The 131,763-nt window shown below is 37.9% G+C and overlaps 4 protein-coding genes and 1 pseudogene across 6 annotated transcripts in view; 3 read left to right on the top strand and 2 right to left on the bottom strand.

Moving 5' to 3' along the window:
• Positions 1-6,318, top strand: part of PAPSS2 (3'-phosphoadenosine 5'-phosphosulfate synthase 2) — an 89,026-nt gene extending 82,708 nt beyond the window's left edge. Inside the window, exons 10-12 of the mRNA XM_023225170.2 lie at positions 1,969-2,237; positions 3,604-3,833; positions 4,430-6,318. Of these exons, the coding sequence (XP_023080938.1) occupies positions 1,969-2,237; positions 3,604-3,833; positions 4,430-4,568 (638 nt within the window). The 3' untranslated portion in view covers positions 4,569-6,318. The remainder of the gene's footprint in view (positions 1-1,968; positions 2,238-3,603; positions 3,834-4,429) is intronic.
• A 4,238-nt stretch (positions 6,319-10,556) lies between these two features.
• Positions 10,557-76,950, bottom strand: ATAD1 (ATPase family AAA domain containing 1). Of its 2 annotated transcripts, none has more exons than XM_023225171.2 (10): positions 76,795-76,950; positions 73,070-73,244; positions 50,424-50,522; positions 48,048-48,168; positions 42,214-42,414; positions 35,175-35,281; positions 29,752-29,841; positions 26,486-26,536; positions 15,709-15,842; positions 10,557-13,703 (listed from the first exon to the last, which is right to left on the bottom strand). In XM_023225171.2, exons 1-10 carry the CDS (start codon positions 76,908-76,910, stop codon positions 13,583-13,585), a joined length of 1,215 nt encoding a protein of 404 aa, XP_023080939.1. In that variant the 5' UTR covers positions 76,911-76,950; the 3' UTR covers positions 10,557-13,582. The 2 variants fall into 2 exon arrangements, with proteins under 2 accessions (XP_023080939.1, XP_023080940.1); XM_023225172.2 differs by having other exon boundaries at positions 12,259-13,703; positions 42,214-42,390.
• Positions 76,904-103,328, top strand: LOC111551305 (annotated as a pseudogene).
• A 15,481-nt stretch (positions 103,329-118,809) lies between these two features.
• Positions 118,810-121,986, bottom strand: KLLN (killin, p53 regulated DNA replication inhibitor). Its single transcript, XM_023225220.1, has one exon. The coding sequence runs from the start codon at positions 121,044-121,046 to the stop codon at positions 120,504-120,506; it is 543 nt and encodes a 180-aa protein (XP_023080988.1). The 5' UTR covers positions 121,047-121,986; the 3' UTR covers positions 118,810-120,503.
• A 3-nt stretch (positions 121,987-121,989) lies between these two features.
• The window catches only part of PTEN (phosphatase and tensin homolog), a 104,085-nt gene continuing 94,311 nt past the window's right edge, over positions 121,990-131,763 (top strand). Inside the window, exon 1 of one of the 2 annotated variants that reach the window (XM_023225219.2) lies at positions 121,990-123,094. In XM_023225219.2, coding sequence (XP_023080987.1) covers positions 123,016-123,094 — 79 coding nt within the window. In that variant the 5' untranslated portion in view covers positions 121,990-123,015. The remainder of the gene's footprint in view (positions 123,095-131,763) is intronic. The other variant, XM_023225217.1, reaches the window with a different exon arrangement.

Here is a 131,763-nt window from a genome sequence, read left to right as displayed (position 1 = left end):
ATTTATTTATTTATTTATTTATTTATTTATTTATTTATTTATTTATTGAGATGGTGTCTTGCTCTGTCACCCAAGCTGGAGTGCAATGGTGCGATCTCAGCTCACTGCAACCTCTGCTTCCCAGGTTCAAGTAATTCTCCTGCCTCAGCCTCCTGAGTAGCCCAGATTACAAGTGCCTGCTACCACACCCAGCTAATTTTTATATTTTTAGTAGAGATAGGGTTTCAACATGTTGGTCAGGCTGGTCTCAAACTCCTGACCTCAGGTGATCCACCTACCTCGGCCTCCCAAAGTACTGGGATTACAGGTGTGAGCCACCGCACCCGGCTCCTACTGCATTTATTAATACTCCTAACCACCCTCTGATTAAAGAATTAAGGATACCAGGAATCAGCATTTTCTTTAAAAGACAGGTCTCACCCTGTCACCCAGGCTGGAGTGCCATGGCATGACCATAGCTCACTGCAGCCACAACCTCCTGGGCTCAAGTAATGCTCCCACCTTAACCTCACAAGTAGCTGGGACTACAAGGCACATGTCACTGTACTCTGCTAATTTTTAAATTTTTTTGCAGAAATGGGTTTCACTATGTTTCCTAGGCTGGTCTTAAACTCCTGGGGACTCAAGCAATCCCCCTGCCTCAGCCTCCCAAAGTGCTGGGATCATGCCTGGCTTCAGCATTTTTATAGTTAAAAATAACCTGAAAACATCTTCTATTGGTATGTCTATAATATGGAAACAGTTTTATAAAGTTGTACTATATATTAGAACCATATATTAGAACACTATTCAACAGTTTAAAATATTCACTGATAGAGATACCTAAAGTGTATTTATTAAGTGAAAAAGCAAATTGCAGAACAATATGTGCAGCATAATCATATTTTGGAAAACAAAACAAAATATCATAATTCTAAAATCCCTAACCTACTTCTGTGTATACAGGCAGAAAAGTCTCTGGCAGCACATGCCCCAAACTGCAGGTTACAGTGGTTACCTCTTGGGGATGGAGTTTGGATGAAAATATTTTTATTATTTATTGTATACATTTTGAAAAAGAGGGAGAAAAAGTAATAATAGGATTATTGGTGATTTTTATATTCTATTTTGGGCTCTTCTGTATTTCTCAAGTTTTTCATATTATAGACATAAAAATTATTTCATTGCCAGGTAAAAAAATTAAGGCTCTCAGGAGCCCATCACTAAGTGGAGTAGTTTTGGAGATTTCTTTAAAGTGAAGGCAAAATTTTTTATATCTTTAGATTGTTGCCCTTTGCACAGGCCCCAGAAAACGTTCCTCACAATTACTCACCTCCCTCTAGGCTCCCTGGTACAAGAGGACTAATGAACACTGGCCCTGCCTGAGCCTTAGTGTACAGGAAAGGTCCTGGCAACACATCTTTTCATTCCTGAGTTAGGCTCCCCCTAAGCAGCTTCCTGCCTCTGCGTCTCATCCCTGTCTCAGCAATCTGGTGTTGGTTAGCATTGGATTAACACCTCTTAAAGACGCACCTGTATTCTCCAGCTGATTATTAAAAGCCAGTGGATAGGCTGGGTGCAGTGGCTCATGCCTGTAATCCCAACACTTTGGGAGGCTGAGGCAGGTGGATCACTTGATGAGTCAGGAGTTCGAGATGAGTCTGGCCAACATGGTGAAACCCTGAGTCTACTAAAAATACAAAAATTAGATGGGTGTGGTGGCATACGCCTGTAATCCCAGCTACTTGGGAGGCTGAGGCAGGAGAATAGCTTGAATCCTGGAGGCGGAGGTTGCAGTGACCCGATATCGCTCACGGCACTCCAGCCTGGGCGACAGAGTTAGACTGTTTCTCAAAAAAAAAAAAAAAAAAAAAAGCCAGTGGATAGGGAATGCACAGAACAATAAACATAGTTGTGTCCTTTCTGTTCTTGTGGAGAAATGATACCATGTGCTTCTATGACCTTCCTTCTTCTGCTTTCCTTTCCCAGATGCGGTGTTTGCATTCCAGTTGCGCAATCCTGTCCACAATGGCCATGCTTTGTTGATGCAGGACACTCGCCGCAGGCTCCTAGAGAGGGGCTACAAGCACCCAGTCCTCCTGCTACACCCTCTGGGCGGCTGGACCAAGGATGACGATGTGCCTCTGGACTGGCGGATGAAGCAGCACGCGGCTGTGCTCGAGGAAGGGGTCCTGGATCCCAAGTCAACCATTGTTGCCATCTTTCCGTCTCCCATGTTATATGCTGGCCCTACAGAGGTGAGTAATTCCCAGAGCTGGGCTTTGAGAGTCAGGAATTCAGACTCAAACTTTACATAGAAGAGTAAATGAGTCTCTGGGATCCTTTCTGCTTCCTCATAAGCAGATTCTGGAATGTTCTGATGTCTCTTCTTTATCCAGCTTCATTATGTTTCCACTCAGTATTTGAAAAATGCTAGAAGGCCGGGCACAGTGGCTCACACCTATAATCCCAGCACTTTGAGAGGCCAAGGCGGGCAGATCACAAGGTCAGGAGTTCGAGACCAGCCTGAGCAACATGATGAAACCCTGTCTCTACTAAAAATACAATTAGCTGGGTGTGGTGGTGTGCCCCTGTAATCCCAGCTACTTGGGAAGCTGAGGCAGGAGAATCACTTGAACCTGAGTGGCAGAGGTTGCAGTGAGCCGAGATCACACCACTGTACTCCAGCCTGGGCAACAGAGCAAGACTCTGTCTCAAAAAAAAGAAAAAAAAAAAAGAAAAATGCTAGAAACATCAAATCAAATCTATTTTACATTGCCTTTGAGAATATGGAAGTTGGCGAGTGAAAGAGGTGGCTAATGAAACTTAACTGGGTTATAGGGCAAGTTGTATCTAACCTAATATTTAATTTCAGAAGTTCCAGTTACTCACCATGCCCTGTGAGCTTCATTAGGAGAGGATATCTTTAAAAGATAAATGTCTCCCTTTTATCATAACACAGTGAGCTTATCAAACAGAGATTTTCTTTGTCCCACTACACCACCAGTGTAGTGGATCTGAACGAGTTTGCCGCAAGTATGATGAATAGAAAGGGTCTCAACCCTTTGGAATGCCCCAAACTGAGTTTAATGAATTAATTCTCTTCAATCAGATCAAAGTTCCAGGCCCCTAGCTCTCCTTTCCATCCTTTGTGTTGCTATCTGGGCTTTACAGAGGGCAAGTGTTCTGTTGAATCGAAATCAGCATCTGCATGTGGAAGGTAATTAGCTCATTAATGGCAGTCAGATAATGAGATGGAGTTTGTAATTTCCTTTAAACTGCAATTTATTGTGAATAGGGAGGCACTGGAAAGTAAAATCCGTACAGTTCTGTAGAATACTAAGATTTGAGTGTTCTTGTCCTGCTAGCCTGTTTGGAGAAGAGATGAAGAAATACAACCTTGAGTTATGAGGGAGGAAGCCTACCTTTAGAGCTCCTACCCTATCTATCATAACAAAGCATGACGAGTGGATGGAGTCTGAGAACCTCAGTGATTTTCTTGCAATTCTTAGTTGACTCACATTACTGAATTACTTTTAAAGCAGAATAAAGGTGTCTCCATAAACCATGACCCACAGATTTGACCCATAATGACCAGCGTGTCCCTTATGTGACATTTCCTAGGTCCAGTGGCACTGCAGGTCCCGGATGATTGCAGGGGCCAATTTCTACATTGTGGGCAGGGACCCTGCAGGAATGCCCCATCCTGAAACCAAGAAGGATCTGTATGAACCCACTCATGGGGGCAAGGTCTTGAGCATGGCCCCTGGCCTCACCTCTGTGGAAATCATTCCATTCCGAGTGGCTGCCTACAACAAAACCAAAAAAGCCATGGACTTCTATGATCCAGCAAGGTAGGTTTTCAGGGGAAAATTCTTTTATCAACATCTGTATAATAGAAATGATGAGGTAGAATTTGGGCCCTTTGAAAAACTCTCCAGTGCATTGCCACATGCTCCCAAGTGGACTGAGTCCCTTGAGAGTCAAGATGTAGTCTTATACATTTTGTGTCCCCTAAAGTTGTACTACAGTCTTTTGCATATAGTAGATGATCTATAAATATTTCTCTTTCAACATGCATTCTTGAGCATGCGCGGAGTGCCTGGCACACTAAGTGAAAAGAAGCAACACAGAGATTGCAATGAATATTTATGGAGCACTTGCTCCCCATGCTGAGGGCTCACAGAAATAGGCAGAGAAATAGAAGACAGTCTGTGGTCTCAAGACACTTCCCAGGAACAGTATAGGTGCATGGTAAATACTGAATGGATAGCTGCCATTATTTCCCTTTTCTTCTGCAAGTTCCTGAAGATTTAGAGGAGTGCCCACTTTCAAAGATGCAGCATTTTACAGAAAGAACGTGGGTCTCAAAAACCATAACCTACTCCAGGAATCCTTAAGGCAGATATCATTTACCTACACTGAGTTCTTTGTTGCCACCCTGTAACAGGCACAGTGAGTTTGACTTCATCTCAGGAACTCGTATGAGGAAGCTCGCCCGCGAAGGAGAGAATCCCCCAGACGGCTTTATGGCCCCCAAAGCATGGAAGGTCCTGACAGATTATTACAGGTCCCTGGAGAAGAACTAATGCCTTTGGCTCCAGAGTTTCTTTCTGAAGTGCTGTTTGATTACCTTTTCTATTTTTATGATTAGATGCTTTGTATTAAATTGCTTCTCAATGATGCATTTTAATCTTTTATAATGAAGTAAAAGTTGTGTCTATAATTTAAATACACACACACACACACACACACACACACACACACATACATACAAAGTCAAACTGAAGACCAAATCTTAGCAGGTAAAAGCAATATTCTTATATATTTCAGAATAAAATTAGCTCTATGTATTTTCTACTGCATCTGAGCAGGCAGGTCCCAGCTTTCTTAAGGCTTTGACCATGTATCTAGTTACTTGCTGAAAAGTGAATATATTTTCCCGCATGTCTTGCCAACCTGCACTCTAACAATGTCATTTATCAGTTGTAAAACATATCAAATTAAGCATCCTCTTCTGTACAACTGACCAAAACAAAAAAAAAATTTTTTTGTCATTCTAAAAGAGGTGTGGCTCACATCAAGCTTCTTCCTGATATTTTACTTCATGCTGTACAAAGCCTTAATGTTGTAATCATACCTTACGTGTTGAAGACCTGACTGGAGAAACAAAGTGTGCAATAACATGAATTTAATCTTAGAGATCTGTGCAGCCTATTTCTGTCACAAAAGTTATATTGTCTAATAAGAAGAGACGTCTTAATGGCCTCTGTGAATAATGTAACTCCAGTTAAACGGTGACTTTTAATAGCGTACAGCGCTTTGATGAAAGGAGGTCAAACAATGTGGCGATGTTGTGGAAAGTTATCTTTCCCGCTCTTTGCTGTGGTCATTGTGTGCTGCAGAAAGGATGGCCCTGACTGCAGCAGCAGCGTCAGCTATAATAAAAAGTAATTCACACTGTCAGACTAGCAAGGCACTAGAACTGGAAAGACCACAGAAAACAAAGAATCCAGCCTTTTCATCTTACAGGTGAACAAACTGTGATGATGCACATGTATGTGCTTTGTAAGCTGCTGAGCACTGTAACAAAATGTAAATTTGCCATTATTAGGAAATGCTGGTGGCAGTGAAGGAGCACCCAGGCCACTTGACTCCCAGTCTGGTGCACTGTCTACGCCAGACAACACAGGGGCTGGGTCAGATTCCCCTCAGCTGCTTAACAAAGTTCCTTGAACAGAAAGTGCTTACAAAGCTGCCTTCTTGGATGCTGAAAGGTCAAGTTTTCTGAACTCCACTGATTTTATTGCAGTTAAAAAAAGAAAAAAAAAAAAGCTATTCCAAAGATTTCAAGCTGTTCTGCGACATCTTCTGATGACTTTACTTCCTGAGAGGCAATGTTTTTACTTTATGCATAATTCATTGTTGCCAAGGAATATGTGAAGAAACAGCACCTTTTAATATATAGGTCTCTCTGGAAGAGACCTAAATTGGAAAGAGAAAACTGTGATAATTTTCATATTCTCATTTTTTAAAAAATGCTAATGTTAACTAACAGTTCTTTTAAGAATAAGTTACACACAATGGCCACAGCAGTTTGTCTTTAATAGTATATTGCCTATACTTATGTAATCAGTTACTCACTACTGCCTTTAAAAACAACCCAGCATATTTATTGAAAACATGAGACAGGATTATAGTGCCTTAACTGATGTATTTTGTGATTTAAAAAAATATATTTAAAACTGCTCTTCTGCTCTAGTACCATGCTTAGTGCAAAAGATTATTTCTATGTACAACTGATGCTTGTTCTTATTTTAATAAATTTATCAGAGTGAAGACTGAGTTTTTTCTGCCTGTAACATTGGGTGTGGGTTAATCACACAACTTAAGGGCTTTGTGACTTTGTATAACTGGAGTGAGACAGCAGCAACTCTCTTGAACATCATAATTGACACTATTTACCCTTACTCATGTCTTTTCTTTTCTTTTCTTTTCTTTTTTTAAAGACTGAGTCTTGCTCTGTCTCCCAGGCTGGAGTGCAGTGGCATGATCTCGGCTCACTGCAACCTCCACCTCCTGGATTCAAGCAATTCACCTGCCTCAGCCTTCTGAGTAGCTGGGATTACAGGTGCACACCACCACACGTGGCTAATTTTTCTATTTTTAGTAGAGACGGGGTTTCACCATGTTGGCCAGGCTGTTCTTGAACTCCTGACCTTGTGATCCACCTGCCTCAGCCTCCCAAAGTGCTGGGATTACAGGCCCACCACACCCTTTTTTTGGGAGACAATCTCACTCTGTCACCCAGGCTGGAGTGCAGTGGCACAATCTTGGCTCACTGCAACCTCTGCCTCCTGGGTTTAAGCAAGAGTAGCTGGGATTCATTACTGGGTATATGCCCAAAGGAATGTAAATCATTCTGCTATAATGACACATGTACACATGTTTATTGCAGCACTATTTACAATAGCAAAGACATGGAACCAACCCAAATGCCCATCAATGACAGACTGGATAAAGAAAATGTGGCACATATGCACCATGGAATACTATGCAGCCATAAAAGGGAATGAGATCATGTCCTTTGCAGGGATATGGATGAAGCTGGAAGCCATCATCCTCAGCAAACTAACACAGTAACAGAAAACCAAACACTGCATATTCTCACCCATAAGTGGGAGTTGAACAATGAGAACACATGGACACACAGAGGGGAACATCACACACTGGGGCCCGTTGCGGGGTTGTGAGGGGAGGGAACTTAGAGGACGGGTCAATAGGTACAGTAAACCACGATGGTACACATATACCTATGAAACAAACCTGCATGTTCTGCACATGTATCCGGTTTTTTTTTAGAAGAATTTTTTTTTTTTTTTTTTAAAGAGTACCTGGAATTACAGGTGTGTGCCACCACACCCGGCTAATTTTTGTATTTTTTTTTTTCTTTTGGCATACACGGGGTTTCACCACGTGGCCCAGGCTGGTCTTGAACTCCTGAGCTCAAGCAATCTGGCTGCCTCAGCCTCCCAAAGTGCTGGGATTACAGGTGTGAGCCACCACGCCCGGCCTATTCTTGTCATCTTCTAAATTGTGCTCTAGATGTGTAAGATACATGGTCTCAGCCAAGCACTTACCGACATTTTCGGTAGTTGCTGGGTTGCTCAGTGGCCTCCTCAGCCCAGAACTTCATCGCAGTTGTTTTTTTTTGAGATGAAGCTACTTTTTCCTTTTCCTCAAAGGAACAGATCTTATTCTTTAAGCGCCCCTAAGGAGTTTCACCAGCAGGGCTGGAAGCAGTTGGGTTTTTCTCTCAGCAACCCCCGTACCTCTACTAATGCAGAAAAGGTTACCTGTTCCCACCAAAACTTTCAGCAGCCTTCAGGCCTGCAGCTTTTTTCCATGAACCCCTCCTTCCCTTCTATCCTGAAGGTGTCATGCATTTTTTGCTACTGATCCTCACCCCAAATAAAACTGGTGTATATAGCCAATTCAAAGCTGCCATTTGTAGCCCCCTTTTTTCTCCCCACGTTACTTGGTGGCTCCTAGCGCCAATTGGTAGGGTAAAGTGGGCAGGAAATGTCTATGAGATGTCAGTGTTGCTGAGGGAGTATGCCAAACTGTTTCAGGATCTTTTTCAGAAAAGCGTATGATACCACTTAGTCAGATGATGGCAAACTCTTATTAAATTTATCAACACTTTTATCAGGTCACAGTATTTTTCCCAATCACCTTCCCTACAAGAAGAAACAAATCTCGATTACTTGGGAACAGCAATTCATTTTCTCCTTATCCTCCTTTTTTTCCAATATGTGACTTTCAGGTCTACCACTGATCTTCAACATAACTCTCCTTATAGGCAGGAAACCAGCAAACTGAATAGGCACCAGGTCAGTCAATTGTTCTCATGTCTAAAGGTTTGATGGAATGAGAGGAAGCCAGAATATACCACCCCAGAATATATTTCGTTGGCAAATTTTGAGTTGATTATTCTAACTGCAGGCAGGAATAGCTCTGAAAAGCTGTCCATTTCTAAAGGAAATTTACATCTACCTTACTAAGGTAAACAGAGGATGCAAGCAGAGGTTTCTCTCTGAAGCCCCTTTATCTGCCTAAAGACAGATAAAGCTCTGACACCTCCCTAAAACAGAGACTACCACAGGCAATCACCTATTCTGATAGCTGTTGCCTAAGAGATTTCATTTGCACAAAACAGCCTTTGCTTACCATGCAAAGTTGCTCACCATCCATCTAGGCAGAGCTGGGCAGGCCAAGTAGCATTCATCATCAAGTGGAAGTGGAGCTTATGGGATCCGAAGAAGCAGTCCCTGAAGGCCCGTCCACACAAACTACATATGTAAGTTGCTCATACTTCCAGCATGTCCACTTGTTATAACATTACCCTTCATTTAGCATATACCCAACACCCAACATACTTCAATCTTACGGCTTCAAGTAACTGCCTGGTCATTTGTCAGATTTTGTCTAACAGTCTTCCCCACAATTTTCTTTGAATAAGTTACCTTTCCTTTCGCAGTTAGTCTTGATGAATCAATAAACCCAGCTGCTTTGCCTCAAACCATTTAAGCCAAAGTAGTTCCTGGAGAGTCGTCAAAGCTCCAAGACTGCCAGGGGTGATTTTTGACCTGGCTTTGCACACTCATGTCCAGGCATTTAAATTCTGAATGGGCGTTTTAAGCAGCTGGAGTTCATTTAATCCATGAGGAATAAAAGCAAGATTATTGAGCAATTTCTGCTTAGAAAAATTTTTGGGAGCTAAGTTTCTATCCCGAGTCTGGTTCTTTAGCTTCCGCTTGATCTTATATCCATCAAATAAATTCTTTATTGCTTAGGTTAGCTAGAGTTGGTTGCTACAAACAGAATCCTAACTGATATTCTTTATAAGTCTACGACTATGGCCTAACATGACCCTCATCTCCCTTAGACATGATTGCAAGTGATTTTGCTTTACTGGATATAGCCAATCCCCTATTTGAGTTATCTTGGCCATTCTTAGAATTTCTGGAAGCTGGCCAGGCGCGGTGGCTCAAGCCTGTAATCCCAGCACTTTGGGAGGCCGAGATGGGCGGATCACGAGGTCAGGAGATCGAGACCATCCTGGCTAACACGGTGAAACCCCGTCTCTACTAAAAAAAATACAAAAAACTAGCTGGGCAGGGTAGTGGGCACTTGTAGTCCCAGCTACTCGGGAGGCTGAGGCAGGAGAATGGCGTAAACCCGGGAGGCGGAGCTTGCAGTGAGCTGAGATCCAGCCACTGCACTCCAGCCTGGGCGGCAGAGCGAGACTCCGTCTCAAAAAAAAAAAAAAAAATTTCTGGAAGCTGTGTATTTTCAGAACAGTGGGATATACACCACTGTTCTAGTTTCAGTTCCAAATTTGCATGTCAGTAACTATTTCAATGTTTTGGCTTTAGTTTATTTTTATTATTATTTTTTATTTTTTGTAGAGACAGGGTCTCACTAAGTCACCCAGTCTAGAGGCAATAGTGCAATCTCGGCTCACTGCAATTTTCACCTCCTAGGCTCAAGTGATCCTTCCCAGCAGCTCAGACTACAGGTGCACTTGGCTTTAGTTTTACAACTGAGTTGTCATGGTTAACAAACCTGTGTCCTTGATGCATTCCACATCCAATACTAACACTCACTGTAACCTGTTTAAAAAGCACAAAAGCTAGTATCTGAAAGTATTCTCATGCAGTTTTATGACTGCAAATATTAGACAATTACAAAAATATAATCCCACTTCAGTGTTTTAGTAATGAGACCCTTATAGGCCATTAATAAATAGTATAAACTTCACACCAATGTAACTGGGATGTTTTCAGTATCTACTCACATTGCTAAGTGGTTTTGATTTATCTGCACATGGCATCTGTGTCAAACATGACAATCATATTTTAGTTAATTAGGTTAGAAGCCCATATTTAATAAGGTTAAAGTTCTCCTCAATATGATTTTCATTAACATCATGATTTAGGCAGAATGTTTTCCTATACATGTAAATAAAGAGAGCTTTAGCTTTTTTTTTAAAAAAAAAAAAGACTAGAGAACTCTTTGATAACTAAATCTATAACAAATTTAATAATGAAGGCTCTGTAAAGATTTCTGTCAGTTCTAGATAGAATTATTCTATGACTTCATTTGAAGCACCCAGCCATGCACTATATATATTCAGCATATCAGAATTCTGTTCAATATTCTGATTTTAAGAGAAGCTAAAAAGAAACATAAAATATATATCATCCAATTTATTTTCTTTATCCAGAAGAAATCTGTTAACATTTTCCCACAATAACAATTCAAGTAAAAAATTCCTACCAAGATGATGTTGCCGCCATTTTTACACAAGCACACTCACGGCTTGAAACATCCTCATCTAGCATTAAACCTGTAAGTTACAGCTACTAAATACTGTTAGACTATTATGATGCATACAGAATAGATTACCCCAACTCAGCTCTTAATATCATGAGTGCTGGGTTTACCTGCAGGTGGGGGGTTGGCTGAGATTGAAAGGAGAGACATAGTAAAGGAGATACTAAACTGATTCAACTACTTCATTTCTAAACTCTACATAAAAAGGCCTGGGAATAGCGTGAGACACATCAGACTTATCAAAAGTCTTCCGGCAATGATGCTTTTAGAGAAACATGGCATAAGTGATCTTTTCAGTCTCAATCCCTAGAGTATAGGCCTAGGGATTATGGAACTGGTTTAAGCATGGAGAATGCTTAAAGATTGAGCCTGGTCAACAGGATATGTACATCAGTGTGCGAAAGTGACAATATTATATGACAGCTAACATTTGAGCAGTAATTCTGTGCCAGGCACTATGCTGAGGGCATTACATGCATTATTTTATTATCCAACCCTTTAAGATGAGTGCCACTGTTGCTCCATTTTACAGATGAGAAACGGGGGCTCACAGACACACAGTTAGTTAAAGGGGAGCCTGAGTTTAAACTCAGGAAGCCTGATTCTAGATCCAGTACTCTTAAGTATTACCCAAAATGAATTATCTTAGAATCTATAATTCAACTACATATGTGAAATGCATGTCTAAAACAGAAGGATAGATGTTACATAACACTAAAAGTTATTTAAAAATCAGGAAAATAGTTTCCTGAATTACTTTATGGTCCTAACATGCCTAGATGAGTCATAGTTGCTGGGATTAGTACACTTCTCTAACTTCATTTGATGATTAAAACCACAAAGAAATTGAATAACCACTCCTACTGGATATTGTGAATTTAAGAGAAGACAAAAAGAAAGGACACGTGGAGGTATACATTACTCCTTATTTTTGATGAATATGTCACCAGATTAAATTACTGAAATTCACATTAAAACAGAAATGACTACATACTAGGATAGATGCTATGGTGGTGTGAAAACTCCATAGCAAGATAAAGTCTAAACACAAGTTTTATAAACCAAGAAAGTCCCAGAAAATTTAAAATTACTGAAAAAGACCAAAGATTAAGTGGAGAACAACCAATAAAGAGGGACCCCTTTATTACACATTTATAAAATAATAGTATAATATAGTTATTAAAAATGGGACAGTTTTTTTCATTTTTGGTATCTTGTATTCAATTTTTCCATCCTCTTCACAATCTTCCATAACTTGCTTTTTGTTATCCAGTGTTCACCTGAAACTTCTACCCCACCATTCAAAGTACAACCGAAGAATAAACGATCTAATAGATTGTTGTGAGACATTATCAGATAAATCCAGTAATACATGAAAAGAGATTGAGAGTTTTAAAATAAATACAGTAAAAGCAAAAACATATGAAGCGTAATTTAATCTGATGATTCAGAAGGCACCTCAAGATTGTGTTGTGTCGCTTTCCTCATGCTGCGTGTTTAGGTGCCTATAACAGAATTCTGGTTAGTAAAATATTGAAAAAAATTTCACATATAATTCACATTAAATGACTACAGATAGATACAATATGGGCATTTTGATGTGTACATTTGTACTTGACCAGGGCACAATTTATAATATACTAAGAAAACTAAAATTAATTACAAAATGAGTATTTTTAGCACACTTAGTAACAGCTACTTGTTTTAAACTATTATTTCATTTTTGGTGACCAAATTATATTTGACCATAATTAAAGAACACATAACCTTAAAATAGTATTTAAGAAACATAGTTACAACAGACATGTTACATTAAATGAAGAAAGGAAAGAAATGTACATGTATTAAAGGGCACTGAGGTTTTTCAAACCTTTTCTTTTGAAAAGTCTTTTAATCCACTTTCATGTAAATCAATTTAAACTTAAAAAGTTTATACTCAGTATACTTACAGAAAGAGGTGAAATCAGTGTTGAGCACATGACTGCCTAACAACCATTCAATGCTGATCACGAACTAGTATTTTTATTTGATTATCCTGACAAACATAATAATTGAGCCCATGTATATATGCAAGATGTGGAGGATCCAACTAATCAACTGCAGAAAGAAAAACACTCAACTTAAAAAAGGTTGAAACAAATGACAAATGGAAATGGCTGAATCACTGTACCTTTTTGACACAACCTTAAATCTTAGTTTTACTATATATTATTTGGTACTCCTGGATTCAGTAGTTGGGGTAAAAAAGGTTTCTGTATTCAAACCTATCTACAGAATGTCAATATAAAATGTGTGGATATATACATTTAATATACACACACATACGCGCACACACACAAATGCATACTCACATGTCTAGGAACCAGCACCTAACCACATTCTCGTTTCTCACTAATGACCCAATGAATCATTTATGACTTTAAGACCAGCTTAGATTCTATAAGGCTGTACAATATATGGCTAAAGAGGTCAAACACAAGCACCCATGTTCAGGCTGGATTCAACTGTTCCTCCTCATGATTTTTGACAAACAGTAATGCCACTTATGTAACAAGTATATCTCAATAACTTAGAATTCAGAGTATAAAACCATAAACATTGAGCTCCCTCATTGTTTAAAGAGCACTCTTTCCATTCTATTTCCACTGACTGATAAGAGGACACACCAAACTAGATCACTGAACTGTACAAATGATCTTTACTCTTAATCTAAACAAACATGTGTTAAAACATTCTGAAATGCTGCATCCTTTGATTTCTTCATCTTTTCAATTGCCCGATGCAGGTCCTGCTGTTGAACAGGCCGAATTTCATCTTCATCATGGCTAAAATGCAAACAAAACCATCAAATACTCAAATAATTTTAGAATACACCTCCCTAAAATATTTTACCAAGATTTAAAAGAGATGCATGTGGTAAAAAAAAAAAAAGAAAAAAAAAATTTGTTTTCAACTGTAGAAAAGGGTATAAAAATGAGATCTCTTTACCATTCAAGACCCCCAAAGACAACCACAATGAACAGTTTCATGTAAATGCTTCCAGGAATTCTCTACACATAGAAAAATCATAAGGAATTTTTTAAAAGCACTGACTGCTAAGAAGTAGGAAGCTAAAATAGCTACAATCAAAGACTTCACATCTAGAATATAAGTACACAATATTACCATAAGGTAAAAAATGTTATATAGTTTATTGAAATGGGAATGTAACTCCAATTAAAAAAATCATGTTATTCCCATGAAAACTGTAATTTAAAAACTATCATTGCTAGGTATATACTTACATTGCATGTTTTGCTTTTTACAAATTGAGAGTAAAATTCTTCACTATCAACAAAAACCAACTAATCCAAATCCTCCCTACTTCAATGAGAAACAAAATCCAGAATATTACGGCTCCTTTGTAATTTATAGATATTCAGGGAAAAACATTCAGGAAAGTTATGATAACCCAAGTCCATCCAGATTTTTCATACTGAAATATAAAATTATAAAATATGAAATTCAGTAGGAAATATAAAATTAGCCAGACTTCTCATACTGAAATATAGTTTTCAGGGCTTTGAGGCAGCAAAAAAATAGATCTTTCATTATATTAGTATAATCTGCCTAAGCAAAATTTACTGACTGGTTGGTTATTTCTCCTCTTAATCTTATATATAAGAATAAAAACCTGGCCAGGAGCGGTGGCTCACACCTGTAATCCTAGCACTTTGGGAGGCCGAGGTGGGTGGATCACCTGATGTCAGGAGTTCGAGACCAGCCTGGCCAACATGGCAAAATCTCGTTTCTCCTAAAAACACAAAAAGTAGCTGGGCATGGTGATGGGTGCCTATAATCCCAGCTACTTGGGAGACTGAGACAGGAGAATTGCTTGAACCCGGGGGCAGAGGTTGCAGTGAGCTGAGATTGCACCACTTCACTCCAGCCTGGGCAAAAGAGCAAAACTCCGTCTCAAAAAAAGAGAAGAGAATAAAAACCTTTGGACGGTAGATTCTGAGGGTACACTAATGATGATGGGTCCAGAGCCATTGCATACACAGCTACCAGTTGACAGAGTAGCTTTCATGTAGACCTTTCTATATCAAAGCCCGCAAAACATTTTTTTTGCTGAAGTTTGCTATGGCAACACACTGTAACTATATATATGAATACCACAGGCAAGGAGTGAAAACACTAGGAAGGTGAGGAAGGGAGACCAAGAAACAAAGGGACAAGAGTTGGAGAATTCCTTTAACACAACCCCAAAGAGTACACTGGGGTTGAGCAAGAATCACAGAAATTGTTAGAAGGTTGATATTCTGAAAAGAAATGCAGTATAATAGGCAAGTAGCCTTTTAGGAAACTTCCTTAAAGGACATGGTTCACTAGGGCTGAATTATCCCAGTTCACTAGTATCTTTGCTGAAATAAGGCTGGTAAAAAATTGGATTCTCAATTTCACTACACTTTGGAACTGGTTCCAAGTAAAATTTGCTGCAGTGATAAATGGTTTCTTTGTTTAGTAAATACATCTTCGTTAACAAATTGAGGTCTAGTCTTCAATACTTCCAACTCTCCGCACATTTACATGTGAAATTTCCATGGATCATCAGAAGAAATTCAACTTTTTTTCTCCTTCATTCTAGACCCTTCCCACAATTCTGCCCTCCTTCATTTTCAGAATTCTGCTTTGGAAAAATGGCAATAAACAAAGCTGCAGGCGGTGATAATCCAAATTTACTTTTTATCTCATAAGTGGTGTTTCTAATATAAAGCAAAATAAAAGAAACTAACCTAAAAGCTCTAAAAGGTTTTGACAAGTATTAAAAATCAAGTCAAAATAATATACCTTTCTTCTGATGTAGAATTAACATATTCTCTAACACAGAGGAGGGCAGCATCTCGACACATCTCTTTTAGGTCACTTCCTGAAAAGCCATCAGTTTCCTGGGCAACTTCAAGCAGGTCTACATGCCTATCCACCTTAAACAAAAATAAAAACATGCTTAAAAAACAAAAATAAACATATTGCAAATACTACCAAACACCCATCTTAAAGAAAGTTAAGCATATTATAACAGCATGGGAGGAGAAACAATAGTTTCTAGAAGCTTTTTTAACCACAAAAGCTTAGAAATTTGAAATATAATTTTCATTATTTGTCCTTATGATTAAGACAAATAATTATTACTAGATACACTGTAGAGTGATGGGGAAGAACACATATTGGACTTGCTTTGATATCTCTCAAGAAGGTACCGAGGTGACATTTTTCTGTAATATATTCAACATACAGTACTTGGCAAATGTAATTAACTCCAGAGTCCATTACAGAAAAACACACAAAAAAACTCTTAACATTCCTTTTAATTGTAATGCTTGGTATTCTATTATCTCAACATGAATTTAGCACCTAAACTTTTGCTCCTCAAGCTAAGCTTATAGTCAAGCCAATTAAGTGGCTGCCCTAGCCACATAATAGACTTGAGATAGTCTAATCATACTAAACTTATGTACAGATTAAGAAGAGAAAATAAGCAAGGAAAAAACCTATGACTACCATCTAATAAATGATTCTTATGTCTCATTCACTGGGTAAGTACTTTGTATGTATTATTCTCATTTAATCTTCTCAAAAACTATCAATTTCATTTTCAGATAAGAACCATGAGACCTGGACAGGTAAACATGGTCAGAGCCAGGATTTGAACACAATATAGTGAGGTCCAGCTGTATTTTTCCCCCATTTAGCTCATCACTTGTTACAGCAACATTTACTTTCCCCCACTGATGTGAAATGCCACCTTACAGTTACTAAATTCCCATTTGCATTTGTATTATATTTACTAAATTCCCTTTGTATTTGTGGAAGACATAGTGTTTTAGGAAGAAGAGCAACTCTACACAAGGACAAGAGACTTGAAGTGAGACAACACTGCCAGCTCTGCAACTGTGACCTCACATGACAGTGCTCTTATTCCTAAACGTGAGGGTTACATGAAGATAAATCATGTTTTTTGATAAAAAGAAAACTGAACCCAGAGGGCAGGAGTGCAAGCAGCAATGATAAGCAAAGCAAATGGTAAATACATGGATAAATCTAAATAAACTTTAGCTATATAAATAGTAGTAATAATAATTATAGTAGTCATAATCATTTGGAGTACAAAAACAAAGTAGAGCTAAAATGCTATATAATAAGAACATGTAAGACGGAGGAGACATCTACATTAAGGTATTCTAAAGTGTTACAATTAAAGCATTAAAAAGAGGGTACAGATATTATTAACTTAGACTTTATTTATGTATGTCAAAATACATAGGTACCACTAAAGGAAAGAAAGAGAATGTGTAATTTCCAAACCAACAGAGGAAGGGAGAAAAACAGAATAAAGAATATAAGAGCAGTATTAACAAACTCAGGACTAGAGGGGGACAAATAAGCAAAGAAAAAGCATAAATGGAAAGCATTAAAATAATAATGAATGAATCCAAATTTACGAGTCATCACCATAAATGCAAATGGAATAAACTTGGCTGGTAAAAGATTTTATACAGAAGAACCCAAACTGTAGCTATTTGAAGTTTATAAAAGACATACTGATGCTGAAAGGAAAAAAACAGGCTTTGTGTTACATTTGAAATAAAAACAACGAAAAGCAGGAAGTAAAAGGCTGAAAGATATCAGCTTTTAATAAAAAGAAAGCTAATGTAGTTCTAGTTACATCAGATTTTTACTCAAAATGAATAACTGAGAATCCATTATATAATGATAAAAAATTTCACCATAAAAATATAACAATTCTGCACCTGTAGACATACATGTAACGTGGCCTCAAAACATACAGCAAAAATTTATTTAATTACATATAAAAATGGACAAATTCACAATACTGGAAGATTTTTAACTTATGTCTCATGTACTGCCACATCAGTGAGTTCTTAGGACTGGTGACAGCACCTGTGATCTAACGTACATACATGTATATAATTTAGATCTTAGTCCTTTGATGGTTATAGGGTTGCAAATATTTTGGTGGCGGCTTGTTTTTTCACTTTGTTCATGTTATCCCGTGATACAGAAGCTTTAAGTCTGATTACAGTCAGACTTCTCTATTCCCTTTCCTTTGTAGTTTTTAATTTTTTGTGAATTGAGAAACTCTTCTCATGTGTCCTTGACAGACACATACAAGGATCTAATTTTTCTACTGTTTGTAAAAAGAATAAAAATAACATATACCTATACACATGTATTAGGTATCTGTTCACATATATTCATGGGATTGATATACTTTATCAACTCCTGGACAGCAGTTTACCAATGATGGTGATAATGGGAGATGGCCAGTGGTTGCTTAAAGTTGTACTTAATTAAAAAAATATGAAGCAAATGTGGAAATACATTAAAATTGCCTGTTAAACATGGGTGGAATAGGGCTATTTGTTTATCTGTTTGAAATATTTCATACATTTAACAAACTACTTTAAAGAGCTTTCCAAACTATACTATGAGATGTTAAAAATTAAACATCCAACACTTCCTCCTGTCTTTGGACCACTCCGTTATTGGGCCACCCTATGTTCTAACCACTCACAAATCTTGTGCCTGACAAGATGATACAGTTAGAAAGATGAACCAACCAAGTATAAGAAAACAAAGAAAAGAAGATTCCCATCACTGGGGGAGCAAGATTTAATTAAGAGGTACCATACCCTAATGGTTAAGAGTAGGCTCCATCACTTCTTTGTGTAATCCTGGGCAAGTTATTACATAACTTCTCTGGGGTTCAGTTTCCTCAGCTGTAAAAATAGGACTAATATGTACTCCTTAGAGAAACGAGGATTAAATAAAACAATGTATAGCTCACCAAAATGCTTGGCACATGGCAAGCACTCTAAAAGTAGTTCATTTTGCTGTAAAATAGCTTTTAGATAAACCATGAAATAATGAGAACCTTTTCATTAGGCAACTCTGAAAGCAATCCCCAAGTTAAAAAGATTTTGAGTATAGGCAGCAACAGCAAAATAAGTTAACAGACTTCGAAAATAACTTGAAAGAATGATACTTACTTATGTGCAGTTGTTTATTATTATGTCCACCAATAATAGTATGTTTGCAAATAAAATCTCTGTATTCTAAGCATTTTACACTTATAATTTTATTTCAAGACCAGCTGGGGCAAATGAGGAGGCCCTGATATGGTCTGGCTCTGTGTCCCCACCCAAGTCTCATGTTGAATTTAATTCCCAATGTTAGGGGAGGGACCTGTTGGGAAGTGATTGGATTATGGGGGCAGATTCCCCCTGTTCTCATGATAGTGAGTTCTCTCAAGATCTTATGGTTTAAAAGTGTGTGGCACTTCCCCCTTCACTCTCTCCCTCTCCTGCTCTGCCATGGTAAGACGTGCTTGCTTCCCCTTCACCTTCCACCATAATTGTAAGTTTCCTGAGGCCTCCCAGCCATGCTTCCTGTACAGCCTGTGGAATTGTGAGTCAATTAAACCTCTTTTCTTCATAAGTTATCCAGTCTCAGGTAGTTCTTCATAGTGGTTTGTGAATGGGCTAATACAGACCCCATCTCAACAAAAAAAATTTCTGTTAACTAGCTGAGTGTCTAGCTACTCAGGATGTTGAGGCAGGGGGATGACTTGAGCCAAGGAGTTCAAGGCTGCAGTGAGCTATGATTACACCACTGCATTCCAGTCTGGCTAGAATGACGAGGCTGGTCAGCTAGAATGTAGGAGACCCTCAGTTCTGTCTCAAAACAAAAAACAAAAACAAACAACTATTGCTGCTATATCATATAAAAGTAAATTCAGGTCAGTTTGTATAGGGAAAAAAGCTACCTCCTTAAAGTCAGACAAAATACCTTCATAGGGTATACATTTTATCAGTGCTAATTCTTTTTATACTTAAAACCTTAAGCCAAAATCACTACACTATCTTTTTAAAATAAGCGAATCATGTTAAGGAGTACCTATCAATACAAGAATTGTAAAAGAGTAGAACACGGTATCATTTCAAAAGTTTCAATCTTTTATTCAGAGAAGAAGAATTCAAACTCTGGAAGTTCATGTGAATTAAAAAACAAACAAACAACCCTCATTCAGCTCCACAATGTATAAGCATGATGGTGCTCAGTTTACCAAATAAATATATGTGCTACTGATTTGAGGCATTTTTAACAAAATTAAATGAATTTTCTTCAGATTTTATTGAAGTGGCAGTAATCCTTCAGCATACAAATACCAACCAGTGGGAAATGACAAGATGTTCTCATGTCAGCAGTTATCCAGGGAGCATTCATATTTTGCAACATAAAACTGATTAGAAACTATACTTTGTGGTTTTATGAATAAGAAACAGAATTGCTAAAAATTCCCTGTATCTGCTGGGCGGGATGGCTCATGCTTGTAATCCTAGCACTTTGGGAGGCTGAGATGGGTGGATCTCTTGAGCTCAGGAGTTCTAGACTGGCCCGGGCAACATGGCGAAATCCCACTTCTACTAAAAATACAAAAAATTAGCTGGGTGTGGTGGCATGCACCTGTAGTCCCAGCTACTTAGGGGGCTGAGGTAGGAGGATCACTTGAGCCCAGGAAGGCTAGAGTGAGCTGAGATCATGCCACTGCACTCCAGCCTGGGTGACAAAGCAGAGACTGTCTTAAAAAAAAAAAAAAAATTTCCTGTAGCTATGAATAACATAATCCTAAAAGAAAAGACAGTACTATTTAAGAAAGCAGAATACTAAATACTAAAATTTAGAGACATATATAATTTCTTCCTCTTATTTATTTTTTTTTTTAGAGACAGGGTCTTGCTCTGTCACCCAGGCTAGAATGCAGTGGTGCATTCACTGCAGCCTTGAACTTCTAAGCTCAAGTGATCCTCCTGCCTCAGTCTCTCGAGTAGCTAGGCACACCCAGTTAAATTTTAAAATTTCTTTGTAGAGGTGAGGTCTCATCATGTTGCCCAGACCTGTCTCAAACTCCTGGCCTCAAGTGATTCTCCCACCATGGCCTTCAGAAGTGCTAGGATTACAGGCATGAGTCATCATGCCCAGCACTGCCATGAGTAACTTCTTAAGTTTAAATGTGAAACTAGATAACCTGTGTAATTTATGGCTATGTTACAAGAAAAAGGGCTTAAATTTCCTCACTTATACTCATATTAATCAGCTATATGTAAATCATCTGCATCATCTCCAGCTACACTAGACCACATTACATTTCAAAAATGTTATAAACTTCCAGTCATGCAATATGATCATTCATTAAAATGGTTTAAATTAAATAACTGTACTAGTTAACTTGAAGTCTCCAAAACTGTCAGTAACTACCTTCTAATATCTGTTAAATGTCTAGCCACACCATAGCCATCCTAATTCAAAGGAACTTGTTAACTATCCCCTTTATTTTCTTCTCTAAACTTTTCACTGGTGTCTATTACTGTTAAAGGTTTACCAATTGTGTTTTATCTAAACAGCACCACAACTACACTTTTTATTTATTTATTTTGAGACAGTCTCACTCTGTCACCCAGCCTGGAGTGTAGTGGCACGATCTCGGGTCACTGCAACCTCCGACTCCGGGGTTCAAGTGATTTTCCTGCCTCAGCCTCCCAAGTAGCTGGGGTTACAGGTGCCAGCCACCATGCCCAGCTAATTTGTTTGTATTTTTAGTAGAGACAGGGTTTCACCATGTTGGCCAGGCTGGTTTCAAACTGCTGACCTCAGGTGATCCGCCTCCCTTGGCCTCTCAAAGTGACAGGATTACACAATGTCTTTTTGAAAGCAGCTACCAAAAATTCAATTAAAAGGCAGCTGGGCACAGTGGCTCATGCCTGTAATCCCAGTACTTTGGGAGGCCGAGGCGGGCGATCATGAGGTCAGGAGTTTGAGACCAGTCTGACCAACATGGTGAAACCCTGTCTCTACTAAGAATATATGTATATACATAAAAATTAGCTGGGTGTGGTGGCGCGCGCCTATAATCCCAGCCACTCAGGTGGCTGAGGCAGGAGAATTGCTTGAACCCAGGAGGTGGAAGTTGCTGATTTCTTTACTGATTTCTTGTCTAGGACCAAAGTTCCTTACCTAAAAAACATGGAGGATTTTAGGAATTTCAGGTGTACACATTTCATGTACATATGTAGTTTTCTTAGAAAAGACTACTTTTATCTCATTCTTAAAGGGCCCTATGACACGCTTCCTCCAAAATGATTCATAACCACTGATCCCAATCTTTGTAATTTGCTAGGTTCTTTAAAATTTTGCATGCACTATATGTTATTTTGATATGTTTTTAAGGAAACAGGCTGAGAATGGTGGTTCACGCCTATATCCTAGCACTTTGGGAGGCCAGGGCAGGAGGAGAGCTTGAGGCCAGGAGTTCAAGACCTGCGTGGGTAACATAGTGAGACCCTTTCTCTACAAAAAATATTTTAAAGAACAAAAACAACTAGCTGTGCATGGTGAAGCATGTGTGTAGTCCTAGCTACTTGGGAGACTGAGGTGGGAAGATCACTTGAGCCCAGGAGGTCAAGGTTGTAGTGCACTATGATCACATCGCAGCACTTTAGCCTGGGTAATACAGTGAGACCCTAAAAAAACAACACAACAGCCTGGGTAAACAGAGTGAGAACAAAGTGAGACCCTATCTCTTTCGGTCTTTTTTTTTTTTTTTTTTGTAAGTTCCATGGAACTCTGCTTGATAAGATAGCCTATCTCTTTAAAAAATAAATAAATCATTAGAACACTACTGAAAGACACAAAGGTAAACAACCCAGACAGACATATATACCGTTGGGCAGAAAAATTCAACATCAAAAAGATACTTTTAAATGAGATTCCCCCCAAAATATTAATGTTTGTTTTTTTTCCTACGTAAGACAAATTGATTCTAAAATTTATACAGAGAAAAAGAATTAAAATAACTTTGGGGCTCGGGGACAAAAAGGGATATACAGTTCTACCAGATACTAAAACTTACAAAGCCTCAATAATTAAAACAGTATGATGCTAGGGCATAAACATACAAAAGACCAAGACCTGAATTTAAAGTCCAGAAACACAGTCAATACATATGAGAATTTGGTAAAAGTGGCATCTCTAGTGGCTATAAAAAAAAAAAAAATGGGCTAAGCGCAGTGGCTCATGCCTGGAATCCCAGTGCTATGGGAGGCCGATGCACGTGGATCACTTGAGCTCAGTACTTCAAGACCAGCCTGGCCAGTATGATGAAACCCCATGTCTATGAAAAAATACAAAAAATTGGCCACGTGTGGTGGCACGTGCCTGTAATCCCAGCTACTCGGGAAGCTGAGGCACAAGAATCACTTGAACCTGGAAGGGAGAGGTTGCAGTGAGCAGAGATCACACCACCGTACTCCAGCCTGGGTGACAAAGCAAGACTCCGTCACACACACAAAAAAGGGGGTATTGGACAACTAGGTATCCATCTAGAAAAACAAAACCAAAGTTGGATTCATACTGCATATCATCTACCTAAATTCCAAATATGTTAAAGATTGAAATGTAAAACATACAAGCCACCGAGATATGTTTCTCCTGATGGAAGAATATAATTCTGCCTACGAAGCTGTGCTGTCCTGTCCTGTGTCTCCTCCCCACCAACCTGAACTTCATCTGGTCTCTTGATCCAACTACCAATTTTAGAGGAACAACTACTCCTCTGCAATCGGCAAAACCCAGACTGTGGACAACTCAGGACAAATGCAACCTAGTTTCTCCAGTAAATAATTTTAAAAGGGTGGGTGCGGGGGAGGAAGCAAGATGAGGGAAGAACCTATAACCCATAAATTAAGAGAGACATAAAAACTATCAAATAATTGCAAATTAGGAAATTCATATGGATCTTGAGTCAAACAAATACATGGTTAAAAAAGGTATTTAAAAAGAGATAATCAGAGACTTGTACATAGACTAGATAATGAAAATAATGACTTACTGTCAACTGTTTGATAGGTATAACATGGCAATGAGGCTAGGGTAAAAAAAGAATCTTTTTCTTTTAGAGATACAACTAAAACATTTACAGGTGAGCTATAATGGGAAAACATAGGAAGTGTGAAAGTAGGGTATGGCTAGAGAAGAATTAGCCATGGGGTTTATGGTAATTCAAGGAAGGAGGGAAGTCATACAAATACAAGTATTTTGATAAAAGTAGCATTTCTACTAAGGCTCATTCACTATCAGAATCTATTTGATTTATTAGTTTATATAGTGAGTTCTAACAGTGAGTTTAGATGTTAAGTTTGGGATTAAAAGGAATACCATGTTACTCAATTATATGCAGTTATCAAGTTTTGGGAAAACAGGTAGCAAGAGTTTGGAAAGTGTGGAAAATTCTTTTATAAACTTGGGAGTGGGAAAAGCCTTTCCAAATCCAGAAGCCGTAAAGTTGGGGGCGGGTGGGGGAGAGAAAATTCCAATAAAATCGAAAGACAACTTGGAAAAAAATATTTTCAAATCACACAAAGGGCAAATCTCCATAATACACAGAGTTCCTACAGATTAATTATGAAAAGGAGCACTGCAATAGAAAAATGGGCAAAATATATGAATTACAGTTCACAGAAAAAAATTCAAATGATTCTTAAACATACACTATTCATTCCATCCCTAAAGAATGCAAATTAAAACTTTAATGAGATAACCACCTTTGACCAGGTGTGGTGGCTCATGCCTATAATTCCAGCCTTGGGAGGCCAAGGTGGGAGGACTGCTTGAGCCCAGGAGTTCAACACCAGCCTGGGTAACACAGCAAGATCCTGTCTCAACAAAATAAATAAATAAATAAAAAGAATTAGCCAGGCTTGGTGGTACATGCCTGTAATCTGCTTGAGAGGGTGAGGCGGGAGGATTACTTGGGCCCAGGAGCTTAAGGCTGCAGTGAGCCTTGATCACACCACTGTACTCCAGGCTAGGCAACAGAGAGAGACCTCGTCTCAAAAAAGAAAAAAAAAAAAACAAAAACAAAAAAACAGAGAGATAACCATTTTCTACCTATCAAGTTGGCATGAAGTTCCATAACATTCTGTTGGCAAAACTACAGGAAAAGAGGCACTCTTTATTACAGGAATATGAGTATACCAGAACAATTTGGCAATAGCTACCAAAATTATAAACACTCTAACCTTTGATCTAGCAATTCTGCTCCTGGATAATTTACTTTACTAATATTCCTGCACAAGTATGAAATCACATGCACACAAGGTTATTAAATGTAGAATTTTTATAATAGGGAAAGACCAGAATCAATCCAAATGTCCTTCAATGTGGCATTAACTAAATTCCAGAATGTCCATACAATGGAATCCTATGTAGTGCACAAACAAGGAGAGACAACAGAATAAGGATACTAGATGCTAATATGGAAAGATCTCAAAGATAAGTAAAAAAAGTAACGCATAGAACAGTGTGTATGTGTTATTGATAGTTTATGTAAAAAATAAGTAAATAAAAGGAGAGAGAAATAACATGAAGCCAGGAGTTCAAGACCAGCCTGGCCAACATGGTGAAACCACGGTAAAAATACATGGTAAAATACAAAAAAAACATGGTAAAAATACAAAAATTAGCTGGGTGTGGTGACACACGCCTGTAATCCCAGTTACTCGGGAGGCTGAGACACAAGAATCGCATGAACCTGGGAAGCAGAGGTTGCAGTGAGCGGAGACTGTGCCACTGCAATCCAGCCTGGGCTACAGAGTGACACTCTGCCTGAAAAGAAAAGAAAAGAAAAGAAAAGAAAAGAAAAGAAAAGAAAAGATACAGGAAAAAAGGGAAGAAGATTTTTCTCTGTATATTATTAAATATACTTTAATTTTTGAACCATGCGACCAAAAAAACATTAAACACAAAAGCTACTGAAGATTTCGATTATCACAACTTCTTAAATTTAAATTTCAACTTCAAAAAATACTGCAATTTTCATCACCACAGGGAAAGGTTAAAAAAATGCAATTAAGTAAAAAACAACAACAAAAAAATTCTGTAGAAAAACAAATGTATCTTACATAAAATCAGAGACTAGTCTGAAAATTATCACAGCATTTTAATGCACGTATACAAAAGCACATGGCTCTAAAAACATAAGAAAAGTATCTTTAACTCACATATACGATAGTTACTGAATTACATAAGCAACCAAAAGGATTCAGGTCAAGTTCAAAGGTGTATCAGTGCCCCAGCCTTTTTGGCATCAGGGACTGATTTTGTGGAAGACAATTTTCCCACAGACCTGGAAAAGTGGAGGAGCAGAGCATGGTTTGGGGATGATTCAAGTGCATTACATTTATTATTAGACTCTCATAAGAAGCGAGCAACCTAGATCCCTCGCACGCACAGTTCACAATAGGGTTTGCAATCCTATGAGAATCCAGTGCTGCTGATGATGTGACAGGAAGTGGAGCTCTAGCCCACAGCTCACCTCCTGCTGTGTGGCCCAGTTCCTAACAGGCCATGGACCAGTACCAGTCTGTGGCTGCACGGGCTGGGGATCCCTGGAGTATATCATTCTCAGATTCCTTCCTCATTTTTCTCTAAAATAACTTTATGAACATCATATTTATAGGATGGGGAAAAAAATTTATTTTCTACTTACATTTTCATTTTTCAAGATGAGTTTCAGGATTGCTTCTCTCTGTTTTAAAGCCTAAAAGCAGGATAATTTCCAGTTAGCATTTTTATTTTTTAAAGAAGATCAATTAGTGTTCCTAACATTTTGTCCCTTCTAAAGTCTCTCTCAATACTTACAGGAGATGACAGAAACTTTGAAGAGGTCAAAGCAACTAGATTCAAGACTCTAGAGTAATCATCTCTAGTTCTCCTACTGAACTGTATCTTCTTACTCTCATCCCCAGTGCCTAGTACAACGTTTGGGAAATAACACACCTCTAATCTTCAATGAGGAAATGAATATCTACGACTATAATGTCTTCCCTCTATACTTTAGCAATCTTCAATTTTTTCCCTTCACGTAGTAAACTCATGAAAACTCATTATAAAATTTATTATCAGTAATTTAAAGAGATAGCAACAGTAACTTCTCAGTTCCTCCATTTCCTCCTCCTTCTTTGACCACTAATTTATATTAGTGAATTTTAATTTAGTGATATATTTGTTTACATGTCTGTATGCTTTCCCCCAGTGACAATTCCTATTTTTACACCATACAATAAGTACAAACTACATTTAGCTCCTTTTATAGAATCCCTCAGCTATACAGTCAATATAGATGCTTTTAAAAACTATCATGGCTGAACTTACCCCTATTCCCACAAACATCACAAAACAGCTGGTTACAATGACTACCAAATCAAATTACCTGAAAAAGGAACCAAACCCTGCCCTTTTTGTAATTCAAGTGTGTCAAGTAGGAAGGTTAATTTGATATATTATATGATCACCAATAAATACTTTTTGTTAAACATTTTACTTGGAGAAAAGTTTTAAGATTAACCATACACTTTACATAGTAAGTTACATAAGAAAAAAACCTATAAAGTGTATTCACTAACAATGGAATAAAATGGAGGTTACAAAGTTTCCATTTCTTGTTAACACTATACAAATGTATAATAAATTTGATAGAACCTGTTACAACCCATTTTGATTACTCACAGGACATATTAAATTTACAACTTTAATACTGGCTACTTTCCATGCTACTGTATCCTATGTTCTATTCTACTGTACATCAAAAACCTTAGCTGGCCAGGCACAGTGGCTCATGCCAGTAATCCTAACACTTTGGGAGACGAAGGTAGGAGGGTCCCTTGAGGTCAGGAGTTAAGACTAGCCTGGGCAACACAGTGAGACCCCCATCTATAAAAAAATTCAGAAATTAGCCAAACGTGGTGGTGCATGCCTACAGTCCTAACTACTCAGGAGGTTCAGGTGGAAAGACTGTTTGAGCCCAAGAGTCAAAGCTGCAGTGGGCTATAATTGTATGGCTGACAGAGCAAGACTCTGTCTTTAAAAAATAATAATAAAAATAAAAAAACCTTAATTGTCCATTGTACTAACTATTGGATTAGTGATAGAGATTCTATAAATTATCTTCAGAACCAATGAGGTAAACAAATTAAAAAAAAAAAGTTCTGAAGTCTCGCTTACAAAATAAAATCTAAACTCTTGTGCAAAGCATATAAAGTTCACCTAAACCCAGAAGCAGTCTACCTTTCCAGCCTCCTCTCCACCTATATTCCTTGGTGCACTCACCAAACTACCCTTAGAACTCACCATTAAACAGTGCTTCCACAGCTTCTTGACTTTGTTCATTCTGGCAGGAAAGCCCTTCCTTGTCTCATTTGCCTATCAAATTCCTACCATCCTTCAAGGTCCAGCTGGATTCTGGAAATTCCATGGACTTCCCTGACAGAATATCAGTTTTCATCATCATCTCAGGCTCTCATAGTTCTTTAAACATACCTTCATAAAGCATATTTTACATTATTTATTTCTGTGTCTACCTCTCCAAAACAGAGTTCTTTGAGGACCAGGCCCATGTCCAATTCACCAGACCTTAGCAGGTCTCTGACACATATTAATGCTCAATAAATATTAGTCATACTAGGCCAGGTGTGGTGGCTCATGCCTGTAATCCCACTTTGGGAGGCTGAGGCAGGCAGATCACTTGAGGTCAGGAGTTCAAGACCAGCCTGGCCAACATGGTGAAACCCTGTCTCTACTAATAATACAAAAACTAGCTGATGGTGGCGGGCGCTTGTAATCCCAGCTTACTGGAAGGCTGAGGCAGGCTCACTTGAACCTGGGAGGCAGAGATTGCAGTGAGCCAAGATTGCGGTACTGCACTCCAGCCTGGGTGACACAGCAAGACTCTGTCTCAAAAAAAAAAAAAAAAAACCAGTCATACTAAATAAATTTTATAGTCTCCTAAATTAAGTTTAAACATCTTTTCATTGATTCACTGGGTAAATTTTCTAAGGACGTGCACACATTTACTTAACCACTTTATTAGAGTGGTAGCTATAGTAAAGAGTTGATCAGAGTAATTTTATAGAGTCCATAACCATGAATCTTTCAGAGATCATGTTTACTACCAAAAACCAATCTGACAAATTACAGAATATGAATGGGACAAATGATTTTTAGCCAGATTATAAATGGAATTAGAGTAAGTTCCACTAAATGGCAACATATGTAACATGCTGATTGTATGGAACATATTTTCTACTAGTAAAACCTGTTTTTTCTTTCCTTTGCAATCTGAAGGCAGACAGAATTCAAGATCTGAAGATCTGTGCCAAAATTATAGTGCACTGGTAAGTCATAATTATCTACTAGAGGGTACTTCCTAACTAACAAAAAATGCTAGAAAGAAGGCAGAACTGGTTTAACACCATCTAAGCATTTGTATTCTTAAGGTAAACTATGATATCTACCAGCATCATTAATCCTATCAGGGAAGCACTGACTACATCTGCCAATACTCAATCAAATAAATCCCAGGTGTTCATGCCAGGCCTTCTGAATAGAATAATTCTTTAAGCCAATTTCTCCAATTTTATTCTATGCTAAACCAAAACTGTAATTTAGATTTTCTTATGTATCTTCCTATATAGATAACTTCCTACATCCTAAAGTAAATCACTAAAATAGCTAGGCAAACTTGAGATAACTATATATATATATATATACTTTGAAGAGAAGCAAGTAACACTAATCTTAGGATAGAAATAAAGAGAGTGGAAAGGACAAAGAAGCTACTGTCAGGGTTTCTGCCCCATTCCTTCCCTGTCATAAGTAGCCCTATATGACAAAATATTTCCTTCTTAAAATTAAAGGTAAAGACCTATAAAAAAGGTGAATATTTAACTCTTCATATTATCAATCAAGACCACTTACAGGCTGGTTGATGTGAAATCTTGTAGGCATTCTTCTCATTATAGCAGAGTCAAGGTCCTGAGGACGATTGGTAGCTCCCATTACTATGACCTAAGTGTATAAAGAAAGCAGAAGGCGTTAAACCTACCAATTATATTCCTCTGAGAATGTTATTACTAGGGCTTAGTTTTAAAATTCAAGTGGTATCTTAACTAAATCGTCTTATTCACTATTATTCAACTATTTACAGGTATAAATTTAAGTTAATCCTAAATAAATCAAATAATAGCGAAACTGGAAAACTAATGCATTTCACTTCATATCTTTCTAGTAATTAAAATACGTAATGTTCAGTTGCAAATAGCTACTAAAGAATTATTAAAATTTGCTTTTAAAAAACTATTGTATTTTTCAAAATATGGTTGTTTAATGAACACATGTTGAATGACTGAAAGCCATTATGTTATAGTTTGGGTATACATTTTGGGAGTATGGGGGGGATAATTCAAGTCCTTAAATAATATTATATAGAGAGAATCATTTCCCCTTAGTAAGTCTGAAGATTCTGGTAACTGTAATAGATACTGTGTACTTTTTCTTATATTTCACACCATCGTCCCATGGTACTATCCCTACTGCAGGTGATATCTTCTCAATGCGAAATAAAGTCTCAAGTAATCCAACTTTAAACAAAGATAACAGAGTATAAGCAAACATCAAAATGCTGGGAAGAATTCTTTTTAAAAATGCTGGCAGCCCTGCCAACTTCTAGGTCTACGTCACTTATTTATAAAGGATGCAGAGATTAAAAAAAAAAAAAAAGGAACTTTAAAAATAAACACAAATAAAAACAAAGATATATAAAACAAGTTAATTTCTGAAGGACGTCAATATTACCTTTACTGTTGATACTTCAGTATAACCCAATAACAATACACATCTGCTATCCAAAGTGAAATTTATTGGTATTCCATGGAAATACATTTCTCTAACATTATCTTATTTCTCCCTAAGAGGTTTTACATTTCTGAAATAATCCAAATCTTATATTCTACTTCTACTCTACATTGAATGACATTCAGGAGCCTCAGAGCCCAATTATTTTCAATTAACTGTGAGAGTTTGCCACCTAGAGGAAGAAAATATAAACACAAATTTGAAAAATGTTACTTTCACAACACAACATAATGCAAGTTTGTATTTGTGTTAAGTGGTCCTAAAATCAAAATATTAATGCTTATACCTATTTTTCTTTATTTTCTTTCTTTCTTTTTTTTGAAGACAGAGTCTTACTCTGTATCCCAGGTAGGAGTGCAGTGCCACCCACATGGCTCACTATAGCCTCAATCTCCTGGGCTCAAGCAATCCTCCTGCCTTCTGAGTAGCTGAGACTACAGGCACATGCCACTGTGCCTAGCTGATTTGTCTGTCTTTAGTAGAGACGAGGTCTCACTATGTTGCCTATACTGGTCTGAAACCTCTGGGCTCAAGTGATCCTCCCCCCTCAGCCTCCCAAAGTGCTGGGATTACAGATGTGAAATACCATGCCCAGCCTCTTTATTGACTTTCTACAACTCAATAAAATTAATAGAAAAGAAAAAATTTCTTCCAAATTTAAAACACACAAATCTTAAAAGTGGGTGAATGAACTAAAAGCATAAGATAATGAATGAGTATAAGGAAAAAAAATCATAAAAGGCACTGTGGTTAAGTCAATATTTCGGGGAAAAAAAAAGGGAAATGGTCAGCATTTGAAGAAACACAGGACAAAGCAAAACAAAATTTAAAAGCCAGCAGAGAGGATGGAATACTAAAAAACAATCAAGGAATCCAAATAAAACTAGTAAAACTTGGAACACTGACTATGTATAACAGATACTCATGAAAAAACAAAAGTGATTGAAATCACTTGTAGTTTTACATAAAGAAGCAAATTTTAAGGAGTGATTTTAAGCAGCAAAAGCAGAGAACTTTTTCATATATATTAATTCAATACAAATGAGCTAAAATTTAAAACAGGAAGTGACAGTAATTTTTTACTACTTCAGAAACGAAAGCAATGCTCCTTTTAGGTGTTAGTTGTTCAAACTTTAAAAAAAATCTTTATTTTCTGTTCCTGCATTCATTTGCTAAGAATCATGGCCTCCAGCTTCATCTGGAAGAGGGAGAAGATCAGGAAAAATAACTAATGGGTACTAGGCTTAATACCTAGGTATGAAATAATCTGTACAACAAACCCCCAAGGCACAAGTTTATCTATGTAACAAACCTGCACATGTACCCCTGAATTTAAAATAAAAGTTAAAAAAAAATCTTAAAACATGAAGATAATTTTACCATTTCATATTTAAAATAATCAGACTTAAATTTACATCTCAAAACTTTTAACTTCATCAATGAATACCCGAAAAACCCTATCTTTTATGTCTCGTGTCTCTCAAGATGAAAAATATGTCATCAGTTACTAAGGTTTCCAGAAACAGTGACGGGTTTCATTGAGCCGTTCTCTATTTCTATTTCCTTGGTGACCATATTATAAGAAAGCTAGCTAGGGTACTGGGCTCTATCCATAATCATAGAAAAGACAATTCTAGAGAAGAGCTAACTGGTTCATATGAAAGTAGAATATGTCTAAAACTACTACTCAAAATTAATAATATCAATTTTAACCCCCCCAAAATACAATAAAGGTTAAAAAGTGACTGCAGTTTAATAAAAAAGCAGCATCTTCATTTGCTCTCTCAAATCAAAACTCATCATAATGAAAACTGTAATTGCTATTAGTGCAGTAAGGAATTTTGGTTCTGAAAACTCTGTTGTAAGTTACGCTGTACCAGAATCACACTGTGGAGCTCTGGATGAAGTGGCTCTGGAGAATACTTCATCCAATTGCTGCTATATCCCCTGCTGAAAATAACTGAACACTATGCTCTGACAGGGTACATAATATTAAGATATTTTCTCTTACATGGGCTAACTATCCAATTGTCTAAGTGCTTTAAGTATTATTTTTCAGGGAGAATAATTAGTTTTTGGCAACCTGTACACGAGTCCCATTGATAAACCCTACAGATTTATCAAAACCAATTATTATGAAAAATGTTTCTATTAATGTTACCTAAATTCATCTATGTTATGTTTTTTCTCTAACCATTCAACAAAAACTAAAGGATGTGTTCCTTGTAATAAACTATACCTTCACAAACATAATGTAGGAGAAGGACATGTGGCTTAATTTTCTTCTTGAGAATGATGTTGTTTAGACTTTTGACTTATGCTAATGTGGTGGGCTTAAGGGATCCTTAAGCCCTCTGGCCACAAAAAGAAAATATTTAAAAGACTCAAATAAATTAACCTACAATTTTGCAAAGAAGTAAAGGAATTAAGCTAAGGCTGGTGGTAGAGCCTATGTACTTCCTCAGATTAATTCCTCGTAACAGTTCTGAGGTAGGTACTATTCTCCCTTTTTATAGATATTATTCTCCCTATACAGATACAGAGTGATTATAAAATTTGGCCAAGGTCACACAGCTTGTTGATGCCAGGGTTCTGATTTTCTAATCCAATTAGAAACATGAGTAATAAGCAAGAGCCTATCAAAACTGACCTGATAGATTTGAAAAACAATCTGGAAGAATTTCTAAAACTGAAAAATATAATACTTGAAATAATAAGCTCAATGAAAGAGTCAGATAGTAGAAGAACTTCAAATGAACCAGAAGAAAGGAAAAGAAATTATCCAGGACATAGCACAAGAAGACAGAAAATATGAAAGAGATGTTAAAAAAGACATGAAATAGGCCAGGCACAGTGGCTTAGTCTGTAATGCCAGCTAAATTTGGGAGGCCAAAGCGGGCAGACTGCTTGAGCTCAGGAGTTCAAGACCAGCCTGAGCAAGTTAATGAAACTCTGTCTCTGCCAAAAAAAAACAGCAAAATTAGCCATGTGCAGTTGCGTGCACCTGTAGTCCCAGAGACTTGGGGTGCTGAGGCAGGAGAATCACTCGAGCCCAGGAGGCTGAGGTTGCAGTGAGAGCCATGTTCACGCCACTGCATTGGGCAACAGAGCGAGACCCTGTCTCAACAAAACAAAACAAAACATGAAATAGAAATAAGGTCCTACATATATCCAACTGGCATTCCAGAAGGAGATAAAACATGGAGAATAAACAATAATTGAAGAAATAATAACCGAATTTTAAAGAAGTAATTCTAAATATAATACTTTTTTTAAAAAAGGCAAAAACAGATTACAAAATAGGAAATACTAAAGTTGGCCGGGCGCAGTGGGTCATGCCTATAAATCCCAGCACTTCGGGAAGGTGAGGTGGGTGGATCACCTGAGGTCAGGAGTTCGAGACTAGCCTGGCCAACATAGTGAAACCCAGTCTCTACTAAAAATACAAAAATTAGTTGGGCATGGTGGTGCACGTCTTGTAACCCTAGCTACTTGGGAGGCTGAAGCAGGAGAACCGCTTGAACCTGTAAGGTGGAGGTTGCAGTGAGCGGAGATCGCACTCCAGCCTGGGCAACAGCAAGACTCCATCTCAAAAAAAAAAAAAAAGCAGAAAATACTAAAGTTAAAAAAACAAAAAGAACACTGTTAACTTTTCCATGAGATATAAGTGATTCATTTGAAAAAAAGAAAAAAAAAAAAAGGAAAATGGTTCTAGGACGTTTATTTCCAGCAATCTGGCTGAAAAAACAAACATGCCAGATTAACTTCTTTTTAACCTTCTTTTAAACCACTGACCTGACAAGAAAGCATGGAATATTCAGAGGCCAAAAACTAAATGAAAACTGGGAACCTAAAGAGGAAAACTGAAAAATAAAGCTCTTTCTATTTGTTCACATAACAAGGGAACAAGCTATGGTTTCATAGCCATACAGGAGGAAGAGACAAAGCCTAGGATACAAGTCTGTCTTGTATAAAATTGGGATCCTAAAGATAGGCTTAGGTGACAAGAAGTGAGAAAGTGTTGTCAGTTTCAGCTACTAATGAACTCTGTCAAATGAAAATCAGGGATGTGACTAAGAATTGAGAGTAAAGACTATAAGGAATTACGGTAAAAGTCAAGTAAGAGTCAAGGAAAAGAGAAAGAACAGATTTTTAAAAAATGTACACAATACCCACGGACACTAGTCACTTCCTCTCCTTAGCACTGTAGGTTCTGAAAATTCCAAGGACAGGCTTTACTCTGGTGTTTTCTCTTCTGTTGTGTCTGTTTCAGGCATTTAGTCAATCTACTAATGTTTTGGTAAACATGAAGTCCTCAAATTGGATAAAGTTTATACAAAACATATTCTTTTGGATCCTTATCACTTAGTCATAAGTGTACATAATTATGAAAAAAGTTTGTACAAAAGCATAAGAAGTAGTCCAGCAAATTTTCTATTAAGAACAAAAAAACCAACACAAGTTGAGGGTAGATTTTATTCAAATACCTGGCAGCTGTGATCAGTATCCAATCCATCCCAGAGACTCATAAACTGAGCTTTCATCATGGCTGTAGCTTCATGGTCAGAACTTGAACGGTTTCGTAGAAAGGAGTCTAGAAGCAAAAGGTCCTTAACCTTAGAAATTAAGAATAATCTAGAAGTAAAAGGTCCTTAACCTTAGAAATTAAGAATTAATTATTTACCCTATTTTTTTTTTTTTTTTTTTGAGACAGGGTCTCACTCTGTTGCCCAGGCTGGGGTGCAATGGCGCAATTACAGCACACTGCAACCTCAAACTCCCAGGCTTAAGTGATACTCCTGCCTCAGCCTCTCGAGTAGCTAGAACTACAGGTACGTGCCACCATGCCTAGCTAACTTTTTTTTTATTTTCTGTAGAGACAGGTCTCACTATGTTGCCAAGGCTGGTCTTGAACTCCTGGCCTCAAGTGATTCTCCTGCCTCGGCCTCTTAAAGTGCTGGGATTACAGGCATAAGCCCCCATGCCTAGCCTTATTTTATTTACTCTTTATGTAATTTCAAATGTTCCTAACATATGGAAATGAAAAACGTTTGAGATGATGGGTATTCTAATTACCCTGATCCGATCACTATATACTATAGTGATCATTGAAATGTCACTCTGTACCCCATAAATATGTGTAATTATGTCAATTAAGAAAAATGAAAATAAAAGAAAAAATTGTTTTAAAGCTGAAAACTTTATGAAAGATTACAAAGAAATTGGGCTATGTGTTTTAGACATTATTCTGATACAATAAACTTGGTAAATTATTAGGCAAATTAAAACACGATCATTCATAATTTTCATTTCTTCTCTAAAAATACATTCATGACAACATACGTAAGAAAAATGAAGGATCTAGTACTGAGAGGCTGGAGAAGTTATGTGGAATCTCAGAGGAAAGCCTGTGCATTTTGCCTCTTAACTTTCTAGGTCACCTGAACCCACTGTGTTCTTAGTTATGGGGTCGCATACTTTTTTCTCATGCAGTTTCCTAGTAATAAACAAAAACGACACGGAAAAATGTGTAAAACACTATTAAGCAGAAAAATGTAGGACAGAAAATGATTTAAAACATATATGCTGGAATGCACATACACATGTTATACATGGTAAAAAAGCTTTTATGGAACTATACAAAAATGCTAATTACGTTGTGTTATATAGCTCAGGGATGGATTTAAGGACAAGTTTAACTTTCTCTTTTATTTTCTGTCTTCCAAATTATCTACAATGAACACGAAATGATTTTTTTTAAAAAGGGGAAAACAATTTTCTTTTATAATATAAGATTGAAAGGTGCTTTTTTTTTTTTAAAGTATATGCACATCTGACAAATGGTGCTGGAGCAACTGGACATTCATAAGCAAAAAAATTGACACAGACTTTGTAGTTTTCACAAAAATTAACACAAAATACATCACAAATGTGCATGTAGAACACAAAATTCTAAAACTTCTAGGAAATAATATAGAAGAAAATCTAGGTGACCTTGGACTTGGTGATTAATTTTTATATGTAACACCAAAAGCATGATTCATCAAAAATAAATGTGTAAGTTGGACTTAAAATTCCTGGCTGGGCACAGTGGCTCACACCTGTAATCCTAGTACTTGGGGAGGCCGAGGCAGGTGGATCACTTGAAGTCAGAAGTTTGAGACCAGCCTGAACAATATGGTGAAACCTCATCTCTACTAAAAATACAAAATTGGCTAGGCACAGTGGCAAATGCCAGTAATCCCAGCTACTTGGAAGGCTGAGGCAGGAGAATCACTTGAATCCAGGAGACAGAGATTGCAGTGACCTGAGATCACACCACTGCACCCCAGCCTGGGCAACAAGAGTGAAACTCGGTCTCAAAAAAATATACAAAATAAACAAAATAAAATAAAACAAAACAAAATAAAAATAAAAATAAAATAAAATTCCTGCTATGTGAAAGATACTGCTAAGGAAATGAAATGACAAGCCACAGACTGGCAAAAAATATTTGCAAACACATACCTGGTAAAGGACTTGGACCCAAAATATAAAAAGAATTCTTCAAGTTCAACAATAAGATAATAACCTAATTGTTGTTCCCAATACAAATAAATGATACATCTTCGAGGTGATGGATATTCCAATTAGCCTGATTTACTCATTGCATAAGTACCTCATACATATGTACAATTATTATGTACCAATTAAGAAATTAAAAAGTCAGACAATAAAAAACATTACAGTTGTTTTAAAATGGGCAAAAGATTTGAACAAACACCTCAACAAAGATACACAGATGACAAATAAGCATATGAAACAATGCTCAATATCATGTCATTACGAAAATGCAAATTCAAAAAATGGTAAACTATTAGATACCTATATACCTATTACAATAACTAAAATCCCCCAAATTAGTAAAACCAAATGCTAGAGAAGATGTATAGCAACAGGAACCTCAGTTATTGCTGGTGGAAATGCAAAATGGTACAGCCCCTTTGGAAGACCGCTTGCTAGTTTCTTACAAAGCTAAACATTGTTTTACCATATGAGCCAGCTGTTTTACTCCTAGGTATTCTACCCAATTGAGATGCAACCTGTTTCCACAGGAAAACCTACACATGATGCTGTCAGCAGCATTACTCCTAACTGCCCAAAACAAGGTGTCATTTAATAGATGAATGAAAAAACTAACTGTGGTTCATCTACATAATAGAGTATTACTTAGCAATAAAAATAAGCTATCAAATCATGAAAAGATGTAGAGGAAACTTAAATGCATATTGTTAAGGGAAAGAAGTCAGTATGAAAAGATTACATATTGTATGATTCCAACTATAACATTACAGAAAAGGTACAACTATAGAGACATTAAAAAAGATCAGCATATGCCAGCAGTTTGGGACGAAAAGGGAAGGACAAATATTTGATACTATTGTGTATGAGACTGTAATGATAAATCAAAAACATTATGCTTTGTCAAAGCCCAAAGAACTGTACAACACAAAGAATGAACCTTAAACCATGGACTTTGGTTAATTACAATGTATCAATACTAGTTCATTAATAAATGTCTTATGCTAGTATTAATACTAGGAGAAAGTATACATCTGGGGGAGGGGCATATGGGAACTCTCCATATGATTTCTGCTCAATTCTGCAAACTTAAAACCATTATTAAAAAGAAAGACTATTAATGTATTTTAGAAAAGGTTAATGAAGATATGAGGTTGCAAGAAACAAAGAAAAAAAATCCCAGAGTTCAGAAAAAAGTGGCACTGAACATAAGAGTTGGAAAACCTTGACGTGATTATGCCACTGTGTGTCTGTATACACAGCAGGTATGCATACAGGCTGAAGCCAAGATGCTTGGAAGGATTAACACTCACAGAAAGGGTAGACAAGAAAAAAAAATTCTGCTCATCACTGTACAAGGAAACTTGTCCATCTTTGCCTGGGCTCTGAGGGGTAAAATGTCCTCCTTACACATAAAAAACTAGGACCATGGGGAGTCTCTTTCAGGTATGAAGTCTAAATTTGTACCACCATTCAGTCCGGGAAGACACAAACTGAGAAATTATCTAAAATTGGTTTTGAACGATCAGACCCCTGAAGTTCTAAGCAGAGGACTGAAAAAGTATTCTGGATCTTCTTAGGCAACAAATAATTCTCACATAAAAACAAGCCTAAAGCCATCTAATGTTACAAATGACACAAGGAAACAAACCACTATATAAAAAAAGAGTCAACATAAAGTAAAATTAGAATTTCAGAAAAGAGCAATTCAAAAACTGTACAAAAATAATATGCTTAAAATTCTAAAGATATAAAAGGGATTGAAATTCTAAAAGAGCAAGCTACAATAAAAAAGGGAAACATTTTATAAGGAACCAAGCAGAATGTCTAAAGTTCAAATATAATAAACAAAAAACAAACCCAATGGTAGAAAGATTAAATATAGCCAAGGAAAGAATTGCTTTTTATAGCCTACTCAAAAATTGAATTATTTTTAAGTTGTACCATTATTTTATGTACCAACAAGAAACTTAAAATGCTGCCAACTCAATTGTAACATGCTCTCCCAATTTTGAAGATGCTAAAATGTAAAAAAAAAAAAAAAGTATGTCTTAGAATTGATGAAATATAGTATACAACTAAATGAGGAACTGTAAAAATGACTCAAAAGGAAAGAGATGAAGAATTTTTTTTTTTGAAGATGGGGTCTTGCTCTGTTGCCCAGGCTGCAGTGCAGGGGCATGACCTTGGCTCACTGAATATCCTCAATCTCCTGGGCTCAAGTGATCCTCTCACCTCAGCCTCCCAAGTAGCTGGGACTAGAGGCATGCATTACCATACCCGGCTAATTTTTGTATTTTTTTTTGTAGATACGGGGTCTCACATGTTGTCCAGGCTGGTCTCGAATTACTGGATTCAAGGAAACCTCCTGCCTTGGCCTCTCCAAGTGGTGGGATTACAGATGTGAGCCACCACACCTGGCCTGAGAATTGTTGTTGTTTTTTTTTAATGGGAGCATTGCAACATGCAAAGATATACAATGGCTGAGAAATCTTCCAGAATTAATGAAAGTCACACATCCTCAGATAAACCACCGTAAGGCTTAGCAGGCTAAATGAAAATAAATGCAGACCTAGAAGAAAACCACACTTAAATAGCAGAATGACATAAAAATCTAACAGCAACTAGAAAGAAAGGATAGATTACTTACAAATATAGGGCAATAAGGAGAATTCTCAAAAGCAACAAGATTAGAAAGATTAGAATGCAATGGAATTGTAGGTTTAAGATGCTGAAAGTTACTCTGTATCATTCAAGAGAGAAGGTAGAATTAACACATTTTCACACGCAGGAAGAATTTACTCTTTATACAACCTTTGCTGAAAGAACTTTGAAAGACTTCAGTAAAAACAAAGTTAAATCCAGAAAAGACAAGATCAAAGAAGCAATGGTGAGCCAAAAACCTAGCAAACGTGGCACTAAATAAGCAATGCCAGTATAAAACAATATAGAAGGTATAAGAAAAATAAAATGTTTAACAATAACATGTAAGAGATGAGGTATTATTACTACCTAAGAGTTCTAAGTTCTCTGTGAATTATTTGGGAGGAGGGTAGAGATTATCTTTGACTTTTAAGTTGATATTCCAAACATTTCACTAAAGTAAAAGAATGTATAACTTCTAAACCTGTAGCAAGAAAAAGGGAATAAAGCAAAAAAGTCTACTAGACTGGTAAATTAAAAGCAAAAACTAATATAGCAGAAACAAACCAGCTAGGTGGCATAATCCTTGCACTTTAGGAGGCCGAAGCAGGAGGATCAGTTGAGCTCAGGAGTTTGGGGCCAATCTAGGGAACATTGTAAGACCTCATCTCTACAAAAAAATTAAAACATTAGCAGGGCATGGTGGCACACGCCTATATTCTCAGCTATTTGGAAGGCTGAGGTAGGAGGATTACTTGAGCTGGGGAGGTCAAGGCTGCAAAGAGCCATGATTGTGCCACTGCAATCCAGCCTGGGTGACAGAGTGTGAAAAAATAAAAATAAAAAAAAGAAATCTGAATTATCTCAGCTATCATAATAAAATCAAACTAATCATACTTCCCAGTTAAAGGGAAGCTTAGATTACAATTTTTAGAAAATATAGCTAATAGGCCAGGTGTGGTGGATCACACCTGTAATCCCAATGCTTTGGGAGGCCAAGGCGGGGCAGATCACTTGGCCCCAAGTTTTAGACCATCCTGGGCAACATGGAGAAATCCTGACTCTACAAAAATTAGTGGGGTGTAGTAGCACACACCTGTGGTCCCAGCTACTCAGGAGGCTGAGGTGGAAGGTTCACTTGAGCCTGGGGAGGTTGAGCTGCAGTGAGCCATAATCATGCCACTGCATTCCAGCCTGGGTAACAGAGTGAGATGCTGTCTTAAAAAAAAAACAAGAACAAAAACAAAAAACTAGCTATATGTTCCTCTATTCAAGATGCACACCAAAACACCAAAATAACTGGAGTAAACTGATGAGAAAAGATACATAAAGCAAACAGTAACCAAAACAAAGCTATACTATATATCTGTATCTGTTTTTCTGTCTACATGTTTAACTAGCCTATCATACTAAATGTAACTATAATAAAATATAATTCAAAAGTACAGTAATAAAGTTATATAAATATATATCCCAACACTAATAATACTGTATAACTATACATATTTACAATATACATCATACCAGGAACAAAACAAAAATAAATCCATAAAATGTAGCAAGAGTCCATTAATATAAAAGTCATGACATACAGCAAAGGATAGTCTAGTTTGCTGTCTTTCTGGAAAGAATGAAATTAGATTCCTATCTCATGCTATATATAATTTTTAAAAAGAGAACATTTATGGGGATAGTGAAGGTATTTGTAAACCAGATACAAAAAGTATAAACCACAAAGGAAAAATACTGACTATAGACAACTGTAAAAAAAAAAAAAAAAAAAAATCAGAAACAAAGATAAACAAACTAGAAAATAGGTGTAATCATAATAAACATCAACAAAATAAAACTACAAATAACTCCAAAGAAATACTGAGAATTCACAAATAAGAAAACCCAAATGACTAGTCGCCATGCTAAAAGATGCCCAAATTTACTACCAAGCAGGAAAACATAAATAGGTATAATAACTTTAAAGAACTGGTAATCCTAATGAGATTGAAGACAGATACATCCACACAACCAAATGATTCAACTTCTAGCTATCTTTCTTGGGCAAACATATATACATGAGAAAACATGTACATGGATGTCCACTGCATACTGTTTGTAACAGAGAAAAGACAGAAAAACATACCTATCAAGTAGGGGAATATATAGTCTATGGTTCATTCTACAACACAGAAATTATACATAGCATATTATGATGTTGGTTACGTTGTTTTATTAATATGGCCTAATAAATGTTAAAAACTAAGTCTGGTTATCTAAATATCTTTAAAAATGGCCTTTAAAAATACTCATATAGAAAACATAGCATACCTATTTCATCTATAAAGATGATGGATGGTTGTAGCTTTATGGCAAGGGAGAAGACAGCAGCAGCCAATTTTTGAGATTCTCCATACCACTTGTCAGTCAGTGTCGAAGGCTGAAGGTTAATAAATCGACAGCCTGCTTCTTTGGCAGTGGCCTTGGCAATCAACGTTTTACCACAGCCTGGAGGCCCATAGAGAAGAACACCTGGGAATGAATATGTTATTTATTGCCGTTAAGGGGATCTTTGCTTTAATTTATATGACAATCAATAGAATATTAACTCTTTCCACAAAAAACTTTCCCAATATTCAATCCTGCTTTTATTTAACCTTGTTTATAGTAGTTAAGACAGGAGAAAGCAAGATGCCATGTTCTAAGTTCAGTGTCAGTTAAGAGCATGTATTTGGTGATGACAGCATCCTGTGCCCTCTCCCTTCACGAAAATGTTCAGTTTAAATGCTCACCTTGACATCCAAATTCATACCACTTTATTAACAGTTGATAAACAAAATCATCTAAGGCCCTCCACCTTCACAAACAAACAAAGCACCACAGTGCTTTGATATTAGCCTACAGAAGGTAAACAACTTCAAAACAGATTGTGGCAAACACTGTTTTGCTGTTGCTCACAGATTAAGTTTTAGCCAAAGGACATGTGCCTTTTTCCAAACTGATAATCTTTTCCTAAAAGAAACAGAAATTATCAGTCACTCCTGTTTTAATTTCCAAAGAATAAAACTATATTATTAACTTATGGTCTCCATCAACAGCATTTTGCTGCTAAATACAATTTAAGGTAACACTTGAACATTTTGGGAACCACCACCAACTGTTTCTCAACTAAAATGAGATAGCATTTTCTAAATTTAATAATATTAAATATATAATACTAAAATTATAATTTTACTAAATTACTAAATTCAGTACTACATGATTTGGTACCTAAACTTAGTACTACGATGGTTACTAAAATAAACCATCTACAGACAGCCCTAACAAAAACTGTAATAGGCAGACCTCTCAAAATATTTGCTTAATTAAAAACTCAACTTTTCCTATGAAACATTATTTTTTAAAATGCCATCTATATAGATGGCATGCTAGGGTAAACTGGAAGCAATCTGGAGGAGCCCAAAATTTTCTTATAATAAAAATAAAATTCAAAATGAGAAGAAAAATAATTTTGTATGAAATTTCCCAAAAATATCTCCATTTTTTTAAAAAAATAAGAAATCTGCACCTGATTCCATAACTCTAGCAATTTTATTTTTCACATCAAACACTTCAAAATAATGTTCAAGCTCCTCCTCAAGCATACGTAGAATCTTCTACTGGTCTTCATAATTCTTGAAGATTCAAGTTCTAACAGCAACTAATCCAAGTTTAATCCTACTAAACTTTTCCAAAGCTGACGTTTACATTTAAATCCATAAGCTTTACCAATACATGTTAATTGTATTTTCAAGCATTCTGCAAATTTTAGCTAAGTTCACTTAGGTGCTTAAAATTTGGTTAAGTCAGTTATAATTTGAATCTTCTACTGACACTTTTCTTTTGGATGGTTCATATGAAACAACACAGAATAGTAATCTAAAACCACTTGTTTGCAGATACTTGGAATTATCATTAATTTCATCATTTTGATCACATAATTTAATATAGAATGCATATCTATTAGAAAACTTTTATACACATGTAACTTAAATCTCTGGGTTTTTATACTGTTACACTTAGTACTTTCTTAAAAACTAAATTAAATTTCAGGGTTTTAGAACAAAGTATTTATGCAAAAGCCTCCATATTCTGTTGACTTTGTAGCTACTCTACCACTTCATAAACATATTCAGTACTTTTAGAATGTTGTGTTTGTTTCAAATTATTCATTTATCACTTGGAATATTTCCTTTCTAGTAGTTCGGTTTTGTTACGTCTTAGCAGGATGAAGTTTTTCCAAATATTCTTTTTCAAGGATTACAATTAGTGTTATTAACCGAGCAGTTATGAGCGTCTGGAGTGCCTAAAGATACAATATGCAAAGAAAGCTTTTGGCTATCCTAACTTTCTGGGGATAGGCTATAACAAATAAAGTACAGGAGCTGTCAATATCCCCTCCTTGACCTATGTAGTAGTTACATAAGTGTTAGCCTTACAGTTATTCAGTAAACTGCTTTATCCCCACTCCTGTGGCTCACGCCTGTAATCCCAGCACTTTGGGAGGCTGAGGTGGGCAGATCACAAGGTGAGGAGATTGAGACCATCCTAGGTAATACGGTGAAACCCTGACTCTATTAAAATACAAAAAATCAGCCAGGCATGGTGGTGCACGCCTGTGTTCCCAGCTATTCGGGAGGCTGAGTTAGAAGAATCTCTTGGACAGAGGCAGAGTTTGCAGTGAGCCCAGACTGCGCTATTGCACTCCAGCGTGGGCAACAGAGCGAGACTCCATCTCAAAAAGAAAAAAGTTACACTAAAATTCACGTTGGCTTGTTTGACACATTATCAGTCAGTCTAGAGATAACATTATTTAGAGTGGTACCTTTTCTACATACTTTCCTAAAATGGTCTCCACAGTGATAATATTTATGATGGGTGACAAATGAGTACTGCAAATGAATGTGAGGCATTTGGCTTTAATTACTAGCTTTGCAACCTTTAAATTAGTTCTTTGAGCTTAATCTGATAGTTTTATAACCAATTTCAACAAATAAAAACTGTGTTTATTATCTTACGCTTTATAGAGGCTTAAAAATTTAAATCCCTTTTTAAGATGGATGTATTTGGTAATGGCTTTACTTAGTAAGTGCTACATGCAAATAAAAGATTTAGGAAGAGGCTGGGCATAGTGGCTCACACCTGTAATCCCAACACTTTGGGATGCCAAGGCAGGAGGATAACTTGACCCCAGGAGTTCAAGACTAGCCTGGGCCACAAAGTGAGACCCTGTCTCTACAAAAAATTAAAACATTAGGCAGACATGGTTGGTACATGCCTTGCAGTTCCAGCTATTCAGGACCGAGAGGCAGGAGGATCATTTGAACCCAGGAGGCTGCAGCAGTGGGCTATGGTCACACCACTGCACTCCAGCCTGGGAGAGAGAGTAAGACTCTGTCTCAAAAAAAAAGGATAAGGAAGAAAAAAAGTACTGGGACAAACAAATCCAAATTTGAGATAATCCTCATTTGTGACTAATATTCCACCTTAATAGTGATTATTTTTCTTTTTTGGACAACAGTTTATCAGCTTTAATATAAAATTTGTCCAAATGATGCAAAAATATATAAATTAGATCTACTTATATATAAAGTACTTGAGAAGAATATGGGTCTTTATAACCTCAGAAAATCTATTTTTAAAATTATTTTTTTCCTTAGGTTATTCACATTTTAAAGAATGCACCAAAGCATGAAGTATAACATTCACAAATATAATAAAATTTATATACCAAAATAACAATACAGAATTCAGAAAGTTTACAGAGGAAGCCATATGGTATTCAGATGGATTTTGTTGGAATTTTAACTGTTGTAAATTTTTAAACGTTTGGGGGGAAAATCATTTTTTTTTTTATATAACCATCAGTATCTTACGTGTGCCCCCATTTCCCTCTCATCAATTAGTGGCATGATGGTGTGCATTAGCTTCAACTTTGTATCTATACACAATAGTTACATATGACCTCATGCACTGCATAGATACTGCACAGTCACTCTCCAATTATCTTTTTGTAGTCTATGTGAAGCAGTGATCACTTTCAGCTCAGATAGCAATAAACTGTATAAGGATAACATAAAATTGTCAATAATTCCAACCTAGGTAACCTATTTCCAGTCCCAAAATGGAACAAATAAGGATGCATCTGATTTTACACTCTGCTTCTACACACTAATATCCAATTTATGTTGAGGGTCAAACGTAAATTAATGATCTTCAAAACTGTTATTCTTGATTAAAAATTGTCCAAAAACATAAAGGTGAAAAAGTTCAAATAGCAACACTTTATATAATCAGAAAATATTCATGTAACTTTTAAATTAGACAATGCTTTCAAACAAGAAGCAAATTTACATATAACTTTTGAAGTATTCCCTCCATAATTTGGTATCAACTCTGCTAACTGGGTCTTTAAACCAAGTCCAACTGGAGAAATCACCCAATTACCTGATTTAAGATATCACTTATGAAAAAAAGAAGCTTTCTCTAACAGCATATAAAGAGTATTTTACTTTCCTAAATTCACTAGCATTGTCAAATTGAGAACTAAAAATGCAGAAAAGTTATTTTTTGTTCAGACTACAAATAACCTGGAAAAGGGTAGTAAAGACTTAACTAAATAATCCGACTATGGCCATACATTTTTGATCTGGGCTCAAATAATCATTCAAAAACTTTTTTGGGGGGGGGAAATCACAAAAACTAAAAGTGTTTTGTTAGGAAAAACTATAAGTAGTGTTGTTATTTCAGAAAACAAAAAGAAATACCTAATAGCTTTGTTGTTTTAATAATAAAAGAACATGTCATTTTTGCTGTTAACTGTCATCTTCACTAAACAGAAACAAAAATTATGTAGTGCATAAAAATGTACAAGTATAGGCTTCAGTTACCTTTGATATGTAAATTAATGCATTTTATTGATATAGCTGTAAATTTAGAAAGATTATAAGCATTATAATTTAAACATACATAATGCTATTGCGATATTTTTAAAGATCCACTTTTTTGAAAAATCAATGTGACTAATAATTTGAGTTCCATCTTGACTAACAACATATATCAAACCCATATAGTTTTGGCAATACATTAGACAGGAGCTTCTGCTAGATGAAAATAAGCTATCTCGTGGAATTAGGATCTGAATGCCATAGTAACACACACATATATCTCTCACTGTAAATTATGTACACTATATCCGAATCACCTTTAACAAGCGTTAAGCATGACAGAAATATTTGCACAAGCTGGGAACGATGGCTCACGCCTGTAATCCCAACACACAGGGAGGCCAAGGCAGGTGAAGAACTTGAACTCAGGAGTTCAAGACCAGCCTGAGCAATATGGTGAAACCCCGTCATTACCAAAAATATAAAAAAAGAGCCAGGCGTGCTGGCACATGCCTGTGGTCCCAGCTACTCAGGAGGCTCAGGTGGGAGGATCACTTGAGCCAGAGAGGCGTAGCTGAAGTGAGCCAAGATTATGCCACTGCATTTCAACTCGGGTGACAGAGTGAGACCCCATCTCGAAAAGAAGAGAAGAGAAAAGAAAAGAAAAGAAAAGAAAAGAAAAGAGGAAAAGAAATATTTGAATGAACAAGAATTACACTTAATGATACAGTTATAAGCACATTCAATTCTTGTGTTCCAAGACTTTCAAAGTGATTTTGAATAAGCAAACATCTCCATCAAAATGAAATATTTAATTTCTAGTTCATCTGCAGATCAATATTTCCTGAAAAAGAATCATTACATTCTAAAAATAAGATCGTTGGAGTTGTGAAACAAGAAAAAAATGTCTTGGCTTGAAAACAAAACAAAACAAAAATCTTTTATTATGACTTTGAATTTTTCTTTAATCTTGATTTTTCAAATTTTAATTTACTTGGAAGTAAGAGAAATGAAATTGAAGGAGATTATTTTAACAAGTATTTTAACATGTAAATACAGGGAAAAAGTTTATCTCAATTTCAGATGCTAAAGAATGAGCAATTATTTTAAGAAATTGTTCACCTAGATCTCAGCATCTTCTTGAGAATCTGATTTCACAAAAACTAGTTCCACAATGCAGGAAGTTTCAATGTTTTCTAGGATTTTAATGCTTTCAGCAAATATATACCTTTACCATACCTTTTGGAGGTTGCAGAAGCCTGGAATTCTCAAACAAATGTTTCTTTTTGATAGGTAAGATGACTGTGTCTTTCAGATCCGTAATGACATCATCTAAACCTGCTATATCACTCCAAGTAACCTGGCAAAAGTTAAGGTCAACATGAATTTTACTACAAATGTACACTCACTAAAGTAAAAAAGAACCCTCCCAAAATAGCAAATGTTAATGTGATAATTATACATAAGTAAGTTAAAATCATATATTAACATGAGTAAAGACTTTTCCAAGCAATAATGAAATAAACTGCTATGAAAATGGAAAAAGGAATTTAATAGTCAACTATCTATGATTAAAAATCTGTAAGTCAGGTACTCAAAAATCTGCAAGGGTCTAATAAGCTAAATTCATTCCACTTATAAGGAGGAAATACTCTGCCACAAGAATATTGAGAACCACCTGAGACATAATTTAGCACTGGCTAATGGGAAAGAGCTCATCAGGAATGTACCTATTTTATACAGGATGTTGTCAAGCACCACAGAAATTAATTTTAGAAATAAGGTCTTACAAAACATGCCTTCTGAATTTTATCCATCAAAAGTAAACCTATGGGCCAGGCGTGGTCACTCACGCTTGTAATCCCAGCACCATGGGAGGCCAAGTGAGCAGATCACTCGAGGTCAGGAGTTCGGGACCAGCCTGGCCAACATGGTGAGCCCCGTCTCTACTAAAACTACAAAAAAATAAATAAATAAATTAACCGGGTGTGGTGGCGGGCACCTGCAGTCCCAGCTACTTGGGAGGCTGAGGCAGGAGAATCGCCTGAAACCAGGAGGCGGAGGTTGCAGTGAGCCAAGATCACGCCACTGCACTCCAGCCTGGGTGACAGAGCGAGACTCCCTCTCGGGAAAAAAAAAAAAAAAAATTAAATCTATGTTAAAACTTAAGGAAGTATCTCTATAAATAAAAACAGGGCATACATATTCTCAAAATAGACAAGAAAAACCTGATTCAACTTGTCCTGAAAGCAATGGCACAGTAAAGGAGCTGGAGTTGGGGCCAATCAGAAGCAATACTTTACAATAGATTCATTTCCTTCATAATGTAAAAAAAAAAAAATGATAAAAAGAAAAGGTGCAAACCAGCAGCCAGATCTGAAAAAAAAAAAAAAAAACTTTCATTGTAACTGCAACAAAAAACTAAGTCTGCTAGTACAGATTTATTCAGAAATTAATATAAGTAGGGTTCCAATAAGGTGCCATTGTAAATCTATAAATCAAATTCAAATGCAGGCTTAATTCTAGGGTGTGTGTATGTCTCTGTTTACATAGATATTAAGACACTGCAGACTTTTATTTTCTAGATTTGGAGATGGGGCTATTTCATTCTATTTATTTATAGCAATATATCATTAATGTATTAGGGAAATATATTCTATTTATAGAATTTATAAATGTATAACTATCATTACAAAATATTCATATAGGATCTTATACATTACATCAAGCTCATCCTCAAAATAATCCTTATGAAGTAGGTAAAGCAGGTTTATTATCTCTAGATTACACATGAGGGAACTGAGACTCAAAGAGAAAATTATTTGCCAAGGCCATTAACGGAAAACCTGGGATTCAGTATCCTGTGTTATACCATATTATGAAAATCTAGGTTTAAACTCCATAAAACAAACATCCACATGACTTAAAGCAGTATGCTTTATATACCACAAAGGCAAATATATAAAAGTTTTACTAAACAAACATGTAGAGAAAAAGAGTTAACAAAGTAGGCCTGAGACTGTTATCCTTTGGGAAGGCATACCTGCAAGACTGGCCCTTGGCTGGCATGTGGGAACTTAGATTTCAGGAGAGTCCCACCATTTCTTGACAAGAACAGCTCACTGTGCCTAAACTGTTTGTGCAAACAATATGGTTTATGGTGAAACCATTTTCCTTCTGGGAGTCTAGAATTTTGGTACATTTAAGGGAAGAGGGAATCTATATAACCAGCCCCCAATAAATATGTGGGAGACTGAGTCTCCAGTGAGCTTTCCTGGTGACAACATTGCACATGTGTTGTCACAATTGGATGCACTAATTAAGCACTGGGTGACTCCAGTTTGAATCTTGTGCCTGGCTTCCTTTAGACTTCATCCCATGCCACCTTCCCTTTGCTGATTTTGCCTTGTATCTTTTCAGTGTAATAAATCATATACAGGAATACAACTATATGCCAAGTCTTATGATTCAGCCTAGAGAATCAATGACTTTTGATCTTGACTAGAGAATCAATGACTTTTGACCCGGCCATGATCTTTAGGACCCCTGACACAAAATGCTAGAACCCACCCCCACCTCCACAAAAAAATCTTAAATAAGATTAAAGATACATACATGCATATTAAGAGGGTCTACTAAGTGAGCAGCAATACTCATTTCATATTCTGAGAGCTTCACATTTTTCACACCAATTTGCTTCATTAGTTTTTCTGCCTAGAACGAAAAGAACAAACAACCTCCTTTGACTTGATATTTAGATACTGGCACTTCGAAATAGATATATGTGAAATCTAAAGAGCAATGAACAGATACACAAGAAATTTCCAAGGATTCTAGGTCCCTTGATCTTAGCCTTCTCCATTGTGAGCCCTCAGGTAAAGATTTGAGGTTCTGTTCCACAGAAATCAGGGAAATTTAACTACCTTTCAGGAAATGAGAAAACAGGGTATGTGACTGAAGAGATCTTGCACTTCCAAGAGAGGCTCCCATTGTTTCAATCAGACTCTTGGATACAGCTTAGTTTCTCATTCCTAATAGGACTATCATGACAGGTAAGGATAAAATCTCAAGATGAAAGACACAGGAGTTAAGGAGGGCAAGAAATGTATAACTGAAGTTTCTTTAAACTGAGTATCTGAAACGGATGTCCAACTTCCTTCAAATTAATCCAGGTATCTACAATAGCTGGCCATACATATCCCATTTGAAATTGCTCTGATATACTGTCCCTTTTAGGTAGAAGTCAATTCCTGGGACTAGGCAACCAGAGTTATAATAAAAATAACTCTACATTAGAAGTATATTTGCATATATTCTCAAAGCAGGCCACAACCAGCATTAAACCTATGAGTTCTAGCAACACAACAAAGCTTTCAATTAAAATAAAGATAATGAAAAACATTTACTGAGTGTGCCAAATATTATGCCAAAATACAGTAAAAGGATTAACTTACTGAATCCTCAGAGCGAATACTATAAGATAGGCATAATATTTTCCCAATCACAGAAAAAGAAACTGAAGTTTAGCATGATTAAGTAATTTGCCTTTGGTTAAAAGTTAGCAAAAAGAAGAAACAAAATATGAATTCAAGGAGTCCAACACTAGAGTCCATACTTAACTACCACATATAGTTGCCCTGATTTCTTCAATTTTAAGATTGGAGTTTATAACCACGAAAGAGTCTTTAAAAATCTATACATAACAAATTCAAATTTCAATTAAGTGAACATTTTAGAAATGAAGGGACTCTGGTAAATCAGGTTTACTTAAGTTTTGGTTATTACATTTTCCTAAAATGCTTTTGATTATATAGAATCTTGCTGTCTGTCCAGGGTTATGACTGCTCTAAAAGGAAATTCACATCACACAGTATTTTAGTTATAGAATGGCTAGGAGGTTAGGATAAATGTATTTAATAGCTTTAAAAAAAAGTACTATGGGGGCCAGGAATGGGGGCTCACACTTGTAATCCCAGCCCTTTGGGAGGTTGAGTTGGGAGGACTGCTTGAGCCCAGGAGTTCGAGACCAGCGTGGGCAACACAGACGCCATATTTACAAAAAATCAAAACTTAGCTGGATGTGGTAGCACACGCCCGTAGTCCTAGCTACTCTGGAGGCTGAGGGAGGAGGATTACTTGAGTCTTGGAGATCAAGGCTGCAGTGAGCCATAATCATGCCACTGCATTCCAGCCTAGACAAGAGAGAAATCCTGTCTCATAAGAATTTTTAAAAAGTGCTATGAACCACATCACACAACCAAATAGGATAAATCTCCTATTTATCTTGCCCCTGCAAAATCACTGAATCAATAGATAATCTTTTGTAGATTCCTTTATCTCTTGTAAATACCTTCTCTTTTACTGCCATAAGTCATTTACATATCAGTTATAAAAGGTATCCTATTTTAGCATCTGAATAACATTTACTCTTCATTTTCATTATGCTACAGTAAATGTGAAACCCTCCCACATGTGTTCTTTTTAAGCAATGCTCAAAGACAGTGGTTTTCCCAGGGTACATTTAGCAAAGTCTGGAAATACTTTTGGTTGTCACACTTGGGGGTAGGGTGATACCAGCATCTAGTCAGTAGAGGTAGAGATGCCACTGAACATTCCACAAGGCACAGGACAGCCTCCCTTTCCCCATCCCAAAGAATGACTGGCCCAAAATGTCAACAATGCCTGATCTGGGAAACTGTTTTTTTCCCTATTAGCTAGTTGCCCTGAAAATTTTACTCTATGCCACAACTGCCTCTTATTTTAAAGAATAGCCTTTATTTCTATCTGGAACTTCCTAAATAAAAATGACAAATGAATAATGTTTAGTTTATATAGAGATAGAAAATGTTATCTTGTCAAGTTTACCTAACATCTCTTTCCTGCAACAGCAGTCCCACTTTAACAATCTCTTCAGGTTGTATTCACAATATATCATTAAAAAAAAGGGGAAAAGGAATTAATGGTTTTATTGAGCACCTACCACATCTAGCACTGTGCTAGGTAACCCTTAAAATTAACCTGAGAAGTAACTATTATTATCCTTATTATTTAGATGAGGAATTTACAGGTCAGAGAAATTAAAAGAAATGTCAGGATTATACAGCTAGGAAGTGACATTAACAGAGTTCGAATACTGATTTGTCTAATTTCGAATCCCATATTCTGCTGAAACACTAATAATCCTCATTTGGGAGAGCAGAACATGGCTAGTGAATAAATGAAAAGCACCAGAAAACACACCAAAACTGCCACCGAACAGTGTCCCAGGAAGAAGTTATACAATTGCCTAGTTTTAACACTTTTAAGTGAGCCATTAGATAAGCAGAAAAACAAAATTATGATTGGACTACTGTAAAAATGGCTTATGTTTATGCATGCTTTCTTGTTTATAGCTTAATGAAAGTTATCTTTTCTGGTCACCATGGTTTGCTTGTTTTTTTTTTTTAAAGTAGGTATCTCCAAGTGGTTGTTGTTTCTGTGGAGGGAAAATGAGTTAGATGGGGAGTGTGCGGGGGCCAAAAGGAGGAGGAGAACTTACCTTTTACTGTATACCCATTTTTTTTAATGTTCCATAAGATTTTCCACCCTTTCACACTATTTTTTACCTTTTCATTCTATTTCATTTTTTCTCCATGTAAAGTATTATTTTTTCAAAAAGATTAAGAAGTGGAATAGGAAATATTAAACTAATATTTTTGCCTGGAGTGGGGAAGGCAGAAAAGGGGAAAAACAGCAGCAAAGAAAATACTTATGAGCTAACACTCACTCCATTCGGGTTCTAAAAGATTCATAAAATTGTCCTTTTGGAAGAATCAGTTTAGAAAGTTGGACATGTCATTAAAAACAGTTTAAAATCAGAGATGAATGAATTAAACTTACGTTAGAAACAAGGACTACCTCTGATCTTTTTACCGAGGTCACAGCTGAATTGTTCCAATTTAAGTGTGTGCAGACAAATCACTGATATAAGGCTTTTTAAAAATGCATTTAAATGGGAACTAGTGGCCGGGCGCGGTGGCTCAAGCCTGTAATCCCAGCACTTTGGGAGGCTGAGACGGGCGGATTGCGAGGTCAGGAGATCGAGACCATCCTGGCTAACATGGTGAAACCCCGTCTCTACTAAAAAAATACAAAAAACTAGCCGGGTGAGGTGGCGGGCGCCTGTAGTCGCAGCTACTCGGGAGGCTGAGGTAGGAGAATGGTGTAAACCCAGGAGGCGGAGCTTGCAGTGAGCTGAGATCCGGCCACTGCACTCCAGCCTGGGTGACAGAGCGAGACTCCATCTCAAAAGAAAAAAACAAATAAATGGGAACTAGCAAGGATTCTGAGTACATAATTATCTTTATATAATAGGTATAATCACTTATCACAAACTTACATTAAAACTGGAAAACATCTTCTACACATGCGGAAACAGTGATCCTCTTTTAGGGTTAGTGTACTTATATCTCTTTCCTCTCATTTTACCATTATATATTCTGAAAGTTCTCGGGTAAGACGGCTTTGCACTGTAAAAGGAAAATAAATCTTGGGCACCCCAAATCACTAAGCTAAAGGGAAAAGTGAAGCTGGAAACTGCTTAGGGCAAACCTGCCTCCCATTCTATTCAAAGTCACCCCTCTGGCTAACTGGGATAAATGCTATCTTACTGCCTCCTTTGGAGCAGCTAATAAGAAATTCAAAAGAATGCAACCATTTGTCTTTTATCTACCTATGAACCGGAAGCCCCCTCCTTGCTTCAAGTTGTCCTGCCTTTGTTTCGAATTCCAGACAGAACCCAATGTTCACCTTACACATGTTGACTGATGTTTCATGTCTCCCTAAAATGTATAAAACCAAACTGTGCTCTGACCACTTTGGGCACATGTCATCAGAACCTCCTGAGGCTGTGTCATTGGCCTGTGTACTCAACCTTGGCAAAATAAACTTTCTAAATTAACTGAGACCTGTCTCAGATATGTGGGGTTCACATTTTGGTGACCGTGAAGGGATTCTGAGTGGAGGTGCCCCTGACTTTTGACAAATCTATTGGTGCTTGATACCAGCACGAGCTAACTTTATGGCTGAAACCAATAGTACTATTTGCTGATGTCTATGAGTGCCCCCTCCAGATAACACCTGATCTCTCCAAATTTGGTGAAGACCCAAAGTTTATTTTACTATACAACTCCCTTTTTTGGAGTTTCACTTGCTTCCAACAAGGAAAGCAAGATTTCCTGCTTCCATGACGATGGGAGGGCAGGTAACTCCTTTACGGAGTTTGAGCTCACTCCTAGCAGGGAAGATGAGTTTGACTTTTTTCCCGCTTCTAGGATGTAGAAAGCAGTCTTCAGCCTGAGACCTATCCATAGGTAAGTAGCTGAATTGGGGTTTTGTCTTGGCTAAAGTTTAACAACTAGCTGATCTTAATTTCTCCTTACCATTAGAGCACTCAGTGATCATACTGTTGGGTCTTTTGTTGTTTGTGTTTGTTCTGGTCTTTCTCCCATCAGATTTGACAAACTCTACTTGACTTGGTCAAATCCGAGTGAGAATTCCAAATTATGGGTAACAAAGCCTCCTTAAATTGACTAAAATTCCTCACAGCTGCAAGAGGAAAGAAAAAAACAAAAACAAAAATCCATGCGTTTGGTTTCTGTGTTTGTTTACTGTCTCAAAAAAACAAATGTCCTTTCATTTACTTTTCTTCCACCCTATACCTCTTTCCCCCTTTGCTATCTGCAGTACCAAAAAATCTAGAAAAGGTTTCTAATGACTTGAACCCATTTAAAGAATTCAGAACAAAGGCGCCACTCACCCCTTTTAGAGTGTTCTGTTTTCCTTGTGGAGTTTCAAGAGTCATGGGCAGATTCTTCTTAAGTCTAAACCTCTGTCTTCCAGTATTCCATGACCTGACTTCTTTGGTTTGGGGGTACCAGAGATTATCTTATACTGTGACAGGATCTGACCTTGGTGTGTGTAATGGTGAATGAGAGCTACAAAGTTAGGGGTGGCTGAGCACAATTTACAGGAAGTGGTCTTGGCTGTTTTTTCTCCTAGGAAGTTGTTGTTTAAGGATCCTGATTCTACCTCAGAGACGCATTCTAAAGGGTCTTCTCTATTGCCTTTTCTCCCAAAATTAATCTCGATTTGGTTTTTCTGTGTACATTTGCGTGAGGAACTGAACTGCTGTTTTCGCAGGTAAATGAGAGATTGAGTTTTCTCAGCTCCGAAGAGAAAGAGCGTTTTGCTCCCCCCAGCCAAAAGGTGCCCCTGGGTGACTGGGGGCCTAATGGGACTGTTACAGGGGGTTAACCTCCCTCGACATACAATGGCCTTACAAGAAAATCCCCAACAAAAATTAATTTTTAAAATGGCTCGTCCAGGAAACACATATAAGGCCTGATCATCCCACGTTTTGAGCCCTCCCAGAGGTCATGGACCTCTGGAGAGAGAAAACGAGACACATAAAATGGCGGAAACAACTCAGTGGTGACACACTGTGGAGTCCTGCCCACAAGCAGCGCACATTGATCCACACATAAAAACCCTAGGCCACAGCTCGGTTCCTCCTTTTAAGAAAAAGTGGGAAATGATCTAAGAATGAGGAGAATGATCCCCTTTCAAACACTCCATAGGCTTTATGGCACCACTACTTGTCAGAGTTTATGTAACATGGAAGTAACATGGTCTTTGTGCACATTTACATTAGGGAAAAAGAACCGCAAGGTCAACCGACAAACTACAAAGTTCCTACGTTCTCTTTTTCTGTCTTTCTTTTCTGGCTGCTTTAAATCTGCTGTTATTTTTCTACTAAGATAAAAAGCACTGTTTGGATCTAACAGGTTTTTTTGTTGTTGTTGTTGTTGTTTTTGTAAGCCAGTGAATTTGTATTTATCTCATGGCTAAAGTTCCGAAGTAAAAGCTATAGGATCTGTGTGTGTCTGTGTGTGTGTGTGTGTGTGAGAGTGTGTATTTAAAAGGCCTTTATAATTTCCATAGCCCTATGTTTAACTGGCAATTAAATCCATTTTAATTTCCCTCTAGCACACTAGACTTTTCCTTTCCATACTTTATGGTGTAAACTTTGCTATTTGATTTTCACCTGAGTTGTTTCCTTTAATATGCAAATTAAAGGCTATTTAGCTGACAACTGCCTAGGATAGTGAAAAAGGTTATTAAGAATTTGAAAGTCTAAGGTAGGAAAATAAAAGTTTTTATGAATCTATAATATGTACTTCTATCGGCATGCCTAATATGTCTATGTATTTATGTGTTGTATACACAATGTTTCACTACTGAAAATATATAAAAGAGCTCTAACTAATTGGCTTAAGAAAATAAAAGTGCTTGAATCAAATACTTTATCAGGAAAAAAGAGAAGACTAGTCAAATGCTTTTTCAAGTTTACGTAATTTAATAAAATCTTTAATAAATAAGCTAGCTTTAAAATTACTGGTAAAGTAATATTAGAAATGTCTTAAGAATTGCCAACATATATTTTTGCTCGCATTTATTAATCAAGCAATTTCATACTTATCCCTGCAAAATACTATCAAAGTGTCAAAATTTGGCATAGGGATTAAAAACCATAAACCCAGTCCCAAACAGAATGATCTCCTCTTGCGTAATTGTTAATAAATAAGGCATTGATATTAGTTTAATGAAAATAGCTACATCTTAAAGTTAGTCAGATTATCATAACTTCTAATCTTGTGGCTTTAGGTGACCTAGTCCATAGGCAGTAAGGTTTGTTCTGGGAAAAGGTTGTTATTGCCTTTGTTTCAAAGCTCAACTATAAACGAAGTTCCTCCCAAAGTTAGTTCGGCCTATGCCCAGGAATGAACGAGGACAACTTAGAGGTTAGATGCAAGATGGAGTGAGTTGGGTCAGATCTTTTTCACTGTCTCAGTTATAATTTTGCAATGGCGGTTCTGTAACTTTAAATGATGACTATTGCAGTTTTCATAAATAATGTAGGTAAACAATTAAAATAATTAGGTAAATGCGATGGGATAATTGTAGACAAACTCATCATAATTTAGAATCTAAAGTTATACTAAATAATAGATATTTCAATAAAATATATTGTAGAAAAACATTCTTTCTAAAAAAAAGTGTGCCCTTTTTAAAAAGGTGAACAATTTTTGTCTAATTCAAAGCTTATTTAGGTCATGTATAAAAGAAGGTAAAAGGAACCAGGAAGTAAGAGGCATGCAAAGAAAGGTGTAAAAATAAAGAGGGTTGTTTCGGTAAGAAAGCTTAAAAAGAAGTATCTTATATGGTAAATTTAGTCCTACAATAAAACGACTGGTTAAGAAAGAGGATGGTCAGGACAAACCACAGAGTCCCAGCATATCATGAATGGTCTAAGTCATAATAAAAGGATTTATTTAAAAAACAAACAAAAAAACTTTTATATAATTAAAGGGAAATTAAAATGGTCTTTCTAGAGATGATTGGACTTAATGTAAAAATATATACATATAGATAGAAATATTAAATCACTGGTTAAAACAATGAAATTTTCTTAAGGGACTGATTTACTCTTAATAAATTACAAGAGATTTTAATTTTTTTCTAACCCAAACTTCAACTTTTATTGCATCTCGCCATTTTCAGTTTTCTCTCCCCTTTTAAAGGGTGTGAAATTGTAACACTCTCTTTCAACTTATTTTCAGCTCATACAAGTTTTTTTCCTTGAGTTCTGTTTGTTATGGCCTGATGCTAACAATGTTTTCATGAATGTCCAAAGGAAATGTTTTCTTCCAACATAATATTGTGGCAGTGCAGGTCTTTTCTGTTGCCTTTTAGTAACTGGTCTAACAGATTTTACAGTTTATCTAAACAATTCTATGCCATTATGATTAAGCTTGGTTTGCTTGGGGAAAAAACTGAAATTAAAAAAATTTTTTAAATTAAGGTTATTAACATTCATGTATCTTTCTATATGTTCAAAGTACCTGTGCCATTGAGTTACATGGCTTTGACTTCCGGGTCTAAAAAGGACACCCAAGCCCTGCTAAATTGTAAACACCGACAGCAATTAAAGCCACATCTTCAGGCTCTGTAGAAAATGCCAATCAAAATAAACTGCATTTCTGAAACACAAGGCCAGAAATTAAAGCTATTCAACTCCTCAAGGCCCAGGGACTATCACAGAAGAGGTGGGCATGTGAAATTGGAAGGGCCAATTTTGAGAGAGAAAATAAGTTCAATTTCTCTATAATCATTCATATCAAAGGCACACTAATGCAAAACGTATGGGTCCCTGTGTCAGACTAAGAAGGTTTTTGTTGAAGCATTAACTGACTCCTTAATAAAGGTTATAAAAGCTGTGAAAGGCTTATGGAAATTATATCTTATGGTCAAGATTAAAATTTTGGAGACTGTTTATAAACATTTAAAAACAAACTGAATTGGCTTCATGCTGTTTATATCAGGGCTTATTGTTTGGAGAAGTAAGTCTCCTCTCTCAAAGAAACAAGTTTTTCACCTTTTTTTGAGTTATCATTTTGAAATGAATGACTTATTTTACAACGACCTGTACGTAATATCAAGTTTTTTAAACCTTTGATATTTGACAAACTTTCCAAAATCAAATGATAAATTATGTCTTTTTTGACCTAATTAATCCCTTAAGACATTAGGTTCCATGAAGTCCCAAAAATGACATAATCTGGCTTATTTAGTAAAAAAAAAAATCATACAGGAAACATTGTCAAATAAGAAATGGTATTTGGTTTTCCTGGTCTGTATTTGTAGAGATGTTATTAGTATGTGTTCCAAAATTATGAGAAACTCCTATAATTCTGCTATGACTTAATGTACATCATCAATAATAATTTTAATTATTGTGTGCCACAGAGGTAACAAATTTCCTTGTCAACTGTGTCTTTGACTATGGCTACCCTAAAACTTTTGTCATCCATGGACAACTGTTACCTTCTTTTGGTCCTCTTTAGAAGGTGGTTTTATAATCAGCTATAAAACTCTAATGGGTGCTCTTGAATGCATGTTTCTGATTGAAGACTGTGACATCAGAATAGAAGAAAAACTTTCAGGACTCACAGAGAGCTGAAAGGTCCATGAATATCAAGCAGAACAGGAATTAACTGCATGGACTGAACTAACAGAAGACTGAAGTTATCTTTTTGACTTTTTGCTTAAAATGTTGCTGATCCTTTTGTTTTTTTCAAAGAAACTTTTCTTTTGCACTATTGACAGCTTCTAATAATTTAGTAGACTCCTATGAACAAAATTTGGAGCATATTTGTTTCTCTCTACCTGATTTCTCCAGATTAGAAACTATTTGTGCGTATTCTTAACTTACAGCAATACAGTTATTTGTGTAAGTGCAGTAAGAATCTGTTTTCATTTGTAAAAGGACACAATTGGAGAAACTAGTTATTTTACCAAGGCTTTGATTGGAATGGTGTGCTTTCCTTTAAGTAATCAAACTTGACTTACATAGCCAATAAAAGCCCCTTGGGAAAATTGGCCTCATACCTTGTCTACACAGTCCCTGTACAGGGTTTCTGACCTGTGGTAAGTAAAGAATGTCACTTTCTGACAGGCCCAGGAGCCCCAAGTTTATCTTGGAATCAAAAGGAGAGGAATTCATCCAATTCACAGGTATCTGATGGTACAAATCCATGGCTGGGCTTGGCTTTAAAAAAGTCTTACCTGAGATTATTTCTATGGAACAAAGTTCCATCAAAGCCAAATGTAAAAGCCTATGTAGGCAGGGCAAGGTGGCTCATGCCTGTAATCCCAGCACTTTGGGAGGCCAGGGCAGGCAGATCATCCCCGAGATCCCGCCACCACACTCCAGCCTGGGTGATAGAGCAAGACTATGTCTCGAAAGCAGAAAAAAAAAAAAGGCCTATGTAACAAAATAATTATTCTTGCTGCACTATATACAAATAATCAGGCCAAGCATAAGAAAGCAAATCAGTCCTACCATAATTTGTCTTTAGTGAAAATGAGACACTGGAGACAGAAAAATTATGTTTCAAAAACTACAGTATACTTGTTGTTAGATTCTAGTCCTGCCTAATGTTTTTCAATTTTTATTATTTTCTATAGTTTAGACCGAATTCAAACTTTTCTTGGCTACAAGTCTTCAAAATAATGTTTTCAGTCTCTCTCCCTTCTTTTTTCCACCATTTTTCCTAATTTGGAGTCACTGAAAACTAAGCTGTGCTTTCTTAATGCCCTAAGAACTGAAGCTAGACTGTTAAACTTCAGAAGAACAGAACAGCAACTCACACACATAAGCCACTTTCATACCTGTCTACAGACGGATGGACTTCAGGTAATGTGGCCTATATACATTTTCCAGGATTTGTTTTTCGTTTGTTGCTGTTTTTCTCCCTTCTTCCCCCTATTTTCTCTTCAAATGACATGAGACTTCACAACCTGCTAAAAATGAGCTTTCCTAGTAACTCAGACCTATCCGTCAAGGAATAAACCATCCTAGCCATGAGAGATCAGATGAAACTTGAGACTAGAGATTCATTTTCTTCTAAATATGCTTTCTTCGAAAGATTTTTAAAAAGAAAAGGGAGGAAATGTGGAAGGAAAATAAATCTTGCTGACCCCAAATCACTAAGCCAAAGGGAAAACTCAAGCTGGGAATTGCTTAGGGCAAACCTGCCTTCCATTCTATTCAAAGTCACCCCTCTGCTGAGATAAATGCATATCTGATTGCCTCTTTTGGAGAGGCTAATCAGAAACTCAAAAGAATACAACCACTGGTCTCTTATCTATCTATGATCTGGAAGTCTCCTCCCTGCTTCAGGTTGCCTCACCTTTGCTTCGAGCTGGACCGAACCAATATTCATTTTACATATGCTAACTGATATCTCATGTCTCCCTAAAATGTATAAAACCAAACTGTGCTCTGAACACCTTGGGCAGATGTCATCAGGACCTCCTGAGGCTGTGTCATGGGTGCATGTCCTCCACCTTGGCTAATAAACTTTCTAAATTAACTGAGACCTGTCTCAGATATTTGGGGTTCCCAGTACTATGGTGCTCTTCTACTATGCCTGTGTTGAAAACAACTGCAGAGATTTTTTTCTCCTCTGATTTCCAGCTTCTATTTCTCTTCTTTCCTCATCACTTCTATCTACTCCCTTACCACCTAGGCAACACTAACTGCTTGTTCCTTACTGACTCCTATCTCAATTTTATTTACTTCAGCTTCTCAGTTTTATAAGACTCAGCTCCAGTAAATCTTGGGTTTAAAAGCCACTTGACTGGCAATGGAGTTCACAACAGCTTTCTGGGGTTAACTAATGTTAGCTCTTTCAAGTCGGCATTCTGTGATAGACGCTCTTAAAATTCCTGGCCGTTGAGAGTTCCACGTTTTTAAAGTTTTTTCAGTATACTACTCCTTCACAGAATACTTCAGCTCTTACTTCTCTCAAAATAACAGAAATAGTTTTCAAGACTACAGTGTAATGATAGGACTAAAAATAGAAAGACATTAAGTTAAATAATTAAGGTCATAGTATGTCACTTTCTGTGTTTAACTTTGTGTATGAAATCTTTCCTGGCCCTTGACTACTGAACCGCAATTTCAAGAAAAGTAAATAGTCTAATTATTATTATTTTGAGATAGGGTCTTACTCTGTCGCCCAGGCTGGAATGCAATGGTGAGATCTCAGCTCACTGCAACCTCCGCCACTAGGGTTCAAGCAATTCTCCTGCCTTAGCCTCCCAGGTACATGGGACTACAGGCACCCACTACCATGTCCAGCTAATTTTTGTATTTTTAGTAGAGACAAGGTTTTGCCATCTTGGCCAGGCTGGTCTTGAATTCCTGACCTCAGGTGATCCACCTGCCTCAGCTTCCCAAAGTGCTGGGATTACAGGTGTGAGCCACCACACCCAGCCTATATAGTCTAATTAACGTGCTGAACAAAATACTGTATTTATAAATTCCCGAGACAGTTAACATATATTCATCCTGCACTTTAAATCTATTAGAGTATACATCTCAATTAACCCACCCTTTCATCAAAAACATAGCTTATCAAAACTCTTCTACTACATCTAAATATGATCCAAGCAACAGTTTGTGTCCAGAACAATCCCAGTCCCTGTACAACGCTATGTTGAAACCATCTCCTCTCTCATTACCAATTAAAACTCCTACCTTTCACAAGCTGAAGGTTTTCCTGGCTTCAAGTCTAGAAATTTACAAATATATTGTTTAATCCAACATAACAGTATACTTCTAGGATATGTTTCTGATTTGATGCAACTATGTCATCTTCTACCTCTCATCTCAAAATCCTAATGCCTTTAAAATCACATGGGGCCCACTGATTATCTGGTAAACTCAAAGTGTTCTACATCTAAGCTTTTAGATTCAATGCTCTGTCATTCTGACCATAGAAGTCACACCTTCCTCCTCCCACATTCACATCTGATCCTTGTCCTTAATGTGTATTCTAATTCCTTAATTCCTTTTTATTCTCCAACTAAATTATCCCCCATCTGGTAATACTTAACTTTCTAAATGGCCTGAATCACACACTCATTATTTCAATGATGTGCTCCTTAGAAATCCTTACACTTATTATTATACTAGTCAGCTCCATCCCTAATGCGGATTTAACACTACCATTCACTCTATCTGCCACCAAGTTGCTGAGTAACGCTTCAGAATAGTAACAAAACAATTGAGTTCCCAATAAATTCATACTTTCTTCAACCATGCCCTAATGTTTCAAAATCCACAATGATTTAATCTCATTAAATAGTGATCACATATTTACCTAAATAGGCCCCCAACCTCCTCCACTACTCACTTTTAGTCACAATCTCTCCCCTTCATGATACTAAAAATAAAACAACTCTAACCCTAAAAATGTTCCCTTAACTACTTACCCCAACCCCTACTGATTCTTCTGGGACCTTCCTCCACCTATTACATATCCTCTTAGGCAGCCCCTCTCTACCTCCTCCTTCTCTGCTAACCTTTTCCCTTTTTTTCCCTTCTTTTCCCCCAACTCTAGAATGACCATATTCTTTTACTTCAAATTATACTTGCTGCCTCGACCAAATGGAAATTACTCTCTCCAAGCTTAAAGATTTCACTAAATTACTGATCACTTTCTTAGATCATATTCCTCATGACCTCTTCTTCTCCTTGACCATTCTATAAACACGTTTACAATCAATTCTCTTTTGCAACTTTCTCCTTCTTTGGCTATGGTGACTTTATGCAAGTGCTTCCCCAGACAGTGGGAAAGAAGTGAGAAGAGGTATAACCGAATAATCTTTGAGGTTTTAAAAAATTTTATTTGCCACCCCACCAACTTCCCCAAATTTTGATTATTTCTTTGCCGAACACAGTGTTTCAGTTGACAATCACTGCCACAGTGAACCACTATGACTGTCTGTAGTACTCTGTATACTTCAGGTGTATTCAGGTAGAAAAGACTATAACCAGTACCCTAAACATTATCTTGGTTTTATTCTCACTCCTCTGGTCATTTTTTTTTAAGTTCTTACAGTGCTTGTACTAATAACTAGGTAGATAAAATAATATCTTAAGCCTATTTAGATGAGGTATAAAGGAACACAATATAATCAACACCAATCCAGGTTTAAGAACGAGAACATTATCATTATCTTTCAAGCCCTTCTGTGAGGCCCTCTTCAAATACAGATCTTCTCTTGTCTTCCAGAAAAAAAAATCACAATCCTAAATTGAAATCATCTCGTGCTTTTCTTTAACTTAACCATATGTTTGATTCTCTAAGGTTTAGTTTTACATGTTTCAGAATGTCTACATGGGATCACACTCTAAGTACTCTTCTGTGACGTTTTCGTCTCATTTCTTAGAGTTGTTGAGCATCTGTATTTCGTTCACTTTTCTCTGCTTAATACTATGCTCTGGCATGTGTAGACCGAAGTATGTCACTCTGGCATAAGAATTATTTTGAGTCGAGGGAAACTTAGAAAAAAACAGATATAAGAAAAGCTGTCCGCCCTACCCCTTCTTGCCTAAAAGCAGTAAATTCACAAAGGTGTCCCTCCTCTTCTCTTTACCAGGAAGGACAAAAGTTAATCAAAGAGGAATCTACATAACAAACTTTAATAACTAGTCTTCATCTACCATCAGTTTCCCACAGTTTGCTGCCCCTAGAGACTCAAGGTCCTTTTCTTTTGTCTGATCACTTCTTTAAAAATTTGTTTCTTTGCCAAGATACTATATACACTCAAGTTCTAACCAAACTTTTGAGTTACACATCTCTGGTACTCCTATAGGTTGCATGTTTGATACATGTTAATAAACTTGTTTGTTTTTCTCTTATTTATCTATCTTTTGATAATTCAGAAGGGTAGAAGGAAAAGCGTTTTTCTTCTCCTGTATGTGCATATACCAACATTTATACTAATATTTCCGATTGGTTCCTGCTTTTCTCTATTACAAGCAGAGCTGCTATGAGCACTCTTGCATATATCTCCTGGTTCTTGGATATATGCCCACAATAAAACTTTTGAGTCATTGACTATGCACATTTTCAACTATACTAGATAACGCCAAACTATCTTCCAAAATGGTTATACTAATTCATATTCCCAACAGCAATACTTTTGTTCCTACTGTTCCACATTCTCTGAAGCACATGTTATTGACAGACTTAAAATTTTACAACTTGGCAGGGGTGAAAAGCTTTCTCAATTTGACTTTAATTTGCATTTCTTTGATTCCTAATCAGTTTGTGCAACTCTTCATATGTTTATTGATCCCTGGACAGTGTTCTTTTTTAATGTGCCTATTTAAGTTTCTTTGCCCATTTTTCTGTTATTTTTTTCTTACTGATTCATATGCATCCTATGTATATGTCCTCAGTACAAATCTTTTAAGTTATAAAAATAATAGGAAACACTTATGCAGCACTGTTTTATTTTACATTATATATTTAATTCCAATAGCAACCCAACAAGGTAAGTGCTATTACTACTTCTTTTACAGATAAGAAAACTCAAGTCACAAAGTAGTTAAATAAAACTTTGTGTTTTAGGATTACCTTCCCTATTTATAGACTTTTGTTCTTCCACATGAATTTCGGGAAAAAATACAACAAAATGAAAATGTGCCAGTATTTTTTTAACTGATGTTGAATTTAACTACACTTTCAACAGTTTTATAATTTTCTCTATGAATGTGTTGTATGTCTTATGTTTGTCCGTTTTTTTTTTTTTTGAGACTGGAGTCTCACTCTGTCACCCAGGCTGGAGTGCAGTGGCCGGATCTCAGCTCACTGCAAGCTCCACCTCCCGGGTTCCCGCCATTCTCCTGCCTCAGCCTCCGGAGTAGCTGGGACTACAGGCGCCCGCCACCTCGCCCGGCTAGTTTTTTGTATTTTTTAGTAGAGACGGGGTTTTACCGTATTAGCCAGGATGGTCTCGATCTCCTGACCTCGTGATCCGCCCGTCTCGGCCTCCCGAAGTGCTGGGATTACAGGCTTGAGCCACCGCGCCCGGCTGTCCGTTGTTTTTTATTTTTGATGCTACTATATAATCTTTTTTTAAATGACATTTTAAAACATGGCGGATATACAGAAACAGCTGATTTTGTACACTGATTTTAAATCCAGCAAACCCATCAAACTCTCATTAATCCTGATAGCTAGTAGACATTCTTTGGCTTTCTATGTAGATTATCATATTATCCATGAATAATGACTGTTTAGTTTTTCTTTTCCAATCCCTACCTTTTTGACTTAGGCAGTGGCTAGTTACTCAGTAAAATGTTAACGACAGAAGTAATGACAACAAAGGAAAGCCAAAAAAAAAAAAAGTAATGAAAAGTAATGAAAGACAACAGGCTTGCTCCTAATCATAAAGAAAATGTTTCCAATTTTTCACTATAAAATACATTTGTTTTAGTAAATTCATTTTATCAAGTTAAAGATTGCCTGAACCCGGGAGGCAGAGGTTGTAGTGAGCTGAGATCGTGCCACTGTACTTCAGCCTGGGGGACAGAGCAAGGCTCCGTCTAAAAGAAACACAAAAAACAAAAGAAAAATAACACTATCTTCTGTTCCCATTTTATTAAGAGCTTTTCTAAACCCATGAACGAATGCTTAAGGTCTTTTCTGCATTGAGAGAATCATATACGTTTTATTCTTTAATCTGTTAATGTTGCATATTATATTGATTTCCCATCCCATAATGAAGCCAGGCTTAAACTCCTGGGATAAATCCAACTGGCTGCATTGTATTTTTTCTATATTGCTGAATTTAACTTGCTAACATTTAAGATTCTTATACCAATTTAGAAGGGAGAGAGAGAAATTACAGACTACTATGTTTTGGAATTGTAGTTATGCTAGCCTCACAAAAAGGTTTTAAGTGTTCCCTTTCTATATTCTAGAAGAATTTGCATAAATTGGTTATTATTAATTTGTTCCTTAAATACTGGCAGAATTTGCTATAAAGTTCTATGGGCTTGAAATTTTCTTTATAAAAAGATATTTTCACTATTATTTCATAGTTACGGAACTAACCATGTATTCTATTTCTTCTTAAGTCAGTTTTAGAAATGCCTATTTTTCTAAGGGTTTGTCCATATCTAAATTCTCAAATTTATCAATATACAGTTCACCCTTACACAACACAGGGACTGGGATGCTGACCCCACCACACTCAAAAATCCCTATAGAACTTTTGACTCTCCCAAAACTGAACTACTAAAATAGCTTATTGTTGACCTTATCACTAACAGAAACAGTTAATAACATAGTTTGTATCCTGTATTCTTGCAATAAAGTAATCTAGAGAAAGTATGTTATTTAAAAAATCATAAAGGGAAATACATTAACTTCATCCTTGTCTTCATGTTGAGTAGTGTGAGGAAGAGAGGTTGGTCTTTCTCTCTCAGGTTGGCAGAGTTAAAAGAGGTGAAGGTGGAGGGAGTGGCAGGAGAGACAGGCACACTCATTTTAACTTTCATTTAAAAAAAAATCTGCTTATGAGTGGACCTACACAGTTTAAACACGCTGTTTGTTGTTCAAGGGCCAACTATAGTTATTAACAGTCCTTATTTTATTTATTTATTTATTTATTTTTTGAGACAGAGTTTTGTTTATTCATTTAATTTAATTTTTTTTTTTTTTTTTTTTGAGACGGAGTTTCGCTCTTGTTGCCAGGCTGGAGTACAGCCTGGTGCTGTACTCACAATCGTGGCTCACTGCAACCTCCGCCTCCTGGGTTCAAGCGATTCTCCTGTCTCAGCCTCCCGAGTAACTGGGACTACAGGCACGCGCCACCACGCCCCGCTAATTTTGTATTTCTGGTAAAGACAGGGTTTCACAATGTTGGCCAGGCTGGTCTTGAACTCCTGACCTCAGATGATCTCTCCACCTCAGCATCTCAAAGTGTTAGGATTACAGGTGTAAGCCACTATGCCTGGCCCTTATTTTTAACATCTATAGCAATACTAGGCCTTTTTTGTTCCAGGTGGCATTTTATTGGTAACTTTTTTCTTATCAGTTTGAAAGTCTTGATTTAATGTCTTTTCAAAAAACCAATTTGGGGTTTTATTAATTTTTCTGTACTGTATATTCACTTTCTATTTCATTAACCTATGTTATTATTTCCATTCATTTCATTATTATGTGTTTTACCCAGGAGTCATTTTAAAATATTTCCTACTTTCCAAACTTATTTTCCTAATGATCTCTACTGTACTGTACCATAGCAGTACTTAGTATTGGTAGCGATACTATGAAACTTGAGATTTGCTTTATTATCTAGCATTTGGTTTATTTTCACAAATCATATGTGCTTGAGATATGTATTTTGCATTTATTTCGGCACAATATACCATACGTGTCCATTTTTTATTTAAATCTTCTATATCCTTAATTTTAAAAAAATCTGAACAATTATTAGGTGTTAAAAATCTCTCACCATGTTGATGGAGATGTCTATTTTTCCATGTAGTTCTATCATATTTTTGCTTTATATACTTTGAGGCTACATCAATAGTTACACACAAATAGAAATGTTATATTTATTGGTGAACTGAAATCTTTCATCATTTATTTAGCAACCATTTTCTCCAGTATCTTTGCCTCACAATTTCTTTTTGCCCAGTCAGCTTTCTTCTTATGTTTGTGTGGTATATGCGTTTTCCATCTTTTTACTTTCAACCTTTCTGTATCTACATTTTAGATGTGTTACCTCGCCCAGCATATGGCTTAAATTTCTGTCTTTAAACTATTCATCTTTAAAACATTATGTTTTTATCTTTAGTTGAAATCCTACAGATAGCCTTTTGGGGTTCTAGATTTATTGGAGTATCATCTATGAGACTGCCTACCTTAGATTGGCTCTGTGTTTTGTATACTGAGCCCCCCTCTGAAATCATAAAAACAGAATTCAGCAAATTCCCTCAAGGTAAAGGCTGGAAATCAAGCTCACCTTATCTTTCTGAAATTTTTGTCTTAAGTTTTCAACCTGTATTCTTTACTTTGTTGATAGTTTATGAATGCCTTTAAGATTTTTAGGCCAGGTGCGGTGGCCCACACCTGTAATCTCAGCACTTTGGGAGGCCAAGGCAGGCAGATCACTTGAGGTCAGGAGTTCGAGACCAGCCTGGCCAACATGGTGATACCCCATCTCTACTAAAAATACAAAAGTTAGCCGGGTGTGGTGGCATGCATCTGTAATCCCAGCTACTCCGGAGGCTGAGGCGGGAGAATTGCTTGAACCAGGGAGGAGCAGGGCGCAGTGAGCTGAGATTGTGCCACTGCACTCCAGCCTGTGCAACAGAGCAACAGAGACTCCGTCTCAAAAATAAATAAATAAAACAAGATTTTAAAAAAATTATCAAGCTTGTTTAGCTGTTTTCGGCAGGAGTCAGGCCAGGTACCTTGTTACCCATATTGACCTATTCATTCTTCACTGGCTGCACATGATCTTTCTACACCCTAAATGAAGGAAATGTATCAAGGCTTACTCTTCAGCTTACCAATTATGATGCATTATACCATCTCCTTTGGAGACTTCATCACTCTTAATATAGTAATTACTATTTATTATAGTGACAATTACATTAGAATTTCTCAAAAAATATATGTATACATCTTGATGATGGTGAGGGGAGATGGGGAATGGTTTGGGAAAAGTCCTACAAATGATATATACACATACAGGAATAACCATATGGCCTACTCTATCCCAGGTGAGACTCACTGCTTTAACAACTCCAACTACTTACAACCATCTGACAAGGAAATTTACCTCTGGATTGACCTTTTTTCTGAGATTCAGACCTGCAACTTCAATTGCTGTATGAACATTTCCTCCTGAATTCCTCCCACCAACACAAACCCAGCATGGCTGGATCAAACGTCATCTTCTCATAAATTTGCCCTACCTACCAGTTTCCAAACCTCTATAAAAGATATTATGAGTCTTTGAGGTATCCAGACAAATCTTTGATTCATTTTTAAGATGTCCTTTTTCTTTTCCCACATCATCACAAAGTCCTTCCTGCATTCATTTGTGTTAGTCTATTTCACTCATTTCATTCCTTTTGTCACCCTCTTATTCTAAGAGGGTGTCAGGACTGTTGCAGTCTATCACCAACAGAGCTTGCTTCTAGTACCTCTTGACTCCTATTCCTTCTGCGTACTGTTGTAAGGTGAATTATCCTTAAAACATTGTGTATCAGCCACCCATTCGAATATATTTAATGAGTTAAGACTGCCTACAGAAGTCTTCAATTGGTCAACAGCATATTTACTTATTTTTATTTTTTTTGAGATGGAGTCTCTCTCTGTTGCCCAGGCTGGAGTGCAGTGGTGTGATCTTGGCTCACTGCAACCTCTGCCTCCTGGGTTCAAGCAATTCTCAACCTCCCGAGCAGCTGGGCATGCGACATCATGTTCGGCTAATATTTTGTATTTTTATTAGGAATGGGGTTTTGCCACGTTGGCCAGGCTGACCTCGAACTCCTGACTTCAAGTGATCTGCCTGTCTCGGCATCCCAAAGTTGTGGCATTACAGGCATGAGCCACCGCATGGCCAGTCAACAGCATGTTTAACAGTTGGCCAGAGATGTAGGGAAGAGAAGAGGAGGGGTAACCAAGAGGCTATCGCCATTGGCCAAGCAAATCCCATTTCATCCTGAGTGTTTCAAACGCTGGTTAATTACTGTGGAATGGGATAATGCTAGAAGCAAAAAGTATCCCTCCTTTTCAGTTGATGATGGATTTCTAAAATGCTGTGTATTGTTTATCAGCCTCAGTCCACCCAACGAAACAAAAAGGACCAAAGAAGGAAAAAGTAGAGCATTCTATTTAAAACTGTCCTTGCTGACCCTAGAGACCAAGCTCTTTCATGAAGCCACCTTCAACTACCTCAATCACTGGTGACTACTATTTTCTCTAAGAGCCACAGTTTCTGTCTACACTACTCAATAAGAAACTGGCATATGCTACTTACTATTATAATTTATATTATTGGCCAGGTGCAGTGGCTCAAGCCTGTAATCCCAGCACTTTGGGAGGCCGAGGCGGGCAGATCACGAGGTCAGGAGATCGAGACCATCCTGGCTAACATGGTGAAACCCCGTCTCTACTAAAAAATACAAAAAAACTAGCTGGGCGAGGTGGCGGGCGCCTGTAGTTCCAGCTACTCGGGAGGCTGAGGCAGGAGAATGGCGTGAACCTGGGAGGTGGAGCTTGCAGTGAGCTGAGATCCGGCCACTGCACTCCAGCCCGGGCCACAGAGCGAGACTCCATCTCAAAAAAAAAAAAAAAATTTATCTTATCATGAACAAATCTTTTCTCCCTACCATGGGTACTACAAAGGACACAGTATCTAATACTTCATATACCTGATATTTAGAATACTATACACATAATTTTAAATGAAGGCTTAATAATGATGGTTTATTCATGTAGTATTTAGCATCTATATTTAGCTTTCTGTATGTCTTCTACATGTGTATTCCAGGAGTTCTTAGAAGCCAAGGGGAAAAAAAGACAAAATTATCTTTAAAAGTCACACCTCTGCTTTTTAAAATGCTGAAATGATGTAACTTATAGTATTTTTACATCAGACTTAAACTGACTTTCATGATTCAGGTGGGAGAAAGAAAACCCTACACCTAGGTTGACAAATGGATACACTCAAATTAGTTTTTTTTTTTTTAATCTACCCTGGTCAGACTTCCCAGAGATTTACAAATAGGCTGATAATATAATCTAGAACTTCAGTCAACTATTTTATAATAAAATTCAAGGAAAAAGTTCAGAATTGTCTAAAGTGCCTTTCAGATATACACTTACTGCAGTGTTTATAAAATTGTGGTTTTCACTTTTTACTGATGTAAGGGCTATGCATAACATTGTAAAACAGTCATTTATTTACATCCCTATTTCCCACACTAGCCTATAGCATTTTGAAAGAACAAGATTTATTAATCTTTTTTCTTCGGTACCAAGCAGTTGCTAGGAACTCAATAAATGTTTATTGAAGAAATCTGTCACAACTCACAAGACAGATCTAAAAATCCATGGATATCTTATTCAATTATTTTAAGATAAATTATGTTATTATACCATAAGATATTCAATAAGATATAAATATTTTAGCTATTAATTATTGTTTTAAAAAAAAGGAGCCAGAGGGAAAAGTCAGCTAACAGCACAAAAAATGTGTAAGACTCCTTTAAGGTTTTTATGTTTTGATGACAAACAGAAACCAAATATATCACTTTTAAAAGGAAATGACCACAAGAGGCAGCAGGTGAAAAGTTCAAAACTACAGCTTATATTAATAATCAACAACTTTTAGAGCCATTCATTAATTAGATTTTAGTGCAGCTTATAAGTTTAAGACTAAGAATGTTTCAGTATTATCCACATTTCAGAAGTCATACACAGCAAAAGGCATATCATTACTGAAGATAAATATTTTGGGTTAACCTAAAAAATTTTACCTAGATCCTACCCTGAAAGCTGACAAAAATATTCTAATGAAGATGTTCACAATATTATATTTTTATTCTCCATTTCTCTTTGTCTGATAAGTTGTTTATATAGTAAAAATGACTTGAAATAATGTCATAATAAACTAGTACTTTGTAAGAGTAATAAAATTAACTACGAGTATCAATACAGTTTCATGTGAGTCTTACAGAATTTCTCATTAATTTGTTAACTCTACCAAATTTTTAGTTTGAGGGGAAAATATTTGTTAGCCACAAGAAAAATGATCTTCAGACATTTCAATCATACCTGTTTCTGAGCTTCTACTTTTTGCTTTCTGGTTGGATCAATTGCATCTACCATCCATTTGATAGTAAAGTATGTCACTGCACCAAATATTGTCAAACGGAAAATTAAACCAACAACTTCATTCCGACTCAAAGGACGAGAAAAGGCTTCAGCATGTACCATCTTGATTGTTAACCTTAAAAAAAAAACAGAAATGTCACTAGGTAATAACTATACTTATTAAAATTGGGACACTAACAAAGTAGCTTAAACTAAGCAAGAAAAACTAACTTCTAGTCAAATTAAAATATTACCTACCTTAAACAAAGTGTTTCATTTTAAGGAGAAATGGATTTTTAAATGTTAAGTAAACAAACACATTTAAAGCTCCTCTTGCAAACTAGAAGTAGACTAGAAACTCAGATTTATTTGGTAGAATTAATCATTTTACTTGAAAAATACGGTAAATATCTTAAGGTATTTACTCAAACAGCTTTAAAGAACTATTTCAGAGTCTAGGAAAGTATCGACTACAACACTAATCCCACTGAAGAAAGGCAGCCCAACAATACTAATGTGATGGTAAGAATTTCTTCTATTAACTGTAATGTATACCAGGTAATTTTTGAGTGAAATTCAAATTGTGAACTCACTCACTTTTTCCTCACACCTACTTTTAAAGGTTTTCAAGGCCTGCTTAAATTTAAACATGCCATTTTCTCAATTAATAAGTGGCATTAAATTTTTTGAGTCACACTATTGCTCCCAACAACCCAGCTAAGTAGGAAGCAATAGAACTTGGAAAAATCTTGAACTGAGACAACTACTACAAGAATACAGCACTCACCCAAGCTAAAGAGAAAAAAATGAGGTAAATGTGCCTACTTTTGCATATATCCCTGAACAGCTACATCAATCAAAGCTTAGGCTTACAGAAAACATACACTCCTCTGTCAACGGCAATAACTACTCAGAAGAAATAAGCTTGTTAGGGGTGATATGACTATCACATTTTGGGAGATAGGATCTTAGCTTCAAATAATGCCATTATACTTTCAGCACAGGAGTGTGCTGAATGCTACGGAATATATAAGAAAAAGAGAAGATGTATTTGCACTCATATAAACATGACAAAAACAGAATTGGTATGGCTCAGCACAGATAAAAGTTAGGTACTGCATAAATAGCCACAGTCCTTCCAGATCTAAAATTCTCCTCTCACTACTACTAAATTAAAGAGCCTCTTCACCTTCCTCCCTCTAGAATAGCTCCAAAATTTTTTATTTCCTTTTATACACCTCACCTCCACTCAAGGATATACACTTCTTCTCTCTAATCAAAAGACTCCAAAGTATTCCCTTTACAGGATTCCCAAGCACTCAAAACTATTCTAATCTAGAATCTAGCTCCAGAGTCAATTCTAAGCATTTTATCTTTCACCCCTTTTCAAAGGGACTCTAAATAGCTGGAGTCACTAGTATCTGAAAATCCCACACATATTTTCCCTTCAGCATATCTGTCTAGTACCCTGCATGGGCCATTTACCCTCATTCACCCTCAAACTAGTCAAATTCTATCCTAACTTCAAAAATCAACTTTATCTGCTCCATAAAGCCTTTCAAATCACATGAATTTTCTGTATTATTCATTTTGCCCTATTATACTATCTTAAAAAATGTCTTGCTTTTAATCATTATTGACCTTATGAGATATCTACTCAATTAGAGTTTAAATCCTTTTAAACAAGACGTATATCTTATGTACCTTTATAACTGTTACGCACAAAACAGACCTTTATAATTGCCACACACAGAGGCTATTCAAAAATTATGTGTTCAACCGATAAATTGTAACTGAAGAAAACCTCCCAATCATTCCAGCAGAGTCACTGTCAGACTTCTGAAGGATTTCCAAAATGTTCCACATTTCTCCATTATTAGGAGCCATTCGCTTCACAATAATTATATTTAATTTAAACTTAACAACTAAATAATTGAAAGCGTTCATTTTGGAGGAAGAAACTTTGACCAAGGGATGTTAAGTGACTTAATTCATTCAAATAGCACTGAACATCTATATACGACGCCCACTATATACTGGGTATACAATAATTGTTAAGATATCACCACTTTATTCAAAGAACACACTGTCCGGCTATTATATTAATTATAAAGAAAGCAAAAGAAGCCAAACAGGAGAAGGCAACTAACTGAAATCTCTCCTCATGGAACAATGAGGATGCCATCAGCATGGATTCCAAAAAAATGGGTTACACAGTATTTCACTTCTCATAGGAAGTAAAAAACTGACTTTTCTAGTCTTTATTCCACAAAGTTGAAAAGGCAGTTGAAACGTGTTATATCACTACGAGGAGTATACTCACAGGTGAAAATAATTTAGACAAGATAAGGGTTTTATTAACTTGACCTGTGAAAAGCGGTGGCATTCCAGTAAAATATTTTCATTTGTTTTAGAGTGGGTAGAGTGATAAAACTGTCATCTATTGGATATTCATTGAACTACATGAACAAATTAGGGCTGTTATGCACACATCCCAGTCATCAAGATAGTAACAACTTTTAGTCCCATAAAAGTTCAAGATACAAAACCCGTTTATATCTTTTCCAATTCTGAAATTTTTAATGTAGTAAAGACTTAGGTCTACTAAGGCCACTTGTAAAATAGTAGTCCATCTTTTTAAATTACTTCAAAATCCTTCAATGAAACTGAAACTTGTTTTGTAGACTGTAACTGTATATACTTTATTGTACACTCATGTATCATTCATTCGGTATTGATATACCTGCAATGTAAGGCTGTTACAGCAACAATACCATTAGAGCGAACATACAATAAAAGCTGCATGTGCAAACAACAGCAGAGAGTGTATTTCAATCCTGTATAAACATTAAGTTCAACAAAATGAATACACAAATATGTACATATACGATGACAATGCTGTAAGCAACTAAGAAACATCCTAAAACACTATAACCTAGAGTTATTTGCTAGGCAAATATGATATCAGGTCGTTTCATTTTAAGTTATCCATTTCCGAGTAGAAAACTATGAAATCGTACTACCTCATCTATGAGCAATTTATTTACATGTACAGCATTCATAGCATAGCATTCACTGTAGCATTTCTCTCCTAATTCATTGCAGTATTTCACAAACGGATTCTCAAACTCAAAAGTCCCGGTTTTGCAGACATAAAGGCCCTACGGATACAGCCTATGACAGTGAAGGCCTGCCAATATCCACAAAGAGGGCAGGTTATTATTAACATCATCATCTTCTGCGAAAGCGTGCCCGGCCCTGAAGAACCACCTTCGAGTCTGCACAAGGTGATTGTCGTCCGTGCGACAATCAGAGCTGGTTCATTCCGGCCGCCTGCGTCTAGGTTCGCCTGGTTCTGAAGTCTTCCGGGACGACCCCAAACCCCCAAAGTGACCAGAAAGCCGACAAAGATTCCCTCGGGAATGGCACGAGTTTGGGGAGGAGCTAAGCAGACCCTAAGGACTCAGGCCCGGCCGGACGCCAAGGCGAGGCCCGGGACGCCCTTGGAGGTTAATCCTCTCGATACTAAGGGCTGCGGGGCGCTTGGGGGCGGCACTGAGGTGAGGCGTGGCAGAAGACCGCGGTGACCTTTCCTCCGGGGGTTCCCAGGTTCGAGACGGTCCTTAAAGGACCTCAGCAGGATACGACACCCATCCCATGAGGCCCCACGGGAACCCGCTACTCACCCAGGAGCAGAAACAGCGGGAGCAAATGCCCTCAGCCGGCCTCGCACAGGAAGGAAATGCAGCCTGGGAGAGAACGCTTCCGGCGGGAGCCACGACCACTCGCTCGCAAGGAGCATGCGCGACCCGCGGTCGCGGGCGACAATGTGGCGTGCTCCCAGGCCTAGAAATGGTGAGCGAGAGCAAATTCGCGCACCCGATGCTTGCTTAACCTGCTACCTGTTGGACGGAGACTTTCTGCGAAGCCGGCGTGTCTGCCAGCAGCCCTCGCTGAGGCTCTGAGTTTAACAGACACCACATTTGGGAAGGCGCTTATCACAGAAAGTTCCTGCCCTTCTCGCGGGCTCCGGGCGCAAACCTGACAAATCGGGCAGCCTTCTTGAGAGTGTAGAAATGCTCTGCGTACCCAGCAAAGACATTCTCTCCTTCCCACCACTCTGCAAACCCTCACGCCGCGGCTTTATGTCTGTACTTCAGCCAAAACGCAGAAGCTCATGACCACCTCCCACCCCTCACCCCTCATCCCTCACCACCTGCCTTTCAATTCTAGGGTGAGCTCACCCTCCTCCCCCATCTCTGTGCTGACGAACACCTGAGGGTGGCGCCTGACAATCTTTACGCGAAAAGATTCAGCAGCCCACGCCAGCAGCCCCAGTAGTTGGGACGGAATAGGGCATCTGGCAACAGATTTTGCATTTTGGTGATTTCCCTTTTTCTTTTACCCGCTTCTCTTTCCAGAACGAGCGACGTGACGTAAGAGGTCCCAAGGGAGCAAACCTGAAAGCCAGAACCTCCTGAATACACAGACTGCCAGGGGGCCAGATGATGTTAGACACTCCGAAGATATAAGAAGCATCACTTCCTTCAGATAGAGTCGGTGAGACTATGATGTAATGAGAGTTCTCCCTGTGTTCCTCAGGAAGGCAGTTTGTGCCTTTCTACTTGAGGCATCATCTTTGATGGCTAAAGAATTCTGCAACTTGGCCAGCGCAGTGGCTCACGCCTGTAATCCCAACACTTTGGGAGGCCGAGGGGAGAGGATCACTTGAGGTCAGGAATTCCGAGACCAGCCTGGACAACATAATGAGAATTCGTCTCTACAAAAAACAAACAAACAAAAACCTAAAAATTAGCTGGATTTGGTGGCGCATGTCTGTAGTCCCAGCTACTTGGGAGGCTGAGGTAGGAGAATCGCCTGAGCCCCGGAGATCAAGGCTGCAGTGATCAAGCCACTCCACTCCAGCCTGGGGATCAGAGAAAGCCCCTGTCTCAATAATAATAACAGTTTTGCAGCCTGATTGTTAACGAATGTTACTAGTTACAAACTTGTAATAATGTGGTGAAGATAATACCTAGTGAATGTCTGCTGGAGTAGGGCAATATGCTGCCATGTGCTTTATATGCATAACCTAAATATCTACCCCAAAATCCTCTAAAATAGCTATTATTTTCTCCGTTTTTACTAATGAGAAATTTTAAAGCTTAAAGCTTAGATAAGTTCATATACTTAGGAAATAAAGGCAACAATTTCATTGGAACACAGATCTGCCTAATTCAAACCTTGTACTTTACATTTTCTCTTTGAGATGGTAATTTAATATGAGCTAAACTTTAAAATCTAGTTGAAAGTAAGACCATGAAATGCCAAAATCACAAGGCTTTAAAGGATGGGATGAAAGGGATGCATGAATGTTGAAAACTGTGATTAAGTTCATGGACAGGAATCAGAACGGAATTTAATACTGTAAATGGTTCATGTTTTATACCCATGCCTTCTTAGTATTTAAGGCTTTTATGTATGTGCATGCCTACATTCCTAATTTTAAAAAAAATTGATGTGAAGCTAGGTTTGGGATTGCTAGACTAATTATTTAGAGAGATAGACCTTTGAGAATAACAGGAAGATTATGAGACCAGGACAGTGTTCATTAAAAACAAACGACAACAACAACAATGAGAGAAAAAAAAAAAAAAAAACAGGCTATCAGTGCTCGGCAGACTTTCAAGAGACTCTCCACTGGGTCCTTGGATGATCCCAAGTTGAATCATTGCTTGGGAAGCTCATGGGCACATGGTTTGACAGGACTAAAAGGGAAGGGCCACTAAAGGAAAGAAACAGGTTTTGTGCCCTAATAGGGTAATTATACTCAATGGTAAGGAAAATGAGCTGAGAAATTCAAGGTGGTAATGGATTTTCATTCATTTGCTGAGTGAAATTGGTTCAACTAAGAGCCTCACCTGCCCTCCTCTAAGGACCAGGGTGACCAGCCTACCCAGTTTCAGTTTGCATGAGACTAAAAGGTTTGCTGGGATATAAGACTGGCTGAGGAAGTCTCAGGCAAATCATGAGTCACTCTACTAAAGACATCCTAAATGAATCCTACAATGAAATGGAGTTCCCAATATGGTTACATTTAGTTTCAATTCATCTGCCTAATACCTGAGGGATGATTGTGCAGGAAAGGAAACTGTTGAATAAAGTCATCAAGGCTGACCGTAAAGAGTTCACAAACTCAAAAAGTGCTATACCTCACTCCCTTTCCAGTGGTTCAGCTGTAAGCCAAATGCCTACACCTATATGTTTTGGACCTAATATTTTCATTTAGCGAATCCTTAAGAAAGCTTCCATGTCTGGGCCTAAGACATGAAGTACATTCATTTTCAGCAATCATCAAATCAATGAGGTTCTTCCAGAATAGAGCAGAGTGAACATATGCTTTTCATTCCGGGATAGCTTTATATAATCCCTGGCAACACAAATACTGTATTTGGCCCACGGTAGGGGCTCAATAAATAATTCATTATATATAATATTAATCAGGAAATTCGAGCAGACTGTAGACTTTCTGGGCCTTTGCTCTTTGTTAGAATCAAGATACTAAAAACAATTATTACTTTATTGTAGAAAGTTTTTGGGTTTTTTTTGTGTGTGTTTTCTTTATCAATACCTCTTAAAATAGTTATGGCAGTTCTCCCCCAAGGTACTAAATTTTCCATTTTTGTTATTAAATGGAGTGTAGCTACTTTGCTCTGCAACCAAAGTTAATGCTTGGTGGGAAGAAAGGATTCCTTAGATTAGGTATTCTCGGCTGGGCTCAATGGCTCACACCTGTAATCCCAGCACTTTGGGAGGCTGAGGCGGGTGAATCACCTGAGGTCAGGAGTTCAAGACCAGCCTGGCCAACATGGTGAAACCTTGTTTCTACTGAAAAAAAATACAAAATTTAGCTGGGTGTGGTGGCAGGTGCCTGTAATCCCAATTACTTGGGAGGCTGAGGCAGGAGAATCTCTTGAACCTGGGAGGCAGAGGTTACAGTGAGCTGAGATCATGCCACTGCACTCCAGCCTGGGCAACAGAGTGAGATTCCATCTCAAAAAAATAAATAAATAAAAATAAATAAATAAAATAAAATTAGGTGTTCTCAAATTTCATTGTATATGGATTAATTTGTACAACTTGACAAAATGCAGATTCCTGGCTCCCAGTCTTCAGAGACTTCCATTCAACTGCTCTAGGTTTTGACCTAGAAGTCTGCATTTTAAAATAAGCATCTGGGCTCTCTGCCATGTGAGGATGCAAGAAGGTGTCTGTCTGCAAGCCAGGAAGGGTACCCTCACCAGACACAGCTTATGCCAGTATATGGGATTTCCCAGCCTCCAGAACTGGGAGAAATAAATTTCTATTGTTTAAGACTATCAATAAATCAGTAAACAAACATCTGAGCTGATTGGGATATAGGTAGTTTTAGACCATATTTTGAGAAACTCTGCCCTAGTGAATGAAGACTGTAGATGTATTTTTGCAAAAATCTCCATCACCTCAGCCTAAAAGGCCTGTCTGGTCATCTGAACCTTTAACCCAACTGGAATACATCAAGAAATCAAGGCAAGGAAGCCTCATGACGAAATTCAGGATAGAACACCTTTGGAAGGAAAAACAAATCTGAAATCTTTGGATAAGTAAACACAGTAAACCTGACTCTATTCATTGCTCATTAGAAGTAATTCACTTGACAGTGATTTAGAAAGGATAGAACTTCAACAAATACATAAAATTATGTAACAGTAATTATGCCAGTATAAGTCACTTGGTTCTTTTAAAAATATCATAAAAGGATAATTTCAATTGTTATTTTTTAATTTTTTAAATCATGTCTTCTGAATCATATGAACCATTATTTTGATAAGGTAAATGAAGTAGAATGGGTGGAGAAAGAAAAGTAAAGCAAGAATATGAAGCTATACCTGAAGCTGTACTTGAAGCTACAATAGACAGAATGATATGGAACACAATGGAGTAACTCTTCAGCCATTTTAAAAAATGAGATCCTGTCATTTGCAACAACATGGACAGAACTGTAGGACATTATGTTAAGTGAAATAAGCCAGGCACAGAAAGACAAACTTTGCATGTTCTCACTCATTTGTGGGAGCTAAAATTTAAAAAGTTGAACTCATGGAGATAGAGGGTAGAATGACGGTTATCGGGGGCTGGGAAGAATGGTGGTGGGGGGTAGGAGGGAAGTGAGAATGGTAATGGGTACAAAAGTATAGTTAGATGGAACAAATAAGATCTAGTATTTGATGACAGCAGGATGACTACAGTCAACAATAGTGTGCATTTTTAAATAACTAAAAGGGTATAATTGGAATGTTTGTAACAAAGAAATGATAAATGCTTGAGGTAATGGATACCTCATTTACTCTGATGTGATTACAACAGATTGTATGCCTTTATCAACATATATCATGTACCCCATAGATACACACACCTACTATGTACCCATAAACTTTTTTTAAAAATAAAAAAAAAGCTAAACTAAAAAATAATAATAAGAAATAAGATAGAATCAAGGAAAAAATAATGGAAATTTAAAATTTCAAAAGATAGGAAGAAGTAGAAAAATGAATTGATAACTCCATTCTGTAAAAAGGAGAGAACTAGAAAAAAAAAAGACAACAGCAAAGTTCAAAGAACATATTGCTATAAGTCTACTTTCCATACTTTTATGTTTTTAAACTTTACACATAATTTTAAATGAGTATCTATAAAAAGAAGTTATATATAATTTTCTTATGCTATCAGGGTAGTACTAATCCACAATCTGCATTTCTACATAACCTTTTTCTCAAGCAGCATTGCCAAGTGTACCTTTTAAAAACTTCTACCAAAAAATGTTTTCTAGAACTTGGAAATTTACAATCCACAATATTTTATTTAACTTCAATACAGTACTGTTCAAATGATACTATCTGTGAAAAATCGGGATTGAGCAAAACCAGAATTGCTTCAGATATCTAACCCTACTATATAGCCTCATTAGCAAAAGTTTTAAGGCATAGATGAAAGAGTGATCTCCCTAGGATTCAATTGGCACCTTCATAATGCCCCTGCCTATGGTTTCTTAAATAGGGAGGAGATGGGAAAGATTGGGTAAGAATAACAAAGATATAAATGCATTAGTTAAAATAGAAGAAATAATAGTTGAAATGTTAATTCTCAATTCCTGTAACAACAGATTGATAGATGATGCATAAAACAAGACCAGATGCTGTGGTTTTCAGGATGCACTTGGCTTCCCATCCTTTATAACCCAGAGCAATTTTTGTAAGTAGGTCACTTGCCTGCTCTCATTTACCTGATTCTAGGAAAGGCCCTTGAAAGTATTTAGAAAATAATAGGTACCGATACTTAATATTTTAAAAATTAAGATTGCATAAAACCTTCCTCCTCCCACCCGTTTCTCTAATAGCCAGAATAACTGATAACCTTGAAGAATATGTGAAACTAAAATGAACAAGAATAATTTGAGATCTTTTATCTTCTAAGCACAAGTACATTGAACTCTGTATCCATTCTTTTAGTTCCCGTAATTCACTTTGCTTAGCACTGGCATAGTACTCAGCTCACAGAATTATAGCTGAAGTCTTTATTCTCCTATAAGATATTATCATCTTGAAAAAAGAGGATGCCTAGGACATAGGAGAAGCTTAACAAGATTTAACCTGACTAGAGAGAAAAGAGGATGCCTAGGACATAGGAGAGGTATAGCTTTAACCTTACTAAAGAGAAAAAAAAAAAAGGGAAGGGGGAGGAAAGACAAGTGGTCCAAAGGTATGACATAAGATTCAAACCATTTTATTGATGATAATTTTATGATTGCCCTATCCTGATGTGTCCATCAGAAACTGTCCAATTAGGGGAGTCTTCGTATCTATAGGGTGTAAAAATGTGGACTTTTACAGACCTGGGTTTGAATTTAAGATCTGCTGTTTACTGACTGTCTTACTTTGGACAAATTGCTTATGCTCTCAAGCCTCAGTTTCCTTATATTTAATGTGGGAACAGTAACAGTACACATGCCATGGATTTGCACTAAGAAATAAATGAGACAATACATGTAAAGTGCTGCGCTCAATGCCTGGCACTTAGCAAGTACTCAGTAAACGTGCTGGTGTAATACCCCAGATGATATTTTCATTATACGATGAGGAGATATTCTCTCATTCCTAGATTCTGTAAGGACAATGATGTTTTCATATCTCCCCTGTGTTTGCATGAGGACCTTACCTCTCCAGTTTTCAACCATGGCATCTTGTCTGAAATGTTTATCTTCTCTGACTTGTGAAGAAGCTGTGCCTCTCTGTCCCACTGACCTCTTGGTTCTCACATTCCCATTCTTAATACACCCCTCTGGCTGAGTCTTACTGATCAGTAGTCTATAAAGCATTTATGATAGTTATATGAAACCTGTAAGATTTCATCCTTATGACCCAAAGGTAATTAAGTTTAACATATTTATTGATCCATGAAAATAACTGTATGGATATTTCTCAGTTCACTGAAGACCATCATTAATATTAGCTGTTATTCCCATCTGTCAAGTAACAACCGTTTATTGAGTGTACATTCTTTGCTTTTATGAATTTCTAAAGATTGAAACATCTTATAAAAATGCAAGTCCTCATACAGCTGTTGATTTTAAGTTAGAGGTTTGCCCTATATTTCATTCCTTCATTTGTTGCTTACTTTTCCTTACTTAGATGGCTGAGTGGATTTTGCACAAGAAAAAGAAATTAATTTAGTAGATGAAAATGAGATGCTGAACAAGCCTTGATATTTGAGAAGTCAATACTTTGCATGTCTTATCTTTTCTCTGCAAATCACAACCTTCCTATTAACCTCAGGGACAACCACAGTATCAGAGCTATTATTCTACATATAAAATTTAATTTATTTGTGCACAACACTTTTTTTTTTAACTTTTAGAGACGGGGTCTTGCTCTGTTGCCCAGGTTGGAGTGCAGTGATGGCATCATAGCTCACTGCAGCCTCAAACTCCTGGGCTTAAGCAATCCTCCCAACTTGGCCTCCCAAAGCATTGGGATTACAGGCAGGAGCCACCATGCCCAGCCAAATACCAACACATTTTTGTTTTTTTAATTTACTATGGGTAATTCATAGAAACATTCCCAAAGTTGAGGGAGCTTTACTGAGCAAAAGAAATGATATATCCTGTTCAGACACTGAATGTATTTTTGCCAAAGGCCAGGGCAAAGCTGGCTGATTTTAGGTGTTAAGGATGAAATACCTACTAGGTCTTCTTTCACCTAGAGTGGCCCAGCAGCAGTTCACTGGCAAGCTGATGTTAAAAATCTCCCTTCTTCCCCTTTTATTGTCATTGTTTCTAGAACCAGAAAACAGCAGCAGCAACAACAACAACAAAGGGGAAAAATAAATCAAAGCCTATAACTTGTTTTACAGAAGTACAGGAAACTAAGTATACTAAATTGGCAGGGATGAAAGTCTCATTCAACTTCAAAATAGTATATCTGATAGATTTTCACAAAGCTTTCTACTTTCTAGCCTGCTGCTTATTCAGTTGAAATACCAGCAATTCTGAAACCTTTGAATGCCCAAGTAAGGCCCAGTGCTAGAGGCATGCCCCCACCCATTTCTTTATGCCTTCTGAGTTTTCAAGTTAATGAGAGATCAGAAAAGGGGAGAGTAAAGGAGAGTAGACAAACAGGCTGACTCCCCAGTCATGTTTTCTTCTTCTATAGTGTTTTGTAAAAAGCTGAAGAAATGCTAATAATTCTTAGCTGGCTAAAAGCAGCTTTAGAATTCTGTCCAGATATTCTTGAACCTCTGGCTGGACCGTGTGCCACCTTCCACATTACAGTCCCTCCATCACTTAATCCTACTTATGTTATATAAACTAGCTTTCTATATATAGTGTCCTCACAGGCTAGTGTTTAAGAAACCTCTTCTGTCCTTCTCTCACCCCTTCCTTGGGACTCTTGGAAATAAACAGGTGAAGGAGTTTAAATGAATGATGTCTAAAGCCATGGAATACAGTGATTGTATTTTGTCTTGTTTTTGATAACTAATCATATTTCGTCAGTTTAATCAATCATAATGATTTGCAGCACCTGAACACACACTCATAGGCCAAAAAGAGAAGACAACTAAAAGTCTCTCTAGTGGTACCCATTGCCTCCTCATTCTGCAGGAAGATGGGGTCCATGACACTTCATTTTAAAGATCATTCTCAAAATCTATTTCTGAACCCAACACAGGAAATTTATCAAGCATAGAGTGCCAAGTAGGTGAAGAACAAATATAGTCTCTGCCGAAGTAGTTTGAAGCATGCAGGATGCAGATTATGGCTGTTTTATTCAGTATTTAATATACTATTATTTACTGTTACTAAATATGATACTGTTTATATAATGTCATAATGCTAAATATTTAATAATTTAATAAATTCTGTTTCAGTATTTATGCAGTATTTGAGAAATTCCAAATTATGACAGTACTCAATGAAAGGTACCAGCTCTTTGGCCTGTCACATGTCAGGTAGCCTTTCTGGGTTTCCTCCTCTGAAATGAAAATACAGGCATACCTCATTTTATTATGCTTCCCTTTATTGTGCTTTGCAGATATTATGATTTTTGCAAATGGAAGTTGTGTGGCAACCCTGCATCTAGCCAGTGTGTCAGTGTCATTTTTCCAACAGCATGTACTCACTTTGTGTCTCTGTGTCTCATTTTGGTAATTCTTGCAATATTTCAAACATTTAAATTATTACATCTGTTATGGTGATCTGTGATCAGTGGATCTTTGATGTTACTATTGTAACATCTGGGCACCACAGACCACAGCCATGTAAGGCAGTGAAATTAATAAATGTTGTGTTCTGACTGCTCTACCAACCAGTCAGTCTCCTGTCCCTATCCCTCTCCTCAGGGCTTGCTTTTCCCTGAGACACAGTAATATTGAAATTAGACCAGTTAATAAGCCTACAGTGGACTTTAAATGTTTAAGTAAAAGGAAGAGTCACACATCTCTCACTTTAAATCAAAAGCTAGAAATGATTAAGCTTAGTGAAAAAAGGTTTGTTGAAAGCTGAAATAGACCAAAAGCTAGGCCTCTTGAGTCAGACAATTAGCCAAGTGATGAATGTAAAGGAAAAGTGGTTTTTTTGTTTGTTTGTTTGTTTATTGGTTTTAAGAGACTGGGTCTTACTCTGTTGCCCAGGCTTGAGGGCAGTGGCATGATCATAGCTCACTGCAGCCTCAAACTCCCAGGCTCAAGCAATCCTCCCACCTCAGCCTCCTAAGTAGCTGGGACTACAGGTTCACACCACTGAGCCTGGCTAATTTTTTTTTTTTTTTTTTTTTGCAGAGATGGGATCTCATTTTATTGCCCAGGCTGGTTTCAAACTCCTGGTCTAAAGCATCCTCCCATATTGGCCTCCCAAAATGTTGGAATTACAGGCATCAGCAACTGTGCCTGACCTAGAAAAGTTCTTAAAGGAAATTCAAAGTGCTGCTCCAGTGAATACATGCATAAGAAAGCAAAAACAGCCTAATGGCTGACATGGAGAAAGTTGTGAATGGTCTGGGTAGAAGATCTAACCAACCACATTCCTACAACTTAATTCAGAGCAAGTCCCTCTCTTCAATTCTGTGAAGGTTAAGAGAGGCAAGGAAGCTGCAGAAGAAGGATTTGAAGCCAGCAGAGGTTAGTTCATGAGGTTTAAGGAAGGAAGTTATCTTCATAACATGTGAGTGCAAGGTGAAGCAGCAAGTATTAATGGAGAAGCTGCAGTAATTTACTCAGAAGATCTAGCTAAGATCATTGATGAACGTGGCTGCACTAAACACAGACTTTCAGTGTAGACAGAACAGCCTTATTGGAAGAAAATGTCATCTGGAACTTTTATAGCTAGCGAAGAAAAGTTGATGCCTGGCTTTAAAGCTTCAAAAACAGGCTGACTCTCTTGTTAGAAGCTAATATAACTGATGACTTTAAGTTGAAACCAATGCTCATTAGTCATTCTGAAAATCCTAGGGCCCTAAGAGTTACTCTGTATCTACTCTGCCTGTGCTTTATAAATGGAACAACAAAACTGGGATGACAGCACATCTTTTTACAGCATGGTTTTCTGAATATTTTAAGTTCACTATTGAGACCTACTGTTCAGGAATAAATGATTCATTTCAAAATGTTAACTGCTCATTGACAATGCACTTGGTCACTCAAGAGCTCTGATGGAGATGTATAGAAGAATGTTGTTTACATGCCTGCTAACACATCTTCCATTCTGCAGTCCATAGATCAAAGAGTAATTTCAACTTTCAAGACTTACAATTTAAGAAATACATTTTATAAGGCTATAGCTATCATAGATAGTGATTCTGCTGATGGGGAATCTGGGGAAAGTAAATTGAGAACCTTCTGGAAGGGATTCATTTTTTTAAAATTTATTATTTATTTATTTATTTGAGACAGAGTCTTACTCTGTCACCCAGGCTGAAGTGTAGTGCCGTTATCTCGGCTCATTATAACCTCTGCCTCCTGGATTCAAGCAAGTCTCCTGCCTCAGTCTCGCGAGTAGCTGGGAGTACAGGCATCTGCCACCATGCCCAGCTAATTTTTTGTATTTTAGTAGAGACGGGGTTTCACCATGTTGGCCAAGATGGTCTCGATCTCCTGACCTCGTGATCCACTGGCCTCAGCTTTCCAAAGTGCTGGGATTACAGACGTGAGCCACCTCTCGCAGCCAGGATTCATCATTCTAAATGCCATTGAGAACATTCATAATTCATGGGAGGTCAAATATTAACATTAACAAGTGTTTGGAAGAAGTTGGTCCAACCCTCCTACATGATTTCTAGGAGTTCAAGTGAAGAAGTCACTGCAGATGTGGTATAAATAGCAAGAGAACTAAAATTAGAAGTGGAGTCTGAAGATGGGACTGAATTGCTGCCATCCCCTGATAAAACTTGAACAGATGAGCTACTTCTTATGAATGAGCAAAGAAAATGGTTCCTTGAGGTGGAATCTACACCTGGCGAAGATAATGTGAACATTGTTGAAATAACAAGGGATTTAGAATATTATATCAACTTAGTTGATAAAACAGTGGCAGTGTTGAGAAAATTTACTGCAATCTTGAAAGAAGTTCTACTGTGGGTGAAATGCTATCAAACAGCATCACATACTGCAAAGAAATATTTTCTGAAAGGAAGGATCAAATGTTGCCTCTACCCCCAACTTTCCACATATGATGAGTGGGGAATAACAGTAGGACACTGAGCCTAAAGAAAAATAATGCCCTTCATTTGTGGAAGGATCGGCTGACTATTAAGAATGTTGCCAAGGCTTGCAAATGTCAGAAAACAAATGTAAGCAGCATGAAATAGCAGTAAAGTAAGGGCCAGATCAAAAGCTGAAAAAGGAAGTATGGTTAATATAAATACATCCTATCTTTCACACCAAGCATGATTTTTCAGAATATGAGCTCATGAACAATTGAAGAAGATTCTTTTCTGCTTTATTACCAACTTTCTTGCTTTATTCTCTTACAAATTCCGTATTTTCTTGAATTTTGTCAATGGAGGTTTTACCTAACATGGCACCTTTTAGGAATGTAATCATCCCCACTCTCAATTGGTGAGAAATTACTGTAACAAATTCTGAAACACATAGATTCTTATGAATCATGTTATGTTTTTTTCCCCCCTGTCTTATGGTGCTGAATGAATCATGTTTAATTGAGAATTAGCTAAGGGGAAGAGTAGAGCAGTAAGGACATAGATTTATCTCTATTTGTATTTTCGTTTACTACTTTTATCAAGAATAATAGCATTTTACCTCTTTTTTGTTGATTTTTAAATACCACTCTCTGGAAAGTAAATTCAGGAATAATAAACTCCTTACCTATTCAGCATAATCCAATTTATTGTTAATTCCATTATCTATTAACCTAGTAAATACTGTGTTGGCTTGTAACACTTCTCTCACAGAAGTAACAAACCAACCTCAAACTTAAGAATAATAAGGCAAGGCTGGGCACAGTGGCTCACGCCTGTAATCCCAGCACTTTGGGAGGCCGAGGTGGGTAGATCACAAGGTCAGGAGATTGAGACCATCCTGGCTAACATGGTGAAACCCTGTCTCTACTAAAAATACAAAAAAACTAGCCAGGCATAGTGGCAGGTGCCTGTGGTCCCAGCTACTCGGGAGGCTGAGGCAGGAGAATGGCGTGAACCCGGGAGGTTGAGCTTGCAGTGAGCCAAGATCACACCACTGCACTCCAGCCTGGGTGACAGAGCGAGACTCCATCTCAAAAAAAAAAAAAAAAAAAGAATAAGGTACATGCCTCTTTTTTTCTTGAGAAAGACACCTATTCCAGTGGATAGAAATGGCTAGGGAAGCTCTATATCTACGTCTAGAAAGATATAATTTTAACAAATCACAGACTTTCAGGATTAAAAGGAATACTGAACGTTATTGAGTCTTCAACCAAAGGCAGTTTGGATTAGAAAGAATGTTTGCTGTGGAATTAGAGGTCCTGGATCAAATCACAGCTTCACCACTTAATGACTGCACATTTTGGGTGACTTATTTAACCTCTCTGAGCCTTGGTTTTCTCATCTATACAATAGGGATAGTGTCTACATTATAGAGTTGGTGAGAAGATTGGAGATAAGCTACATAAAGGAACTAGGACAGACACCATAAACATTTTAGAAATGATTGTGTTTGTTGTCATCATAATTATCTCACCAAATGGACTTTGAACTAACTTAAACATTCTGGTGACATAGGATTCACAAACTGCTCCAGTTGTCATCTCATGTTCAGAGAACCCTTCAGTGTTACGTCTTCCCTTTACTGAGCCTAAATATTTTCCCCTAGAACGTTTATCCGTTATTCTCATTCTTGCCAGTGAGGCTATACAGATTAAGTCTATGTGACTAAATTAAGTGTGAAACTAGAATGGAATATATGCATCAAGAGTGTTGTGACCAGTGTAGATACTATATATTTATCATCACAATTTAGGATCGAACTGTCTTCCTTTTGCTAGTAACCACCCTTTTGATACCTATTGAATTTGTTGTTCATAAAGCCTATTCTTCACTAAAATTTGGGTCCTGCATGCTGTACCAGTCACAATTTTGAGGGAGAGACTCAAGTGTAGAGCCTTACAATTTAATTTGTGTCATATTTATCAAGAAATGTTAAATTCCTTATGATACAACAAATATAACTTGGCTCTTTAATCAGTTATAATGTCATATGGCATACCCATAAATTAATGTGACTGACAGGTGGTTAAGAACCTGGTGCATTTTATTTAACAAACACTTTATATAGTATTTAATATATGCCAGCTACTGTTCTAGGTGCTTTACATATATCAACTCATATAATTCTCATAACAAACCTGTATAGTAAGTACTATAATTATCCTCAGGTAAGGAAATTGAGGCACAGAGAAGTTAAGTAACTCTTTCAAGGTCAAATAGTAAGTACTAAAGCCAGGATTAGACCGGGACTATCTAATTTTAGAACCTGTATTCATATTCATTATGCCCTGTTCCCAAAATTTTCTGTTACATAGATTGTTGTGGCTTTTTTTTTTTTTTTTTTTAGACAGGGTCTCGCTCTCTCACCTAGGCTGGAGTACAGTGACAGTGACCACTGCAACCTCCACCTCCCAGGCTCAAGCGATCCTCCTGCTTCAGCACCCCCACACCAGGCAACATAACAAGCCTCCCATCTCTACAAAAAAATTAAAAAAGAATTGTCAGGGTATGGTGACCCATGCATGTAGTCCCAGCTACTTGGGAAGCTGAGGTGGGATGATCGCTTGAGCCCAGGAGTATGAGGCTGCAGTGGGCCATAACTGTATCATTGCACTCCAGCCTGGGCAACAGAGTGAGATCCTATCTCAGAAAAAAACAAAAACAAAACAACATGGCTGCAGTGGGCCGTGTTTGAGTGGGTCTGTTTCTAGGCTGTTGATTCTGTTCCACTGATCTTAAGTGTCTGTCGTTTCACCAATACTAGATTATGTTGATTAATCTAGCTTTATAGTACAACTTAAAATCAGGTAGTTTCATTCTTCAACCTTATTTTTCTTTTTCAAACATTTTGACTTTTCTAATTATTTTAGATTTCTATATTAATTTTAGAATAAGCTTGCTATATTTTAAAATTTAAAATTACAATTTGTATAAATTTTTAAAATACAATTTCAAATTTTATTAATTTTAGAATCAGTTTGCTATATTTTAAAATTTTGTTTTGTGGGTTCTGTTGAGATATTTAGTGGAATTGAATTAAACTGTAGATTAGTTTGATGGGTTGAGTCTTCAGTTTTCTTTCTTTCCAGAGATTGCAGTCTTGCTATGTTACCCAGGCTGGAGTGCAGTGGCTATTCACAGGCATGATCCTGCTACTGATCAGCATGGGAATTGTGACCTGCTCCCTTTTTTGCCTGGGCTGGTCCACCCCTCCTTAGGCAACCTGGAGTACCACCCCCAGGAGGTCACCATACTGATGGCAAACTTAGTGCTAACACCCAAGCAGCATAGCAAACTACTGGGCTCAAGCACTTCTCCTTCCTCAGACTCCTGAGTACCTGGTATTTTTCCAGTTCTGAACATAGTATATCTCTCCATTTATTTATAGTTAGATCTTTGATTGCTTTCATTAATGTTTTGTAGTTTTCAGCATACATATTCTATTAATGTTTTGTTAAATTTGTACCTTAGTATTTCAATATTTTTGGAGCTATTGTAAATGGTATTGTTTAAAAAATACTAGTTTCCAGCTGTTCATTGCTGATATATGGATGTAAAATGTTGTGTGTGTTTACCTTTTGTCCTGTGACTTTACTAAAGTCAGTTCTAGAAGTTTTTTTTAAATCACTTATTTGGTTTTCTATGTAAACAATCATGTCATCTGCAAATAGACATTTTTATTTCTTCCTTCCCTATCAGTATGTCTTTTATCTTCTTGCCTTATTACACTGAATAAAATTCCAATATAATGTCAAATAGCAATGGTGAGTGAAGACATTCTTACCTTGTTCCTGACCTTAAAGGGTAGAATTCAGTCTTTCACCACATGTAATATGATACTAGATGCTGGCTTTTTGTACATAACCTTTATGAGGTTGTGGAAATCCCCTTCTACTCTCGTCTGCTGAGAATATTTTTTTTTTAATCTGAATGGATGTTGAAATCTGTCAAATTTTCTTCCTTTCCTTTCCTTTCCTGTCCTGTCCTGTCTTTCTTTCCTTTCTCTCTCCTTCCTTCCTTCCTTCTTTCTTTTTTCTTTTTTTTTTTTTTTTTGATGGAGTCTCACTCTGTCGCCCAGGCTGGAGTGCAGTGGCACGATCTTGGCTCACTGCGACCTCCACCTCCTAGGTTCAAGCAATTCTGCTTCATCCTTCTGAGTAGCTGGGACTACAGGCATGCGCCACCACACCTGGCTAATTTTTGTATTTTTTGTAGAGATAGGGTTTCACCATGTTGGCCAGACTGGTCTCAAACTCCTGACCTCGGGTGATCTGCCCGCCTTAGCCTCCCAAAGTGCTGGGATTACAGGCATGAGCCACCAAGACCCACCTGTTAAATGCTTTTTATGTATCAAATGACATGATCAAGTAGCTTTTCCTCTTTAGTAATACGGTGGATTACATTGATTGATCTTTAGAATATTGATCCAGCTTTGCATTTTCAAGATAAACTTCATCTTGGCATGGTATATAATATTTTTATATACTGTTGGATTCAATTTGTTAGTATTTTGTTGAAGATTTTTGTGTCAAAATCCAAGGCAGATATTGGTGTATAGTTTTTTCTTGTCCTGTCTTTGTCTGGCTTTGCTATCAGAATAATGCTGGTTTTATAAAAATAAATTGGTAAATGTTCCCTCCTCTTCTATTTTCTGGAAAGAATTTGTGTAGAATTGGTATTAATTCACCTTTAAATGATTGATAGAATTTGACAGTGTAACCATCTGGGCTTGTAAAAATTTTTTGAGAGATTTTAAACTAAATTCAATTTCTTTACAGGTATAGGATTCTTCAGGTTATTTAAATTTGCTTATGTGAGCTTTGGTGGTTTGATTTTGAGGAATTAGTCTATTTCACATAGGTTGTCATATTTATGTGTGTTGAGTTGTTCATAGTATTTCCTTATTTTTAGAATACCATTGCATTTGTAGTGATATCTTCTCTTTCATTCCTGATATGGTAAGTTGTGTCTTTTCTTTGTAATCTTGCAAGAGATTTGTGAATTTCACTGGTCTTAAAGAACCAGTTTTTTGTTTCATTAATTTTTCTCTATTGATTTTCTGTTTTCAATTTCATTCATTTCTGCTCCTAGCTTTTAAAAATTTTCTTCCTTCTGCTTGATTTGGGTTTATTTTATTATTATTAACTTTTTAGCTTCTTAAAGATCAGTGACATGAGACCTTTCTTCTTTTTTAATGTCAATATTTCATGTTATAAATATAAATTTCCCTCTAAGCATTGCTTTAGCTGAATCCCATTCCACAAATTTTCATATGTTGTATTTTCATTTTCATTCAGTTCAAATTATTTTTTCCTTTTGGCTTCCTCTTTGACCCATGGATTACTTAGAAGTATAATGTTTATAAATGTTTGGAGATTTTACTTTTATTTATTTCTAAGTTTATTGTATTATGACTGGAAAGCATATTTTATATGATTTCAATTCCTTTTTAGGCTGGATTATGTTTTGATGAATGTGCCATGTACATTTAAAAGAGTATGTATTCTGCTATTGTTGAGTGGAGTATTTTATAAATATCTATTAGGTACAGTTGGGTTGATGGTATGGTTCAATTTTTCTATATTTTTGGTGATTTTCTGTTTACTACTTCCATCCATCCCTGAGAGAGGAGTATTGGTGTTTCCAAATATAATTGTGGATTTGTCTGTTTCTCTTTTCAATTCTATCAGGTTATGATTCACACATCTTATAATGCCCTTCTTTATCTCCAGTAATTTTCTGTGCTCTGAAGTCTACTTTGTCTGATATTCATATAACTATTCTCGCTTCCTTTTGGTTAGTGTTCTCATGGCATATATTTTTCTATTTTTAACATACCTATATAAATGTATTTCGAATTGAGTTCTTTTTTACAACACATACATAGCTCAGTCATGTTTTTGCATACGTTTTACCAGTCTGTTTTAGTGGGTATATTTAGGTTTTTTCTCAACGTAATAATTGATATATTCAGATTCAGGCCTACCATTTATTTGTTTTCTGTTTGTTTCCTTTTATTTTCTTTCATGTATCTGTTTTCTCTTTCCTGCCTTCTTTTGGGGCATTTGTATATGTTTTAAAATTCCATATTTTTGTTAGTTTTTGACTATATGTTCTTTTTAAAAAAGTTTTTAATGATTGGGATCAAAATATAAATATTTAGTTTTACACAACCTACTTAGAATCAATATTTTAACACTTCAAGGGGGATATAGAAATGTTATAATCATTTAGCTCCCATTACCTTTCCCTCTTTATGTTGTAGTTGTCTTATGTATTGCATTTACATACACTGAAAACCCCATTAATGTTATCAGTTTTGCTTTCAAACATGAAACAAATTTTAAGGAACTTAAGAGGTGAATTGTTTATTTTATTTACCATTTCTGTTTTTCCTTCTTTATTCCTTGTTTTTGTTTTGTTTTGTTTAGAGTCAGGGTCTTGCTCTGTCACCAAGGCTGGAGAGCAGTGGCACAATCATAGCCCACTGTAACCTCAAATTCCTGGGCTAGAAGTGATCCTCCTACCTCAGCTTCCAAGTTGCTAAGACTACCACCATGTCTGGCTCCTCCTTTATTCTTGATGTTTCAGGTTACCTTATAATGTCATTTCCGTCTGTCTGAAGAAGTTCCATTTGTAATTCTTTAGAGCAGGTATGCTGACAACAAATTATCTTTGTTTTCCTCCCCCAAAAATGTGTTTATTTCAAATTTAATCATGAAGGATATTTGTGCTAAATATAGAATTCTGGGTTGACAGGTTTTCATTTTTAGCCCTTTAAGTTGTTCTACTTCATTCCACCCTCCATGGTTTCTGATGAGAAATCTACAGACATTCACGTTGCTTTTCCCCTGTAAATAATGTATCATTTTTTTCTACTGGCTTTCAATAATTTTTCTTGTTTCAGTTTTTGGCAGTTTGATTATGATGTGTTTGGGCATGAATTTCTTTGGTTATACCCTGTTTCGTGTTCTCTGAGTTTCTTGAATCTGTAAGTTATGTTTTTCACCAAATTTAAGAAATTTTTATTCTTTCAAATATTTGTTACTACATTGTGTTCTTTCCTCTCTTCTTCTGGATCTCCAATATCATAAATGTTAGATCTTTTGGTATTGTCCCACCAGTCCCTCAGGCACAGCTTTTTTTCCCTCAATATTTTTTCTCTCCATTGTTCACATTGGATAATTTCTGTTGCCTCATCTTCAAATTCACCGACTATTTCCTCTCTCATCTCCATTCTGTAATTGAGCCCATACAATTAGTTCTTTATTTGTTATTATATTTTTTAGTTCTGAATTTCAATTTCATTGTTTTTTAAATTATTTTTTGCATTTCTTTCAGGAACTTTTTTATCTTATGTTCTGGTACACTTTTCTAATAACTGTTTTAAAACTATAGTCAGCTAATTCCAGCTTCTGTAGCATCCTGGCATTGTCTCTATTGTCTTTTCTTATGTGAGTTGAGATTTTCCTGGTTCTCTTATACTGAATAGTTTTGAATTGTATCCCAGACATTTAATATAAGACTCTGGATTTTGTTTAAATCATATGGAGAATACTGATATTTTTGTTTTAGCAGGTAATAGATCTGTTTTGGTTCAAGCCAAAAGTTCCAACCAACCTTCTATCAGTTGTAGTTTCAATGTCAATTCCATTTTCAAAAATAATATTTTGCTTTCCATGCTATTTAGATCTATCCTCTATGTGTACTACCAGTCAGTAGTGGTAGGGTGATGGAATTGTGTGTCCTTTAGTTCAGTCTCAAAGTCTTTTTGGTACATATGCTGTTTGTGATCAGATCCATCCTTGTGCAACTTGAAGGTGAGTCTAGGAGATTATAATCAACTTAACTACTACTTCCCTGAATTCCTCCCTCTTCATGGTCTCTAGTACTTTCTTATTCCTAGGACTTCCTCTTTCAGTCCCACAGCCAGAAATCTAGTGCTTTAGTTACCTACTGTGGTATGTACTTTCTGGGACTACACTATGTCTAGGGCTCAGCAGTGGAAGGACAGAGAAGAAAAAATCAACTGGTATTTATCCCACCCTCCTGAGGCCCCAACTTCTCCACAGAAGAAGGTTCCCCTCCCTCAGAGATATTGGAGCCTGTGGCCACCTGCTGACATTGCAGTCATTACCACTGCTTGGTTAGCAGGATTTCTAAGGGCCTGGGGCACTAGAGAATGGAGAACAAAAGAAAAGAAATTAGCAGATTTCTCCCACACTCTGAGTATTAGGAGATGCTTTTCCTGCTCCTTGAGCCAGAACTAGAGGGCTTCTCCTGGGGCTCTGTCTGTCTGTGCCTATTCTGAGTTTCAGACTGCCTTATTTCTAGACTGAGGTACTGATAGGGAAAAAACAAAAACAGAAAACTCACTGCTTGTTCAGTAGTACTTTAAATTCTAGTCTTTTTCCCCAATTCACTTGCTACTTTTTATCTTCCAGTGTCCTTAAGTAGCTGTTTCATGCATTCTCTCTAGGTTTTATAACTATATTTAATAATAAAGACAGGGTGGGCTGGGCGCAGTGGCTCATGCCTGTAATCCCAACAGTTTAGAAGGCCGAGGTGGTCGGATCACCTGAGGTCAGAAGTTGAAGACTAGCCTGGTCAAGATGGTGAAACCCAGTCTCTACTAAAAATACAACAATTAACTGGGTGCAATGGTGCACACCTGTAGCCTCAGATTGTGCCACTGCAGTCTAACCTGGGTGACAGAGTGAGACTCTGTCTCAAAAAAAAAAAGACAGGATGGAGTGTGCTTACTCCATCTTACCTAGAGCTGGAATGGAACATTGTTTTTAAATGGGTGTTATGGATTGAATGTTTTTGTCTCCTCAAAATGCACAAGTTGAAGCCCTAACCCTGAATGTAATGGTATTTAGCAATGGGGCCTTTGGGAGGTAATTAGGATTAGATGAGGTCATGAGAGTGGGGCATCATGATGGGATTAGTGCCCTTATAAGAGGAGACACCAGAGAGCTCATTCATATTCTCTCTCTCTCTCTCTCTCTCCGCCCCCCACCCCGCGCCTCCTTTTTGTGAAGACATAGAAAGAAGGCAGCTGTCTGCAAGCCAGAAAGATAGGCTTCACCAGGAATTAAATCAGCTGGCACCTTGATTCGGGACTTCCCAGCCTCTCAAATTGTTCGAAAGTAGATTTCTGCTGTTTTCGCCATCCAGTCTATGGTATTTTGTTTTGGCACCTTGAGCAGACAAAAACAATTGCCAACATATTTATGAAAAAATTCTTGGTACTACATATTACGTCATTCTTCCCAAATCAATCACTACTTTTCCTCATAATTCTACCTGTACATGTTTTCTTCAAGATTTATAACAAATTATACTTAGCTGAATTTCTAGACAGAAATAGAAACAAATCCCCCAAAACTAGATGGGTAGCTTTAGAGATCCAATAATTTTGTGTCATGTAGTTGTAACACTTCAAATATATATATTTTGATATGTCTTTTTTGAATTAACTTATTGCATAATTGTTTGGTCTTCAGTCACCTTGACTAAATTTGTCTGATGTTTCTCTGTAAATAATCTCAAGGCTAGGTGACCTAGGTCCTGTTTGGGCCAATTATTTTTATTTTTATCTCTGAGAAGCTTGCCTCAAAGAGAACTTTTGGTTAGGAGCCAACAGTCCATTTCTTTCACATACATCCTGTTAAACTATAAGAAATGAGGATCGTATTGAATAAATATAAATGAGTAGAAGGAAGATAAAGCAATTTGCTTGTCTGCTGCAGATAGTAGTTTTAAATAAATTTTTACCTAATAATAAACCGAACATGAGTAATTCTTGACCATCAAAAGAGAAGGACAAGTCCTTATAATTGGAGTGGAACTGGACTAGAACTAGGCTATTGTCTCAAGTGGGACGAAGACTCTAGAATAGATCAGTGAGCTTTGTACCTAAGGCAATTTCATGTTATGCTCTATTGCTCTCCACCAGATGGATTTCTTTCTTTCTTCCCCCACACCCCAGTAATCTTTTCCATCTCATCCATTCCCTTTTCTTTTTCTCTTCCTCAGTTTTTATATCTGTGAACCTAGATTAATCAGTAGATTTAAAGAAGTAGTGGGATTTAAAGAAACTGCTGATCCTTGATCCTTTTTAAAAATCTGTCAGCACCTCCCATCTTTTCCTTGTATGCTGCCTTTCTATTCCTGTTCCACCTTTCCATATTGTCCTTCACTTCATGGCCAGGCTTTAGCCCTGCCAGTGGTGGCCAGAGACATGAATTAACTCTGTTTGAGTCACTTAGGAATAAAAAGATTATTACTGACCTCAATTCTAGAATAAAAATACTGTGGTTTTTCTCTCCCACACTATAATTTTACTAAAATGTTACATAGTTCCAGAGTTAATCAGGATACTCTGTGAAATTAAACCTTAATTGTGATTTGGCTACTTCCTTCTTAGGGAAAATTAAAAGAGAAATATTAGAAAATGATAATTTCAGGCTGGATGCAGTAGCTTATGCCTATAATCCCAACACTTTGGGATGACAAGGTGGGAAGATTGCTCGAAGCCGAAGGTTTGAGACCAGCCTGGGCAACATAGTGAGACCCTGTCTCTAAAAATAAAAGTAAAAAATTAGCCGGGTATTGTGGTGTGCCCCTGTAGTCCCAGCTACTTGAAGACTGAGGTGGGAGGATCACTTGAGCCAAGGAGGTTGAGGCTGCAGTGAACCATGATTGCGCCATTACACTCCAGCCTAGGTGACCGAGTGAGACCCTATCTCTGAAAAAGAAAAAATAAAATGATAATTTCATCAGAACTTGTTTGAAAGAGAAACGTTAGTTTCTTGAACAAAATTAGGAGTGCACATTTGAGGGAATTTTGGTTATTTCTACTGCAACTGAGGAAACAGGTATATTACTATGTTTGATTTGTAATTAACAAGGCCTCATATCCCTTTTTGCCCCCGCTTCGGGGAACAGAATATTTCTTAAGTTTGACATTTCCTCTCTTGATGTTCCCTTTGGAAAACATAAAATATAAATAGTGATTAAGGTCCTTCCAGATAATGTCCTGTACCAAAGTGTAGAAAGAACATACATAATGTCCCATACGAAAGCGTAGAAAGAACATAACATGACATGATAATGTAAAGTAATATATGATGATATTTTCATCTCAGGGCTATATTATATCCAGCTGATAAGTTTTATTTGTATGTTTGTTTATAATTGAAAAAGTATGTAGTCTTTTAGTCATGGAGCTTATCAATACTTATCAATACTTATCAATACTCTCTGATACTTAAAAATACTGCTAGCATTATGAGAAGTACAAAGATACTAAGATTTGCCTAGTAATTTTTTTTTTAATCTCTAAGAAACTTCAGTGGAAGCAGGACTGCTTCCACTGAAGTGAAAGCTAAGATGTAGTTAGGAGTTGTCAAGCTTTACACTAGAGCCTATATGAAGTTTTGATTCTAAATGTTACTGTACCTTCTGACAACTGTGAATGAATGAACCTGGTTCTTGGGGAGCCCGTTCTGGTTTTCTCTTTGCACAGTTAAGCTGGGACTAGCATCATTCTAGTTTGCAGGCAACGTTCTCTGGGAAGCTGGTCTACGGGGGAGCTGACATCTTCTGAACCTAGTCCCCACAGAGAACTTCGAACGAGTGGAATCAAGAGGTTACATGCATTCTTGCTCATGTCACAATGCTGGACATGTGACTTCAGAGAAGCATGTGCCAGGTCAATATGATTGAGCTGTTCCCACAATACAAAGCCTTGACCATAGAGCGATTCAGAGGCAAATGCAGCCTTCTCAGACTCTTAACCAAAACATTGGTGTGACATAAAATTATAATAAAAGATATACAATTATTTCAAAAGTACTGTTTTACTGGGATATCTCAAAGGACTAAGAAAATCTTATCTCCTGTCTTTTATTTGTTGATAGTTATTCATCACTCATTCAGCCTTTACTGAAAGTTTATCATGTATCAAACAATATGCCAGGTGTCAGAGAGGCAGCAAAGAGAGTACAATTGAGTTAGATAGAGTACCTGCACTCAATAATAATAACAGCTAACACTTATATAGTGCTTTCTATGTGCCAGGCTTGTCCTAAGTGATTTTACATGCACACACCCTCACTCAATCCTTATAAAAACCCAATGAGAGGCCGGGTGCAGTGGCTCATGCCGGTAATCCCAGCAACTTTGGGAGGGTGAGGCGAGCAGATCACTTGAGGTCAGGAGTTCGAGATCACCCTGGCCAACATGGTGAAACCCCATCTCTACTAAAAATATAAAAATTAACCAGGCATTGTGGCAAGTGCCTGTAATCCTAGCTACTCAAGAGGCCGAGACAGGGAAATTACTTGAACCTGGTAGGTGGATGTTGCAGCTTGCTGAGATCGTGTCACCACACTCCAGCCTGAGCAACAGAGTGAGACTCCATCTCAAAAAAAAAAAAAAAAAAAAAAAATTAAAAACCCAAAGAGGTGGCTACTATTATCATCCCCATTTTACAGATGAGGACATGGGTACATAGATATTAAGTAACTTGCCAAAGATCTCACAACTGGTAAGTGGCAGAGCAAAATTTGAAAACAAACAATCTTGTTCCAGAAACTGTACTTTTAACTTCATGATAAATAGCTTCCTGAGGAATTTATGATCTGAGTATACATAGTAAGTACCTCCCCTTTAAGGGTAAGGCAGTAGGTAGTGGTGAATAGGGAAGCAAAAGGTGACTCAGGTTGAGTAAACCAACACCAGGCATATCTGACTCAAGGAATGCTTCAGAGGCCGGGGGTGCACACCTGTAATCCCAGCATTTTGGGAGGCTGAGGCAGGAGGATCACTGGAGCCCAAGTTCAAGACCAGCCTGGACAACATGACAAAACCTTCTCTTTACAAAAAATACCAAAATTAGCTGGGCGTTGTGGCACATGCCTGTAGTTCCAGCTACTCAGGAGGCTGAGAGGTAGAAGGATCACTTGGGCCTGGGAGGTTGAGGCTGCAGTGAGCTGTGATCGTGCCACTGCACTCCATCCTAGGCAATAGAGTGGGACTCTGTCTCAAAAAAAGAAAAAGAAAGAGAAAAAAAGGAATGCTTCAGACTGCTTCAAAGAAAAGAATGGAGTAATGTGAAGTATTAAATGTAGCAAGAGGCCACTGCAGTAGCTCACACCTGTAATCCCAGCACTTTGGGAGGCTGAGATGGGAGGATCACTTGAGCCCAGGAGTTCGAGACCAGCCTGGGCAACATAGTGAGACCCTGTCTCTTAAAAAAATAATAAAAAGTAAATAAAAATAAATGTAGCAAGAAATTGGAAATCTTTATCAACAGATAGCAATCCAGTTTAATGTTATATACATGGCCACAATCCTTATTCCACTGTATCCTCCTTTCACATATATATAATGAAGATTAATGAATACAATAATTCTGATAACATTTCTTTTCTCCCTTTCTCCCTCCTCTGGTAGAGTACTCACATAAAGGCTGCATTTACAGTTGAGGTTAGAACTTGTCTAGGCATGTCTGGTGAGCTGATGGGAGGAGTCTGCCAGGAGAGTATGTTCAGAATACTGGAAACCTTAGGGAGAAAACTCCTCCTAAAGGTAGAAAATTGCAGAAATTATAATATAGCCTCAGCTGCTATCAAAGAAGGATGGCTTTAGTATTTTTGGTAGAGAAGCAGTGTAGCAGCAAATTTTAAGAGATATATGAGAGGTATTTAAGTAGATCATGCCTGTAGGTCATTTAGTAGTAGTATGCAATTAATAAATATTCATTATTACTTGTGTGACAGTGCTCACCCCACACTGTCCTTATAGAAACATATTTGCAGAGACCTGGGGAGAAAATGCAAACACGCCAGAGGGCTTCATAAGACCATACATACCCTTTAATGACTCCATTAAGTGTTATCAACAAATGTTAGTAATAATAAATATAGTTATTATCATTATTGTTCTTATTACAGCCCCATTTTATGTTATTACTGATTTTTTAACGGGGTCATTGAGAAAATAAGACTTCATTTTCAAAATATTTAAATGTCCAGTCAGATCCTGGCAGCAGCTGCAGCGGCTCTCCTTGCCATTTCCTTTTCACTTCTGGAAACATGGGCTCCCATGTGGCTGTCTTTGATGATGTCATCCAGTTGTTCAGTGACATGAAAGTGTGCAAGTCTTCAACACTAGAAAAGGCGAAGAAGTGCAAGAAGTTGCTGCTCTTCTGCCTGAGTGAGTACAAGAAGAACATCATCCTCGCAGAGGCCAACAAGATCCTGGTAATTAATGTGGACCAAACCATTGATGATCCCTATGCCACCTTTGTCAAGATGCTGACAGGTAAGGACTGCCCTACGCCCCCTATGATGCCACCAAGGACAGCAAGAAGAAGGACCTGGTGTTTGTCTTCTGGGCCTCTGAGTCTGCATCCATTAAGAGCAAAATGATCTATGCCAGCTCCAAGGACACCATCAAGAAGAAGCTAGGGGTCAGCACCTTCATCTTCCTGGAGGACAAACCTTTGTGATCCCCTCCAGCCCCTCTCCTGAAGAATCTAGTAGTCCTAGACCTGCCCTCAGGGATTGCAGGCTGCCCCCTTCCTACCAGACTGGAGGGGCTGGGGGAATCCCAGCAGAGGGAAGGCACTCCCTTCACCCCAATTGCCAAACAGACCCCCAACTCCCTGGATTTTCCTCCTCTCTCCATCCCTGACAGTTCTGGCCTTCCCAAACTGCTTGGATATTCTGCTTCCTCTTGGGTTGAAGCAGACCAAGTTCCCCCAGGAACCCCAGTTGGGGAAGGCCTATATATATATTTTAAAAACAACCCCGTTCTCCACCTGTTCCTCCCCCTTCCCATGGTACAACTTCTAACCACAACAGTGACTCTGTGCTTGTCTGTTTAGTTCTGTGTATAAATGGAATGTTGTGGAGATGGCCCCTTCCCACACCAGCTGGTTCCTCTCCCTTGGTTATGGCCACTAATGGAAACCAGACTAGTAAGCGACCTTTAATTTAAAAAAAAAGAAAAGACAATAAAATAATACTCAAATGTTTAAGCAGATTTCCCTAAACAGAAAGAGTAGAATAGAATTCATATGAATAAGCAAACAATTTAATTGTTACTACTGGGCATTATGGTATGGATTTTGCTTTCCTACAGAAAATAACTCCACAACTGATTTTATTAATATATAATTAATTTCTTGCTAAGAGTCATTTTCACTTATCTCGCCATTGGATATTTGTGAAATCACTAATATTTCTTTTATCCATCATTCATATGTAAGTAAATAAGTACTTTACTTCCTCTTTCCAGGCAAGCAGAGGTTCCAAATATAGCCATGTGTCACATAACAGGGATTTGTTCTGATAAATGAATCCATAGACAATTTTGTCTTTGTGCAAACATGATAAAGTGTACTTGCACAAACCTAGGTGGTGTAGCCCACTACACACCTAAGCTATGTGGCATAGCCTGTTGCTTCTAGGCTACAAACCTGTACAGCATGCTACTATACTGAGTATTGTAGGCAAATGTAACATAATAGTCAGTATTTGTGTATCTAAATATACCTAAATATAGAAAAGGTACAGTAAAAATATGGTATAAAAAATAAATGGTATACCTGTATAAGGCATTTACTATGAATGGGACTTGCAGGACTGGAAGTTGCACTGGGTGAGTCAATGAGTGAGTGGTGAGTCACTGTGAAGGCCTAGGACATTATTGTACACTACTGTAAACTGCATAAACACCGTACACTAGGCTATAATTGATAAAAAATTCTTCAATAAGTTATTAAATAATAACAAAGTAATAAATTATTACATATCAATAATATTTTCTTTATATCCTATAAGCTTTTTCTATTTTTAAATTAATTTTTAAATTTAATTTAAAAAAATGTTTTTAAACTTATTTTGTTAAAAACTAAGACACAAAAACCCATGTAAGCACAGGCCTACACATGGTGAGGATCATCAGTATCACTGTCTTCCACATCCACATTTTGTCCACTGGAAGCTCCTCAGAGTTAGTAACATACATGGAGCTGACGTAGAAGGAGTACACTCTAAAAGAACAATTAAAAGTATGGTATAGTAAATACATAAACTGGTTAACAGTTGTTATCATTATCAAGTATTACATAGTGTACATAATTGAATGTGCCATACTTTTATGTGACTGGCAGCGCAGTAAGTTTGCTTGCACCAGCATCACCACAAACGGCGAGTAATGCTTACTCCATGACGTTAGGATGGCTAGGTTCACAAGGCGATAGGAATTTTTCAGCTCCATTATAATCATGGGACTGCCTTGGCATATGCGGGCTGTTGTTGACAGAAACGTCATTATGTCACGCAAGACTAGATGATGAGGGAATCCTTTTCCTCCTAATTGGTTATTTGAGCCGTTTAATCTCCCTTCCACTCCCAGCAAGTGTAGTCATTAAAATACCTTACATAACTATGAAGGCTCCATGATTAGAACTGTGATATGATCATGTTACATACCCACTCAGAGTTCTCTGCTTCAGGGCCAAAGTTTGGGCAATGTCACACCTATTCTACTTTCTGGATGGGCTTCTCTGTCATGAGAAGAATGGGAAATGAAAGAAGGATGAGCCCAATGTAATTCTGAGAATCAGATTTAACTAGTATCTGATAAAGCTTGCAGTATTTCCATGTTGATAAATTCATCTAATTTATTTGTTTAACCTGTTGTATAATGTTTTATCGTATGAAAATATCACATTTGATTTATCTATATGGAACATTTAGGTTCTAATTTTTTGCTGTTTTAAATAATATTTACATGAATTTCCCTATACGTGTTTCTGCTTTCAGTATATGACAGTTTTGCTAGAGTAAGGGTCTTTAAACTTTTTTGTTAGCTTATCCCACAGACAACTTGGAAAAACTTTTCCTCCTTACACATGGTCGAGTTAGAATTGAACATTTTTATTGTAAGTTTAAGTAGGTGCAAAGGAAGTAATTTCCTAGTTATGTAACTTTTTTTTTTTTTTTTTGAGACAGAGTTTTTGCTCTTGTTACCCAGGCTGGAGTGCAATGGCACGATCTCAGCTCACTGCAACTTCCACCTCCCGGGTTCAAACTATTCTCTCCTGCCTCAGTCTCCCTAGTAGCTAGGATTACACGCACCTGCCACCATGCTCTGCTAATTTTTTTGTATTTTCAGTAGAGGCGGGGTTTCACCTGTATTTTTAGTAGAGACAGGGTTTCGCCGTATTGGCCAGGCTGGTCTCGAACGCCTGACCTCAGGTGATCCACCCGCCTCAGCCTCCCAAAGTGTTGGGTTTACAGGCGTGAGCCATTGTGCCTGGCCTATGTAGCATTTAAAGTAGAATTCTTAAATGTATCCAATATTCATAAATACCATAGTAATTTGTTGCCATTATCCATCAAAACATTTAAAAAATGAACAAGCTTTCTTTACAATGGGAAATTTCACATCATTCTTTTTTCTCTTTGAACTTGAATTTTTTTTCCAATTTTGATACAGATTTTTATTTGGATATAAAATATATTATGTGTGGATATCTTTTATTGATGATGACTGTATCATATTTCCATGCAACAAATTTTATATAAAAATTTAAATTGTGTTAAACTTTCTTGACCATAATGCTCCTCAGTGTTAAAAATTATTCCAAATTATCATTAGTATTTTTGTATAATCAAGTAAATACTTTTAAATTTTGATAATTATTAAATATAAAAAAATCAGCTGGGCTTAAAAAATTGGTTTATACATCATAAATGAATTTTACATATTCCTAGAAGGAGATAAGTTCAGCATTAGATCATTTATCCCTAGTTTTTGCTTTTATATTATAAACACTGAGTAATATTATTCACATAAGTAGATGGTGAGTGAGAGGAATTGTTTTAGCAATGTTACTCATTTATTTGAAAGCTTCCCAAATTATGTCACACATCACTTAGTGATCTTAGTTTTAATGATTTTTCAATGAATAGTTTGAATAGGTTCTCTTTCAATTTACCAGAAAAAAAAATTAATATTAAACAGGTTAACTTTTAAAAGGGTTTGTTAATACATTATTCAGCTACTTAGCAGCAATATCATTATTGCAGATGATCTCTTTAGCTCCTTGCAGGTTTTTACACTTTCCGGCAGTACATCATTTCAGCGTTCAGATGGAGAGGAGTATTCCTTTCCCTTTTAAAGTGGGATAAAGGGCACTGTGGAAGGGGAGATGGGAACATGGAACTACTAGGTCCACTTGACTACACTAGTTCTCAGGCACATCAGGTTTAGAAGAAAGCATATATGGAAGTTAAAGATCTGGAATTGATTCTCTTGAAACTAAGAACCTTATTTCTCCAGTTTGAAGACCACTACTCTGATGCTTATACCCAAAAGTGGAATTGCTTGTGTTGGAGTCTCCTAAGTTGTGTGACTGTTTCACTGAAGCCACATCACTGAGGACATTGCTGTGCCCCTCAAAGACTCAGGAACAGTCCCTCTGAAGGTCCATATATGTAAGTCATAGGAATCTTCTAAATTTGGGAAAATCCCTTGGTCGCCTTATTCAAATAACTAGTGACCAATGAGTAGTAATCCATCAGTGTTCTATGAGACACAAAATTTCTTTCTATAATGTGGCTTTTGATAATTTCTGGAAGTATTTTTATTCATGATTCCCACATTTCTTTCTTTAAAGGGCATCATTAGTCTACCATCAACCAAGATGTTATACAAAGAGCACTGTAATTCATTTACATTGAGTGCCCTGAAGCACAAATGCCTTTAAGGCCTTCTTTACCCTTTATTAATTGCAAAATAAACACATGTCTAGTGGAGAAGGTTACTAGATATAATTTGTGCAGTTTGGGAGAACTAGGGGTCAGGATTGCTTGACTTAGCTTCTGAAACAAACTCAAGCCCACTAAACCACCAAGGTAACTACATCCAGAAATCTGCAAACCAGAAAATATTTGCCCTGAATAAGGTAAAGGACAAAAAAGAATAAGGGCAAACATTTTTTGGTTTGCAGATTTCTGGATGTAGTTGCAAAGGACAGTACATTTCAAAAACAGAATAATGGTCATTCTCAAGTAGGACTCAGTTTAATTCTACTTTAAAGGAGTGAGAACATTTAACGTGCCAAATTCAAGTCATAAGGAAAAGTTGACCAGTTAATAGGAGAAATGCCACAACATTGTAAAATAAACAAGATTTGAAATGGAGAAAATCCTATTTTACAATGAACAAGTCTACAAGAACACAAGAATAAAGCACATCTTAATTAAGTCCTCCCTCTTACTTGTTTCAACAGGTGATATAGGAAAAGAGTGGTCCCAAGAGTGGGAGCAGCCAATGGCCTGGGGCTGTACCCTGGGAGCTAGCCAAGACAAAGATACCATGTCCAGAAAAGAAATTTCAGAAATGACTTATGGCTCAGAGCCATGTATGTAAATGAGGTTATTTTTAGTTCTCTGAAAATGGTTGGTTTCTATCCATTAGCTTTCTCCCAGTTCCCTGACTTCTTAAAATTTATGTTAAGGATGTGGAATATTCCCAAATTAATTTTCAAGTACCATGACTTTCCTTACAGACTTCATTTTTCTTTAGAGTTCCTTGCAGTGCAAACCTGTACCTTCTTTAATAAATATAAACATTTAAGCCAGGTGCGGTGGCTCACACCTGTAATCCCAGCACTTTGGGAGGCCGAGGCAGGTGGATCACTTGAGGTTAAGAGTTCAAGACCAGCCTGGCCAATATGGTGAAACCCTGTCTCTATTAAAAATACAAAAATTAGCCTGGCATAGTGGTGTGCACTTCTAGTCCCAGCTACTTGAGAGGCTGAGGCAGTAGAATCGCTTGAACCCGGGAGACAGAGTTTACAGCGAGCCAAGATTGCCCCACTGCACTCCAGCCTGGGCACTCCATCACAAAAACAAAAAAACAAATGAAATATAACACATTTAGTACAATTAAGTAACCAAAATCTACAAAAGGGAACTGTTCTATTGTATTTAGAAAAGTTAAAATTTCCCTCCTAAACTAGTTCTGACAACATTAGGTTTTTCTATGGTATTCTTTCTGAAGTTCCTATAAGAGAGAAAAATCTAAATCACAATAGGAGTATTTTTTGAACTTATTCTATTGATCCTAAAACATTGTTTAATAAGAGACACATAACTGGGCAGGGTCTAGAACTGCTTTATTTCATTATTTAGTGTAACCATGAAATTAAACAGTGGTCTACCGTTGGGGACCAAGGTCAGATTCAAAAAGATTAAATATAAATTAAAGCTACTACACATTTATATGGTTGAAAAATCAAAAGGTACAAAACAACAGCATCACATATGATACCAATTGTGGCCTTGGAGTTGTGTAACTTGGCAGTCCTATATATATCACCTTCCCACGGGATCTCTCAGCCATATCAGTTTCTTGTATATTCATAAGGGGAATCTTGAAAGATAGAGGTCAAGAGGAGAAAAATAGGGATTGGAAGAAAGAATGGCAAGACAGGGCAGGAGAAAGGAGAGTGGAAGGATGGATGAGAAGGTAAAGACTGAGGCCTTATACAAAGGATTGGCAACTTTCTCCCAGCCCTCTCCTGCAGTTGTCCTTGGTGTGTGTGTGTATATTTGTATGTGAATAGAAGAAGAAGAAATGGAAAGCTCTGGGGGGTGGGGCGTGGCGGAGGGGGGGGTGGGGGGGAGGGGGGAAGTCACTTATGTAGGGAAGGATAGTGGTGAGCCCTGGAGAATTTTTAACTTAGTGCATGCATTACTTGAATAAAGTTCCTTGTATTGCCATTTCTTATATCACTTTTATCTAGACTCATCCGAGAATATGTTAGTGTTTTGAAATTTAGGTTTTGGGAAAAAATTCAAAGCTAATAAGCATAAATATTTGTGCAAGAAAGAGAAGCAGATATGCAGACCTCTACCACCTCATACCAGAGACAAACTAACCTTTCTCCAGCACATATTGGCCTGATTAAATCTAGAATTAAGCTTTCTCTCAGCACTGACCTGCCTCAGACTGCGAAGAGGTTCTCTAATTTTGAGCCATAATGAAGGTGCTGACTGTAACTGCATGGCAGCATTTTCACTGACTCCAACTCTTCAGCAGGTGGCAGCGTTCTCCTTGCTCCCTGTAGGTTTGGTATTTCCTTCCTTTCGAAAGAGTCCCTTTTCTGTCTTTGGTCCACATATAATGGCTGCCTCCTTTATATTCTTGTCTGAAAGACACTCTCCCAGTAATCTTAGGAACTGAGGAGGAGAAACAAATTTGCAACATGTGGCTATTCATGTTTTAATGTGTGATCCTTAAGGTACTAAGGCATCATGGGCTAATTTCAGGACATTTAAGGTTAGAGAGTGAACATCGGGAATCATTCATTCACTTATACCTGTTTTTCTCCATCCCAAACCCTATTTATCATCTCTATTTAAGCAGTCTCCTTGTTTTCTTTGTTCACTCCTTTCCAAGCCTTGAAAATGGCATTAAAAGCCATCTCTAGTCAAATTTCTAACTAACTCGTTTATGTTTCTATACAAGCTAGACTTTCTTACCATCTTTATTCACTGATAGGGTATAACAGGGAATTCTCCAGACTCTAACTGAGGATCCCTCATTGAGTTGCTATGTAATCTGGGGCATGTAAACCCTTTGGGCCTCAGTTTCTTCATTTGTAAAATGAGATTGGTAAACTAGCAGATCTGTGAAGTTTTTTCTAGCTATTATGCGCTGGATGATAGAGCAGTCTGCCACTCTATTGAATGGAAGAAGGCGGGGTACTGTGCTGTCATATGATTATTTTTGGAGGACATTTTCTTTGAGCAGGAAAAGTTATTAAATAGTACAAAGAGTGAAAAATAGATCTGGTCAAGACCATTGATCTGAGGAAGAAAGGGTATTCAGGATAAGATACAGCCTGTCTACCATACATCTCTACCATGTACCATTTATGGCAGATATTCCCATGTATTCCTATGGTGTCCAGCAAACACCAAACAGACCTTTATGCTTAAATTCTGGAAATTCTTTAGGGTGCTCATTTATTTTAAAATAAAATTAGAATCAAGCTTCTTTCCTGGTTTTTTTTAACATTCTCTTGATAATAGACATATATATTTAGTTTTAATTCTAATGGATGAAATCACCTTTCTACCTTATAAAAGTAATAATCATTGTAAAGAACCTTTGAACCATATAAAAAGCAATAAATAAAAAGAGAAATTTATCTTCCTTGAAAGATCCCTCTCTATCCTTCCCTTTCTATCCTGCCCTCAGAGATAATGTGTTATCTCATCTCCTGTTAATTCTTCCAGATAATTTCTGTGTATTTATGCAAACACATGTATATATACGTATTATCACTTTTGTTTTATTTCATTGAATTTTAATGAATCTTTTGGGAAATATATTAGTCCTAGAGTAGAATTATACATGTAAAATAGATGAGTAAGCACGTTAAGAAACTGGAAGATTAAGGAGCAAAATAGAAAACAACTGAAAACATTCCGTTGCTAATCAAATTGTCAGCTGATCGGATTCTTAAATGACAGATATTCTAGGCAGAACTGACCTGAGAGAAGGACGATGTAAAATGGTCTGTTTAGGGGGTTATCTATAGGGGAGAGGACTAGGGTCATTGTGGAAGACGGCCACCAACAATTCCTCCATGCCTCTACACACATGCCACCCTTCCCAGCAAAAGGAGATGGAGTCTGTTTCCCCTCCCTTGAATCTTTTCTCAGCTTCCCCAGTAGCTAGAACTACAGGCACATGCCACCATGCCCAGCTAATTATTTTTTTTTTGTAGAGACTGGGGTCTTGCTATGTTGCCCTGGTCTCAGGCAATCCTTCCCTCTCAGCCTCCCAAAATGCTGGGATTACAGGCATGAGCCACCATGCCTAACTAATTTGGTTTTTAAATATTTTATTTTAAAATAATTTTTTTTGAGGCGGAGTCTCGCTCTGTTACCCAGGCTAGAGTGCAGTGGTGTGATTTCGGTTCACTGCAACCTTCACCTCCCGAGTTCAAGTGATTCTCCTGCCCCAGCCTCCCAAATAGCTAGGATTACAAGCATGTGCCACCACTCACTGCTAATTTTAGTATTTTTTTTAGAGACAGGGTTTCACCATATTGGCCAGTCTGGTCTCAAACCCCCTGACCTCAAGTGATCCGCCTGCCTTGGCCTCCCAAAGTGCTGGGATTACAAGCGTGGGCCATCGTGTGTGGCCTAGAAGAAATTTTAGACTTAGAAAAAAGTTGCAAAAATGGTATGAATTTTTTTTTTTTTTTTTTTTTTTTTTTTTTTTTGACACAGGGTCTCACTGTCATCAGGCTGCAGTACAGTGGTGCGATCACTGCTCACTGCAACTTTGACCTCCTGGAGCTCAGGTAATCTTCCCACCTCAGCCTCCCAAGTAGCTAGGACTACAGGCACACACCACCATGTCCAGCTAATTTTTGTATTTTTTTGTAGAGACATGAGTTTTCCATGTTGCCCAGGCTGGTCTCGAACTCCTGAGCTCAAGCAATCTACCCACTTGGCCTCCCAAAGTGCTGAGATGACAGGAGTGAGCCACCATGCCTGACCTGGTGTGGAGTTTATGTATGCTTGTTATCCAGCAGGCCTAGTATTAATAGCTCCCTTTTTTTTCTTTCTTTTTTTTTTTTTTTAAGAGATGGGGTTCTTGGCCAGGCACAGTGGCTCACGCCTGTAATCCAGCACTTTGGGAGGCCGAGGTGGGTGGATCGCTTGAGGCCAGGAGTTCAAGACCAGCCTGGCCAACATGGCAAAACCCTGTCTCTACTAAAATACAAAATTAGCTGTGCGTGGTGGCACGTGCCCGTAATTCCAGCTACTTGGGAGGCTCAGGTAGGAGAATTGCTTGAACCCAGGAGGTGAAGTTTGCCGTGAGCCGGGATTGCACTGCTGCACTCCAACCTGGGCAACAGAGTGAGATTCTGCCAAAAAAAAAAAAAAATTCCCTGCTTTCAGGAGATGGGGGGGGGGTCTCACTCTGTTGCCCAGGTTGGTCTCGAACTCCTGGGTTCAAGCCATCCTCCCACTTCAGCCTCCTAAAGTGTCAGAATTACAGGCATGAGCCATGGTTCCGGGCCAATAACTTATTAATAGCCCCAGAACAATGATCAAAACCAGGAAATTAACACAAGGTACAAACCTTATATGAAATTCACTTGTTTTTGTAGTGATGTTCTTTTTCTGTTCCAACATTTAATCCAGGTTCCCTCACTTGCTTTTAGTTGATATGTCTCCTTAGTCTGGGGAAAAGACTTGTAATAGAGCTGTAAGAGCAGTGAGAAAATTGCTATTGAAGGTTGGAGAAATGGTGTTAGCAGCAGCAAAATGTTTGACAACCCTTGTGGCCAGATATATGGTAAAACACAGAAGATAGAAAGTATACCTAATAAACTTGTGGATTTGGCAACATTCAGGCTGAATGTTCAGAGTGACAGTTGGCTTCTTTTAGGGATGTACAAAGATACACAAGTGATGTATGATGATATCACAAGAGACAGAGATGTGTTAAAAAAGGAACTATCCCATTTTTATGCAGAGTCTTTTTATGCCAGAAAGATTCTCAAAGTAAGAAATGGCCTCAAGGGCCTGCCTGTAGAATTGGCCTCAAGGTAAAGATCCTATCAAGACTCGGTGCTAAGACCTCTAAAATATTTAAGATATTGCCCTCATCTAGACAAAAGGTCTTCTAAGAATCTTAAGTGTTGTCCCACAGTAGTTACCTCTACAGGTCCATAGTAGAGAGAGGTTTTTTTAAATTTTAAATTTAAATTTTTAATTTTTTTCAGAGACAGAGTCTCACTATTTTCCTAGGCTGGTCTCCAGCTGCTGGCCTCAAGCAGTCCTCCCACCTTGGCCTCCCAAAGTGCTAGGACTACAGGCAGAGAGGTTTGTTTTTGAAAGAATTATAGATGTTGCTTTGTGGGCAAGAAGTGAACTCCAGTAAGAGTCACAAAATTTTAAAGAGTTATATGGATAAAATTGCACCAGCTTGGACTAAGGAAGAGACAGTTCAAAATGAAAAACCTTCCAAGCCCCCAACTTCCTACAGGCAGGAAGCAGGGTGAGAGAGTTATTTAACTGTAAAAGGCAGGCAAATTCTTTTTTTTTTTTTTTTTTTTTTGGTGGTGGTAGTAACTTTTATTGAAGCGGCAGTGTACCGCAGCAGAGGTAGTGCTCCTTGCAGAGCAGGGCTAACCCACAAGTGATGTGCCCAGCGTAGCCACTCAAAGCAGTTCTGCACTTATATTTATATCTACTTTATTTTTTGTTTTGTTTTGTTATTATTTTTTATTATACTTTAAGTTCTAGGGTACATGTGCACAACGTGCAGGTTTGTTACATATGTATACATGTGCTGTGTTGGTGTGCTGCACCCATTAACTCGTCATTTACAGTAGGTATATCTCCTAATGCTATCCCTCCCCCATCCCCCCACCCCACGACAGGCCCTGGTGTGTGATGTTCCCTGCCCTGTGTCCAAGTGTTCTCATTGTTCAGTTCCCACCTATGAGTGAGAACATGTGGTGTTTGGTTTTCTGTCCTTGTGTTAGTTTGCTCAGAATGATGGATTCTAGCTTCATCCATGTCCCTACAAAGGACATGAACTCATCCTTTTGTATGGCTGCATAGTATTCCATGGTGTATATGTGCCACATTTTCTTAATCCAGTCTATCATTGATGGACATTTGGGTTGGTTCCAAGTCTTTGCCATTGTGAATAGTGCCTCAGTAAACATACTTGTGTGTGTGTTTTTATAGTAGCATGATTTATAATCCTTTGGGTATATACCCAGTAATGGGATGGCTGGGTCAAATGGTATTTCTAGTTCTAGATCCTTGAGGAATCACCACACTGTCTTCCACAATGGTTGAACTAGTTTACACTCCCACCAACAGCGTAAAAGCGTTCCTATTTCTCCACATCCTCTCCAGCACCTGTTGTTTCCTGACTTTTTAATGATCACCATTCTAACTGGTGTGAGATGGTATCTCATTGTGGTTTTCATTTGCCTTTCTCTGATGGCCAGTGATGATGAGCATTTTTTCATGTGTCTGTTGACTGCATAAATGTCTTCTTTTGAAAAGTGTCTGTTCATATAATTTGCCTACTTTTTGATGGGGTTGTTTGATTTTTTTCTTGTTAATTTGTTTAAGTTCTTTGTAGCTTCTGGATATTAGCCCTTTGTCAGATGGGTAATTGCAAAAATTTTCTCCCATTCTGTAGGTTGTCTGTTCACTCTGATGGTAGTTTCTTTTGCTGTGCAGAAGCTCTTTAGTTTAATTAAATCCCATTTGTCAGTTTTGGCTTTTGTTGCCATTGCTTTTGTTGTTTTAGACATGAAGTCCTTGCCCATGCCTATGTCCTGAATGGTATTGCCTCGGTTTTCTTCTAGAGTTTTTATGTCTAACATTTAAGTCTTTAATCCATCTTGAATTAATTTTTGTATAAGGTGTAAGGAAAGGATCCAGTTTCAGCTTTCTACATATGGCTAGCCAGTTTTCCCAGCACCATTCATTAAATAGGGAATCCTTTCCCCATTTCTTGTTTTTGTCAGGTTTGTCAAAGATCAGATGGTTGTAGATATGTTGTGTTATTTCTGAAGCCTCTGTTCAAGGAAGGCAGTTTCTTATGAAAAAGGAAAATTGATTCAGAGATCCTGGTCTAGACCCCAGAGGAACTAAGAGCTCTTGAGAACAATGCATTGGGAAACTATTCTGAGGGAGGCCAACCTAGGTACTAATGGGGAACTTGATCCTCAGAGGACTGGTAACAGTGCTTGGCAGGGTTTCAGAATTGCTATGGACTAATGACTGCTATTTGCCCTCCATTTTCCCCATTTTCAAACAGGCGTGTCTACTGCAGTTATCCTATCCCCTTTTCAGTATTGTATGTTGTGTATGTAACTTGTCTTTTAGTTAACAGGTCTCCAGATGAAGAGAAGCTGCATCTGAAATGCCTCATCCACATCTGATCCTGGTATATATTACTAGATCTTGAACTTTAACACTGATGCTATACAGAATAATAGTTTTGGAGAAAGGGAGTGAATGTATTCTGTATGTCATGTGTGTGTGTTTGTGCGCACACGTGCATATATGTGCATATGTATACTGTTGTAGCGGGAGGATGGATCATGATAGACTATTCCCCAAATTGACTGGCAACAATTTCTCTTATCCCAGCTGCTACTTCCATCAAAGAGTAGAGTATCTTTCCCTTCGTTTTGAATCTGGGCTGTCCTTGTGACTTGCTTGGTCAAGAGAATAAGGTGGAATGACATTCTGGAACTTCTGAACCCAGGATTTAAGAGACCCTGTAGTTTCTGCTGTCTTCCTCTTGGGATCCAGGCACCGTGTAAAGAACCCTGGGCTGGACCACTGAATAATGAGCAACCACACCAAGAAAGGAGGCTCCTAACCATTTTTAGCTACTCTAGCTGAGGTCCCAGACATGTGGTAAGCTATCTTGGACACCCCGGGCCCAGCTAAATTCACAGCTGAATAAAGCACATGTCAGACCCTAGCTGATGTCATGAGGGAGCCAACCTGTCCAGCTGTGCCCTTCCCCAGTTGCAGAATTGTGAGGAAGTAAATGGTGGTAGTTGTTTTGAGCCACTAAGTTTTAAGTGGCCCCCATGGTATCAGTTCAGGTCAGACATGTGCTTTATTCAGCTGTGAGTTTGGCTGGGTCTGAAATGTCCAAGATGGCTTCCCACATGTCTGGGACCTCAGTTAAAGTAGCTAAAATAGTTAGGGACTCCTTTCTTGCTGTGGTTGCTCATCATTCAGTGGTCTGGCCCAAACTTCTTTACACAGTGCCTAGGTCCCAAGAGGAAGACAGCAGAAAGTTTTAAGGCAATTTATGCAGCAATAGATAATTGAAAACAATTATCCGGCTGGGTGCAGTGGCTCATGCCTGTAATCTCAGCACTTTGGGAGGCAGAGAAGGGCAGATCCCTTAAGACCAGGAGTTCAAGACCAGCCTGGCCAATGTGGCGAAACCCCGTCTCTACTAAAAAAACAAAAAATTAGCCAGGCATGGTGGTGCATGCCTGTCATCCCAGCTACTCGAGAGGCTGAGGTAGGAGAACTGCTTGAGCACCTCATGAGGCAGAGGTTGCAGTGAGCTGAGACTGTGCTACTGCACTCCAGCCTGGGCAACAGAGCGAGACTCTGTCTCAAAAACAAAACAATGTAATTATAAAATGTCAGGGTATTTTCTATTGCTTTACCTTTACTCTATGGGCTGTGAAGAGGTTGTAACAACGTCAGCCATAGAAGTCAAGTTTTCAATGCAGACTAAATTCCATGACGGTGAACACTATATGCCATAGTAGTCACTGCTCTGTCCATAGAGCTTAGAACAGTACTGCCACTTAATAGGCTCCCAAATATTTATTGATTGAATCATTAAATAAATGAATTGGGATAAGATCCCCTACCCTCAAGAGGATGCACAAAAAAAGATTCTGGAGTGTGTGGAGTCTTGATAAGGGAAAAGAAGGAAAGAAAAAGCAGATAAGCTGTAAGTCTGCCTTTTTTCATGCTCCAGGGCTGTTTGTCCCATGCATTTTCTTTTTGAAAAAGGTGCTGTTTTTTTGTGATGCCTCAGAGGCCAGAAGGATGTTTTGCAGAGGAAAATTGTAGGAGTCAGGCAGAGCTGGGTCTTGGCTCCTTCTCAATGTCCCTCTACCTAGACAAATTCGGGCTATTCTGCAGAGGTTGCAGTGAGCTGAGATCATGTCACTGCACTCCAGTCTGAGGAACAGAGGGAGACTCCATCTCAAAAAAAAAAAAAAAAAAAATTCAGGTTATTCTGTGAAGCACCTGGTAGGTGTCCCAATATTTGCTGGTATATGGGAATTACCTCTTTCTATTATTGGGAGGTCTAAAAAACAAACTATGTGTTCCATATGGCTAGAGTTAGTATTAAGGGGAATAACTGGTAGCCAGTGTTAGCTTGGAGACTAACATAGTCAAAGGTGTCTTGTCATGTTAGGTCTTTTTTATTTGTATTGCTCCATGGTCCAAGACAAAATTTCGGAATGCCACTTGGACACAGTGAGTACCTGGTCTGCTCTGTGGTTCTCAGGAGCAACCAACTCAACCCTTATTTCTCTGAGAATGATGATTTCATACAGCACATCTCTCTACCAAGATGTGAAAGATGACACCGTGGCATCTGAAATAGCTTCAGGAGAGATTTGGGACATGGGAAGCTTGTAGACAATAATAGGAAATTCTCTTTTAGAATACAGTTACTTGTATGACCCACAGTAGTGCCTTTTGGAGAATGTCTTAAAATGATCTGTATTGAAAGAACAATAATGTTTGTTATTAGGATAAATGAAATAAGGGGAAAACCCCAGACTCTTGGAAGAATGGATTTAAATTCAGTCCAATGATTATATTTTTATATTCTGTATTATTTAGAAAACAGTAGTTAGACAGAGATAGAGAAGATTGTTTAAAAATTAAAGCTACTGAGTTAGATCCCTTTTTGAAAGGTCAGTGTATGGGAGATGAGAAAGGCACTATAGCGATCAGAGTGTTTACACAAAAGACATCTTAGCAGAGGACCTACAAAGAGCACATCAAGTATTTATATCGTCCACATCAAATTGCTGGTCATTTTGCTTATCAAAGAAAATAAGAAAGATATTTTCTTTGGACATTATTTTAATGTAGTAACAATAGAGTTTTGGAATCAGCTGTTAGAAACGATAATTAAAGCTGGTTTATCATGCTCACTAATCAATCTACAGTCACCTTGAAGCTTTATATAATTCTCCCTTTATTATAAACTTCTACTTCTCCCTATGGTATTCTGGTTCTGAATCCAGACAGGTAAAGAACTAAGTGCGGCCGGGCGCGGTGGCTCACGCCTGTAATCCTAGCACTTTGGGAGGCCGAGGTGGGCGGATTACGAGGTCAGGAGATTGAAACCATCCTGACCGACATGGTGAAACCCTGTCTCTACTAAAGTACAAAAAATTTGCCGGGCGTGGTGGTGTGTACCTGTAGTCCCAGCTACTCGGGAGGCTGAGGCAGGGGAATTGCTTGAACCCGGGAGGTGGAGGTTGCAGTGAGCAGAGATCATGCCACTGCACTCCAGCCTGTGAGACTCCGTCTCAAAAAAAAAAAAAAAAGAAAAAAAAAGAAGAAGTGCTTGGAGACCAGTGTATTGTAATATCTGTACAGCCAAGCAGGTATTTTCAATTGAACTTTAAAAAAGTACTATTTTTGAAACTTTGTTTACTTTAGATAGGGCCAGCCATTTGGGTAGAAAGGTACAGAAAAACAAAAAATTGAAAAAGGATGCATCAGTAGTATTTCTTTCAGAAACAACACTATGAACAGAAGGAGGATTTTATTCAGCAACTCCTAATAACCACCTGATGTTGCTGTCGGGCTGGCCAAATATCTGCCAACATTGATGATCCTTTCATTCACCACTAGAGAGAAGTAGAGGGACCTGATGTTTAGAGAAGCAGCAAAACCCATTTCCCATTTTCTTTTTTCAGCCAGATGGAAGTACTTGGAGGCTGGTCTCATATTCCAGCACTTGAGTGCTGGTGATGCAGATCCTCTCTGCTCCAGAGTAACTCTGTGCCATGGAATCCAAGAGGACCCTGTCACACCAGGGACAGGAATGCACCCTTGTTTCATTTTCTTCCCTGAAAGCGGAGTTCAGAGGTTCTCAGATTCTACGAGACTAATTGTCACTTAGGGTAGGCTCTAGGGGAGGGGCAGAGTAGGGCAGTGCTAATAACAGGGACTCCGGGGACAAGATCAGCAACCTGAGAAACAAATGTGAGACATTTTACCCCTCTCTAATCTACTCCCCTTTTAAAGGTTCATCTTCATTCCCCCTTTTTCTACCACGCAGTAATTGATAATTAAACACAGCTCTGGTTTTTACCCTGCAATCTAGTAGAACACCTAGACATCAGTAATTCCTTATCCTTGGTTATTTATAGAATAATGAAATCTGTAGTTCACCCTAGGCTATGTGGATAGTATCTGCATCTCTGGAAACCAACTGGAGGCCTTTCTTTTATTCTTTTCCGGTTGCTTTCCATTTCCTTTTCCACTGTGGTCCTTGCCTTTCCCAAGCTGACCAGAACTATGCACAAAACCAGCCTTCAATAAATATCAACACTGAAGCTTCAGCAGGTTGTTAACTCCTGTAGAGCTATCTTAAATGCTGTATATAAGTGCAAAGTTTTACGGAGCCTCAGAGATCTCTAAGAACACTGTAAATATCCCAGGTTTAATTAGTAGTCCCAGAGTTAGGTAATGGCCTGTGGCTTTCTGCGCTAGGTCTCTTGGGGTTTCCAGTCTTCACAGGTTGCCTGCAACTATGATGTGCACATATACAGTCCTCTTTCTCAAATACAGCATAAATCCTCTTTAGACTTTCCTAGGCACTTACAATTATTGAACACACATGCAGATTGATTCTCATTCTCAAAAGTTTGAAAAACAACTCAGTGCTTCAACCTAGGTCTCGTTAGATATTTTTTCACTCAAATTGTCGACTGGAGTTCTACTTCCTAAGGGAATTGAAAAAATAATAAATTCCCAGACTGGTGTTGATGCTCATTCTCTTTAAGCGGGTCGACTACTTGCTTTGTAGATCCTGGACGGGTGCGGTGCGGGGTAGAAGGAGCGCGATCCAACTCTCTGCATTTCTGAATTAGCTCTCTCACGGCGACAGGTCTGCCCAGTCGGGGCTGTAAGCGGACTTGACAGGTTTGTTCTGGGCTGACGGCCATTGACGAGGTTCTCAGACCAGATAAGTCACTTGGCTGAGTCTACAGTAGGTGGGGCGCGCTCACCAGCTCAGGGGTAGTGACTGGACGTTTGTTGCAACATCAGAGAATGCAAGCTCTGGGCTGCAGCAGGAGATACCCGCAAGCACAGAACTAAAAGGGTTCACCCTAAGGGGCAGGGCATCAGCGAGGGAGAGGCCCGAGACCCCTAGCGCCCAGCTCCTTTTCCCACGTTTGGGAAGACGCAGTATAGGTCGATCTAGAGCATGGAGTCTCAGGTCTCCGTCCTTGGCTTGCTCTTAGGGTAGCAGGCGAGGAATGGGACCAGCTTGGGGACTCTCTCCCCGCGTTCTGTAAGAATCGGCGGCAGCCAGCAGGCGGGGAGGCGGGGGCACGTGTTTGGATGTGGGTGCTTGTGTAACCAGCTCCCCAAGCGCCAGCCCCGACAGCGCTCCTTTCGGAGGCTGGTCCGAGTCCCTGTTTCCGCCACGGCGCGGGAAGGGCTGGGGTTCTGCTGCCTGCACCAGGCGAGAACACCCCGAGCAAAAGAAGAAGAGTACTTGCCTCCGGAGCTATCACTGGGGAGTGGGAATTTGGAAAGTTCCCCAACTAGGAACACACGTGACCTCCTTCGGAAAGTAGTTCCGACTGTTGCCCGTGTATCCTTCCACCCCCTTTTGAACCCTCCTAGGTCTCCTCGCCCCGCCCACTCGCTGGGCTGCAGCTTCCTACCGTTCCGTACTTTCCACTCAACCCGGTAACCCCGAACGTGCATGGTGTGGCCGGGGCGCATGGAGCCTGGCCCCGGGCGATCCATCCCGCCGGATTTTCACGGAGGCCAAGGGGGGGCGGGGCTAGGTGGTCTCTAAGAACCGAGCTTGAGTCCGACGCGGCGAACCGACTTGGAGCCGGAGGGGGAGAGATGCTCTACTCTCCTAGGGGCACCGGAGCGGGCGCAGGAGAGGGCTGCGGGGTGCGTCCTACTCACGGGGATCCTCTTTCAGTTCATTTAGATAGGTGCCCTTTGGGCCCTGGAAATTCAACGGCGATGTGTTCACGTTCAGCACGCTCGGCTGAGAGCTTTCATTTTTAGGGCAAACGAGCCGAGTTACCGGGGAAGCGAGAGGTGGGGCGCTGCAAGGGAGCCGGATGAGGTGATGCACGCTGGAGACACAATAGCAGGTTGCTCTTTGTGCTAAGACTGACATCCTGAGGACACAGGGTTGGGGGAAGGAGGCATCTCTAGGCAAAGGCTGCTACAGTCAAATCTCTGCGAACGATTGTGATCGACAGCGATGCAAAAGAGCGAATGCAGTCCACGCCGCGGAAATCCAGGGGCAGAGGCAGGGGGGAGGGTATTCCCCTTGCAGGGACCGTCACTGCATTTCACTGTACACTGACCAGCGTGGTCACCTGGTCCTTTCCACCTGTGCACAGGTAACCTGAGACTCAAATCAGTGACACTGCTCAACGCACCCATCTCAGCTTTCATCATCAGTCCTCCACCCCTGCCCCGCAACAGCCTACCCTGCCTCCGGATGGGTTTCTGGGCAGAGGCCGAGGCTTAGCTCGTTATCCTCGCCTCGCGTTGCTGCAAAAGCAGCCGCGGCAAGTGCAGTTGCAGGCTGGCAGCTCGGAACCGGCCCGAGCGAGCCCTAGGCAGCCACACTGGGCATGCTCAGTAGAGCCTACGGCTTGGGGGCTTTGCGCTGGCACGGGGAGCTACTGCTCCTGCCCCCGCCTACCGCCCCCTGCCCTGCCCTCCCCTCGCCCGGCACGGTCCAGTCCGCCTCTCGTTTGCCTCCCGCCTCCCCTCGGTCTCCCGAGGAGCCCGGGCTCCCGGCGCGGCGGCGGAGGGGGCGGGCAGGCCGGCGGGCGGTGATGTGGCGGGACTCTTTATGCACTGCGGCAGGATACGCGCTCGGGCGCCGGGACGCGGCTGCGCTCAGTTCTCTCCTCTCGGAAGCTGCAGCCATGATGGAAGTTTGAGAGTTGAGCCGCTGTGAGGCGAGGCCGGGCTCAGGCGAGGGAGATGAGAGACGGCGGCGGCCGCGGCCCGGAGCCCCTCTCAGCGCCTGTGAGCAGCCGCGGGGGCAGCGCCCTCGGGGAGCCGGCCGGCCTGCGGCGGCGGCAGCGGCGGCGTTTCTCGGCTCCTCTTCGTCTTTTCTAACCGTGCAGCCGCTTCCTCGGCTTCTCCTGAAAGGGAAGGTGGAAGCCGTGGGCTCGGGCGGGAGCCGGCTGAGGCGCGGCGGCGGCGGCACCTCCCGCTCCTGGAGCGGGGGGGAGAAGCGGCGGCGGCGGCCGCGGCGGCTGCAGCTCCAGGGAGGGGGTCTGAGTCGCCTGTCACCATTTCCAGGGCTGGGAACGCCGGAGAGTTGGTCTCTCCCCTTCTACTGCCTCCAACACGGCGGCGGCGGCGGCGGCACATCCAGGGACCCGGGCCGGTTTTAAACCTCCCCTCCGCCGCCGCCGCACCCCCCGTGGCCCGGGCTCCGGAGGCCGCCGGAGGAGGCAGCCGTTCCGAGGATTATTCGCCTTCTCCCCATTCCGCTGCCGCTGCTGCCAGGCCTCTGGCTGCTGAGGAGAAGCAGGCCCAGTCGCTGCAACCATCCAGCAGCCGCCGCAGCAGCCATTACCCGGCTGCGGTCCAGAGCCAAGCGGCGGCAGAACGAGGGGCATCAGCTACCGCCAAGTCCAGAGCCATTTCCATCCTGCAGAAGAAGCCCCGCCACCAGCAGCTTCTGCCATCTCTCTCCTCCTTTTTCTTCAGCCACAGGCTCCCAGACATGACAGCCATCATCAAAGAGATCGTTAGCAGAAACAAAAGGAGATATCAAGAGGATGGATTCGACTTAGACTTGACCTGTATCCATTTCTGCGGCTGCTCCTCTTTGCCTTTCTGTCACTCTCTTAAAACGTGGGAGTAGACGGATGCGAAAATGTTCCTAGTTTGGGCGACTACAACATTTAACCCTGGTCGAGTTGCTAGGTCATATGTTTTGTGTTTCTTTTCTGTGTATTCAACCTAGGGTGTGTTCGGCTAGACGGAACTCTTGCCTGGTTGCAAGTGTCAAGGCACCGATTGCTTGCTTAGGCTGTCTATACGGTCTCTTCCTGAGGGCTATTGTCCGTTAATACAGAATACAGTACGCTGTTAGTGGATTAGAGAGCTCGGTAATCCGGTCTCCTAAATGAACAAAAAAGTAGACGCTTTGAGGTTGAGCATATTTCGATTAAATCTTGGCTTAGGCCCTAGATCAAGGGTTTAGATCAGAATAAAATGAAAATTAGTGTTGCACGTATGCATATTGCATCAGAATCTTGCAGTGATTGTTTTAGTTTCCTGGGTTGCATTGATAGATTCTTTTAAAATATGACTGATTTGCATAACTTTAGAAGCAGAATAATTTTCAGTATATATGGTGCACATTGAGTGCAAGAAGTAGTTTTGTTAATGTTTTACACTTAAGTTACAACTTTGGACTGTATTTAGAAGTTTTGTAGTTTGAAATCAATAGTGCCATAATATACCTTATAAGGCGTTCTTACTAGATCTTTGTTATATTTACCTTTTTCTCTCCCTATGGGGTGATGTAGGATAGGGCTTGAAATTTGCACTTCAGTAGCGTATAATGTTCAGTGCTCTTGTCATAAACATGGAATGGATATTGAGTAATTTTTGATCCCAGATGACAATGTGTAGGTTCAAGGGTATTGTGTGTGGCAAGTGAAGATTGCAAAGATAAAACTTCAGTTCATGCTTGAAATTTGAGTATTGTGATGCCAGAATTGCTGCTCACCGTTTTTAGGTTTCAGGTTCTCTGACATCTTTTGGTATTGTTAATTTCACTGATTTGTGTAGAATGTCAAGTGAATTTTACTAGCTAATATCCAGAAATGCTGGCAAGAGGGGTTTACTCCAGCTTTAGATTGTAGATATGTTAGCTTTTTTCATACAGTGTATTAAATTTACTGAGTCAGCTTGCCGAATAAGACAGAAGCCCAAGAATTTTAACAGTGTATAGCTTTAGTTGTCTAAGAGTTAGGCCTTCGGGCTTCAAAAGTTAGTGGTCATCGAAAAGTATGAATCTTTGCAGTTTCAGGTACAACAGACTGGTTTTGATTAGGAATGGGGATGGGGCCCTCATTTTGCAGAATGTAAAGTATTGACAGGAATTGAGAGCTATTGGTAGGCCAGTGTATAAGGTATGTGAAAACAGAAGTTATTGGTCTGGAGTGACTGAAGCATTTTAGGCTCTATCAAGGCCTAAAATTTGGTAATATGAGTTTGGTAATGCGAATTGTGGCAGTGGACAATATTTAGTTAAAATTATGTAATTGCATAAGTACTAGCAGAGTATTTTTAATAAAAATTATTTCTTAGCAAGTATCAGTTGCATTTTGTCTAAGGGTAGTGTGACACTGCAGTGTCTATATGTCCTGCTAAAAATTGTGGGGAAGTTTTTTTTTAAGACGACGTTTATATCGGGAGAGGTTTTATTCCCTTGGATTATGTTAGCTGCATATAAATGTGCACAGTTAATTTTGCCCAAGTTTTTGTTTTGAAATGAATATAAAACTTACTGAAGAAGTAGCTTCCCAAAATTTAGTTTTCTGTTAAGTCAATAATATTGTTTTAAAACAGTATTTGCAAATTTTGAAGTTGGTATTAATTGAAAATGTTACTAAGGCTAAACTGGAAGATAAAAATGTTACTAAGGCTAAACCCGCTTGCCCAGAAGATAATTATGGAAAAAATTCTTTTGTGACTTCCAAAGCAGTCTACTATTAACATGAATTACTGACAGTCATCCAAATATATAGGAACAGAAAAATTAAATGTTTATGTAACTTTGAAAAAAAATCCTCTGAAGAAAATAATTGAATGCTGTCTGGGAGACAGATTTCTTTCAGCACTTACTTAAAGTACATACACACTACTTTTACTTTTCCCGCTTGATTTAAAATTGTCAGGGTTATTAAGACCTTAAAATTATTCTACCAGGTTTTTTACATGTGAGCTGTGATGTGACTGGCATTTTCTTTGATCTCAGAGTATGTGGGTCTCTACACATGAAATTTATGTGACTTAAAACTTTCTCTAAAATTGTACTTTTAGTTATGCATAGAAAGCAGTATCAAATATTGTGTCAAATGACTAGTAACACTTGATTTCTAGAGTTGTGGTTTTATTGAGCCAAAAGTTGATATGAAAAAAAGTCAGTGAGGAAAGTCAATGAAGTGCTTGCTGTTTTGATAATTGCACTCCCAATAACTTTGATATTCCAACGTACTTGGTTTGCTTGTTTTTCTGTTTATGGGGGTAGGAAGGCATTAAAATGGTCATTAAGGACTTTGTCTTTGGCATGTTGTAGTATTTATTTCAGCAGCTAACCTGTGAAAAGTTAAATTCCTTATGAAAGTAGTGATTGGAGTATTTTTATCTGATAAAGAAAGATTAATAATGAAGCCATTTCTCCGAGGAAAACTGAGGACAATAATTCAGTTTTAAAATATCGGAAAATTAAATTATTCTAAACATTGGTTAGTAGGGTTATATACTTAATATTAGTCTGAAATATAGTGCTGAATTTGAGACTATAGAAAAATTTAGTATATTTGGGGTATGTGGAAACTTTAGGCTTCTGTTGTATTTTTATTGTTTCGTAGATTTGCCTCTTTTCAAATAAATCTTCTCAGGGAATACTTTTAACTTGTAGAGAGTACAGTGACTATTGAAGTTACCTAAATTACCTCAAGGTAAGTGATTACTGAAATTAATCATGAGGGTTTTAAAAAATATTCTATTCACAATATTTATTTTACATTGTTTTGTAACTGCTAAGTTATATTTCCTGAAAAACATGACTGGACCACCTAATTGCTATATGATAACTTGCAAACTTCATTTTTCATAGTACTTATTCAAGAGTAAAGCACAACTGAAAGGAGAAATGTACAGTTTATGTGAGGAAAAAGGAATTTTATTGCTGCCAGTGTAAAAGTTTGCACAGCGGTGTAGTCATCAGTGCAGGTTTACATTGCTTATAATATACTAAGTAAATACTAAATGATTAAAGATAATAAAATATGGTGAGGTATAACCACCTTCATTTTAAACTTAGTTTTAGAGGATAGTAAAGTTCCTTTATTACCTTTTTAGAATTTTATTTTTAATAACATGGGGAAAGCAACTGGTGATATTTTAATTTTTGTGTGGAACAGTGTATCTGCTTTCTCATAACCACATAAAATATAGAAACTTCTTAGTGTTATGAAATGGCTTACTTTTTGAAAGTGAAGAAGTCTTCAATTCTTATTTTCTAGTGTTATTTTGAAATTTGCTGTTTGCTGTTTCAAACAGCAAATTTCCATTTGCTGTTTGTTCATTTGGTGATAGCGCAACACTTAAAAAAATATTTTCAACTACTTCTGAAGTAATCACTTAAGTGACTTTTAATGGAGGGAGTATTTGTTATGGGAAATTCAGTTCACAAAGTTTTAACATTAATTCACTTGAAGTAAACGTTTATTTTTAAATTTTCATCTCAATCTTTTTAGTAAGACAAAAGCTTAGGAAATCAGTTTTATTATTGATATTGTGTGTGACTTCAGAGTTTGTAAAGAGAATTGTAAAAGTGTTGCATGCATATGACAATTTTCTGCTTAATTGAAATGTGAGGCCTCTGCTATACTACAAGGATTTAGCTTCCAGAAAATGTGATATTAACATAGCTTAAGAGATGTATTTTTTTTTTTCTGTAGAAACCATTGGGTTAAACAAACAGTTCTGAAGTTTTGTTACATAGAATCCATTAGTTCTTACTCTTGTTACTTTTTTCTTCATTTTTTCTGTTAAACTTGATTTTCAAAGTCAGCACTGAAGAGTTCATCTCGTGGTCCAAATTCGGTAAGAAAAGATGTTAGGATTTGTTCTGAAGATAGTGACTTAGGAAATTTGTGAGATTGGGGTAGTCAGTTCTGTTTTACAATTGCTTTCTATCTGGTAGCTTTGAAATTAATGCAGTTGCTATCAGAAAGAATAATGTTGAGGTTAGACTGACCTTAGATTGGTAAGGATTTGCTGAGCAAACTGATAACTGTAAGTCTTTTATAGGGTATATTACTGCCACATATACATTGTTCCGTAGGTGGTTAAAAGTATATTGGTCTGTGTTTGATGATTCTCTTTGTACATGTTGAATATATGCATTCACTAATGTAAAATACTTTCATTTGTCAAGAAAGGTGAAATTAGTATATTGTACTTGACTCTTCACCTTTCCCCTAGTTTTTCGAATTTTTTTCATTGGTTGCAGAGGAAATATTAGCAATTTCATTCTTCTAAAATAATTTGCACTGGATTAAATAAGTATTGGCAATTATTAATATAAGAAGAGTAACATAATTTAGGGGTGAATTAACTTTAGTTGGGAAGTTTTAGTTATGTATAGTTAAGGCAGACTCTTCATTTGCAACAGTTGACATTAGGACGTGTGGACATCTTCAAGGCATTACTTTTTGGCAGTGTTCAGAATTTTTTTTTTTTTTTTTTTTTTTGAGATGGAATCTCACTCTATTGCCCAGGCTGGTGTGCAGTGGCGGGATCTCGGGTCACTAGAACCTCTGCCTCCCAGGTTCAGGTGATTCTCCTGCCTGAGCCTCGCAAGCAGCTGGGATTACAGGTGCATGCCACCATGCCCAGCTAGTTTTTGTACTTTTAGTGGAGATGGGGTTTCACCACCTTGGCCAGGCTGGTCTCGAACTCCTGACCTCAAGTGATCTACCTGCCTCGGCCTCCCAAAGTGCTGGGATTACAGGCGTGAGCCACTGCGCCCGGCCAGTGTTCAGAATATTTAGAGATGGATATTATAGCTGTATCTGCCATCAAAGGAATTTTCTTAATCTCCACATAGTGTAAAAAACAAGACTGTTTATGCATTATATTTTAAGTAATTATACAAATAATTGTTATCAGTACTTGTCACTTCGAATATGAACAGTGAATCTAACAAGTGTTTGAATTCTCTCTGTGTGTGTGTATATATGTATACAAAGTTAGCAAACCTTTTATCTTAATATTTATTAAAAACAAATTTTCATTTCTTTAAAGAAAAGATTACCTTGGATTGTTCTAAAATTGTTCTATAATTTTTAAATATGGTCAGATCTATTTTAAATTACATTAAAATATTGAGTATTACATTTATCTATACTTTTAAGTGTATACATTGTTTCATTGTAGATTTTAGGGAGGCAGTGTGGGCTCTGGAGCCAGGCTGCTTGTCTTATAATCCTGGATCTTCCATTTAGTAGCTGGATGACTTTGAGTAGGTTATTTAGATTTTCTCAATCTATTTTATCTGGAAAATGGGGATGATAATGGAACCTACCACATACGTTTATCTTGGATAGTAAGTGAGATAATATAAGTAATTCCTTTAGCATGGTACCTGCCACATTGTAAATACTTACATGGTAGCTACTGCTCTGAAAAACTGTAATTTCAGGTTATGTATGAAGGGAAGTTATTTGTGTTTTCATTTATGGTGTATGATTGTAACTGAGTTTCCTCAGTTTGGGCCATGTTAGGATTTTAATTATTTCAAGTTATAAGTGTCTTTAAAAATAAGGGTATTCCTTTAGGAAGTCCGAGTATGACATGTCTGTGATTTTGCTGTTTCATCAGAAATGGGAAATAAATCTCAGCTTACTCAAACTGTTGACCAAAGTAAATTATGCCAATCAAAAACTATTTGCTTTAAGATATAAAAGGCAAAAGCTTCCTATTAGCATAGTGAAGTAGAATTTTTAAACTTTGTTATAATCTTAAATTTAGTGTTGAAGATAGGTCAGTTTAACTATCATACATTTTTATTATAAAGTAAACTCTGCCTCAAATGTAATAAACTTAGTATGAGTTATGTAAACTTTGGTCAATAGAGGTGTATTTCTTAGCATTTCCTTTTGAAAGTTTCAGCTTTTCAAAGTAGTCTTGCAACTGAATGTCAAGTTACATTTATTACAATAAAATTTACACTTAATATAATCTGTAATGCATTAACATAATATGGGAACTTTTAAAGTATTCAATCTCTGTATTATTGTGTCCTATTTCCACATTTGGCCAGGATTCTCAATATGATTTAGGCGCAAGACGTGGGAAGAAAGAACTAAAGAACTAAAGAATTTTTTTCTTAATGTTTTCTTATTGAATATGGGGAAAGATGAAATAAGCTTATCTGTCCAGTAAAGGCCATTGTGTGTACATAGGGATTGTTCTTTTTTTCCCCCCCCTTGACCTGTACTGATTTCCCAGATGTACCACAGCACCCTTAGTAGTGAAAAGCACTTGCCTTCCAGTGAGTGGAATTTTTTTTTGTTTGTTTTTTTGCGTGTTTTATATTGCAGAGTGAATATACACTGTCTGATACTATGTAACTGTCTGATTATGTGATTTTTTTAATGCATTTTATGTGTTTTGTAAACTAGCTATATTTTTGGTCCATGTCTAGGTTGTAGAATTGAATTGTGCATTTTGGCATCTTGAGCACAGCTGAGTTTTCTAAATCAGTCTCTCTCCTTGCACTTAGTTTTTGCTTTGGATCACTACCTAAAACTTACTATTGATTTAATACGAGAGCACTTAAGCATAGCTTTGACTTTTATTTCCTTTGATTTTTGTAGATTTTCAGGCTGAAGTACAATAAGGTTCTCTGTTCTTTACTAGTGCAAAGATTGTATTCTGTGAATTTTATTTGTTTAATACTTTTGATCTTTTGAAGAGGATGTAATTATTTAAGGTATTGTGAAACGCATTGTGATTTGAATTAGATACTCTTTCGAGATGGAATTTTGCTCTTGTTGCCCAGGCTGGAGTGCAGTGATGCGATCTTGGCTCACTGCAATGTCCACCTCCTGGGTTCAAGTGATTCTCCTGCCGCATCCTCCCAAGTAGCTGGAATTATAGGCATGCGCCACCACGCCTAGCTAATTTTATATTTTTTTTCAGTGGAGATGAGGTTTCTCCATGTTGGTCAGGCTAGCCTCGAACTCCTGACCTCAGGTAATCTGCCTGCCTTAGCCTGGCAAAGTGCTGGGATTACAGGCATAAGCCACCGTGCCTGGCCTCAGATACTCTGTTAATTAGATGCATTTAAAAATTTAACCTACCATTGCTGGCTTGAATAGTTGTATGTTTAGAGTGATTAATAAATATCATATACATGTTTAAAGTTACAAACTTTTTGCTTATTTCAAAATGCAGGATTCTTTTCCATTTAAAATTTCTTCTCTTTGTGAGACTTCTTTTTGAGTATTCTGGTTACTCTAAACTGATTGGAGATTTAGATAGAATTGAAAACTGTACTTTTAAAATGAAATTTTGGGGATGTCATTAAGCTTGATTTTTTTAGGTATTTTTTTTTTTAGTGTGTATTATAAATTATGTTACACTGTCAGCGATAAAATGGAATACGTGGGATTTTTAAAAAATTTATTTTATTCATTTTTCTAAGGTAAAAACACTGTTTTGCTAGGCTTAATTTGACCATTTTGTAAAACTTATTGTATACCTTGAAAGAATCATTTATGAAAGATATTGAATTAGCTAGTATATACTCTGTCTTACGTAGTTTTTGATTAACAATACACTTTTTAAATCATTAGCTCATTTGATTTTGCAGAGAAAAACAGGCAACCTAAGAGGCAGACAGAACAGGCATTACTTTTCTTTTTCTTTCTTTTTTATTTTATTATTTTTTTTTTTTTTGCAGCTTCGGAATTGTAGCTCCAGTGGAATCAGTATCTTGTTAATGGCTAGTGAAAGATTGAGTCTGAAAAAGGATGCTGGGCTTTTTTGGCACTCGGTGCAGTATTTTTCCCATTATGTTACATCAGTGGTTCTTAAACTTCAGTGTGTTAGAATAATCTGAAGGGCTCATTAAACTATGGATTGCTTGCTCCACCCCCAGAGTTTCTGATTCAGTAGGTCTGGATTGGGACCTGAGAATTTTTATTTCTCAGAAGTTTTCAAGTGATACTGATTCTGGTGGTCTGGGGATCACACTTTGAGGACCACCGATGAACACTATCTCCCACCAAGCAAACCCTTAACATGTTATGCTCCTTTAGGTTATTAGAATTTATATATGCATTATCTCATTTGACCTGTAAACTCTTAAGTAGCTTTGCCTGGAAAATGTTATCCTGATTTTATAGACGAGATAGTGAGTTTAGAAAGGCAGTATGGTGGGATGGAGCATAGATTTGGAGTTGGCTAGACCTAAAGTCCAGATTAAATCTCTGCTCAAGGCTGGACATGGTGGCTTACACTAGTAATCCCAGTACTTTGGGAGGCCAACGTTGGCAGATTGCTTGAGTCCAGAAGTTCGAGACCAGTCTGGGCAACATAGGGAGACCCTGTCTCTACAAAAATATACAAAAATTAGTCGGGTGTTGTAGTGTGCACTGGTAGTCCCAGCTACTCAGGAGGCTGAGGTGGGATCTCCTGAGACTGGGACTTTGACGCTGCA

The sequence above is a fragment of the Piliocolobus tephrosceles genome, chromosome 9 (genome assembly GCF_002776525.5).
Source record: "Piliocolobus tephrosceles isolate RC106 chromosome 9, ASM277652v3, whole genome shotgun sequence".
In the NCBI taxonomy this organism is placed as follows: Eukaryota; Metazoa; Chordata; class Mammalia; order Primates; family Cercopithecidae; genus Piliocolobus; species Piliocolobus tephrosceles.
The sequence above is the reverse complement of the archived record's forward strand: the minus strand, read 5'-3'. Positions and strand labels throughout refer to the sequence as shown.

Coding starts and splice junctions, on each gene's coding strand:
- KLLN (XM_023225220.1), bottom strand. CDS start 121,046: ATGGATCGCCCGGGGCCAGGCTCCATGCGCCCCGGCCACACCATGCAC.
- ATAD1 (XM_023225171.2), bottom strand. CDS start 76,910: ATGCTCCTTGCGAGCGAGTGGTCGTGGCTCCCGCCGGAAGCGTTCTCT. Junction 73,245..76,794: donor CCCGCTGTTTCTGCTCCTGG/GTGAGTAGCGGG, acceptor TTTTTTTTTAAG/GTTAACAATCAAGATGGTAC. Junction 35,282..42,213: donor CATCTTTATAGATGAAATAG/GTATGCTATGTT, acceptor TTTTGCTTCTAG/ACTCCTTTCTACGAAACCGT.